Consider the following 144,179-nt stretch of genomic DNA (forward strand, 5'->3'; position numbering starts at 1 on the left):
CTTCACGGCCCGCCCGGCAATCAGTGTGCTGCGGCGGGGCAGCGCACTGATTGGCCGGGCGGAACGTGTCGGGAGCCGCTGAAGCAAGCAGGAGCCGGGATCAGGTAATGTATATCCTGCCCCGCCCCCCTGCAGCCCCGATCGCCCCCAGCCCCCGGCCACACGATCGCCCCCAGCCCCGCAGCCCCCGGCCGCACGATCGCCCCCAGCCCCATGATCGCCCCCGAATCGTGCGGTCGGGGGCTGCAGGCGATCGTGCGGCCGGGGGCTGCGGGGCGATCGTGCGGCCGGGGGCTGCGGGGGCGATCGTGCGGCCGGGGGCTGCGGGGCGATCGTGCGGCCGGGGGCTGCGGGGCTGGGGGCGATCGTGCGGCCGGGGGCTGCGAGGCTGGGGGCGATCGTGCGGCGGGGGCTGCGAGGCTGGGGGCGATCGTGCGGCCGGGGGCTGCGGGGCTGGGGGCGATCGTGCGGCCGTGGGCGATCGGGGCTGCAGGGGGGCGGGCAGGATATACATTACCTGATCCCAGCTCCTGCTTGCTTTCAGTGGTGAAATTGAAAAAAAAAAAACGCATTTCTTTTATTTGGGGAAATGTGTTTTTACGCCATTCGCCCTGGGGTAAAAACTGACTTGTTATGCATATTCCTCAAGTCGTTACGATTAAAATGATATATAACATGTATAACTTATATTGTATCTGATGGCCTGTAAAAAAATTCAAACCATTGTTAACAAATATACGTTCCTTAAAATCGCTCCATTCCCATGCTTATAACGCTTTTATCCTTTGGTCTATGGGGCTGTGTGAGGTGTCATTTTTTGCGCCATGATGTTTACTTTCTATCGATACCTTGATTGCACATATATGACTTTTTGATCGCTTTTTATTAAATTTTTTCTGGATTTGATGCAACCAAAAATGCGCAATTTTGCACTTTGGGATTTTTTTTGCGCTGACGCCGTTTACCAAGCGAGATCAGTAATGTGATTAATTAATAGTTCGGGCGATTACGCACGCGGCGATAGCAAACATGTTTATTTATTTACTTTATTTATAACCTGGGAAAAGGGGGGTGGATTCTGACTTTTATTAGGGGAGGGGGCTTTTTTACTTATAACAATACTTTTTTTTTTTACTTTTACACTTATACTAGAAGTCTCCCAGGGGGACTTCTAGTATAAGTGCACTGATCTCTCATAGAGATCTCTGCAGCATAGATATGCCGCAGAGATCCATGAGATAGGCACTCGTTTACTTCCGGCTGCTGCAGCCGGAAGTAAACGAGTGCCGAACCGGGGATGGCGCCATCTTGGAGCGGTCCCAGGCCGGCTTCAGAAACGGAGATCGCTCCTCCAGGATAACGTCCCGGGGGAGCGATCTCCGCCACTAGACACCAGGGATAAGCTGCGTCCGGTAATCAGATGCAGCTGTCATGTTTGACAGCTGCATCTGATTACTGTATTAGCGGGCACGGCGATCGGACCATGCCCGCTAATACCGGCGGTCCCGGGCTACAAGCGGCACCCGGGGTCGCCGCGCAGCCCCGCTCTGAACGCCCGCACCCGAGCGAGGACGTACAGTTACGTCCTCGTGCGGGAAAGGGTTAAAGGACCTGTGCAATGTTCAGAATGGACAAAATGTTCCAGTGGCATTCCTAATGATGAGGAGGGTGGGGAGGAGGGACAGAGAGGTTGTGCAAAGTTAGGGCACAGATACTCCCTTTGGCACGGGCTTCAAGTTTAAAAGTATTTTTTTAGGACGATAACTGCATCATCTGCCGAACGGACCCCAGGACAGATCTTGGATTAAAAGCAGCTATCCGAAGGTACAAGCGGTTTGGGGGGGTCAGATTGTGGGTACAGAGTCGCTTTAAAGTGACTGTCCGATTTAAGGGGGAAAAAAAAAAACAGGTATGTCTAGTTCTAGTTCACACCTACAGGATCCGCAGCAGATTTGATGGTGCAGATTTGATGCGGTGTTCTGTTATTTAAATGAAATCTGCTGCGGATCTGCAGCAGAAAATACGCTGTGCATCCGGTAAGTGTGACGAGAGGGGAAAAAGTGGCCATGTTTTTGTAGCACTGGATAACCCCTTTAAAGTGGGTATTCAACAGACAAATTCTTCCCCTCAAAACAAGAGAGTTCTCCACTTGAGTGACACATAAGATCTCATACTATTATGGACACAGGACAGAATTATTATTTTCAGACAACCACAGTCCATGAGGTAAGTATTACACCACTTCAGTTTACAGACTGGTCCACAAAAAAAATACTTTTGAGAATGCTTATATCACTCACCTAACTTTGCACTCACTAACACCTTTTTTTTTTTTTTTTTCCTTTTTTTTCCCGCTTTTCCCAAACCATTGACCAGTCCTTCCATCAGCCCCTGGTGTTAGTGGTATCCATTGCCTGCTCCAGGAAGGAAGCCGTGGTGGAAGTTCTGATGGAAAGTTACCATAGGAAGTAATTATATACAGTAGTACCTGTCCATACATATCCAGTTACATTATTGAACCTTTTTCACACCAATCTGTCCTCCTATTGAGCACCCTCCAGAAAGGTGGTTCTGCAGATAGCTCCCTGACACACATTTTAATGTAAAATGTGTGATAGGTGACTGTCAACAGTCACACAGTGTTGTGTAGCAAGAGAAAGGAGGTGCCAGCCTTTCTGCCTCCACTCCAGTGATGGTACCGTCCATTTGACAAGAGTAAGTCCTTCCCGGTCATGTTTTTTTAAAACGTGCCTGGTTCCTTGTTTAGGGTAAAAAAGAGATTTTTATTCTGCAGCAGCCGAGTCAATGTGGCGTGGCCTAGAGTGTCTGTGCCCTAAGCCTGTCATAACTCTCCTCTCTTCCTTCCCTCCTAATCATTAGGAATGCCCCTTGGCAGGATTTCTCCTACTGATCACTTGCCTAAACAGTGCACATGTGACACTTTGGCTGACCGGCCTGTCAGCTCAGAGACCGATTTGAAGCTACAGCCGCGCTGCCGGGCAAGAGAAGACCAGGAGCATGGAGAGGTAACGTATAAGAGTTTAGGGCAAGGGCTGCACCGACATTGCTAACGATGTCCGTGCAGCCCTTGCTAAATGATCGAGACGTGTAACAGGCTCCGTAAACGAGTGCCAATCTAGCAGATTAGCGCTTGTTTACATTACTGATCAGGCCACCATTAGGGTCCATTTACACAGAAATATTATCCGACAGATTATCTGCCAAAGATTTGAAGCCAAAGCCAGGAATGGATTTGAAAAGAGGAGAAATCTCAGGCTTTTCTTTATGACCTAATCTCTGTTTATAGTCTGTTTCTGGCTTTGGCTTCAAAACTTTGGCAGATGATATGTCAGATAATCTTTCTATGTAAATGGACTCCTAGCCCATCTAATAGGACCCTTACCATAGATTTGACACATCCTGTAGAGATCACTTCTTGGCAGTCAATTTCTTAGCATCACAAGGAGGATTTACACTGAACCTGCCAACTGAATCTCAACAGGTCCCAGAGCATTCCCACAAGACTGTTGCATAGAAGTCAGGGGATCATCTCCAGACTACAGGTTCCTATAGTCCCTGGGGCTGTTGTAAAGGATATCTGTGAAGTCTGGCAAACAGGTTACAGAGATGAGTTTTAAATTTAGAGCCAGAATGGAAGTGCATCCCATCATAGCAATGTGGTAAGCAGTTTTCAGACCTTTTCTCCACATTCACCCTTTTATTGGCTAGTACCCACAACACTTTACTAGCAAACAGCAACGGTCTCAGAGGTCAGGTCACCATCACTTGAACATGTATGGGGTATCCTATTGAAGTATCATCAGATCTAAATTATTACCAACCAATAAATTTCATTAGCGAAAAAAGTACAGATTTTATGTTATGTACTGCAACACATTCAGAAAACCACCACATATCTGATAAAACAAAACTTGTGTATTTTTTTTTAAACTGCAGGAAAAAAAATTCAACTTTACCACAAAGACTTTAAATCGGATTTAAAAAAAAAGCTACATAACAGAAAAATAATTTTACATCTTTATACAGATACGGGAGGGATGAAAGGGGAGCATGAGCTCTCCATTCACCCCAGTATAAATGAAGGTAGGGAATTGTTTTTTTTCCATATACAATAACGTCTGTTTACAACCAAGCAATACAAAAGAACTTTATTGGAAAACTTCCAGAAAGGGTTAAATACATTTTTTTTTTATTATTTTTAACGAAATTCCTTCAGGTCACCTCTTGGGGTAGAAGAGGTACAAGTAGCAGAGAGTGGAAGTCTAAAAAAAAAAATAAAAATAAAAAAAAGTTCCATAAGCATATATTGTGCATCTTTATAGGACACTGGAAATTTGAACTGTAACTGAGTGAAAACCCCAGAATAAAAGAAATAAATGGCCAGAAAATGTAAAGGTTGTACAGTATCTGAGAAAAAAAAGCAGTAAAAGAAAACTAAATCAAAGACCCGAGAATCTGTGAACCGTATTGGTTGGCAAATGTGAAGTACTTGAGAGTAAGATGGTCACAGTACCAGCAACCTGTTGGAAAATAGCAGCAGTCTTAATGGGTCCATAGTGATCACGTGACATCTGCCACTGCAAGAAATACATTCTCCTGCAAAGAGATTTTCGAACCCATGGAAACCTACTTTCTTACATCTAAGCACAATAAGGATGGGGGGATAAAGACTATAAAAAACACTTTATGACTGTAAAAGAGTCAAGTGGCATGCTCTATAATGAAGTGTATATGACAAGATATTCTCAGTGTCCAGAAGACTGTTCTATTATTGATGGCTGGATTCTTGAAGTGAGTGGCGGTATGCTTGTCAGCTATAACATTTCATCTCTCCATGATGTGTCTGTATACCTGGGTTTACAGCTGGACAAAGTGCATCTTTGTAAAGAGATGCAACCCTTACAGGTGTTGTTATTCTCAGATATGAGAACACTACATTCCTGCAGTTACAGGTGTCCAGAATTCATGCCGTAACATAAAATAAACTGAAAGACAGGTTACTAAAGAGAGAAAGAACGGGCTTGTAGAGAAAACGAGTTGGGCTTGTAATGCTAAACCCACGGCATCCTGCCATGAGGGCACTAAACATTTAGTGGTTAAACAGATTTAAAATGCACATGTGAAACTTGTCCTCAATTTAAGATTAGTGTCTTATAAAAAAGAAACCCTTTTCCAGGTCTATATACATTATACACAGCCAGGTTGCATCTGTGGGAGTCCAGCATTACTGTTGTCACATAACTCATAACCAAGATCCACATTTTATACGTGAAATATTTAAGTAAAGGATAGGACCATTGTGGTAAGAAAAAGAAGCACTGCTTGGCTAACCAAAAAGACATACAAGGAGACAATGTGGCACTACTCTGGTGTTACTGGGAGCCTTAAACTTACCCACATTTTTGCCACTTGTTTTGCTCAAGCACTAAGCATAAATCTTGGTCTGCCAATCTCCAAAAAAAAAAAAAAGGGGGGGGGGGAATAAAAGCAGGTATTTTATCAGAAGAGACATGAGGAAATATCAAGATGGAAAACTCTAAGCCAACAGTCGCTCCCAGACAATGTGACAGGACACGGAACTGTACTTCTCTTACACAAATCGGTGTGGACATTTTAGAAGCAATGCCATCCCTTGGCTCCTGGATCACATGAAATTTGTGTGGTCACGGGTAGAATCCATAAACTGAACAGCCATGACTGATGGAGTGTAGCAACAAAAGACAAAACAAATTCATCATCTTTTAACTTCAAAATAACATTTAACCAGAAGTCTGTAGGCGTAGGATGCACGATCCTAACCCAGAATGTTTTGTTACATGAATGAGGTGTTCAATGTTGAGCACGGTATTTCCCCCACACATACTGTCCATAAAGAAATCCCATGTCTTCTCATGACCCAGTCCACTGGAGGATGCACTGAATAAATACAGTCCCATTTTGCAAAACCAGATCTCCCAAAGGCAGGAAGGGGAGGACCAAGCTTGTGGAGGGGTAAAGGATCGGGCCTGTGTGTCCTGGATCAGAATGATACCTCAGAAGCCCTTTACAGAAAACTCTGGCTGAAGAAACACCATTCAACTGATGCATTGACTCATTCCAGATGGGTCCTGTGATCCAGTCACATGACTTTATGTAGGCAGGGTCCTTGGATGCTGAATTTTCCTGTAAGGTAAAAAATATAGAAACATTTAGAAGAGGAAACAAAGAAAAAAGCAATCATGGGAACAATAGTCTAGAGATGCAAGTATAGAACAAGATGTGCTTTGGATTAAGAAAAGAGACCAATTTCACCTATTTTTTCCTCCACATCATCTTAATTTTACTTGACTACAAATAAACTATATTTAAATATAACTAAATATAAGTAACATGGGGACAGATTTTATTGGACAAAGGGGCTTTCTTCTGTACTCACAAGGCTGTCCCCCCACTAAAGGCACTATTATATGGGCAGATAATCTGTCCAAGCAGATATTGCTTGAAATAGCTCCAGCAACCAGCCGATGAACGAGCAAACACTCTTGACATGAATTATTTTTCAACATGGGTCCCGACTCCAAATGAACTCCATACACATTTAAATACAAAAATGTGTTAGGTCTCCACATCAAGAGCTGCATGGAGTAGCTGAAATCTTTTAGCTGCAATTCACGTTCTAAACTGCTGACATTGTTAGACACCTGGTATCTTTCATATATCCATCTGTGCTTCCAGAAAGTAGAAAAATGCTTCTACCCGTCTGTGCAAAGTGTCAAAGAAGCCCCTGAAGTGCAGCAAGCCATAAAACCTCCTCACTCCCCCCTCCCATACCCGAGCCTGCTTGGGATTCAGCTTCAAATTAAGCACCGAGAGGGTGGAGAGAGGAGGCATTCCAACTTATAGCTTTTTTAAGGAGCTTAGAAAAGCCTCTCCGACTCTTCTTACCTTATAATAAAAGCATTTTTCTACATCATGGAAGCACTGACTGATATATGAATGGTACCATGTGTCTCCTTGTCCTTACACCTATCTAACAGACTCAGCAGTTCGGAACATAAAGCCGACACATTCCCTTTAATTTGTCACAAGTGGCAAACAGGAATGGATAATGACAATTAGAGGACAATCACACATTTGATGCATTGACCGACAAACATGCAACAGAACGGACTTCAAAGTTCCCAGCATCTTCCTTCGTCATGATGTCAGGAGCGCCGAAATTTTTTAAATCTTCGCGATACTGTACCGACAATGTTTTGGAGCTCCAAGCATCATGCACAGAACGTGTGAATGCCCCCTAATATGTATCTAGCAACAAGCACAATTTCTTATGAAAAAGCAGTTTGTATGCAAACTTACCGGTTTCACCTCCTCGGGGGTGGGTACAGAGATGGGGCTGAGCCCTGCTGACTTGCTACAATAGCTGTAGAAGACAAACCTAAAAAAAAAAAAGTTTGTATTTCAATATCTTTTCCAGCTATGTAAATAAAAGCTTTAATTACAGTACTGCCAAAAAAATAAAAGCTCAAAAGGTTGAGACAATGTGAATCTAATTTTCCATTTACTATATATTATAAAATAATCCTTAATCGTGCAGTTTTCATTCTGACTACTAGGCTTAATAATAACCTGAGACAGCTGAGGCTGTACAGATCACTTTGATCACTTGCCGATTTTGTAAGTTTGCCCACTAACAGACTTATAAACAGTCTAGAATTTTAACAGTTATGTTACTTTTAACAGTGACAGACAGAATATGAAAAATAAAATCCAGAAAATTACATTGTATAATTTATATAAATTTGCAAAATGTAGAAAAAAATAAGTATTTGATCCCCTACCAACCATTAAGGGTTCTGGCTCCTACAGGTAAGTTAGATGGTCCTAAACAACTGCATTAAACTGCAATTCCTGGGTTAAAGACATTACATGGTCACGGAATAAAAGACTCCTGTCCACAGACTCAGTCAGTCAGACTGTAACCTCTATAATATGGGCAAGACAAAAGAGTTTTTAATGATGTCAAGGACACAATCAGGCCTGAGCAAGCTGGAAGCCATGTGATGCGCTCCATCCAATGAAAAAGCTGCTGGTGTGCATGTGCACCAGCTGCCTTTTCCTCTCCCATTCACTGTTGTGGAAAACAGCAAAGAGGAAGGAGACCAGGCCCGCCCCCTGCTGGGGCCAAACAGCTTATTAACACACAATACAAAGTTAGGGTGCGTGCACACTACGGAATTCCCGCGTATGACCCGCAGCGGATTCTGTCGCTCATACCCGCAGGCGGCGGCTCGCATCTCTGCCTGTGCCATGGGCACTATTCTATGCTCGGGTGAATTGACATGTCACTTCTTTCGGCGGAATCCGCCTGTGCATAGAGTAGTGGTTATGGCACGGGCGGAGATGTGCGCTGCCGCGTTGCACTACCCCTTTAAACCTACCCTTAATTATAAGGGATTAAATAATTATTTCTTTCACTGTACGTGTAAATTAACTTCAATGTACCGCATAAAAAATCCAATAACTTTAGTTTAGTAGCTCAAGTGAAAATGTCAATATTTAGTGCAACCATGGAAATAAAAGTTCTACACATGAAGTTGGGAAGCTTATAATCTCTCTCATCATAGGGAAAGAGAGGTCTTTGTATTCAACAAATTGATCTGAAAATGCAGAGTACATACCTGTGGTGTACGGCAAGGGATACTGGCCCGGCAGCAAAGAGTAACCAAGATGGTGATGGTGATGATGTGTGGACATTAAGCGCTGTGAAGGGGAAGTGCGTGGCCTTTCAGAATTCCTATCGCCTACTCCTCGGTCTGGTGCTCCCATACTACTACAGCCACCTGCTGCTCCTGCAGAGCTTCCCGGCACATTGCAGCCACCTCTCTCTCGCTCCTGTGGAGATTTGTCTGTGATCTGTACATAAAGGTAATATCACAGTCATGACATTTTAATGACAAGACTACACCAATCTCACCATAAACACTCTTAAAAGCATAACTCGAGCCATGAAGTGTAGGAAAAGCCATTTCAATAATACTAGAGATGAGCAGACCTGGAGCATGCGCGAGTTGATCCGAACCCGAACGTTCGGCATTTGATAAGTGGTGGCTGCTGAAGTTGGATAAAGCCCTAAGGTTATGTGGAAAACATGAATATAGTCATTGGCTGTATCCATGTTTTCCAGACAACCTTAGAGCTTTATCCAACTTCAGCAGCCCCAGCTAATCAAATGCAGAACGATCGGGTTCGGATGGACTTGAGCATGCTCCAGGTTCACTCATCTCTAAATAATACCATAAATGAAGGCAGTGTTTTCCTACAGGACTATGTAGTCTAGTGGACCAAGTGCTGGGAAGTCATTCTAGCCATTGGAGTTTCTCACAGTATGTCTTAAGTTACCCCAGCCAGACCCTGTCCATTCTGCTTCGATTGTGGTGCTGGCTGCTCCCAAGGTTGTATAAATAAGTGCATAACTAAGACGGGCAGCTTTCACATACTGTATAACAGTCAGTGGGCATGAACCATGCATAGCAAAAAGGTTGGATCTGAACTGCTGCAGACAATGTGTATATTCACATCATGAGTACTGAATCTTTTTTTTACAGCATAACTAAAAAGATAGCACTAATGCATTATTTTAATATTTTAACTGCTAATCTACTTAAAGGGGTTATCCAGCGCTACAAAAACATGGCTACTTTCTTCCAGAGACAGCACCACTCTTGTCTCCAGCTTGGGCGGAGTTTTGTAACTCCATTGAAGTAAATTTCAAACCACACCTGAATTGAAGACAAGCTGCAATACTGCACACAAACTGAGGACAAGAAAGGTACTCTTTATCTAACCGTAGCTTAACCTCAGTGAGCTAAATTGCAATACCAGACACAGCCCATGGACAAGAGTGATACAGTTTCTGAAAAAATCCTAGCAGACAACTTTAACAAAAGTCAGCACCTAGTCCTCCTACCCTGTTAAAAAGCATGCCCATAATGTCATCCCTGCTCAGCTGACTGAAAAACCACATGGCTGAATCCACAACGCTAAACATATTAACATGCAGGAGCGCATTGCCATTTTTCTTTGGACATCTAACAACTGATCCAAAACTTAAAAAGGACCTGTTAATAAATTCTAAAGTAAAAATGGTCAGACGTCAATTTTTTAGGTTCTTTCAACAGAATTTAGCAGATGGTTTTTGTACTGTACTTACTGTGGGAGACTTGCTCTTGTAATGGCTTGCATGTTGCTGTAATATGTCAAGGGCTTTAGACTCGGTGGTAGGCTTGCAGCTGACACTTGGACTGGCTCGTGACTTTTCAGACTCATCACTGCCAGCAACCTTGTTGCCATATGGGGAGAATGAATAACTTGAAGGGAGATAGGAACCTAGACAAAGAAATGAATGAACACATAGTTCAAGCCTTTATAGTAGTAAAATACAGCTGACTGCTTTTTCTTTTTGCACTACACTGCTAACCATAGGCGTTTACAACCAGGGCTGTGGAGTCGGAGTCGTGGAGTCGGAGCTTGTTTTGGCTGGAGTCGGAGCTGGAGTCGGAGTCGGAAAAAAATGTACTGACTCCGACACCAGCTTTAAAAAAAAATCTTTAAAAAATGTAGAATTGAATTTTGATATGAATTTTACAAGTTTTGCTCATGAATATATATTATGAGCAACATTCTAATAGATCACTGGCCCTATTACATAAGGGGGGTCATGGAAAAGTTGTCGGTCACTATTTGGCAGTTTGTTTCTGAGCCCATTGAGAGTCCATTGTGTGGGGGGAGATCTGTGCTGTTCTCTTCCTGGATGCTGGATGACTGTATATGAGCAGCAGTGTAATATGAAGATATCCTGTGTAATATAGAGGAGGAGGAGAAGACATTAGTATAGCAGTAACCTTTGTCCTCAGTGGTGTGTTTTCTCTCTGGGATAATATTGTGTGTTTTTCTTCAGTGTTCAATGGCTGCAGCTGTGTAAATAAGTGTGCGTGCTATGGCTGCAGTAGGCTGTGTGCTATGACTGCAGCAGGGTGTGTGTGTGTGCGCGCGCTATGGCTGCAGCAGGCTGTGTTCATGCGTGCTATGGCTGCAGCAAGCTCTGTGTGTTTGTGTGTGCACACTATGGCTGCAGCAGGCTGTGTGTATGTGTGCTATGGCCGCAGCAGGCTGTGTGTGTGTGTGTGCGCGCTATGGCTGCAGCAAGCTGTGTGTGTGTGTGCTATGGCTGCAGCAGGCTGTGTGTGGTGTGCGCTATGGCTGCAGCGAGCTGTGTGTATGCTATTGCTGCAGCAGGCTGTGTGTGTGTGTGTATGCTATGGCTGCAGCAGACTGTGTGTGTGTATGCTATGGCTGCAGCAGGCTGTGTGTGGTGTGCGCTATGGCTGCAGCAGGCTGTGTGTGTGTGTGTGTGTATGCTATGGCTGCAGCAGGCAGTGTGTGTGTGCGTGCTATTGCGTGCCCCCACAGTGACCTTCTATATCACTGTGTGACCTCTATATCACTATGTGTGACCCCCTGTATATCACTATGGCTGACCTCTATATCACCGGTATCTGTCATTGTTAGCAGTGTTTCTTTAAGTATGGTGAATATTTAGTTAGAAACATGGAAAATTGTCAGCAGGAAAAGACCACCTGCTCCATCTAGTCCAGTTCTGAGTTGTTCAGGACATGGAGGCTGGAGACTGGCTGCATCCACTGCACTCACAGGAGAAGCTGCTTTATATGTTTCGTTATTCCCTCAGAAATCATGTAGGACATTAGGGAGAAGCTGCTGAGCCAGTGTGATAAATAACTCCCCTGGTATATGACCGGCCATTTATGAAGGAGCAGGAGTCTGAGTCAGGAGTCGGTCCTGATAAAATTCAGGAGTCGGAGTTGGAGTCGGAGCTGCGGCTTACCGACTCCACAGCCCTGTTTACAACTTTTGCCTCCAATGTTCCCCTTTGCCATCCTTACCCCCAGAACTGAGGTCTTATCTTCACTTGGTAACCTTTATCTACTATTACAATAGATAACAGAAAAGCTTGCGAGTAGGGCCTTCTCCCCTATTGTTCATATTTCTGCACAGCTCCTAGTTTTTGCCTCTACTCCCCATTGATGTGTTGGACGAGCAGGAACTGTGCATTTTGTCAATCACTGAATGACATAGGACACCACTGCATCCAGTGAATGGCTGAGTGGCCGTTCCCACTGAGATTATGCATCAACAGGAACCAGGAGTAGTAGTGATTAGCAGAAACTGGAGATGACAGACTTGTGCTTCTGGATTAAATATTAACAGCAAAACTTTTGAAATACCTGGGTAATTCTGCATCATGACTGCTGGCATCCCACGGTAGCTTGGATGACTGGGGTCATACGCTTGGCTGTAGGTGTAACCATGCATATATGGGATATAGGACTGATGTTGTGTAAGTGGTGATGAAACCGGTACATGAGTACTAGTGCGAGGGTCCTTAGGTAGCCCACGGGGATCCTCAGTTTGTGGGGGTCCCTTAACGTCTACATTAATTGCCTCCTTGCTATCTTCCTTGGCAGAGGCTTCTTTGCTCCTGCTTCTCTCCTCCTTGACTTTCCGATCTCTTTCTTCTTTCCACCTTTCATCATCAGCTTTTAGTGCATCAGTGTACTTCGGATAAACGTAGGACCACATGCGTGACTCTGCTTCTTGTTGCTTTATAAGAATATTGTTAAAAAAAAAAAAAAAAAAAAAAAAGATTCTTGTGTTAAACAGTAGACAACCTAAGCCCCCCAAATAAGCTTTTTGGAGAATACATACAGTATTAATCTATGCCTTACAACTCATTCTGCCCAGAGCCTCCAGCCTACAGTGTAATCCAGTGCTGTATGGAATTTTACACAGAATTCAAATCAGAATTCAAATTAACGTGAACTTAAGCCCCAATTGCACGAGGTGATGAGAGGGAGCAATCAAGCGCCGACCTGTCAGGTCAGCGTTAACTTTCTCCTCGCCCCCCACTCACTGAGTGCGCTGTCGGGACAGGCTGGTAAGAGTGTGGGGTGTGTGGGTGTGTGTATGTGGGTGGGAGGATTGGGCGCGGTGGAGCTGCCTGGGTGATCGCTAGATTGTCCAGGCAGCCCTTAGAAGATAGCGGTGGTCTGCTGCTACTGCTTCTATTCCACAGAGGGACGGCAGCAGGAAACGCCCGATAATCGTTTCATGTAATATGGCCTCCAAAGAAATATGTATGGTCCTAACCTGTGTCCAAAAACATGTATTTTTCTCACTGAAAACTCCATCATGTGTACAGGGCCATAGCGTTGGCTCATTAGCGACAATGGACTAGCTGTGATGATTTAAATTTTGACATGTGTATTTTTTTTTTACACCAAGCTTAATAAAGTAGACCTTACAAGCATGCATATAATCAACACCATAAATCAAGACATTTCAATCTTTTTCTCTTCAGGCTCACTAGCTAATCCACAGTTACACCAGGGCCTCACCACTGAAAATTATGTAACATCAAGCAAATATCACTGTACAGCACACATAATATGACCAATCATCACCAAACAGGCGTAGAGGGGTATTTTGCGCTGCATTGTGATGTTTGGTGCTGTTGAGGATGTTTATTGTTTGGTATTATGCTAACATGTAAGATTTCATCATACTTGACAGAACTAAAAAAAAAATTAAAAAAAAATCTGCTATTGTTTCATCAAAGTGACAGACACCATGCTCAATTATAAGTGCACCAGGAACTGGGGGCATCAGCTGTATGACAAATCCGGTAGGGCACTCCGGTAGGGCACAGTGTGGTTTAGAGGAGTGCTTCTCAAACTGTGAGGTAGGCCTCAGCAGTAAGGTGCTCCCAGTTGCTGGTGAGGGAGATTTCACAGAAGTAATTATAATCTGCACAGTCCTTTCCCAGACAGCAACAATCTCTGGTTTAGGGTGCGTTCACACCTACAGGATCTGCAGCAGATTTAAATCTGCAACTTCAAATCTGCTGCAGATCCTGTACGTGTGAACGCACCCTTAAGGAACATTGATTCATTCATTTTGTGCTTATATTAATGTTATATAGAGTTTAGGAGACAAATATAGGGTAGACTGAGCAATAGTTTTTATCACCACAGATGGTGAGGCTCAGGAATCCTTTTGGCCTGTCTGGTGAGGCCCCAGTGCAAAGTTTAAGAAGAGATGGTTTAGAGCATGGGTCTCCAAACTGCGGCCCTCCAGCTGTCGCTAAACTACATTTCCCATCATGCCTGAACAGCCAAATCCAAAGTTTTAGCTGTCCAGGCATGATGGGAGTTGTAGTTTCGCAACAGCTGGAGGGCCGCAGAGACCCATGGTTTAGAGTATGAAGAGAACACAAGCGTGAACATAGTCTACAGTGCAACATCTGTATTCCAGTAACAATAGAAGTACACAATACCCAGCTGCCTCTCTATCACTCATACGTCCACCAACAGAGTTGGACTGTGCCTGTGTGACCACCTTCACTGTGCAAACAGGGGGCATATAGTACTTATATGAATGTGTGAGGCCCTGCCTATTGAGCTGAAGGCACCGCTGGATATATGTAAATGAATGCATTTAGATCACACCTTTGTTGGCTGTGTCTGCCCCTTGAATAATCAGCCATGAGCATTCTGCATACAATACAGTGGGTTGTAGCAGTTCTAGGACCCATTGCTCCGCCTCTCTAACACCCTTCACAGCCCAAATAAGTTTTTTTAGAAAAAATAAAAAACAGACCAGGCAACAAAGGTATGTCCTAAATAATTAAAGGGGTTGTCCAGCGAAAAAATGTTTTCTTTCAAATCAGCTGGTATCAGAAAGTTAAATAGATTTGTAATTTACTTCTATTTAAAAATCTCAAGTCTTCCCATACTTATAAGCTACTATATATCCTGCAGGAAGTGTTGTTTGTTTACATTCAGAAACAGTGCTCTCTACTGACATCTCTGGCGGAGTCAGGAACTGTCCTGAGCAGGAGAGGTTTTCTATGGGGACTTGCTGCTGCGCTGGACAGTTCCTGACTCCGCCAGAGATGTCAGTAGAGAGCACTGTTTCTGAATGTAAACAAACAACACTTCCTGCAGGATATATAGTAGCTTATAAGTATGGAAAGACTTGAGATTTTTAAATAGAAGTAAATTACAAATCTATTTAACTTTCTGAAACTTTCTGAATCTAAATTTTGTTGACAAAAAAAATTCTGGGATTGCTTTAATTGAAACTGACAGCAGTGATATGCATATATCTGTGCTGCCAGCCAAACTTAAAAAACAAACAAACATGGCTGTTTCCTTCCAGTAACAGTGACTCTCCTGTCCTCTGTTTGGGTGTGGTTTTTGCAGCTCAATTCCACTGAGTTGAAAGGAGCTGAATTGTAATATGCATACAACCTGAGGACAGGGGTGGTGTTGTTTTTGCAAGGAAGTGGCTGTGCTTTTTCTAATCCTGGATAACCCCTTTAAGTTCCAACATCTTGAAAGCTCATTAAAATTACATTTGAATGAGAAATACATTTATTAGTTCTTACCTGTCGGTACCACAATACAGGATCAAGTCCAGCTTGCCTATTGCACTCTCCTACTGGTTTAGAAGGCTCTCCACTTTCTTTTCCTGTATGACTACTTCCTTCTGATACTTTTGCTTTTAAACCCTCTGCTTGCTGTACTGGGATCTTTGAGTCCTCTGGTTTGGGAATTATCACAGACTTACTTGAGTCTGGCCCAGAAATCAGTTCCTTAGGTTTGCTAGGACCTGACTTTCCCAGGTCGGTTAGACTTGGTGCCTTTGTGAGTGTTGGAGGTACTGAAGACTTGTGCTTCCATTCTTCTTTAAGAGTAGCCTCTCTATCCCTCATGGCCATCTCTGCCTTCTTTTCAATGCTGCGCTGCTGCTGCTGTTGTTGCTGCTGCTGCTGCTGCTGTTGTTCCAGGTTTTGTCTTTGTTTCTGGTGCTCCTCATATTGTTGCCTATATGTTGGGTTAGTGCTTAGCAGATGAGCATGATACCCTTGGTCACTATAGCCGTATGGAGGCACATAGGCATACTGATTGTAATAGAGAGACTGCATGTACATATTCGGACGCTGTTGAATAACTGAGGGCTGCTGGCTAGTGCTGCTAAGCTCCGGCTTTTTATCTTCAGGTGGCTCAACCTTCATTTTAACTTCTGTTACTTCGAGATCTTCTTCCTTCTTCACTTTTAGTGGCTGACTTTCTGGTGTAGTCTGACCAGTGGGATTCATGGCACCTGGACTGGAATGTGCATAGTTGGGAGAATAATAAGTTTCAAAGGTCTGATAGTATGGAGACTCTTTGCTTTGAGGTTGTGGCGGGAAAAGGGACTTTTTGGCACTTTCCTTTACCATTTGCTCTGGATCCTTGGCCTTTGTGCCTTCCAATTTACCTTCTCCATCTTCTCCTGCATCTGAAATGTCAGAGTAAGCTGGGCTGTTTGTTTTAGCTGAGGTTCCCTCGGCCCCATTTTGCGTCACAACATGTAAGGGTGTCATGGGCTGACCAGGACTGGGATTTTCCATTCGGTTTGAACTGCCACTACCACTTGCTCCTCCTCCTATAGAAGGGCTTGGTGCATTATCTGTGAAGCTATAGATTTTGTCAGCTTCTGCCTTTATGCTGGCCAGCCTACTCTGATGGGCATCAGAGCCATTAATAAGTCCATCTCCTTTGCTTGCAGAATCACCAACTGCTTCCCCATAGGGACTTTTCCCATCTTCTGGACGTCCCACTTTCATAGAGGTTCCGGGACTTTCATCCTCTCTTTGTTCTTTCTTCTTTTTATCCTTTTTCTTTTTATCCCTAGATGGAGTTAGGGCTGGATTAATACTAGAAGGCTCTCCCATTACTGTTGGTTTGGGCTGGATAGGTTTAAGCTGTGGGCTGGTGGGCATGGCTTGGACTACTGTGGTGGTAAGACCTGTGGAAGAACCTGGACTCCCAGCAGTGAAGGTTGTAGTTTGAATGGTGTACATTTGCTGAGGTACTATTGCAGGTGCAATAGGTCGAGCAGACTTCACGCTTTTAGATGAAGCCAACTTGTCAGGCTTACTGCTCCCATTGCCTTTTTTGGCAGCATCCTTTTCAGTCAATCGTTTTTCCTGTGACTCAAAGCCATCATTGCTTGTGTCATCTGCTGCCATGGGACCATCATCTGATCCATCATTAGAAAGTGCTCCAGGGTCTGTATCTCCTTCGGTACCAATTTTTTTCTTGCATACAACCTTACCTCCAAATTTTGAAGTGAGTGTAGGACTGTGTGGTTCTGTCAAGCGAGCTTTGGGGGTTGCAGATCGGGCTGGGGAAAGAGAACCCTTTTGAGTTGGAAAGGTACCATTACAACTAACCATGTCCAGATGAAGCTGTGGCTCCTCACCACATTCACTATCCCCGTCTGCCTCTGGTTTACTGTCATCATCTGTATGTGCATGAGCCTGATGGTATTTCAGGCCATTAATGTGCTTGTATTTCTTGTTGCAGTTAGGGTGAGGGCAGTCTATTAAAATGGGGGAGGAACAATTACGGTCCAAAGCAGCTGGTTCCACCTTAATAGTGCTTAATGGCACTGTTAAAGGTAAAGAGACAGACACAGGGGCAGATGAGGATCCCATTGAGTTTGTGCGAGCACGCTTACTCCCCTTAGAGTCTTCAGAGCTAGAAGTTAGTTCCATGTCAGAAGGGGGCTTGCTTTTGCGCTTGCTGGCAGAAGATGGGCTAGCTTTTATATCTTCTGCTGGATTGCAGGGGGGTGGACGATGTTCACTAGAATTCTGGCTTCCACGTCTTCCTTTATTGTTGGCGCCAGCTCGCGTCTTGCTGCTACTGCTGCTACTACTGCTTGCACCTTTACTCTCAGGGGCTGGTGTACCTTCTGCAACAGGAGCATTACTACTTGGCCGCATACGTTTACCCCTCCCCCGTCCGTTCCGCATCTCCAAGTCACTTGTGGGAGAGTCGCAGAATCTGGAGGGGAAGGGGAAAAATTTAAATGTTGAGTATTTCTATTTAAAACATGACATACAAATAAAAAACAAAAATATAAACAAGCTGTTTGGGTGATAAATTCAATTAAGGGAAAGCTACTAAAACGGACACAGTTGCTATATAAAAAAACAGCATAGTTTTAGGGAAACAGACCCTCTTCTCACATCTCAAAAAATCTCTTAATAAAAAAGACAAAAGACAAGGTTCTAAGGGATAGAAACTCACCTAGGTGGTGCCCAATCGTGTCGTGTACAATCTAAAAGGGTGCCTACATAGGTCTTGTTTCTCCAAGTCACATTTACAACCAACATGCCTGTGAAAAAAGTAAATGTCATAATAAAATATAGGTAAAACATAATTCATAGGCATCACAAACTTTTTGTAATGTTTAAGTGTCAGACCCCACCAAACATCTGAACTCCCAGGCTGAATGTGGTCTCCATCCAGTTGTGAGATATGAGCTCAATAGACTTATATGGAGTCTGTCTCCTGCAGCTGAATGGAGATTGCAGCAAGCCAGACTCCTTGTAAAGAGCGGCGGGAGTCTATGGCTGGGTTCACACAATGTTTTTGCTAAAAACAGATTGAAAAACAGATGAATTTGTGTGCACCAGTTTTGAAAACGCATCCTTTTTATTTACCATACACAAAATGGGATCAACCACGTTTTTATTTGGGTAAAAAAAACTGACGTGTTTTGATTCTTTTTTTAATAATGGAAGTCAACAGAAAAACAAATCATAACAGATGCACACAAATGAATCCGTTTTTCCATCCATCTTTTGCAAAAACGTATGAAAAAAAAAGGGGTTGCAAAAAAGTAGTGTGAACCCGGCCTCAACAACCAAATCCTAACCTATCAACACTTTTGGTGTGATATATATATATATATATATATATATATATATATATATATATATATAAAACCTATTTTTTTTTTTTTTCAGTATACATATTCAGTATACATATTCACTATACACAGTATACAAGGAAACAGCACTTTCAGAGAACAGTAATAGCCAATTCTGTTGCATTTTAGCAGTCATAAAACATGTTCTACACAGTGAAGATAGAAGGATGGTTCTTTTGGTAAATATGAGAATTGGGAACTCTAAATGTAATTACCAGAGAATTTAAACAAAAGAAATAAATCTCTGATGAGACACTAGGGGGATATTTACTAACAAATCTAAAAACACGATTTTGTAAAGGATGTTTTGGCATAATTTCCAATCTAATGTGTTAAGTCAAATTTATGTAAATTGTCTAATAGCATAGTAAATGTGTCTTAAAAATAATGGTCTTTTAATTAGTCTAATAAATTCACCTGTTTTGGAGCAGACGTAGCGATGCGCCAATATATGCGACTTAATAAAAAATTTAGCTAAAAAAATTCTGGCGCACTTTCGATCTAATTAACAACAAAAAAATCTAATTCAAAAAGTCGCAACTAATTTGGATAATCTTGTCTAAAAAAGCTTCATAAATTCATATTAGATTTATTTTGAGAGCAAACTAGATATATTAGACTAAAAACAGGTGCAATTAGTTTGATAAATGTCCCCCATGGACTCAAATCTACTTGGTTCTAGGTAATAAAAATCACAGCCGCAACTGAAACTGAAACTGCTTACTCTAACACGTCTACACACCTACAGCTTTTCATAGCTTCCATTCATAAAGCAGATGGCAGCCCAGCTGCACACAGTGACTATAAGCAGAGTAAGCAGGTATGAATGACTCTTTTTTTTTAACCAGTCAGTGGTACAATCTCTCAGACAGCATGGCACTGTTGCAAACCCCGAGGATTCCTGTACTACATTAGATCAGAAGCCCACTAGCGGCAATAGATGTGCTCCCTGTTGCACTGAACATCTGTTAACATAAAGAACTGCTGAAACCCAGGTACATTTATTGGGCATTAGAACGTGATGCAAATTCTATATATATGATAGAAACACACATTAAAGAGACTGTGCTAACACAGAATTAGGAGCACAATAAACTTGCTCCATGTAAAAAAAACAGACTGGATTCTATATATGTATAGAGAATGCCTGACTACTGTGTTATTTACCACATTACTGTCACTGACATTATTTGGTAATTTGTTACATTTAGAGAGGATACCGACCAAGGACTGCCTGAAAAGCATGGATAGCTGTATCCATGTTTTCCAGGTGGTATGCTCCCTCTCTGCACGGAGCTGGCATCCTGAGGGAGATGAGCGCAGATCAGTTTCACATAAAGCAAAACAAATTTAATTTGCTCATTTCTAGTTACATTCACTTAAAAAAAAAAAAAAAAAGTTTGACACATCACAAGTTTGGTCCTTCAGGGCCTGGGTGTTCAGACCCTCACAATCACTAAATATAGCTGGAGAAGCGCAGGACTATGCACTTCAATCCCCAGCTCACTGCTCTAACAGCAGATTTGCTCCACATTTTCTACTATATCTAATGAGCAATGGGGCTCTGAACACCCAGCTCCTAAATCATGAAAACGTTTCACACCTGTATGACATATCAAAAGTCATGTAAAGTGACTAAAATGCTTCAAAGAGGACCTGACCCCTTTTCTGATGGGTTTTAGTAGATTTTTGTATGCTCTATTAATTCTGTAACACATTTTCTTATAGCTTTGTGTTGTTTCATCCCTCTGTTATTTTTACTAGAAATGTATGACTCAATATCCAATTGGGTGTTTGATTAGCGGTGGCTGCTGAAGTTGGATAAAGCCCTAAGGTTATGTGGAAATCATGGATATAGTCATTGGCTGTATCCATGTTTTCCAGACAACCTTAGAGCTTTATCCAACTTCAGCAGCCACCACTTATCAAATGCCGAGCGATCGGGTTCAGATGGACTCGAGCATGCTCGCAGTTTGCTCATCTCTAGGTGTTACCTGTTGGGGCATGTCCCTGACCTGTCTGACATTATCCAATCAAAGCAAACATTGCAGTGTAGGGTCACACCCAAACTGGCAACACCCAGTTGACTATTTGGTTATGTATTGTTATTTAACGGGAAAACAGAAATATTTACTAAAATATACAGGTCAGAAGAGGTCACTATATGAAACTGCAATTTTAAGATCAACACTAGCAATGAATGGAAACATTCTTAACCCCTTAACGACATCAGGCGTAAACTTAAGCCCTCGCGCCCTGGTACTTGGCGCATCAGGGCGTAAATTTACGCCCGATGTTTCCCCGATCGCTGCGTGTTCGCACACAGCAATCGGGGAAGATGGCCTGCTATAAATCATAGCAGGCCATCTTAGCTTCACGGCACAGGGGGTGGTTAACACCCCCCGTGCTTACGTTCGCCGCTATAGGCTGATCAATTCAGATCAGCCAATAGCGGCGATCGGAACCTTTCCGGGTCATCGGTGACCCGATGACCCGGAAAAAAATGGCGGTCGGTGCTGTCCGAGGACGGCACCGACCGCCATTACTGTAAAAAGTAATGGTGGTCACCGTGCCACCGGCCCGATCGCCGTGAACGGCTGTCCGGTACCAGCCGGCCGTTCACGGCGATCGGGCCGGTGGCACGGCGATCAGAGTCCCACAAAATAGTAAATACCTGCCCTGGACCCCTCAGCTAGGTAGCCGAGGGGTCCAGAGCAGGTATTTGTACATTACTCACCTGTCCCGGGCTCCTGATCGGCGTCTTCCGGGTTCGCGGCGTCCTCGTGTTCGTTCGGGTCTTCGGCTTCCTCCGTGACGTCACGTTCGGCTTCTCTCGGCTATTTTCGGCTCCAGCGTCGGCTTTTTCCGTATTTTGCGCTCTGCTGCCCTGTAGCTGCTGATAAGTGTATTACACATATCAGCCGCTACAGGGATGTTCAGAATGTAGAAAAAGTTTTTAGTTTTTTTTTTCAAATTTTTTTTTGCCTATTTTCCGCACCCTATCGCCGCTGAGTGTTGATCAGCATCGCACGAAAGTGCGATGCTAATCAGCAACTCCTCCTTTTTGGCGTAGGGTGTTTTTTTTCTATATTCTACTGCCACGGTGTGCTTACAAGTGCCGCACATAAGTGCGGCATTTATCAGCAACGCCTTTGTTGGCGTAGGTTTTTTTTTTATACTTACTGTAAAAAAAACACGTAAAAAACAGTACATTACACCACACTACATTGAATAAAGTTTGACACTACACCACTACATACCCCATATACCAATCCCCGTATAAAGATGGCCCCCAGGGTGTTTCGGTGTCAGAGGGATATGTTATTATTGCCTCCGACACCGAAACAGCCAGTGAGGATGAATGGGGGGGATCCTTCTTTCCTCCATTCATCCTCATCATCCAGTGACGTGTCTGGGGGTAGCGTAGCGTAAGCTGCCCCCCAGACACGTATTTTCCGCCAGTACCGTCCCAATAAGAGATGACAGTATGGTGTGAAATTCTACAAACTGTGTGAGCGTACCTCAGGGTACACTTACAGATTCAGGGTACGTGCACACTGCGGAATGGCAAAGGATGACTCTTCGTGCATTCCGCAGCTGGCACCCACCGGCGGACTGATGCGGGCGCATGTCCCTACCCGTGTCATAGACTCCATTCTATGCACGGGCGGAATCCGTCGTCCATCCAAAGAATGAATACGTTGGACAAAGAGCGGAATCCGCCCGTGCATAGAATGGAGTCTATGACACGAGTGGAGACGTGCGCCTGCATCACTCCGCCGGTGGGTGCCAGCTGTGGAATGCACGAAGTGTTATCTGTCGCGATTCCGCAGTGTGCACGTACCCTTAGAGTGTATGTAGAAAGGGACACCCGAATGCAGCCCCCAGATGCCCCCTCCCCCCCCCCCCCAATCCTCAGAACAAGTGGGAAGATCGTCCGGGAACTGATCTTCCCACTGCTGGATAAAGGTTACCACCTGTACGGGGATAACTTTTATACCAGCACCCCCTCTTCCGGTCCCTCGCTGCCCGAGCTACTGTAGCTTGCGGCACGATCCGAACATATCAGAAGCAGTAACAGAGCCCTAATATTTAGCAGCCATGGAGCGGACCCAGCGCTTCTGGATGTGAGGGACCCCGTATCGCACCAGGACAACATTTTCCAGGTGACGTCCCCCACACTGGAGAACGGGAGACCCCAGAAGAAGTGCAGAGTGTAGGGTAACAGGGGGATCAGGAAGGACACCATTTTCCAGTGTGACACCTGTCCTGATCCCCCCGGCCTCTGCATACTGGATCGCTCCAAGGCGTACCACACGTCATCGGAGTTCTACATTATCTAAATTCTGTCCCTTATTCCTATTTCAGGGGTCACGTTGATCCAGGGATTATTCTGATTGCCATTATGGAGTTGGGAAGGAATTTTTCCCCTGTGATGAGGCTACTGTCGTCTGCCTCACGAGGGTTTTTTGCCTTCCTCTGGATCAACACAGGTTGAATTTGATGGACACCTGTCATTTTCAACCTTATAAACTAATAATTGGCCTAATACCCCCAAATAAATTAAAATTGTCCCTTTTCCCCAGCTAAGTAGATATGGCTGCCATTCCCATTAGAGGATGCCATGATGCAATTACAAAGCCTCTGTGCGGCCAGGACAGTAGAAACCCCCCACAAGTGACCCCATTCTGGAAACTACACCCGATAAGGAATCTAACAAGGGGGGCAGTGGGGATATGGCCCCCTGGTGACGGCCACATTTGGGACGTGAAAATGAAAAAAATTGTATTTTTTATTTTCTCGGCACATGTTCTACGTAAGTGCCCGTCACCAGTGGGGTCCATATGCTCACTGCACCCCTTGTTAGATTCCTTATGGGGTGTAGTTTCCAGAATGGTGTCACTTGTCGGGGGTTTCTACTGTCCTGGCAGAACAGGAGCTTTGTAATTGCGACATGGCCTCCATCCTCCATTCCAGCCTCTAAATGGCGCTCTGTCCCTTTGGTGACTTGCCCTGTGCCCATATGGCACATTATGCCCACATGTGGGGTATTTTCGTACTCAGGGGAAACTACCCTACACGTTTTGTGTTCATTTTCTTTTTTAACCCCTTGTGGAAATGGAAAAAAATCAAGGCTAGACCAACATTTAGTGTAATTTTCGTAAAATTTTTACTCTAAATCATTAATCTTGTCATGATTTTTTCATTTTCACAAGGGGTTAAAAGATAAAAAAAAAACATTTAATGTGTAGAGCAATTTCCCCTGAGTACGGAAATACCCCACATGTGTACATAAAGCACCATTCGGGTGCAGGGTAAGCCTCCGAAGGGACGGAGTGCCATTTGGTTTTTGAAGGCTGGATTTGGATGGAATGGATTTCGAGGGGCCATGTTGCATTCAAAAGGCCCCTGTGTTGCCAAGACAGTTGAAACCCCCCACAAGTGACCCCATTATGGAAACTGCACCCCTCAAGGAATGTAACAAGGGGTGTAGTGAGCATATGGACCCCACTGGTGACGGGCACAAATGTGGAACAATGTGGCGTGAAAATGAAATATTACATTTTTTACACTATAATGTTGGTTTAGCCTTGAATTTATCATTTTCACAAGGGGTTAAAAGAGGAAAAAAAAACAAAATGTGTAGAGCAATTTCCCCTGAGTCCGTAAATACCTGAGCCTCCGAAGGGAAGGAGCGCCATTTGGATTTTGGAGGTTGGATTTGGCTAGAATCGATGATGAACGCCATGTCGCATTTACAGAGCCCTCGTGCTGCCAAAACACTGGAAACCCCCCACAAGTGACCCCATTCTGGAAACTGCACCCCTCAGGGAATCTAACAAGGGGTGCAGTGAGGATATGGACCCCTTGATGACGGGCACATTTGTGCCATGAAAGTGAAAAAATGAAATTTTTCCCTTTCACGTCACATTGTTCCACATTTGTGCCCGTCACCAGTGTGGTCCATATGCTCACTGAACCCCTTGTTAGATTCCTTGAGGGGTGTAGTTTCCAGAATGGGGTCACTTGTGGGGGGTTTCCAGTGTCTTGGCAGCACGAGGGCTCTGTAAATACGACATGGCCCTTGAAATCCTTTTCAGTGAAATTCAGCTTCCAAAAGCCAATTGGCGCTCCTTCCCTTTGGAGGCTCGTCCTGCGCCCCCTTGGCACTTTATCGCCACATGTGGGGTATTTCCGTACTCGGGAGAAACTGCGCTACACATTTTGTGTCTTTTTTTGCCTCTTATCCCTTTAAGAAAATGAAAAATTGAAGGCTAGAACAAAGTTTTAGTGTAAAAAAAAAATTTTTCTTTTTTCACGCCATATTGTTCGGAAAATCTGTGAAGCACCTGTGGGGTCCAGATGCTCACCGCACCCCTTGTTACATTCCTTGAGGGGTGTAGTTTTCTAAATGGTGTCCCTTTAGGGGTGTTTTTTAGGTTTTGGCACCCCAGAGCCTCTGCCAACCTGAAGTGGTACAGTCAAAAATGACCAAATATAACGGAGGCGTTGAAATTCACTAGGCGCTCCTTTATATCTGAGGCTTGTGGTTGCGTCAAATAGCTCAATAGGGTCACATATGGGGTATTTCTATAAACTGCAGAAACAGGACAATAATTATTGGGGTGCATTTCTCTGGTAATAGGTTTAGAATTATGAAAAATATTGGATTACAATAAAATCTCTGCACAGAAAATTAAAATTTTCAAATTCCTTACACACTTAGCTTTTATTTCTGTGACTCCCCTAAAGGGTTAAAACACTTTCTGGATATGCTTTTGCAGAGTTTGGGGGGTGCAGTTTCTGAAATGGGGTGCTTTGTGGGGCTTTCTAACATACAGGCCCCTCAAATACACTTTAAACCTGAACAGGTCCCTAAAAATATCTGATTTTGAAATTTTACAGAAAATTTGGAAATTTGCTGCTAATGTTTTAAGCTTCCTATCGTCTAAAAAAAATGAAAGATCGTTTAATAAATGCCGCCAACATAAAGTAGACATGTTGCTAATGCTATTTAATATCTAATTTATGTGGTATAACCACTTTCTGTATACGCAAAAAAGTTTCAAAGTTGGAAAAATGCATTTTTTTACATTATTTGGGTTTTTTTTCATAAAGATTCGTTATGAGTATCGACTCCAATTTACCAGAAATGTAAAGTACAATATGTCACGAGAAAACAATCTCAGAATCAGCCGGATAGGTAAAAGCATCCCGAAGTTATTAATGAATAAAGTGACACTGGTCATATTCATAAAATTTGTCTCTGTCATTAAAGGGGTTATCCGGCGAAAAAAATTATTCACAGAATAACACACATTACAAAGTTATACAACTTTGTAATGTATGTTATGTCTGTGAATGGCCCCCTTCCCCGTGTACCACCACCCCCACCCGTGTACCCGGAAGTGTGGTGCGCTATACATTACCTGTCACGTGCCGACCACGGTCTCCGATCCTCAGCAGTGACGTCTTCTTCGGGAGGCCAGCGGATCTTCCCGAGTGCTGGCCGCCCTCTGCAGCGTCATCCGAAGCTCAGCCGCGATTGGCTGAGCATAACTGTGCTCAGCCAATCGCGGCTGAGCAGCTGATGACGTGGCCGCGTCATCAGCCGCTCAGCCGCGATTGGCTGAGCACAGTTATGCTCAGCCAATCGCGGCTGAGCTTCGGATGACGCTGCAGAGGGCGGCCAGCACTCGGGAAGATCCGCCGGACTCACGAAGAAGACGTCACTGCTGACGATCGGAGACCGTGGACGACACGACATGCGGTGAGTATAATGCACCACACTTCCGGGTCTAGCGTGGGTGGGGGGAAACACGGGGAAGGGGGCCATTCACAGACATAACATACATTACAAAGTTATACAACTTTGTAATGTGTGTTATTCTGTGAATAATTTTTTATCGCCGGACAACCCCTTTAAGGCCATTTCAGGCTCTGTCCTTATCTCTTTCATGTACAATATTTTCCCCTATAGGCAATCAATACTGGAGTAATATGGGATGCATTTGACCACTAGATATAGTGTTGCCCAAAGAAAGCTACTAACACAGTTTGGCCAAAAAATTATAAAAAGCAAAGAACCTGTGTGAACAGCACATCTTCACATGGTTTATAAAACAGATTGCAAACATTTTATTTCGGCAGACATTTTCAAAGGAGTGATAGAAGAGGTAAAGGGCCTATTACACGGGTCGTTAAGAGGAGCAAACGAGCGCTCTCATCGCTCGTTTGCTCCTCGTTGCCCACTCGCTGCCGCCGCTATTCAATGCGGCTGCAGCGAGCGGGTGAGTGCGGGAGGGGCGGCGGTGAGGATGCCCGGGTGATCGCTGATCGTCCAGGCAGCCCATAGGATATAGCGGCGACTGCTGCCGATGCTCCTATTCAACGGACCGCCGGCAGCAGATCGCTGCTATATCAGTCGCTTGTTTTTCAACATGTTGAAAAACAAGCAACGGCAACGATCAGCCGACATGAACGATGTCGGCTGATCGTTGCACTCTATTCCACGGGACGATTATCGTCCGTAGCGGCCAATATCGCCCGAATACGGCCGATAATCGTTCTGTGGAATAGGGCCTTAAGTGTGCCACTTCTACACTAAAAGGCTGTGGAGACGAGACATGACAAGTTCAGAGGACAGAGAGCATAAAAGCATCAGAGGAATTCAATCTATAGACATTAGCAAGTGATATTACTGTATGTATACGATTTGCAGACCATTTTCTCAGATCAGAAAACCTCTTTGAAATGAACTTGCTATGTTGTTCTTGTAGAAGGTAGAATAGTCCAGTGAAGACACTGTTTTCAATGGTTGCAGTGTTATGCACTTTCAATGTAAGCCAGATGGAGTCCACATTTTAGTCAATACATAGAAAATAGATTTAGCTTACCATCCTCTGTCTCCTGCCACACAATGCCTTCCAAATTAACACTGGTACCCGGTTCACAAGGTCCGAGACATTCAGGCTCAGTAGCGAGAGCCACATCACTGGTGTTGACACCCACAGATCTCGTTCGCACCATGATCTGCTCACAGGGAGATGATATGTCATTGTTGACCATAGGGACGAGCAGATGCAAAGGTAGTCCAGAAGATGTACAGACTGCAGATTCCATCTAAGGTGAAAGGTTAGAAAAACAATGTCAGTTCTACAGCAGGGTTACAACTCACAGCAGAAGTCGGTCTTCTCAATACTCATACCTACCCTGATAAAACACTGACAATGAAGGTGTCACTATTGTATTTAGGCTCAGGGAAGAAACAGAGTGCTGCACATCACACCTATGGCTGATACTAGTGCCGCTTGGCTAAATAAAAAACACATCAGAATTTTGTGTATGAATTGATCAAGCCATACTGCCCCATGTACCTCGTGCCGGTATCTGATACACATGGGTCCCTACACTAAGTCCACACCGTGCCAGTCAGTGGCCACCAACCCCGCAGGCGTGCACAGCCAGGGAACGGGGGCCATGGGACGGCCCTGCGACCCCCATGCCACAGGACCAGACCCAAAAACACCACACCAGAACCCGGCCAGCACCGCCGGCGGAGAAGGTCGCCCCCAAGCAGCACAAGTCTGGATAAGGTATTGCACTCACCATAGCTGCAGCAAACAGAATGGGAAAAAAACAGGAGGGATTAAAACCATGTGCACTCAGGTGTCTCCTGCTAATTGCGGTCATGTGGGTCTCACCAGGAGGAGTGCAATACACGGAGAAAAGAGAGAAACAAAATGTGGCTCAGGGAAGAAACAGAGTGCTGCACATCACATGACACCTGAGTGCACATGGTTTTAATCCCTCCTGTTTTTTCCCATTCTGTTTGCTGCAGCTATGGTGAGCGCAATACCTTATCCAGACTTGTGCTGCTTGGGGGCGACCTTCTCCGCCGGCGGTGCTGGCCGGGTTCTGGTGTGGTGTTTTTTGGGTCTGGTCCTGTGGCATGGGGGTCGCAGGGCCGTCCCATGGCCCCCGTTCCCTGGCTGTGCACGCCTGCGGGGTTGGTGGCCACTGACTGGCACGGTGTGGACTTAGTGTAGGGACCCATGTGTATCAGATACCGGCACGAGGTACATGGGGCAGTATGGCTTGATCAATTCATACACAAAATTCTGATGTGTTTTTTATTTAGCCAAGCGGCACTAGTATCAGCCATAGGTGTGAGGTGCAGCACTCTGTTTCTTCCCTGAACCGACTATAGTATTTAGGTACATCTTCAGGTTAGCTACAGTAGGTGTCTTAGATGCATATCTTACATTTAGCTATGGTGACTGCAACAGTCAAAAAGACGACTCCTGGTGCAACAATATTCTGTCTATTGGATTGTGTCATTACTAGGTATATGGCATGGAAAAACAAGGAAATAAGTGAAGACTGGCCAGCCTACAGGACCCATTTTATTCCAAAATATTTTCCAAACTGCCCTGTGACAAGGCCAGAACCGCTTTAGGCTGTGCTCGCACATTTGCAGTTTTGTAGCATTCCTCCAATTCTAGCCTAATTATTATACAGAATCTCCAATTTTGTGTTCTTTGACTTTTGTGGTCTTTGCCACGTGATCAGCATTACCAGGCTTTATCACATTTGATTTGTCATAAACAATCTGATTAAGCCTGGTAATGATAATCACATGGCAAAGAAAGTCAATTAACACAAAACCGGAGAGCCTATATTATTAGGCTCAAATTATCCAAACAAAGAAATCTGTAAGTGTGTCAACACAGCCTCATGGGGTACAGGCCTATTCACAAATATGGCACATCCTTGACTTTCCATGTGCCAAAATCCACGCCTACCACCAGCTGTAGTACTTTTCCACTTTCAATTAGACCAATTTTCAGGTGATTATAGTAATATTAAATGTCACAATGTTTGCATAAGTTCCGTTAAAAAAAAAAAAAAAAAAAAAAAAAAAAAAATCTGCACACTAGAAAAGTGGTATACATGACACAATAATTTACCCCAACATTCCTTGAAGCTTTCCATAGCTCAGACGTTCTCAAAAATATTTTTTTTTGCCTTTTATAGCTGTAATTTTTGTAATCACAGCAAAAATTAGGGTATGTAGGGTTTTCACAAAGTTAAAAACATACACTTTGCAATATGTGACAGAAATTCCAAGTGTAGCCTTGAATTTTTGACATGGGTAACAAACTAACCGCTTATTTCCTAGATAGTATGCTTGGAATGTGACGTGTTGGTAATTCCAATGTATTGAAAAACGTTCTTTTTTTTAAATACTCAATATCAGTTTGATACCTTTTTAAAGTTTAAAAAAAAATGCTCAAAAATACAAATATGATGTCCCCCGCCCCGGCCTGCGGCTATGATGCTGGGAATTGTTATGCACAAGGGGGTATATGCTGGGAGTTGTGTTGGAAGGTTGCTGCTGTAGAACTGCAACTCCCAGCACACCTCATTGTGCACTACAACTCCCAGCATACCTTCTCTTTTGCACTACAACTCCCAGCATACCTCCTTGTGCACTACAACTCCCAGCATACCTCCTTGTGCACTACAACTCCCAGCATACCTCCTTGTGCACTACAACTCCCAGCATACCTCATTGTGCACTACAACTCCCAGCATACCTCATTGTGCACTACAACTCCCAGCATACCTCCTTGTGCACTACAACTCCCAGCATACCTCCTTGTGCACTACAACTCCCAGCATACCTCCTTGTGCACTACAACTCCCAGCATACCTCCTTGTGCACTACAACTCCCTGTACAAGGAGGTATGCTAGGAGTTGCAGCGCAAAAGAAGGTATGTTGGGAGTTATTGTATTGGGAGGCTACTGTGGCAGACCTGCAACTCCCAGCATAACTCCTTGTGCACAAGGTGGTATGCTGGGAGTTGTAGTGCATGAGAAGGTATGCTGGGAGTTGTTGTTATATCGGAAGGCTGCTGCTGCACATCTGCAACTGGACTAGTGGGGCTTCAAGTGACTACCCAGTAAATAATAACACTTTGCCTGTATGTCAGGAAAGTTAATAGTGTGATCTTGCTATTAAAAACCACACGTGCCCTAGACCTAAAGTGCCTAGACACACTAATGTATTTATGTTGGTTGAACCCACTAATTTCAGCTGAATCTGTGTAAGTGGGGCTCCTGACACCCCCGTCAGATTATGTCAGTGGAGAGAAGGACTGTGCTAGATGAACTGCAATTGCCTAATCCTTCTCAGGGAGATAAGTCATGCTAGCTCATTAGCCTCTCTATGTGGCCAAGGCAAGTGTTCATGTATATGTTGCGGTCAGGACAGACACCTGTCAGCTGAATGATTGACAGCTATCTCATGTACGGATGAATATGGATAACTTGGCCTCTGGACAGCACAAGACAAAGGCAATATGGTACCCTAATTTGGTGCCCAATGGGGCTTGTTTGGCTCAATGTCTATGCAGCTACCACCTGGGGAGGCAATACTTCTTAGGGTTAATAACCTACCATTTACAGAAACCAATGTTTCCAATGATGTAGAAGTTGTAGAAAAACAAAATCTTAAAACACTTCTGTATGAAACTGAAGGCATATTGCAGTACGGTAAAACATGTAAAGAGGAAGTCCCGTGAACACTAAAATCGGCAGGCAGGGGTGGGGGTGGGTGAGAAAAGTCAACTGATCCCTTTGCCACATATGGCTTTCTTCAAATCAGCCACCCGGACAATCTAAAGGCCCTATTACATGGGCCGATCTGGAAGAGCAAGTGAGCTATTAAACGTGCCGACAATGGGTGGGTAAGAGCAGGGGGTTTGGGGGGCACGGGAGGGGATCCTCGGACAATCTAAAGCGAATAGGAGCCCGTAGAAGATAGCGGCGGTCTTCTGCCGCTGCTCCAATAATATGGAGCAACGGCCAGCAGACCATTGCTATCGTTGTCGTTTTTTCCAACATCTTGAAAAATAAGGCTCATCATTGCCTTTTAACACTAGGTATTACACCAAGAGATTATTGTCTGTAAGTAAGCGAGCGATGACCTGATAGGGCTGTATTATGGTGCGTTTACACAGACAGATTTATCTGACAGATCTTTGAAGCCAAAACCAGGAACAGACTATTAACAGGGACCAGGTCATAAAGGAAAGACTGGGATCTATCCTCTATTCAAATCTATTCCTGGCTTTGGCTTCCAAAATCTGTCAGATAAATCTTTCTGTGTAAACGCACCCTTACACGGCCTGATATTGAGGAGATTGCAAACGCTGACCTAAGACAATAGGGATACTGCCTTTGGCTATGTTCACACACAGAATTTTTACTTAGTATTTTGAGTATTCTGCAGCCAAAACCAGGAGTGGATTGAAAACACAAAGGCTATGGGGGAGATTTATTAAAGGGTGTAAAATTTAGACTGGTGCAAACTGCCCACAGCAACCAATTACAGCTCCTCTTTCCTTTCAGCACTGCCTAAAGCTGAGCTGTAATTGGTTGCTGTGGGTAGTTTGCACCAGTCTAAATTTTACACCCTTTGATAAATCCCCCCCTATGTTCGCACAATGTTGAAATTTAGATAACGGATGCCATTTAATGGCAAATAATTGCTGTTATTTTAAAACAACGTCTGTTGTATTGACATATCGCCTGTTATTTGTTATTAAATGGCATCCATCATCTAAATTTCAACAGTGTGCGAACATAGCCTTTCTGTGTTTTCAATCCACTCCTGGTTTTGGCTGCAGAACACTGAGCAAAAATACTGTGTGTGACCATAGCCATAGGCTGTTTTACCAGACTCCTTATGGCTGCATAGGTTCGTTCACCTCTGGTATACAGAAAAACTAGGAGGACTGAAATATGGATGTGGACACATATGCTGCTGTCTAAATAAAATAATTTCAATCTGGCATTAAATATTAGGACAGATTTAACAAGTAGCAAAGAAAAGATTTTCAATAAGACCAGATAACTTCCTGCTAGGTGGTTTACAGCTTAGCCAGGAAGACAAGCCAAAGCACTATGCACTAGTATGTATCCTCTACTCTTTGCATTAGTGACTGGGGACAAGGGTTCTGACATTAGTTTCCGGCAGTACTGCAGCTCATTCTGAATGCTTCCCCTAGGTTTTCACATGGCCACGGGGGTGCAGCCACCTGACAGGCATAATGATACAGCGGTTGAGCTTCAGCTGGGAAGCACAGCACTCACCTCAGTAACAGCTCTTAAGCCTGGATGTGTCTTTTGATAGATTTGCTGTGAACGCTTATTCTCATGTGAATGTCAAGTGGCATACACTTGATGTGGATTCAGCTACTCTGCAGCTGTGCCTGCCCTGTGGCTGGGAAGAGGTTAATCTGATTTAGTGCATGTCAGTAGTCTCAAGCAGCAAGGCGTTTAATGAACCAAGAGAGGTGGTAATGGAGGTGGCGGTGAGGAAGAGTGAATGGTAGGAGGTGGGAGTGTGAAGGAGACAACGGTGCTACAATTAGAATGTCTTTTAGAATCAGGATCTCTAGGGCAGAGAAAAATTCGCTTGGAGGGGCTGAACACCACACCCCCAAAATTATTTACATGCATGCACGCTATCTGCATACAAATGCACAAACAGAATGACATTTAGAAAGAAATTTGCATAGTAACACGTGCACAAGAGAGGCAGCTTCAGACGCGCATACAGACATGTACTCACCTGACAAGTCCCCCTTCCTCCACACAATCCCCCACTAATCATTATCACACCCCAGTACTACCAACCTCACACAGAAAGAAGCTGGAGCTCTCAGGCACAAGGACACGACACAGAGATCTCCGCCAACTCTTTATTTTACCATTACCTGAAGGTTGGGAGGAGACGCTGTGTGCCTAGAGACTGGGAGAGTGGCTAGTGGCCCCTTATCAACACCTACAATTAGAGAGGGCTCAGGAGCAACACTACTGAGGGCGAGGAACGAGATTCTCCTGAGAGGGAAACAAAGGAGGAAGGAGACCGAGTGCCGGAGTGAAGCAGGAAAAAAAACAAAGTGAAATTGCTCTTGTTGATGCTCACAACCAAGAACAAAACCTTCTGCAGACAATGCACTTGACTTGTACCATTGTCATCAGCATGGCAACCATTTGCCGGCTGTCATGTTAGGAATTAGCAAATGGGCCTTGAAAGGCTCAATCATTCCTCATAGGAATGCAGCATTTATGTTCCTTACACCTGAACATCCAACAATGTGGAAATGCATTTACTATATGAAAACTAGCTGTTTTATATATACTAGTCATAGAATGGATGCCTGGCAATTTGGGTATTTTATTACTGACACTCTTAGCGGTTAGTCCAAGGGGTTATTCAAGTGGATGGGACAATGCTGCAGTACCATACACCGCCTCTACTAATAGTACAATGACACAAACACAAATGAGGCTGCGGCACACTGCCAATGCAATGGCTGACTGGTGGGGGTCTGACTCCTGACATCACTATTAACCTAATATTATAGGCCTATTGTGAAAACAGGCCATCCACTTCACACAACAGTTTTTTAATGCACTTTTAAAAGCCTTTCCCTTGATTCTAGATGTTACCTTTAAGTACATAGTAAATTATGAAACACAGTACAGTATATGCTCTAGGTGTGGCACTTTATCAGGCACTACTCCATACACTTTGTTATATGGAGAGAAAAAAAGGGGGGGGGGGGCAGCATAACAAAACACTCACCCCAACCTCTCAATAAAACTCTGTAGGTAAAGGTGTCCCTGACATTATATATATATATTAAAATATATATATGTATATACACACACCTCCAACCTGCTGCCTTACTGTCTGCACTAGGTACCCGCACATGCTGAGTACCTGCACTCCAGTTGGCATAGCAGCGTACACTTACACCGGCCCAGCACTGGGTCACTGACTTGCACAGAGGTGCACACCGGTAAATACTTATATAAAAGCTGGTTCAGCAGGTTTTCTAACGGTAGCAACAAGGTAAATAAACACTGTGCATACCTGTGGGACTTGCACTATAGTCACCATACTCTGGGGAGTACTGGTGGGATATACAACAAGAGGGGCAGGAGTCACACACACAGGGGTGGGGGCAGGCACCTATAAGAAGTTGGAAAAAATAGCCCATGGATATGTCTTTTACTGTTTATAATTACAGGAATAGATGTTCCTTGTGCAGTTTATTTTTTAACTTTGTGGATGTTACTACAAATGTGTTATATATACAGTATCTTCTCAATAGTGCAAATGACTAAGATTATTGTCCTACCAATACAATGAACATGTGGGGAAGCCCCCCATTACTTTTTGCCCCCTGGAAATCAGCAGGGCTGACAACAGTTGATTCCCCTCCTTCCTAGGGAAGTGACCCTACAAGTCTGGCTGATCGGAGTGCCCATGTTGATAGGCTATTGGGAGATGTAGGTGTAGGAGGACAGCGTGTGCTGCTGCTTTGGTGAATCCATTACCTATGTGCAGATGCGTTCTTGGGGTATCTCTTCAAGAATACAAGGACCATATGGCTGTCAGTGATGAAATGTGTGGCCACTTCAGCAGTTCATGAAGGGTTTCAGCAACCGGGTATGAAGCTACCATTTGCCCTTGCGGTGCCTCAGTATACTTCATCACCTGTCTCACAGCGACTAGCCCTCTGCCCTATTCTATGCGTGCGATAAACACGTCCGTTCCTCACCAGATGTGCTCGGGGCTCTGGCACAATCAGCCCTGCCTAGCCAGTTGAAAGCTGTATTCCATCAAAGTAGAGAGGGTGGGGAGGGGGGGACAATAGTCATGTGACTAGAGTGGGAAAAGCTTTATCTAAAGTGACCAGTCATTTCATCAACCTTTTCATGGAAAAAAAATATTTTTTAAAAATAAACACTTACGGATTCCTGACTCTTTCATGCCAAGGATTCTTGGGTTTCTTACTGATCTATGAATACTGAGCCCCAGCAATGACAAGCTGTATTCACCACTGCACCCAGTTATAGGCTGCCATAAGAGTTGTCAGATGACAATTACCATACTAGCACCAAGATCTACACAATTTAATGTGGAACTGTCTTGCAGATTTCCCTGTGGATTAGCCTGAAGTCAGTGGGTTCAGCCAACTGTAGGCTAGGTGTCCAAGTACCTTTAGCATCAGTGTGTATCAGGGTCGGAGTAACTTTACCATAGGCCCCGGGCTGTTCACCAAGCCTGGCCCCCTCAACCCGCTGTAACTATGGCAGCACTAGCGTGGTGTTCATAGTACAGGATAGATAATGTCATAATGCCCTGAATTGTGCCAAATTGCAGGGAAAAAAAGCTGTGATTTTTCGCAAATCATGGCAAAACTGTAGCAGGACACATAACACCACTAAAAGTATAAGTCTTTTTGGGTGGCCATGGGCCGCCAGGAGCTCAGGGCCCCGGGCTACCGCCCGAAACGGACCTATTATAATCCGCTACTGGTGTGTATTGAGAAGGGAACATTAGACAGGGTTTGCATGCATAAAATCATCAGCATATTACAGTACAAGCGATATGAATAAGATATGAACAAATCACTTTCACACAGCATGGAATCCACATGGAAACTGACCGGTTGTGTAGGTTTACCACCTGCAGCATGTCAAAATCTGCATAAATAACAGTAATTAAAAAAAAAAAAAAAAAATTTGTAGAATGGATGCACAGCTAAATTTCTACTGCAAAATGTATTTGGTGCAGATTAGCACTGGTGCATTTATAAGACAAAGCTAAACAGCTGTGCAAATTGCAAGCAATCTTTTCTGCATTAAAGTACTGTATTTTCCTGCGTATAAGACTACTTTTTCACCCTGGAAAATCTTCTCAAAAGTCAGGGGTCGTCTTATACGCCGGGGATCATCTTATAGGACAGGTGCTAAAAAACTTCGGACTGGAGAATCTGCGGTTGCCGCATACAGTGGGGGGAGCTCAAGAACGGCCGTATCCTAGCTGTATGCAGCGACTGTATGAAGGGTAAAGCGAGCTGCAGGTGTCCAGGGTATAGAAAAAAAAAAAAAAAAAAGAGATGCAGTAAAACGGTGCTGTGTCCAGAAATACAAACTTCTTTAACCCATCTGACCCGCCCTTGTATCATACTGGTATTACTGTACCACCATCTCTGCCTCTCAGATCTTGCTGCTGTCTGATATTTTTTATTAATTTTTATTTGCTGTGCGTTGAAAGAGGGTCAGTCTTGTACGGAGAGTATATGCCGAACTCTATATTTTAACTTAGAAAGTTGGGAGTCATCTTATATGCCGGAAATTACGGTACTCTTTGTAAATGGGCCAATAATCATCGTCACTGCTGACAATCGGCCTATGTATAAAAGACCAGCAGTCAACTGATGAATTTCTCAGGTACAACCTTACTTTCAGGTATAAATTCTGGATACTGAAGCCTAAGGTGTATGGATGAACTTATCTAGTCTGCCAGCATGAAGACCTAAACCTTTAATGACCCTACAAACTGCTGCAGTACAGTAGTAGCAATGCAGCATTATATATGTGCACTGTAACTGCAGCAAAATAATGCATGGCAGAAAAAATAATAATAATAATTTTACATACTTATATACTCCAAGCATAAAAAGTACATTACATCTTTAAAACCATGTACAAAAAAAAAAAGGTTTGGAGAAACAGGCAGTCATTTCAGAGAGGCTGGTGCCCATTGAGGGCTTTATTTAGCTAAATCGGCAGTGTGATTTTCTGAAGTGGCTTTTCCACTCCTTGCATCTCTGTTCATGCTTAAAGCGTCTCATTGGTCTCTGAATGGGTTAGCAGACGTTCTGCCAGCACAGGGCTCGCCCAGCCAACAATAATAAATTGACAGATTAAAAAAGCATTAGGGCTGCATTCCAGGGAGGATCAGCTCAGAACCTGGATGTGCTCCTGCCGCCAAGTGCAAGGCCAAAGGACGCCTGCATGTAATGGTGTGTTTACACAGACAGATTTATCTGACAGATTATTGAAGCCAAAGCCAGGAACAGACTATAAGCAGAGAACAGGTCATAAAAGACTGAGATTTCTCCTCTTCTGAAATCCATTCCTGGCTGTGATTCAATTATCTGTCAGATAAATCTCTCTGTGTGAAGGCGCCCTTAGGCATCATCTATGACCACAAACTGCTCAAGTGCCCCACAACATGCACAGGAAACAAAGTGAAAGATCAGTGGCATTTCTAGTCAAAAGAAATACAAATTTACAGTGTAATGCTCCCATACAACAAGCATGTTACTGAAGAGTGTGTCCTTTTAGCTTACACTTGACACATTTATGTACCAATACAATTGTTTTTCAAGGTGCTAAATAATGCTGTCTGCTAGGCGTAGGAAAGAAAAAACCTGACACAATGCATGCCAAAAAATGGTTTTGGACATACACAAAATAGGTGATAAATGAAACCAATGATAAAAACTGGAAGTATAAATTAAGGTTTTCTGCAGGAAAAGAAGCCAAAACAATAGAGTGAATGATACCTTATGAACAGGTTTAGAATTCTGTGCCAAATAAAGGGACGTTCCAAAGAGAATATTTTTTTCCTATGCAGTTGCTGTTCCAGTGATTCCTACATCAAGCCTGCTGCTTCCACTGATGTGTTGACCCTGTAGGAAGTGCCTACTCAGCCAAAGCAGTGACCAGTCTAGGCCAGTGACTGGCTAGGCAGGTATATCCTGCAGAAATGAAATGGAGGGCAACGGGGACCAGGAACTGTTGGAATGACAGCCAAGTATCTTCCCTTTATTTATGTTTAAAGCACTCTATTAGGCTGGGTTCACACTACGTTTTTGAAATCATTTTTTTCATCCGATTTTTGCAAAAAAAACGGATGAAAAAAAAACCAAAAAAAACATGCATTTGTGTGCATCCGTTTTGATCCTTTTTTTCCATTGACTTCCATTATAAAAATTTTTTTTTTTTTTTAAAAAGCATCAAAACGGATCCTTTTTTTAACGTACACAAAAACATAGCTGACTTTAAAAAAAGGACCCGTTTTGATCCATTTTATTTACAATGGAAGTCAATTGAAAAAAGGATCAAAACGGATGCACACAAATGCATCAGTTTTTTCTGTTTTTCATCCATTTTTTGCAAAAAAATGGATGAAAAAAAAAAAACCGGATTGCAAAGACAAACATAGTGTAAACAAAAATGTAAAAAAAATATATATATTCTATAACACAGCATACCAGACTGGTCACATCTGCAGTTTCTCTGTTTATACGCTAAACGCCATAAGAACACAGTATGGTATAAGTTCCCATTCTCCCCCTAGTGGAGGCTGCAGGCATGTTAACTTTTTAAAGGGATATTTCATATACTGTAGAAGGGCTGGACGATATCAGTTTTTTTCTTTTTTTTTACTGATAAGACAGATACTAAAAGTTATTCTTATAATGTAATATGTTTCTATTTTCTGACTGTAATTAAAAAAAAAATTGTACTTTGTTATGGGGGCAGCCATCTTGTCTGAGTTATTTTTAGAAAGGGAGGTTTTGCCATGATCTGCTAAGTTTTAGGGCCACTGTGGGCTGTTTTCTATTCACCCATGTTTTTTTTACTCCCTGGTTTGGATTGTTTGAGCAAGGGAACTGCTAAACTACATAGACCAGCATTCTCTGTGTGTCGGAGCCCCGCCCCCCGCTGCTTTGTAATTCCTCCCACATTTTCCTCCCCCAAGTGAACACTAGCCAATCTGAAGTAAAAACCAAAAAACACCACCCAGCCATCATTTCCCCATATGATTTCTCACCGTATCCCCAGATAACATGAGAGAACATGAGAGAGGCAGCCAGCACAGGCAGTCAGCTGTTCTACATTGCTGGATGGGGGACATGATAGGGGGAGTAGTGGTCGCTGTTCTCTCCTTCCATAGAGCACAGATGGCCCAATTTCTTCTCCCCAGAACACTGCACTGCTATTAGGCAACAGGGTCAATTTCTGTGATTCTATTGGCTCTGATGGACCATGTGATGAAGGTCCTGAAGAGCACTGTCAATAGCTAAAAAGGAACATGTGACACTGAGTATAACAACCAATAAGAATTCAGACGCCCAGATATTGAAACTAGACCTGAGGAAGGGGACCAATTAGAAAAGACTCTCTCACTGCCAAGACCATCCAGTGCCATAACATGTACTGTGATGTATTGGCACAAAATGGAGGACAGTAACATGTATTGTGACAACAAAAATAGAAATTTTTAAAACTACAGAACTTCCTGTGCAGCTGGAGAGGTGGTCGAAATCAGGGAAAATGACCAGACCAGAACTAGAAGCCCATGGGTGGTATGTATAACTTTGGGAAAGGAACAAAAAAGGAGAAAAAAAGTTTTAAACTTGACAACCCCTTTAATGGCATTCAGGGACATGCTTAACAGCGATCTTCATGGACATAGACGACCATAGTCTGTGCCCTTGAGAGGAGTGTGAAACATTGCTAAGCGTACTCTGCTATTGTCTTGCATTGATGCACTCTATCTACTGGTGTCACCTTGTTAATGTAATGCTGTACAGATCACTTTACAGCAGCCTCCTCTTATCACCACAGACACAACAGCAAGTCTCAGCTTAGTTTTAGCCCCAGTGATAAGAATGAAAATTCCAAGATTTAGAATTTTATAACATAGAGAGAAAAATGGAAAAAATTTCAATAAAAAATATTTAAACAATAAGTCATGGAGAGAAATTCCCTTTAAGGAAGGGTTCACATATAGCAGATATGCAGCGAAATCTGCTGCGATTACTAGCTATGTCAGTTTGAATAGGTTTACTTACCCGCAGCAGAATTTTCATCCCGCTGCGAGTATACAAACGCCGCCCCCCTAAAACCCGCAGTGGCCCAGTGAATACTTAAGGCCCCATTCACACGTCCGTGTCAGTTTTTACTGTCAGGAAATCCTGATCAGGAGGCCTTAAATGTCATCAGGAATGTATCAGGATTTCCTGACAGTAATCCGTTTTACCTTCAGGAAACCATCAGGAAAAACCTTCAGGATTTCCTCATGAGAAGAAAAATAGGACATGTATTTCTGCAAACTGGATGGTCACAGCTTGCAGAATTACAACTCCCATCATGCTTGGCTGACAGGTCATGATGGAAGTTGTACTTCTGCAGTCTGTGGTCACCCAGGTTGCAGTACATGATGGGAGTTGTACTTCTGCAACCTGGATGGCCATCCAGGTTGCAGAAGTACAACTCCCATCATGACCTGTCAGCAAGGCATGGTGGGAGTTGTACTTCTGCAACCTGGATGGCCACAGGCTGCAGAAGTACAACTCCCATCATGACCTGTCAGCAAGGCATGGTGGGAGTTGTACTTCTGCAACCTGGATGGCCACAGGCTGCAGAACTACAACTCCCATCATGGCCTGTCAGCAAGGCATGGTGGGAGTTGTACTTCTGCAACCTGGATGGCCACAGGCTGCAGAACTACAACTCCCATCATGGCCTGTCAGCAAGGCATGGTGGGAGTTGTACTTCTGCAACCTGGATGGCCACAGGCTGCAGAGGTACAACTCCCATCATGGCCTGGTGGGAGTTGTACTTCTGCAACCTGGATGACCACAGGCTGCAGAACTCCCATCATGGCCTGTCAGCAGGCGGGGGTGCCGCGAGTGGCCGCCGGGGGTACCTGCAGACAAGGATGCGGACGAAGAGGCAGCAGGAGGCCGGGGCAGAGACGGAAGGTGAGTGGAACTCCGGACGCTTTCCTGATGTGCATCAGGAAAGTGTCCGGGGCCCGGGCGCTCCCATAGACTCCTATGGGGGCGTCCGGGCTGGATTTCCGGACGAAAATAGGACCGGTTCTAAAAAATGCGGTCCTATTTTCCGGAACGGACACCCTTTCGGAAAATTCCGGAAGGGTGTCCATGTCCAATGAAAGTCTATGCGTCCGGATTTCCTGATAGGAAATCCGGGTGGTTTTTCCGGACGTGTGAAGGGGGCCTTACTGGTATGCAGTCCGGCTTGCTTCTGTGGAGAAGGAGGCCGGAGCGCAGACCAGTAAAGTAATTACTGGGCTAAGGTGGGTTAAGGGGGGCAGTGTTTTATTTTTCAGATGCACAAAATATCACTCTCGATACCCCAAAGATTTGCATTCTGGGAGGGTTAGATACAAATAGGCCACCCTGCACCAACAGTTGTTGGACCTTGTTGAGATTCAGTGATCAGAAAAATATTGTATCCTTATCAAAGTAACTGGCACCAAGCTAAGAATAAGCAAACAGCAATGAACAATAGCTTGTCTTTGCATGCACCTGGCTCTGAAGAAGCATCTACATAAGACTTGGGTGTACAGAAAGATAATACGGAGAGAACACAATGACACTATTGCTCAGGGAAATGCTGACTTTACTATTCAGTGTCTCTTACTATAATCCAAGACACGGACCAGATCACTGGATTGCAGTACACATAACAGTACAATTCCTGCGCTGGTTCCTTGAGTTCTGTAGGACCTGCTCTTTTATGATTTACCGGCCCAGGGGCGGTTTTTGGGTCGGCATGCGCTGCCTGCTTCTTCCTCCGGGCAGTGAGGAGACCTCCTTACCCTTTTTCTGTTCTGCCCTTGCTTACTATAGCTTCCTCTCCACCCCTTATTTTCTTCTTTTCTCTCTATTCTTTTTCTCATATAACTTGTGTGGGCAACCTTATAGGTTAACTGGATACAATGTTAATGTGCTGGTAGTTGTTAGGCAACAGATGCCTTAGAGTTTGTATTATTGTCATTGTGTCATATCCCCGCTTGCACGCGGAGGCCAGCTCTGCAGCTTACTCATACTTGCATAACTGTATTGTTTTCTACAGTCTGTTTCTTTGAAAACGTTCAATTAAAAACCAGATTACACTTAACACAGTACAGTTTATAAGACATGGCGTACGGCAAGCTCAGCGCCTGTATAGTAAAAGGTAGAGACATAACTGTCGCTGCCTGGTCACCTCCATAGCACACTGCCTACACATTGTATCTATGACATCCGGTAAAACGGGAAGAGACCAGTAGATGCTTAGAACTACGGCTCCATGTTCCGCAGCAGCTTGGCTCCATTTTGCTGACAGTCTTGTCCATGGAGAGAAGAGTCTGCTATAGAGGAGACCAACACAGTGAGAGCAGCTGACCAGCGCCAGAACATAGACGTGTGTCTATACATCTGAATGCATGCAATAGATACAGAGCCAGTTTCTGGACCTCCACATAACAGGGAAAACAAATAACATAACTGTGGGGGTCTTTATGGTCACATGAAATAAAAAAAATTGAAGTCTCACATCCTTATAATAAATAATAAAAACTACAGATTACCACACAAAATTCAGGCTCTTACATAGTTCCATAGACAAAATAAAAATGATAAGGATCAGGATATGAGGATTGAATTTTTTTATCTTAAGTAATTTCTTACTTATCATATTCTTTCACATTGTGAAAAGGAATAAGGAATATTTCAGACTAGAAATCTAGAAGAAATATCTTTCAGGAGCAGAAAATAGTTAAATTACGGTAAAGCTAGGGTCACACTGTTTTCCTATGCGTTTCACTGTTTCTGTACATTTAATTTTAATGTTTTCGTGTAAAAATATATAATTTTTTAAAATAATGTAAGTCAATAGAAATGGAATCTGCAGTAAAGCATTCAAAAATCATTTACAGCAAGTGAAGGCAGATATATACACTACTGCCTGCTGCTCTGGGGTCTGTGGTTAGACCCTTAGTAATGTAACAGAAGAAGGGCATATGTTTTACTACATTGGTGAAAAAGTACATTACTACAGCATGGCAAAAATGCTGCATGCAGATGACTACAGCATCTGACCTATATGTAAAGCCAGAGCGGAGGGAGAGGTGTATGAGCTGGATGCACTACAAAGATGGGGGGAGATTAATCATATACAATCCACATTGCATCTGGTCTGCAGAAAACAGATTATGGATTTTTTCCCCCAAAAGGAGATGAAAGGAGAAATCTATTTCGCAATTACTATTGATCTGCAAGATATATAAGATTTGTGGAGAAGTAATGTTCTAATATTACAAACAGTGTAGAACCAAAAGGTCTGAGCGCACAGAAGGGCTAGGCGATTAATCGAGCAAAAAAAACTTAACTAAATATGGCTCTGGTTACCCCCTCCCCTTGTGTCTTACCCAGCCTATGCATCCACCTTCCCTGGTTTCCTATTGTATATATGTATGTGTGTGCTGCTACTGTGTGATATGTTGTAGGTGTGATGTGTAGTGAGCGCTGCTACATAATATATTTTATGTATGTGTGATGTGTATTGTGTGTTGCAGCTGTGAGATATATAGTGTGTGTATGTGTGATGTGTATTGTGTGTGTTGCAGCTGTGAGATATATAGTGTGTGTATGTGTGATGTGTATTGTGTGTTTCTGCTGCGTGATATATACAGTGTGTATGTGTGATGTGTATTGTGTGTGTTGCAGCTGTGAGATATACAGTGTGTATGTGTGATGTGTATTGTGTGTGCTGCTGCGAGATATATAGTGTATGTGTGTTGTGTATTGTGTGTGCTGCGGTGTGATATATAGTGTGTGGGGTTTTACTTTTAAATGCTGTAGCATTTAAGAGAAAAATCTAATTGGAGCCGTGGCATCAGGGAAGTGTCTGGGGGGCCGTCCCCTAGCATCTCCCCATTGGTGTACGAATATGTAATACAGCAAGGAAAATGACAAGGACAGAAAAGGAGGATCTTAGTGCCCCCACCACCATATGAAGCTAAATGCTACATTGTGTTTTTTGATCCCATACAAAATCCAACACAGAGAAGCCATGTGACCCTGCTTATGTCTATAACCTGATATATGTGCTATATATAGCAGATCATACATGTTTTACCTGTAGGTCTCTGGAGTCATGCACATGCAGTAACATCTGTTTGGAATCCCATGCGACTGACAAAGCTTCTAAAGTAGCTTCATCCGGTTTTCTTATATTGTTACCACCTTAATTCCCTGGCACACCTCCACCGTTCTGCCTACATGATACCTGTGGTTAAACAAACCTTCGCCTTCAGTATGTGCTCCCTTATGTAGAGAAGGTATTCATCTACATACCTACGTGACACCAGCGTTATCAGTGTCCACAACTGTTTGAGCCTAGAACATTATTCCCCATCTTTATAAAGTAACAAGGGGTATTCCAGTGGGAAAAAAGCATGAAGTACAGGAAAAAGGCAACTAAGGCAAAAAAAAATCAATTTGTAAATTACTTTTATTTAAAAATCTTAAGACTTCCAGTAGTCTCAATTCTTACTAGCTGCTGTATGCCCTGCAGGAAGTGGAGTATTCTCCAGAGCAGCAGCAAATCCCATAGAAAACCTGTATTGCTCCGGACAGTTCCTGTCATGGACAGAGGTGGCAGCAGAGAGCAATGTGTCAGACTGGAGAGAATACACCACTTCCTGCCCTGCAAATCCATCAGCAGAATACAGGACGCCATTTACTGATTCTTAAGTCCACCAAACAGGTGTGCATACATATCAGACATACAGCAGACAGTATCAAAAATACATGGCATGGTTCATGTCAAGGTTCTCCCCTGAGGCTTCCCAGAATAGGGCCATACATTGATAAAATAGTGCAAAGGATTATTCGAGCTTCCTCTGAAACATACATATACCTATTGCAGAAATTTACCAGATGGAAAGAAAATCCAAGCAATTTTTAAATTGGATATCTATCTAGTGACAGAAGTAATAGAGAAAATAACTGTACACACCCTTCAGCCATATTAGCTGGAATCCATTCTAGCCAGTTCCTATCTTTGGTGGACGGTCAATCTTACAACAATTTTTCATCACATATCCGCAACTAATAAAGGAACGTTTCATATACAGGGAAATGGCAAGATGACAGTAGCAGGCCGCCATCTTTCTTCCCAGGTAGTGAGGTAGACTACACTTTTCTGTCCCGCAAACAGGACATATGATAATAAAAACACTGATATTGTTAGAATTGTTTTTACTGTAAGATGTGTGTATTTCCTCAATGACTAAAAAAGCCAGCAAAACCCAGTGTGACTCAGGCCTGTGCCAAGCATTAGCTAGTATACAAATCTAAATACATTAAAATGTGGCAAGAATGAGGGGGAAGACACAAAAACCACAACCACCATACAGGCTGCAGAGCAGCTGCCGCTACTCCCTGGACACGGCCCCTGAGGGAGCATACTGTCTCACACTTTTATCAGTCCGACTATGTGACCGGGGCTGACATCTGGCTGTGGCTGCCAACTCCTATCTGTCCATCTTTCTAGCATCTGTGTCGCCCCCCAGCTCTCCCAGTAATCCTTATAAAGTGTCAAAAATATCAGCAATTTCTTTATGTATTCCCTGAAATGTAAAAAAAAATCAGGCATTACCAAGTTATGGTGCGTTTACACAGACAGATTTATCTGACAGATTTTTGAAGCCAAAGCCAGGAATGGATTTGAAAAGAGGATAGATCCCAGTCTTTCCTTTATGACCTGATCTCTGTTAATAGTTTGTTCCTGGCTTTGGCTTCAAAGATCGGTCAGATAAATCTCTCTGTGTAAATGCACCATTAGAAGCCAATTGAGCGAGTTAGTATAAAAATGATAGGTTTCCTTATGACTTATTTAAAACTGGATGTTGGGAATTCCAAACAACTGTTGTGGCCCAAGAAAAGTCTTGCGAGCCAGCAATGGCAGGTCCAGAATTAGATCAGTGATAGACCAGGTAGGGTTAGGAAAAGATGCAAGGAGGTACGGGACTGCTGAGAGCTTTGTGGGCAATAATAAAGAGTAGAGATGAGCCAACCTGGAACAGGCTCGGATTATTCTGAATATTCTGCATTTGTTTACTATACAACTAAGTTTTGCATAAAAACGTGTCACCTTTTCACAAGATACTCTGCCATCTTCTGCAGCCCTGTAGAGTTTGAATGGAGCGGCAGTGCACATATGCACCCATGGCACCATTCAAATGTGGGGATGTGGGCCATCAGTTCTTGTGATGGCAAGGGGTCTCAGTGGTCTGACAATAACCCCCTATGCTATGGATAGCTACAGCAGGACTGGATAAATCCCAACCACCAGATAGCTAATGCACATCTAACTGGGTGGCATGGTATTAGGGGTCTCAGTGGTCTGACAATAACCCCCTATTCTATGGCTAGCTACAGCAGGACTGGATAAATCCCAACCACCAGATAGCTAATGCACATCAAACTGGGTGGCATGGTATTAGGGGTCCCAGTGGTCTGACAATAACCACCTATCCTATGGCTAGCTACAGCAGGGCTGGATAAATCCCAACCACCAGATAGCTAATGCACATCAAACTGGGTGGCATGGTATTAGGGGTCCCAGTGGTCTGACAATAACCACCTATCCTATGGCTAGCTACAGCAGGGCTGGATAAATCCCAACCACCAGATAGCTAATGCACATCAAACTGGGTGGCATGGTATGAGGGGTCCCAGTGGTCTGACAATAACCACCTATCCTATGGCTAGCTACAGCATGGCTGGATAAATCCTAACCACCAGATAGCTAATGCACATCAAGCTGGGTGGCATGGTATTAGGGGTCCCAGTGGTCTGACAATAACCACCTATCCTATGGCTAGCTACAGCAGGACTGGATAAATCCCAACCACCAGATAGCTAATGCACATCAAACTGGGTGGCATGGTATGAGGGGTCCCAGTGGTCTGACAATAACCACCTATCCTATGGCTAGCTACAGCATGGCTGGATAAATCCCAACCACCAGATAGCTAATGCACATCAAGCTGGGTGGCATGGACTGAGGCAAGACAAATGACTGCTTGCTATTCACATTCTGGAAGAGCTCTATAAGGCCAGGATCCCATGGATGACCACATGGAAACCTAAAGCACAGAACAGGTCAGATAATGCCATACATGGAAATGGCAAATCAGTGGAGTTAACACAGTTGAATTCTCCTATCCTTTGTTTCCCTTGAACATTAGAGACACAGGCAAATCGGACAGACATGTAAGCTTAGCCAAATGTTAATGTTTATACGGCAGTCGGGGAACACTAGCACTGTGTGAACACGTATTTGGCTGACAGAGATCAGTATATCGCCAGCTTTACAGTCTACTATTAATAGGGCCTGTAGGACATCACCTTAAAGGGAACCTGCCACTGCCAGATATATGATAGCCTTAGTGAGGGGAGCATAAACTATTGACACACACACATTGGTTTGAATAAATTAAAAAAAAAAAAAAAAAAAAAAAAAAAAAAAGAAAAAAAGTGTGCAACGTTTAGACGTTCCACAAATGCGCTACACTTGGTACAGGTTATCTGGTGCATTTTTCAGACTTTCTTTAGTTTTAAACTACAGCATCCTTACAGGGGATGAGCAACAGATTAGATGGAACTAACCTGCTTATAGATTCTAATAGGGCAGGCAAAGGAAACAGGGGTTTGGTACACTGGGAAAGATCATGTAGCATTAGTGCACTGATCTACTCACCAGCTCCTGGACCACCCCCAATGCACCAAAGCATCTCATTTACATATTAAGAAAACATAAAATGTATCATTAATGATGCAGGGAATCTTCTAAATATGTATGGTCAAACTCACTAACACTTACCCAATATAAGATCTGTCTAACCTGCTGCTAGATCCTATTTAATACAGGTTTGTTACAGGTGCTGTGGAAACATAATCTGTGGATCCCACCTCTATGGATGTGTATTGCAAGATGGAGACATGGGGGGAGATTTATCAAACATGGTGTAAAGTGAAACTGGCTCAGTTACCCCTAGTAACCAATCAGATTCCACTTTAGATTCTTCACAGACTCTTTGGAAAAAGAAGGGTGGAATCTGATTGGTTGCTAATTTCACTTTACACCATGTTTGATAAATTTTCCTCTTGGTCTTTGAAACATCTGCTCAGAGTAAAGATCTTTCATCATCAGACAAGTGCAACTTTACTTTTTCCAACTTTTTGCAGAAATCAATAGTACAGGTGATTTTAAGAAACTTTGTAATTGGGTTTATTAGCCCAAAAATGAATTTTTATCATGAAAAAGCAGTTTAAAGCTCTCCCCCCTTTCTTCATTGTTCTCTATGGAGAGGGAAGAGGGGAGATGAGGCACCAAAACAGGACAACAAAGAATTAATTTACAGCTACATCACCGGGCTATCTCCTCTGAGGTCAGCACTGACCTCTGAAGGGGAGCTTTCAGCGGCTCCCTGTGGTTAATCCTTCGTTCTCTGCTCTCTGCTGCAGTGTTATCCCCCTCCTCCCCCCTCCCCTCTCTATAGAACAGAAGGGATCCGACTGATGCAGTGAGGAGAAGATGGATGATTCTGAGCAGTGGAAGACAGAAAGGAGGGGGGGGGGGGACTTGGGGAAAGTCTTTAATCCAGATATTGGCATATTTGCCTAATAAACCTAATTACAAAGTTTCTTAAAATCGCCTGGACTATTGATTTCTGCAAAAAAAATTTTTTAACGATAGTGACTCTAAGTCTTCTCCCTTACCCTACCTTCTACAATACAGTATTATGCATATCTGTGGAAAAACAAATCTGTCGGCCACACAAACCTTCATCGCTACATCTTTACCTCAACATAAACACTCCAGGAAGCCCTCCTCACACCGACCAATGAACATTGTTTTCTTTTTATGGTTTCTGAAGTAAATTAAGGACACCATCATTTATAGTGGTGATTATTCAGTAAAGGTACATCATTGATATCAGCATCACTATCTGTACATGTTGGTCTTCGTGACATTTAGATGGTCACTGCTTTTTAGCACATGGAATCCCAAGAGAACAACAATGCCAGAAGGAAAACAATAGCACCCAACTGGGCGACTGGTTATGTCTACCCAGTCCTGATCAGGGGTAACGGGGGGTTAGAGCTCCTGCATGGGTATATATGTTACCTGCTTACCATAACATCTCTGCTAACAAACGGCAATGGTGAAATACTAAATCCTGACAGTAAAGATGGGAGGGAATAAAGGTTAGTAAGCCCCCAGGTAAATGATCTCACAAACACATCCCCCTCGACTGCTCGAAAAGCAAGTCTAATATAGGTCACACTAGGGATGAAAGAAATGACTCTGAATTTCTAATTTTATCACTGCTACTAGCCATGGTGATCAACCACAGGCAAAAAAGATGAGATCAAAAGTGGAAAACATATAAAGCCTGCATTACAAGCAGTGAAACTCCTCAATATACAGTAATATGCATGTAAATACCCATACATCCTCTTATAATCTACATCAATATAATTAACTGCATTTGAAAAGGAGTACAGAAAACCCCTTGTATTGCACAGTACTTTGTTGCAGGACTTGGATGTAGAATCTACATAGAAAATCTGCAACACGGGCCGAGCAGGGCCCGATCAACTATGTAAACGAGCGGCGATCTGCTAGATCGCCGCTCGTTTACTGGGCCTATTCCACGGCCCCATGATCGTTGAGCGAGGGCTGCAGGGACATCATTACAGATGCCCTTGCAGCATACATTACCTGTCAGGTCTTCTCCTCCGCTCTGTCTTCCTCCCCGGGTCCGGCGCGCTCTAGCTTCAGAATGGCCTGTCAGCTGACGGAGCACTTAGCCAATCACAGGCCGGGACCGCCGTGGCCTGTGATTGGCTGAGTGGCCTGTCAGCTGACAGGCCATTCTGAAGCTAGAGCGCGCGGGACCCGGGGAGGAAGACAGAGCGGAGGAGAAGCCCTGCAGGTAATGTATGCTGCTTCTCAAATCGTGCGTCGCCCTAAATGAATGATCAGCCGATGACATGATCATCGGCTGATCGTTCTCTCTATTCCACTGAGCGATAATCGGCCGAATCGGCCGATTATCGTTCCTGTGGAATAGGGCCCTAAGTCACCTCTAACATGGCCTAATACACAATATGAGACGTGTTAGAGGTAACATACACGTCCACAGAAACAAGTCTGTGCACGGACAGTGTCCTGCAGCTGTTTCAGTACAGTAGCGTGAACTTTCAAACAATATCAGAACTCCCAACATCATAAGTAATCTAAGGTTCAGTCCACAGGACACCGTCCGTGCACAGTAGTCCGTCTGGTAATGGACACAAGACGGATTACATACAGAAAATGAAATCCAAAGCAAATCCACAGGAAACTCTGTGCAGATTTTACCTCCTCCATTAATTTAAATGGTGAAAATCGCACAAGATAAATTAACATGCTGCAGATGTTAAAACCCGTTTTACAGGTCAACTTCAGTAAAGAAAATTTCCAATCAGTAACTGAGAATTTAGAAATTGTGTCTACGTTGTAAGTAATCTATCACAGATTTCCCATGCCAATTTCCATGTGGAAAATCAGTGTGCATTTACCATTAACCTAAATCCTCATAGATAATAGAAAAGACTACAATGTAATGATAGCACCCAAATAGATCTAAAGTATATAAATGCATCTAGGACCATAACTTGACTAACAATGCACGTAACTTATTCTCGGCTGCAGACACTAGTGATATTTCTGCAAAAACCAAGACTCCTTCACAATGATCCCTATACAGGCTATATACAATGGTATTAAAAGTACAAATGAACACTAGAAGGAATCAAATAAAACATGTATATTTTTCTGATTTTAATATTGGCAGAATATGTTCGCATAATTAATAAAAAGAAATGTCTGCAGGTACCACCACTGATCAGCTCATTGAACAGGCCACAGTAGCAGAATATAAATAGAAACCATGTAGTGTAAACCAACTTATCCTGTAAATGGCTATAAACCTGCACATGGCAAGCAGGGTGACCATCTTTAGTTGAAATTTGAACACAGTTTACGCAACATGTTTTCATATATAATGGAACTATTACACACTCACCATTTCAGCCTTGACCTTCTTCAGTCCTCGATTATCCAGCTCAGGGTCCTCATTTTCCGTTTTTATAACATTCAGCGCATTTCCACTGTCCGTTGCAATTCCCCCACCCATCTGTTCCACTGCAGTTCCGATAGTGTCCTGAACAGAGTTTCCGCGACCCCCAACTCCAGGGGGCGGCTGTAGAACTCCAATGGGTTCTTTGTCCCCGCTTGCACCAGGTACCTCACTCTTGTCCTTTTTGGCCTTTCCGCTTTCTTTTTTAGAACTAGATGAGCTGCGGGCTGCTTTACCAGATTTCTCTCCTCCCTTGGAAGGAGTTGCTGCGGAAGAGGGAACTCCTGAGTTACCCCCATTATCTGAAGAACGTCCTGACACTTCCTTTTTACTTGCTTCTCCAGTTGGGAAAAGTCCAGAGGAGGTCTGGCTACTCCTACCTCCATCTTTGCTACTTTTGCTCCTCTTAGATTTAGATTTTGACTCTTTACTTTGACCACTAGGTACAGGTGTCACAAACTTAATGTTATCAGGCAGAGTAGCCACTGCATTAGGGGCTGGCAGGCCCACCTCTTTAGATCCTGACATCTCAAGCTTCTGCTGGTCCTTCTCTAGATCCGCATCCAAGTCAATGATCAGATTGCCCACTCCGATATCCCATTCATCACCACTGTCATAGGTCTCCACAGGATTTGTGTCCAGACCTTTCCCTCCTGGTGCGCCACTGCTCAAGGACATCTTAAGTATGCACACCCTCCTGAGGCCTTAGGTTTTTTCCAGGTCGGGATGGCTTGCCAGCCTCTCTCCTCTCCAGCCTGGAATCGGTGCGCTTCAACCAATTTCAGGGACAGATCAAAAACAGGAGTCTGAGGTTACTGAACTACACTCGATCTTTGAAGAGAAGGCATTGTAACTGCAAACCAAAAACAAGGAGTGTCACTAAAAGTCATTTACACTATGCAGAAAATAGATTTATACACGCAGAAAATAGCAGACAAAGTCTTTATATTTATAGTAAAATACTGAAGTATGTGCACAGAAGAATACCTGTAAAAATACACAAGCACATGAGCTAATGTAATTCTACATACAAAATAAACTGTTGACTTGTGGGGGCCGGGGGTAGTTTTCTCTTTTGCTAAAGGGTTATTATATTATAAGGTGAAGGCACATGCTATCACATTATAATGATTAGAGGCATGACCTCTGGGCCCCATTAGTATCAAGTATTAAGAGAAGGCTGCACTGCTAGTTTAGTGCTGAGTTCCCCTTACTGTTTTATCCGGTAGTGGGGGGCTGCAGTCAACCACTGGGCAGGGTATTCCACTGCTTTTCCATTCAAGTAAATAGGGTGGTGTGCAATTACCTGCACCACTAGGCAGTGAGGTAGCACCACTGTGCAGGCAATAAAACACAGAGCTACGTTCCAAGGATTGGCTGGGATCCCAGAAGTTGGACTCCATGATCATTTACTAGGTGTACATATTGTGGTCACATGCACAGGTGTTAAAACGCGATTGGGAATACATCCCCATCTGTTGGTCACAAACTGAATTACAACAGCTTCCATACTGAGACTCATTTGAACTTTCATACAGAATATTTTGCCTTCCCTAGACTATTTAGTGTGTTTACTACTAGTGAGTATACCAGAAGAGCTTTGACCATCAAAAAAAAAAAAAAAAATTGTAATCCAAACAATTACACCTATGGACCATCAAAAGCATCAGGCTAGGGTTATATGGCCACTTTAGGTGCAACGTGTTATTTTTGTGTTGTGCAACTAATGTTAGTGAATGGCATCGGATTGTGACAGAGACAAAAAAAAAATGTATCCCTATAGATTATCTAGTCACAGATCGCATGTCATTTTTGCAGCTATAGACCTAAATGCAAGTCAGTTGTCAAATCTCTAATGTAGTAAAGTTGTAGTAAAGTTGCACACAAGCCGCACAAAATATTTTGGCCACACAACTTGGATTAGACTAATGCTGCGTTTACACAGACAGATTTATCTGACAGATCTTTGAAGCCAAAACCAGGAACAGACTATAAACAGAGAACAGGTCATATAGGAAAGACTGGGATCTATCCTCTTTTCAAATTCATTCCTGGCTTTGGCTTCCAAAATCTGTCAGATAAATCTTTCTGTGTAAACGCACTCTTATGGTGCGTTTACACTAGGAAAGACTAAGATTCCCTGTCTTTTTAAGTCCATTTCTGACTTTAGCTTCCAAAATTGGTCAGATAAATCTGCCTGTGTAAACGCACCATAAGGGTCCATTTACACAGAAAGATTATCTGACAGATTATCTGCCAAAAATGTTAAGCCAAAGCCAGGAATTAATTTGAAAAGAGGAAAAATCTCAGGCTTTCCTTTAAGACCTGATCTCTGTTTATAGTCTGTTTCTGGCTTTGGCTTTAAATCTTTGGCAGATAATCTGTCAGATAATCTTTCTGTGTAAATGGACCCTTACTGTCGCCATGTAGCCCCAAGGCTTAGCTGTAGTAAAATCACAGACAATTATCCAGATCGAACAAGATATGTGATTGTTTTTCAGCTAAAAACAGAAACACCAAGGCTGCTCTAGCTTCATCCAAGGTACTTTTCAGTAAATGTAAGATAAACCAAAGCTTCTATACAAGATTAGTGCACTAACAGTGACTTAAAGGGGTTTTCTAGGCAAAACATACAGATCAGTGTGGGGGTCCAGGTGTACACTGCCAAGCAGTTGACTCCATTTACTGTGTAGCAGTGGCGACCTGTAACTGTAGTAAGCAGGTCCGACCACTACACAGTAAATGCAGACAACTGCTACCGGCCTTGTTCACCGGGTGTCAGCACCCCACCGATCATTGAGTGATCAACAGTATAAGGATTTTCATTCCGCTGCGAGAATGTAGCCACGGCCTACTTAACCCATCAGCTGCCAGGGTAATACATTACCTGCTCATATTCCGGCCTGCTTTTCCAGGTCCCTGACATCCCACAGAGCCAATCAGTGCGCTGTCCCATCACTGCCACTGATTGGCTGAGCAGGACGTAGGTAAGCCAGGAGCCGAAGAATCAGACGGGAGCGTGGGCAGGTAACGTATTAGCCCAGTAGCTGATGGGTTAAGTGGGCAGGCCAGGTAAGTACACAGTATCACAGCGGATATCACTGCAGAACTCACAGCGTAAAATCCACTGCAATATTGTACATGTGAAGGCACCCTAAATGGCATGAGTGTGTGTGCTGCTGGCGATAACGTAAGTAGGGGGCCACCAAACCCAGCAATTATTCATGTATCCCTGTTGCACAATTACCAAGCCGTGTAAGGTTGTGTGTTCATAAAAGTGTAAAAGGCTCAAGAGATGAGTGTTGATCTGCAAACTTACGCTCATACTGGGCATGGGCCCGCCATCTTAAGGGACTCGTATTTTATGACTTATATAGTACATAGCTGCAACACATAGGAAAATCAGACAGTGGGTAGTTTCCATTAACCCAAGACAAATTTGCATGTGATGGAGCAGGATCTGACGTGTACCATATGGACTACATTGTTAAAATACACTGTGAAAATCTGCAACCTTTCCAAAAGAGAATTAACATGCTTAAGATTCCACAATCTGCGGCATGCTCTGACCTTCATGCTAAACTTATATGGTACACATTGATTAGGTTTAAAAACTACATCCGTGCAGGCACACAGCTCTTTACAAGACACAGACCTAATACCTATATATAGTAAGGGTGTGGTGAAAACTTGTCATTAATTTCCATTTGGCCACCTTTAGGGCTGTATTAGATGGCCTGACACTAGCTGCATATAGCGCCAATCGGCCAAAGACTTCTATTAGACAGCTCGACAATCTAAGACCAAGGGTGCAGGAACATCGCTAGTGATATTCATGTAGCCCTTTCCTTTAATCAGCCATCGACTACACATCTCCTAATACACAGAGAGATGTGTGGCAGACAGATTATTTTTAAACATATTGAAGAAGCACGATCAGCCGATGAGTATGTGTCTGCTTGCTCATCCATTGATTGCTGGCTCTATCACACGGAGAGATATCTACCTGATCTGGCAAATAATCTCTTAATATTAATCTCTTAAAGGTGCGTTTACACGTAACGATCATCGTGCAAATTTGCGCGATAACAATCGAATTCAAACGATAATCAACATGTTCTCAAATCGTCGTTCACAAAAAACTCGCAGATTGTTCTGTGTAAACAGTCGATCGCCGATTTAACCAATGTGTGAGATAGGCTTAAGCGACCGCAAAACGATTTTCTGTACGATATAATGTACAGTCTAAACGCTGATCGTTATGGAAAAAAAATCGTTACTTTGACATAGTTTATCGTACGATCGAGCCAATTATCGTTTCGTGTAAACGCACCTTTACACTTTAAGGCTGGGTTCACACTACGTATATTTCAGGCAGTATTTGGTCCTCAAGTCAGGTCCTCATAGCAACCAAAACCAGGAGTGGATTGAAAACACAGAAAGGCTATGATCACACAATGTTGAAATTGAGTGGATGGCCGCCATATAACAGTAAATAACGGCCATTATTTCAATATAACAGCCGTTGTTTTAAAATAACAGCAAATATTTGCCATTAAATGGCGGCCATCCACTCAATTACAACATTATGTGAACAGAGCCTTTCTGTGTTTTCAATCCACTCCTGGTTTTGGTTGCTATACAGCCTCACAAATACAGCCTCAAATATACATAGTGTGAACCCAGCCAAATAGTGTCTTTACACCTGGAATAATGTAGCTAGCTCTAGGCCCTATTCCACCAACAGATCTGATTATCTGCCAAAGATTTGAAGCCAAACCCAGGAGTGGATTTGAAAAGAGGAGAAATCCAGTCTTTCCTTTATGACCTGTTCTCTTATATTCTGTTCCTGAGTTTGGGTACTATTACACCAACAGATCTGACGAAAGATTATCTGCCAAAGATTTGAAGCCAAATCCAGGAACAGACTATAAACAGACAACAGGTCATAAAGGAAAGACTGGATTTCTCCTCTTTTCAAATCCACTCCTGGGTTTGGCTTCAAATCTTTGGCAGATAATCTGTCGTCAGATCTGTTGGTGGAATAGGGCCTTAAAAGGCTGCATTCCCATGTTCTGTAATTTATGGACACCTATGGACCGGCATCTATGTATTATTATGGTGCCGGGAGTTCTTAACCTACTCAAATCTTTCTGCTACTGTGCTGTGCGGTTGTGTCAGTACAGTAGCAGGAAGTTTTGAACAGGTTCCACAGCAATTTATGGGACGTTGAAATGCAGCCTCTTCAATAACGTATCTGATCCTACATCCTGTTGGATACCCTAGTTCGGATAACTAATCAGGATGTAACTTCCCTGGCTACTAAACCATAAACATCAAAAAAAGATCCTTTTTTTTTTTAATAAATCGCACAGACGATTTACAGAGATTTATGGCCGATACAGAAAGTTTTACCGGCCACATAAAAAATCTAATCATCTGACGGGTGGGCGTTTGCTCTCCAGTCAGCTGATCACTGGACTGTTTACCGATTATCGGTTGAATAATGTTCCTATGAACACTCACAGGGTATTATCAGCCGGGGTAAAAGAAATCTGCTATCAGCATCTAACATTTTAGATGGTTTTCTATTTTTATTTATGGATATACTCATTGGCAGACAACTAAACAAGGTCACACCTTCCGGTATATGCTTACAGTAATGTACCTATCACTTAGCTTTGACATAAGTGACCTTTGGTGCCGAAAGAGCTCAGCGGTAACAGGAAATAAAATAGGAAATAGGCGACACTACATTACAAGTACTGGAAAGACCAGGCTGACACCAAGGACCCTGCGCAGACTAAGCCCGGCATGTTGGATTCCAGTGGGTATTGTGCAGCATTCCTCTATGGACACATCTACAAACACCTTTGGGGCAAAGTGGTACATGAAGTGATTACTGAAAGTCATGCCACCCAAGAAGTCTTCAGTGTCAGGATTCCTTGTTAGTACTAAAATTAACCTACACAATGTCAGAAAAAAAAAAGCCTAAAGCAACTCATGTGAGTTCATATCCTTGTGCAAAAGTAGTTGTACAAAGGCTGCAAAACTCACCAACATAAAAGGGGCAAAGGAACCTACACAATGTTTCCACTGCTCACAACTAAAAAAAATGTAGTACAGAAATGAACATGGTGACGCTGTGTGGTAAAGGAGGACGCACCAGAAAATCCTGGCCTCTTACCTAACATAATACAGGACAACAAAATGAAACATGTTTAACCAGTTTCTTTACTTAAAAGATGGTACCGTGGTGGCACCAGCATTTAAGAGGTTAATCCTGGAGCCCTTCAGCTCTTCATGCCAGATGGTGACTTGCTTATGAAAGACTGAATCTTTGACCTGGTGGCCTGGATCATACTTCCGGAAGGGTGATGAAGGGGTCACGCCAATGAAAAGACTAGGCAGACGGGGGTTAGCCCTACTTGGGCAAATGTGTAGGCTTTATACAGGACAAGCAGAGAAATAATTATGTCAGCTCAGGAAGAACCATCCTGTGTCTGCAGTAACACACAATCCTATATCAAGCATAAAGGTGACATGGACGCCTAACACTAGCCTGACAGACACTCTGTTAACACATACATGATCATACACACGCCGTGTTTTATAGCTATTATTGTGACGTTCAGGAAAGTTATTTGCACACTAGCTTAGTTACATGGATTTGCCTAGGAACATGGGATTTCTGTCCACGCTGCTGGTTATGAATCAATAAAAACCACAGGACTATAGCAACAACCTGTGTGATGTTTGGAGAGGGGATTTTTATTATCACTTACATATATTGGGATTGTTAAAATGGGCCAGATATGGACAAAGTGTGCCCTTTTAGTGTGCTTGGCAGCTAAGCACCAGCCAATGTGCACACATATTCTATGTATACCATTAAAGTCAATGCCAGAGTAATGTATATGAAGGGTAATATATGCTAAAAATACCACTGGATGAGCAATTTGTAGAAGTGTGCATATTATAGTAGTGCTGTGCAAGAAAAATAAGCCCACTGTGGTACCCACTGTTCACAATAGGCAAAACTGGAGTCCTCTAGTAGTGAGGGTTGGGCTGGGTGGAGGGCTCAGTTTAGAACACGCATTTAAAATTTGCAGCCCTCCTCCTGATCGTTTTCGGCTTTCAGACTACCTCTGGCAGCCACAAGCAGGTTAGAGGGGGGCCTCATTCCCAGAAGATGCCCAAGGGAATGCCCCTTAAGGTTGTTGAAGACAAATGATTATTTTAAGGCCACAGTAAAAGCCTGCAGCTGCCATGCGTTGATCACTGCAGTTGGCACCTAGAGTTTTCAGCCATTCTGGCACTGGCTTATCCAAATGAGAACAAAGGGGTTGGGCAGTGAAAATCCATTACATCGACAACCATCTCAACCACCATTTTGCCAGTAGAGAGTCTTGAGGTCCCCATAAACCTTATACAACGGCACCAGGTTCAGATGTCTTTAATATAAATAGTGTATGGTGGCCTCCCAACAGATGATGTCAGGGGAGAGAAGAATGGAGCATGTAATGATGCGTTTACACAGAGAGATCTGATAGAATTTAAGCCAAAGCCAGGAATGTATTTTAAAAAAAGGAGAAATCTCAGTGTTTCCTTTATGACCTGTTCTCTGTTTATAGTCTGTTCCTGGCTTTGGCTTCAAAAATCTGTCAGATTTGCCATCCTGTCCATGAAAATAAACACTCGGCTGGGCCAAACAATTATTGCATGTGCATGATTGTGTTTAGGAAACAAAAAAAAGAAAAACTTACCAGATGACTGACTGAGGTGTTTTCTAATGAAGGTTTATGATATACTTCAATGGTAAAGGGTATTCTGCAGATTATTTTTTATGTGCAACTAAGCTCAGGCTGCTGAAAAACAGAACAGAAACCTATACTTGCCTTGATCACTCACCTGCCACTGCTGTGGTCACAGTGTAGGTCCCTGCTGATCTACACACTTCCTGGACTCAGTATCGGCTCAAGGACCTGCTAAGGATCTGCTCGCACAACCAGTGGCTGAGGGGGGACACCACTGCAGCCAGGGATTGGTATAGCAGGTCCTTGTGCCAATGGCAAAACAAGAAAGCACTGTGCAGCAGGAACTGAAACTGCAACAATGGAGAAGGTAAGCAGGGCTGTGGAGTCAGAAAAAAAAAAAGCACCGACTCCAGTGTGGGGGGAGATCTGTGCTGTTCTCTTCCTGGATGCCTGTATATGAGCAGCAGTGTAATATGAAGATATTCTGTGTAATATAGAGAAGGAGGAGAAGACATAAGTGGTGCAGCAGTAACCTCTGTCCTCAGTGTGGTGTTTGCGCTCTGAAGAGAAGATTGTGCGTTTATCTTCAGTGTACTACGGCTGCAGCAGGCTGCGTGTTTGCGTGTGTGTGCACGCGTGTGCGCTATGGCAGCAGCAGGCTGTGTGGGTATAAGGGCATGCGCTATGGCTGTATTAGGCTGTGTGTGTGTTTGTGTAAGAGAGAGCACAAAAGAGGTAAAAATTAGGGGGGTATTAGGGGTATTGAAATATCCAGTAGGGACAGGGGGTGGTGGGATCATTATAAACAAGTCCTATTTGCCAGCTCCCATGCCCTCGCAGTCCCCCGCCAGGCTCCTGATCCTGTGATTTCATGGCCACACTCAAAAATGCCCACTCAGCCAATCAGTGAGCGAGATGGGGCACAGTTGTAGTCACTGGTAGCATTAGTAACAGGAAAGGGAAAAGAACATGGATTATATTACCAGCTGTTAGTCTAGCATGTAAATAGATGTTAACCCCACTCCCCATTAAAGAACATATTTCTTTACCTGCCATTTCAGCAAGGCATGTGTTGGAAGTGGACAATCCTTTAAGGCCCTTTTACACCAAAGATGTCTGACAGATTTTTTCAGCCAAAGCCAGGATTGGATTTGAAAAGAGGAGAAATCTCAGTCTTATCTTTACAATCTGTTCTCTGTTTATAGTCCGTTCCTGACTTTGCATGAAAAAATCTGTTAAATAATCTGTCAGACATCTTTTGGTGTAATAGGGCCCTTAGAGTGCATGTTGAGCAGTAAGCTAGTAGCGTAACCTTCACATATAAACATTGGAGCCCTGACAACACACAGGCCTGCATGAAATCCCCACATACAGGAAACACTACGCATTACAAGGCAGGCATTAGCTAATGCATCAAGCATTTACCCGTACAGCCTGCACCAACCCATACGTAATATGTACACGCTGGATGGAGAGAGTACTATATGCAGCACAATGTTAGTTTTATCTATAGATGCTGAAGGCTGGGTCAACAGTGGGCACAATGCAAACACTAGCCTCAGAACAAAAGACTTCTCTATCCCCATCTCGCCAGGCCTGGTGCACACAAAGAAGCCTGGCATGTCTCGGAGCAGACTGCACTTCCCTCATGTCCTTGAATCACCCACTTCCAGCCCATAAAACACTGGTACAGAAATATAGCATGGAGCGTGCTGACAAATACACACACAGAGGGCTGGGTAGTGAAGCAGAGCCGAGGGAGCGATGAGGGGGGAGGTGTGTGATGGAGGATGAGGTAGAAGGAAAAAAGGGAGAGGATCATGAATGGAAGAAAGGAAAAACACCGAATAGGGAGACACGAAGAAAGGAAACAAGCCAAGGAGGGAAGCAGTGTGGAGTGAGGGGGCTGGGGCAGCTGCAGCCTCTTTGATAGCACTATTATTGTAGTAACTCAATCTACTACTGCAGATGCTTAGGATGAAAGAGAGGAGAGCCGAGACAATCGGGAGTGGGGGATGGAAGGAGGGGGGGCGGCGATTCCCACGTTTAATCCCTGGGATAGTGAGGGATGGCTTCAGAGTTTACAGGTTATGCGTCCTTTCTACAGCACAGAGATTACTAGCACAGGCCTGACTGTAAAGGAAATGAGTCACGGCAAACCAAAACTTTCATTTCTATGTTTACCAACAAATACATCATTATAAATCCCAATACCACAGGCCGGGCAAGATCCCTCCACCTACACATTCCCCTCTGTGGGCGGTATGGGTGCCAGCACTAAAGACATTGAATATCACTAGGCTACAAACATACATCTATACAAGCCTACATGGGGCACACGCTACATAATAAACACACAAGGGGCAACAATAACATCATTATAAATCCCAATACCACAGGCCGGGCAAGATCCCTCCACCTACACATTCCCCTCTGTGGGCGGTATGGGTGCCAGCACTAAAGACATTGAATATCACTAGGCTACAAACATCTATACAAGCCTACATGGGGCACACGCTACATCATAAACACACAAGGGGCAACAATAAGATCATTATAAATCCTAATACCACAGGCCGGGCAAGATCCCTCCACCTACACATTCCCTTCTGTGGGTGGTATGGGTGCCAGCACTAAAGACATTGAACATCACTAGGCTACAAACATACATCTATACAAGCCTACATGGGGCACACGCTACATCATAAACTCACAAGGGGCAACAATAACATCAGTAACATAAGCACTATTTATAGAAAAATAAGATATACAGTTCACGTCATTTCGGTGCACTGCAGATTACACAGACTACAGATTTTTTTTTTTTATATAAACTCCACCCCAGTGCTTTTGGCACATGGTGTAGTATACAACCAGCAAAATACAATGTAGCTCTGGGACCTTAACTATTAAAATTTTACAGCCATTTCACTACAAGTAGCGATGACCATATTGCTTTGTTAGCTCGGCAATCTGCTCATCAGCCTGCTGCCTATGAAGTCCATGCCGCTCCTCCGGGTGCCTGGAAAAGCTGGATCCAGTCCTGGGAAACTTGGAGAAGTGTCCCAGGACTAGATCCAGCCTTTCCAGGCACCCGGAACAGAGCAGCATAGACTTTATAGACAACCGTCTGATAAGCAGATTGCCGAGCTAACAAAGTGATTTGCTTTGTTTATACTGTAAATTCGCTCATCTCTAACTACAAGTATACAGAACTAGCGTAGAAATTATTTGCTTTACTTTAAAAAAAAAAAAAAAAAAACAACAGCTAAATAGAATACACTGTAGAGACAATGATTTTTACATGTCTGCATCCTAGGTTTTTCCTGGCTCTCAAAAGAATGAAACATGCCAAAAAAGTACTTCAATAAAAAGCCATAAAAATCTCTGAAAAAAAAAAACAAGAAACTGCAGTACACCTGACAAAGGAGCACAATAATGATGATCTTCACTACTAGGGGGGCTAGACAGACAGAGAGAGCTAAAGTTATGGTCATTCATAAATTTCCTTGACCCAAACAATACAGAGCGGTCAGGAATAACCGCTGCAATTACATATAACATAAGGCACATAAGACTGCAGCACAGAAAGGGCAAAGAACTATAGTGCGGCCTTATTGTACTGTAGGAAACACTCCTTTCGTTTACACAATCACAAGAGGCCTCACAGATTATTCAAACCAGAAGCAGTCACAAGGCAGGAGAAAGGTCACGTCTGTCTGCCTAGCACAGTATAAACAGCCTGACACACTGCAGAGGAGGAGGAGGAGGCCTCTAACAGCAATAATACTAGCACTCAGGGTAATACTGTGCACATCTATCCCATGTACAGACACCAGCACAACAAGGGCAAATACACTCACTCTGTATAGACAAGCAGTCCACTGATCACTATGGACACTGCTCGGCCATGATGTAACAGCCAATACACTATAAAGGTAGCCTTGGTGATCAGATAACTGCATTGAACATTGAGGACTGTTCACACTGATCATATTGTTACATACAATAGCCTGGTCAGGACCACTACTAAGGGACCCTAACAATGCTGGATAACAGGCCTTAGCTATGGCTCTCTAGCCCCTGCCCATTCTCTGTTGTATGTGTACGACCACAATGGCCACCACCAGGGCAGCACACTGTGATGGTAAGGCCTGTAACAAGTCATACATGGGGTGCCATTATATAAGGGGGCGCCCCTGATGCACATCATACAGATAACTTCCATAGGCTCTGTATACAGTAAGGACAGGGTGCCTGGCTGATGCCTATGGTGGCACTACATGTGGGTGCCCCATGCCCACAGATACATGTAGGCACACTCATCACTACCATCCCCCAGTGTGTTGTCAGCCTCACATACAGGACTATGGGCACCCCCAGGCAGTGGCCACAACACAGCCCCATAGTGCACCACCAGCAGCTCTGTGCTGTAAAGTTCAATCAGTGCAGCTGCCCATATCCTGCCAGGGATTACACGGACACATCCTAGGAGCCAGTGCACACAATGCGGCTAATAGTAAGGGCGGCCCGGCGGCAAAACAACAAGAGCGCGCGCGCCCGGACATCAGGCGCTGAGGACACGGCCCCGGGCTCCCGGATCACCCCAGAGATCGCACTCACCCCCGCTCCGGCCTCAAGTGTCCTCCATCTTGTCCTATCCCGCACACTTCCCTGGGGAACGGGTCATACGGGGCCCAGGCTCCCCCCCATCCCTTGTCCCTCCCCCCGCACCGTATCCGTGCAGCCTCTACTCCAGCTCCAGGCTTCACCGTCCACACAGGCCGCAATCAGATTCGGACCGAGAGGAGGACTGCGCTTCCGGCGCGGCCGGAGACACGCCCACTGATCCGACCGGGCTCCCCGCCCCTTCCCGCGATACATCAGCAGCCCCGCCCAGGGGAGGGCGCCCAAGCGTGACGTCACCTCAGAGATGTCAGCGCGCGGCAGTAGTCTCTGTTCTTAGCCGCTGGTGGAGCGCGAGGAGCTGATGCCTGTACTGCTGGCTGCAGGTAGCGGCCCGTTACCGCAGTATCCGCCCTGTGCGGCGTAGGGAGAGCTGATAGGAGCAGCGGTCACTCATAGGAACAGTCATTGGGATGTGCTCCGCGCTGTGCCATCTAGAACACCATGTCCTTATGGGAGCAGGACAGCCGCTTATCCTTACCATGCGTGTGCTGGGAGGTGGAGAAAGGGTCAGCTGTAATTCATGTTCCACACTGCAGCTAGATAGATATTAGGGCAAGGAGACACATGGTACCTTTTATATGTGCATCTGTGCTTCCAGAACATAGAGGAAAGCTTTTATCTGCTACAAGGAGTCCCAGGCTCTTCCAGGCACCTGAATAGCTGCAATGTCTCTCCCTTGATTGACACCTTGGAGCCTCCAGCAATCATTGGCTGATTGCCGGACCTATTACACAGGGCAATATTGGCCTGTTTAGCTGATACTTGCCCCCTTACAAGAAGAGCAATCTCTGAGAACAACTGCTGTGAAGCATAAGATTTCCCCTTCGGCAGGCATGTCTAGCTGGCCATAGCATCCCTGGGAAGAGATGTGGAGTCCAGGAGTGACCAAGAACACATGAAAAGCCACCTTTCCAGAGGAGTGGACGCTGGCATAATGCAAAAGCGGGCACAACTTCATATTAACTGGCGCAACTTGTATAGTGCTACACTGTGGTATCTGGCGCTGTGGAGAGTTATTAGTGTGGCACTGTGGAGAGATATTTGGCACTACTGGAAAAATAGTTTGTGCCACACTGTGGTAGTGGTTTGGCACTGCTGCTGGGGAGGTATTATTTAGGATGTCATTATTTGGTGAAGCCATTACAATATGGCGCTGAACTTCTAAACATGTAGAGCTGTTAACATTCCTTAAGGGTGCCTTCACACCTAGCGGATCTCACTTCTGCGGATTCGCAGCGAGATCAGCTGCGGATCCAGTATCAAATAACCCCTATGATAGCACATACTCGCAGCGGGCTCCGGTCAGCTGAGTGGGACCGGCGCCGGGAGCCTCACTGCAGCCGCGCTGCCGAGCAGGTAATGTATGCTCTCGGCGGCTGCAGGATGCGGCCAGGGATGGGGGATGCGCCGGGGATGGGCTGATGCGACGGCGGGGCTGCAGACAGTGGGGGTTAAAGCACATATTCACAGTGGGATGTCAATCCTGCTGCGAGTATGTGCTATCATAGGGGTGAATGGTACCGGATCCGCAGCGGTTCTCGCTACAAATCCGCAGAAGTGAGACCCGCTGCGGATCCAGTAGGTGTGAAGGCACCCTAAAGCTTATGTAAGTCACCACTAGTGCTATGCAAGTAACTCTTTTCGGACCTCAGCCAATAAAGTACTGACATGAGCCTTAGTAGAAAAGCACGCCCCCTAGAATATATACACTACCTGCCATCTTTAAATAAAGGAAATCCACTATGACCATTAGTGTGTCAGTGTGGTTCTTCTGTGCACAAGATAATACTTTTAACTCGTAATTTGGAACAGGTGGTCAATATAACAGCGGTCTTGAATGTGCATTCATTTCAGTATGATGATCTAGCAGATCGGCGCTCGTTTACATAGTTGATCGGGCCCTTCTTGGCCCATGGAATAGGACCCTTAGGGTCCATTTACACAGAGATTATCTGCTAAAGATTTGAAGCCAAAGCCAGAAACAGACTATAAACAGGGATCAGGTCATAAAGGAAAGCCTGAGATTTCTCCTCTTTTCAAATCCATTCCTGCCTTTGGCTTCAAATCTTTGGCAGATAATCTTTCTGTGTAAATGGAGCTAAGGGGTAGTGATTTCTAAAAAGCCGAAAAATGAGTCACCAGTGTAACCAGGCGGTAGAGAAAGCAAATTGTTTGCTGAGCTGTATAGCGGGAGGTATAACCTGTAGGAAGAGAGAGATTGTTATCCTGCTGTATAGAGCTCTAGTGAGACCACATCTGGAATACTGTGTCCAGTTCTGGAGACCTCACCTACAGAAAGATACTGATAAAAATGAGTCCAGGTTGCAGGCTGGTGCATATACTTACCTATGATGATTGGTGTCCCACGGAGAAGCTTTGTTGTGGTTCTATGGCGCCACTCAGATTCCACTGGCGGTGACGTCAAAGCTCTTCTGACCCCTCTTCTTTCTACAGGTCGGAAGTCAGGGTCTGCAAATGCATTTCTATGAGAGCAATCTCGTATAGGTGCATTGAAGACCATGATCGGCACCACATCACACATTGTGACAGCACCGTCCATTCCTCATACCAACAATCTGTATATCTTCAAATCTGCTAGTTTGGTGCACTGGTGGTGGGCTCAGTGCCCCCAGTGCACTGATATCTCCCCCTGTCTTTGACGTGCTGTCTTAAGAATTAAGTCTGTCCCCAGATGGACGCATCATCAAGGGGAGAAAATATTGGTGTTTTGGGGGTGCTGGGATTATCTCCGGTGCACCAAACTAGCACATTTACAGATATGCAAACCGGGGGATCAGGGCAGCAATATAAGGAACAGAAGGCACCGTTACAATGTGTGTAACACCGTCAATTAGGTTCTATGGAAAACTTTATCAATTCAGTCTAGTGGTACATTCACTTTAAAGTGAATGAAGCTGGATTGTAATACTACACAGAACTTGGGGACGGGTTGTTGATGGTTTTTGCAAGAAAGAAGCTGTTATTTTTTTAATCCAAGATAACCCCTTTAAGAAAACTAAAGCTCATTGGCATTGTTACAAGAGTGGGAGCTCCGTGTTAACTACAACCTCAGAGGCATGGCTGACAGCTGTCCTGACCCTAGTAGCACTGGTGTTACATTTCTTATGAGCATGGTACAGACAAAACAGAGAAGCTGAAGGCTCATGCCGATAGAAAATGAGACAACGGTAACAATGTTGGACACAGTATGCAAACTGCATGTCCAGAAAAACAAGTAGCTGACGTAGCCAGAAACATGTGCTATACTGAGCTGCAATTCTGCTTAACCTCTTAATGACCAGGCCTTTTCTTAGGCCTTAAGCAAATCTGTCCCAGCAAGTAGCCGCCCCCAAACCGTCGGTACCACGTTGTAGAGATCCTCACACACTATCCAGTTCAGGAGTCTGCCTTTCTCCCAGTGCCGGTAACTACCTTTATTGCTGCGGTGGAGCAGGGAGTCAAACTGACATGGCCTAGCGCATCTGTGCCCTAGGCCTAGAGCCATGGCACTGGGAGAAAGGCCGACCCTTGAAACAGACGTGTCGTGAGGATCTCTTCCACAGCAGTACCAGCAGTTTGGGGGCGGCTATTTCCTCTCTCTCTATATTTATATAAATATCTATATACTAAAAATGAATGTCTGTCTTTCCATCTGTCCTTTAAAGACTTCCAAACGGCTGAACCATTTGACCCCAGATTTGGCACGCAGATAGGGTAGGTTCACACTAAGGAATCCATGCGGGTAGGTTCCTGCAGATTCCAACACTCGTACCCGTTCACAGCGGCGCGCCTATCCACCGATACCATAGACACCATTCTATGGCCGGGCCAATTCCGCCGAAAGAACTGAGATGTCTCTTCTTTCGGTGGACAGCGGAATCGGTCTGGCCATAGAATGGTGTCTATAGAGCCGGCGGATATGCATGCCACAGTGAACGGGAACGAGCCACGGAATCACCCGGAACTTAACCGTCCGGATTCCGTAGTGTCCGCAAGTGTTTTGCTTGCGGTCACAAGAGTCCAGCTATAAGAAGGGGGGCAAAATGGGGCAGTTATTGCCCCATTTCACGTCTGCATTAAAGGGGTCATCCAGCGCTACAAAAACATGGCCACTATTCCCCCTACTGTTGTCTCCAGTTCTGGTGCGGTTTGCAATTAAGCTCCATTTACTTCAATGGAACAGAGTTTCATAACCCCACCCAAACTGGAGACCACAGTAGGGGGAAAGTGGCCATGTTTTTGTAGCGCTGGATAACCCCTTTAATGCAGATGTTAAATGGTGGGCGAAGGTCTTGGCCCACAGGATTAATCAGTTACTACTAGAGATGAGCGAACCTCGAGCATGCTCGAGTCCATCCGAACCCGATTGTTCAGCATTTGATAAGCGGTGGCTGCTGAAGTTGGATGAAGCTCTAAGGTTGTCTGGAAAACATGGATATAGTCATTGGCTGTATCCATGTTTTCCACATAGCCTTAGGGCTATAACTTAAGCAGCCACCGCTAATCAAATGCCGATCGCTCGGGTTTGGATGGACTCGAGCATGCTCGAGGTTTGCTCATCTCTAGTTACTGCCTATCCTGATAGAGCCTGAACAAGTCGGTTTTGTCCCAGGCCAGGAAGGTAAGCACAATACAGCTAGAGTGATCAATGCCATCTCCTACGCTAGAGCTCACAACAAGTCACAAGTCCTTCTCTGATGCTGAGAAGGCTTTTGACAGAGTGAATTGGGCGTTCATGGCAGCGGTCCTCGCCAAATTTAACTTCCCTCCCTCCTTTTTTCTCAGCTATTTTCTCCCTCTACTCTTCCCCACATGCCCGGCTCAGAGTCAATGGTAAACTCTCCCCTACTTTTCACACTAGCAATGGCACCTGCCAGGGCTGCCCACTATCCCCTTCCCTTTTTGTTTTAACATTAGAAGCCTTAATACAGAAAATAAGACAAAATTGGTAATTTTGAGCATAGAACAGCAGCCTTCGCTGATAATTTGTTATTATTTATCATGAACCCTGACAGATCTATGCACAAAATTGTTGAGATATTTACCCTGTTTGGAACAGTCTCGGATTTCAAAATTAATTTTAGCAAGTTTGGGGCTATGAATATATCCGCCTATAATACAGTAATAAATAGACTAAAAGCTGCTTTTCCTTTCTTTTGGACTACCACCTCCCTGAAATATCTGGGCACCAATATTACACCAGACCCAACCAAACTATTTACCGGTAACTATACCCCCCTACTCAACAAAACTTAACTCACGCTTGCAAAACTTGCCCTACCATTGTCCTGGATGGGCCGTAAAAATTATATTAAAACCAATATCCTACCCCAATTCTTCTACCTCTTCCAGACCCTTCCCATACCTGTCCCAGTTTCCTTTTTTAAAGCAGCCCAACGTATATTCTCCATCTTTGTGTGGGCTAAGAAAGCTCCTAGGCTGGCTCATCGTCATTTAATCATCAAACGCGGAGCAGGAGGCTTCGGCCTGCCTTATCTGCACAATTATTATAAGGCCACGGTACTGAGTAGATGGTGCCACTTAGTGACAACATGTAAGCTCACATCCCCTCCATGGGCACAAATGGAACTTTCCTTATTGACAACATCACAACTCATATGCCTATGGAAACATAATGTGCCTCCATTGCGCCTGCTGACACAATACCCAATACTCCATGCAACCTTGAAAGTTGCTCAAGCAATATTAAAGGTTGCCATTGGCCCTGATGCCGGCATATACCCTGAATAAACCGATTGCCGCCCCCTGTTATGGTCACACTTCCAGGACACCTGCATACAGCAGCTGGCCCCTGATCAGCTTAGAGACCTGAATTCCATGTTCTTGGCTATGGACGACACCCCCAAAACTGGTAGCTTCGCTTTGGCGGATCTCTCAGCCCTGGAATGGCGGTTTGCAAATACCTACTTACCTATTAGAACCCCACGCTGGCTGAACAAACTAATAGCACTTGACCCCTTACCGAAAAAACTCCTCTCGAGAATCTATGACGCCCTGCTGGAGCCCTCACCCGCCTACAAGCCAGCATATATACTGGGTTGGGAAAGGGAACTATCTCTCTCCTTTGCCCCACATGATTTGGCGACTCTTGCAGCACATTCCCACATGTTCTCTTGCTGTGTTAAAGTGCAAGAGAGCTTGTATAAACTGTATACCCGATGGTATAAAACACCTTCCTTCTTGTTTAAGGCCAGTCTTACTGACTCTGACCTTTGCTGGCGTTGTAGGAGGGATGCGGGCACCAACAGGAACATCTGGTGGGAATGCCCCCTCATTAAGGACTTTTGGGATGAGGTACAAACAACAATCTCTACAGTGTTAGGTCAAAATGTGCAGTTAACCCCCCAACTGATACTACTCTGGCTACCTTCCGCCACCTTCTGCCCTAAACGGTACAATCTACCCACCCAATTACTAACTGCCGCTAAAATGCTAATCCCCCTGAACTGGCAATCACAGGAAGCCCCACTAATCTCTGAGTGGATAGCCAAGTGTGACCATCTTGCTAGACTAGAGGAACTGCTGAGTTGGGAAAGGGGCACACATGAGGCATACCTAAAACTCTGGCATCCTTGGCTCCACTACAGGAAGCTGATCTAAACGATACATGCACCTTACCCCGATGATTTATTGACTCTGACTAAGCTCCACGCCGCTACCTGGAACACTCTACTCCCCGGCCTATACACATGGTGTACACAAATGGACATGGACAACCCACCGCAGCTTACCACTAGATACGGAACTTTCTGGGAACTCATTTGGACACTATTGGTCTTCAAATTGTTTAATTTTCTTTAATTTTCTTTGGTTATGACATTACTCCTCCCCCTCGCCGCCCCCCCCCCCCGCCTGCTTCCAGCACTCCTCCCCCTCCCCTCCCACCTTCCCTATGGGCGAGCCTTGCTGAAACAATACAAGACACACCTGTCAAGCTCCTTACCCCTCCCATCCCGCACCCTGGTTCCCCGTCCTTCCTATTACCCAACCCTCCCCCCCCCTTCCTATATACCCAGTATCCATGGGTTCACTTACTCCTTTGCTATAGGTGCTGAATAAGTGACAGCTAGCCACACTATGTGCACCACCATGCTCTTTATTGCATGTCCCTATGTAATACCTCTCTGTATGCGTATATGTTATGCCTTTGTATACCGTGGATACTGTAAAAACTTAATAAACTGATTTGAAAAAAATAAATAAATAAGAAGGGGTAGAGGGGGGCCATCTATAAGGGGAGGATAGGGGGGCCATCTATAAGAGGGAGAGAGAGGGGCCATCTATAAGGGAGGGGGAAGAGGGGGCCATCTATAAGGGAGGGGGAAGAGGGGGGCCATCTATAAGGGAGGGGGGAGAGGGGGGCCATCTATAAGCAGTAGCGGTCTTTGGCACCAAGCACCCCAAGCAATCGCCTGGGGCCCCCAACATCCAGGGGGGCCCCACGCCCCGCTCTTCTCTTGTGCTCAAGACCGCTAGACAGGGCCGCTGCCCCACTCGCTGCTGTGATCTGAACTGTAACTATGAGCACTTGTAATGAGCGCTCACAATTACATGCAGCAGCAGCACTGACAGGGCGGGAGCCATTGGCTCCCTTCCTGTCAGTCACTCTTGTGGCTGCAGGAAGTGTTTTCCCTGCGGTCACAAGTGGCCGCTCTGTCCTTTTGGTGTCGGTGCTCTAGTGACATCACTGGAGCATCGGCCTCTTGTAGATAGAATTGAGGCTTGTCTGTACTGCAAGGAGCATGGCACAGATTTTTTCCATGGCATATTCACCTGCTCACATGTGGCAACATTCTGGCGGAACATCATCTTTCTTCACATTTAAAACTCCACTTAAACATACCAGCAGATGCTCACCTGATCGATTACACATCCTGCCAGATGAAGTACAAATCACATATTTCTCTCTTCGCCCTATGACGGCACCCCTGGAGAGGTCCACCTCCTACTCCCATAGGACAGGAAACAGGATACAGAAAATCCCTGGATCATATAAAGAAGTAAACTCCCCTCCTCTCGTCAGTTTCTGTTTCCTGTCCCCATGGGAGCAGGAGCTGGAAGGGCTTCTTCCCCTTCCCTTCCCTGGATGAAGAAGGTGACTGGGGGTTACCGGATAACAACTTACCGGCTTCCCGGCGGCGTCAGGCTCCGAATGGGGAGCAGCCTCCAAGTCTGGCTTCCTCTCCCGACACCTCCAGAAGATGGGTCCCTGGAGCTCCCCTGGCCCTCCTCGGCGTGGTCCGATGCTCCAGTCCGCAGCGCTGCGTTCGGGTGCCCTGCGGCATGGGTGCTGGATGGTGCCGGAGAGGGGGTTGCTCTGCTGGGCGTGTTCGGCAACTTCCAGGGCCTGCGGCCTGCTCAGGTGGAGCGCCGGGAGGGTGACGTCGTTTCAGCGTGGGGCGGAGCCAGACGGTCACGTGGACTTTCGGCGCCAGATTCAAAAGGGTGCCGAGAAGGACGCCAGGTGAGTGCTCAGTATCTGGGTACTCTAGCAGTATCTTTTCTTAGTGTTGCTGCCTGGCGTTTTTCTACTGCTTCTGAACAGCGGCTGCAGAGATTTTCTACACCTCCAGGACCTCTGTGTGATCACTATGGAGGCTGAAAGCGCTGAACTATCAGAGTCTACTCTATCTATGACTCAAGCCCCAGTGGTATGGAGTGGGTAAGAGGGGATTTTCCCCAACAAAATTTTCTTTCTTTTATGTCTAATAGATCGCCCATGTTTTCTCATTTTAGGAGGGTTCTACTAAAAAGAGTCATGCTAAGAGCAGAGATTGCCCCGTTTGTAGGAAAAGATTGAGTAGTTCTTACAATAAAGTGCTTTGCGGTAGCTGTATGAATAGAGTCCTTGAGGAGCAGGGACCCTCGTTTATGCGTAACATGAAAAACATGATAAAGAAGGAAATTAGGGTAGGTAGCCTTTTTTCCTTCCCCCCCCCCCCCCCCCCCCACAAAAAAAAGAAAAGGAACTCCTTTTGTACGTTTATTCTAACTCTGTTTTCAGGCCTCCATGCCCTCTCAAGCTCCAGCCACTACCACAGCTCCTCCTCCAGAACTTGCACCGGCACCTGCCTCACAGTCACCTTTGGCTGCCCCGGTAATCCCCCCTATTATTGAGGTGGAGGAGTCTGTTCACAGTCAGCCTCCATCTTCCTTAGGGGACGATGAGGTCCTATCGCTGGATATAGACGAACCAGAAGCAGGCCCATCTAATGTAGAAGGTCTGGAGGAAGAAGTGGCTACACCATCACCTTCTGCTGACTATATAGAATCATTGATCAGAGCAGTAAGGGAGACTATGGGCATAGAAGAGGTTCCTGAAGCCAATACCATACAGGACCGTGTGTTTGGAGAACTCGCGCCTAAGAAACGCCTGGTTTTTCCTATTCATCAGAATATTAAGGCCTTGATTAAACACGAACACGGATAGAAATTTTTTTCTTCCGGCTGCTGTGTGTGTTTTTTCTGTTCCTAGGTGAAAAATTATAGGCGTAAACTGGTATATATGACTAAAATACCTATTTTTCTTTATTTTACAGTTTAAGGCTGGGTTCACACTATGTATATTTCAGGCTGTATTTGGTCCTCATGTCAGGTCCTCATAGCTACCAAAACCAGGAGTGGATTGAAAACCCAGAAAGGATTTGTTCACACAATGTTGAAATTGAGTGGATGGCCGCCATATAACAGTAAATAACGTCCATTATTTCAATATAACAGCCGTTGTTTTAAAATAACAGCAAATATTTGCCATTAAATGGCGGCCATCCACTCAATTACAACATTATGTGAACATAGCCTTTCTGTGTTTTCAATCCACTCCTGGTTTTGGTTGCTATACAGCCTCAAATATACGTAGTGTGAACCCAGCCTAAAAGGAAGTACCCCTTTGACCATGAGGAATCAAACTCCTGGGGCTTTGCTCCCAAGATAGATCCTCCAGTAGCCAAGATTACTAAACTTAATGCGCTAATGCGCCCTTTGAGGACTGTGCCACTCTTAAAGACCCTATGGACAAACGTGCAGAGATTTACTTAAAGAAAGACTGGGAAGCGTCCACGGCCATGTTTAAGCCCCTAGTGGCCGCAACTTCAGTCTCTAGATCATTAGGGGTATGAATGTCTGAATTTAAGGATATGATTAGCAAAGGGACACCCGCTGAGGAGCTCCTCAAACCCTTTGAGACCCTAGAAAATGCTGTCTCATTTATATCTGATGCTTCAGCGGATGCTCTTAAACTCTCCGCTCGTTCAGCGAGACTTTCTAACTCTGCCCGCAGGTCCATGTGGCTTAAAGAATGGAAAGGGGACGTCACCTCAAAATCTAAATTATGCGGAGTCCCTTGTGAAGGCAACCTGCTTTTCGGTCCAGCCTTAGATAATATTCTTGAGAAGGCTTCGGACAGGAAAAAGGGGTTCCCTCTGATCCCGCAGCAATCTAGCCGTCCTTTTAGGGGAAAAGGTAGGAACACACAGAGAGCCTCTAACACTAATTCTAATTCTAATACAAATAGAAAGGAATGGAGGCCCACCAAAAAGTCCAAGGGGTTCCTCTTTAAGGGTTCAGACAATACCAAACAACCTGCACAATGACGCCAGGTCCCCGTGGGAGGTTGTCTTTCTCAATTTTGGTCACAGTGGTGTGGTATTTCCAATAGTTCTTTTGTATTGGATACAATAAAACACGGTTTGAAGATTTCTTTTGTGTCCTCCCCAGGGGAAAGATTTGTTATTACGGACTTATCGTCCGAACCTGTGAAGCATGCAGCGCTTTCTACGGAAGTGCAGTCTTTACTTATGAGGAAGGTTTTGGTTCCCGTTCCGGAAGCGGAGTGCGGTAAGGGTTTTTACTCCATTCTGTTTTTGGTGAGGAAACCCAATGGTTCTTTCAGAACCATTATCAATCTTAAACCTCTTAACAGGGTTTTGTCTTATGAAAGGTTCAAGGTGGAATCAGTTTCTTCAGCCATTTTGAATCTTTCACAGGATTGTTTTATGGCCACCTTAGATTTAAGGGATGCATACTATCATGTCCCCATCCACCCAGACCATCAGAGATTCCTGAGGGTGGCAGTCAGACTTAATGGTTCAGTTTGTCATTTCCAATACCAGGCCTTACCTTTTGGCATTTCACAGGCACCTAGAGTTTTTACTAAGGTGATGTCAGAGGTTATGGCACATATTAGAGAAAAGGATATAATTATCGTTCCTTATCTGGATGATTTTTTACTGGTCGGTGACTCAGTAATCTCACTTCAGAACCAGATCAAAATAGTAGAAGACATCCTGTCTAAATTAGGTTGGGAAATTAACGATGAAAAATCCAATAAGATCCCCTCTCAATGTTGTCAGTTCCTGGGAATATGTCTGGATTCGAGAGCTAAGAAATCCTTTTTTCCAGCTAACAAGATTTCCAATATTCTTTCCAGAACACAGGAGCTTTTAGAGAATCCCATTACTACAATTAGGAAGGCCATGTCGGTGTTGGGTCTATTTACTTCCTGCATTCCAGCAGTTCCCTGGGCACAGTACCACTCTAGGGTGTTACAATCACAGATTCTTGGGGAATGTGACGGTGCCTCTGAGTCTCTTGATTCTCTTTTCACTCTATCTCCCCAGACACTCAGATCTCTCTCTTGGTGGAAGGAAAGGGAGCATCTATCCAAGGGACTACCTTGGAATCTGGACAACGTTCTGACCATCACCACGGATGTCAGTCCCAGGGGGTGGGGAGCCCATTCAGACACTCACGTATTCCTGGGCCTGTGGACCCCAGAAGAAGCCAGAGACCCACAAAACGTGAGAGAGCTGAGAGCAATATTCTTCTCCTTGTCCCAGGTTCTTCCGTTAAAGGGGTTGTCCGGCGCTAAAAAATTATTCACAGAATAACACACATTACAAAGTTATACAACTTTGTAATGTATGTTATGTCTGTGAATGGCCCCCTTCCCCGTGTCCCACCACCCCCACCCGTGTACCCGGAAGTGTGGTGCGCTATACTCACCTGTCACGTGCCGACCACGGTCTCCGATCCTCAGCAGTGACGTATTCTTCGGGCGGCCGGCGGATCTTCCCGAGTGCCGGCCGCCCTCTGCAGCATCATCCGAAGCTCACCCGCGATTGGCTGAGCATAACTGTGCTCAGCCAATCGCAGCTGAGCGGCTGACGACGCGGCCACGTCATCAGCTGCGATTGGCTGAGCACAGTTATGCTCAGCCAATTGCGGGTGAGCTTCGGATGACGCTGCAGAGGGCGGCCGGCACTCGGGAAGATCCGCCGGCCGCCCGAAGAAGACGTCACTGCTGAGGATCGGAGACCGTGGTCGGCATGTGACATGTGAGTATAGTGCACCACACTTCCGGGTACACGGGTGGGGGTGGTGGGACACGGGGAAGGGGGCCATTCACAGACATAACATACATTACAAAGTTGTATAACTTTGTAATGTGTGTTATTCTGTGAATAATTTTTTAGCGCCGGACAACCCCTTTAATAAAAGACAGAAATGTAAGAATATTAACAGACAACAGATCGGCAGTGGCGTATATCAACCACCAGGGAGGCACAAGATCAATACAACTTATGAGAGTAGCCCACTTCCTGTTCAGACTAGTTCAGTCACATTGTCTGTCCCTCTCGGCACTTCACCTAAAGGGGGTGGACAATGTGAAGGCAGATTTCCTCAGCAGACACTCTCTAAACCAGGGAGAGTGGGAGCTTTGCCAGGAGGTGTTTCTACAAATATGCAGACTGTGGGGATCACCTGAGATAGACCTCTTCGCATCTCGGGCAAACAGGAAGACCCAAAATTTCTTTTCTCTATGTCCTGCAGACAAGCCCAGGGCTCTGGATGCACTAGCCCAGCCTTGGGACAGAGGCCTGCTGTATGCATTCCCACCCATCAGGCTAATACCGAGAGTGGTCAGGAAGATCAGGCAGGAGGGGGCCCACGTAATTCTAATAGCGCCCTTTTGGCCAAGAAGGGTGTGATTTACTTGGCTCAGGAAGATGTCTCTGACAGACCCATGGATTCTTCCGGACAGGGCAGATCTCCTCACCCAGGGCCCAGTATTACAACCGCAAGTTCAAAATCTTCACCTGACTGCATGGCTTTTGAAAGGCAATTGTTGATAGACAGAGGCCTTTCATCCGAAGTGATCACCACATTGCTGGCCAGTAGGAAGAGAGTTACCTCTGCTATATACCTACGTACATGGATAGCATTTTGTAAATTTGTAAATAAACCTGTTAATGTCCTAGCTCCTCCTGACATTCCTTTGATCTTGCAATTCCTACAAGAAGGTCTGAACAAGCACCTCAGGCCTAGCACCATCAAGGTGCAGATCTCCGCCCTCAGTGCACTCTACGACTATAAACTGGCTGAACATCAATGGATTAAAAGATTTGTAAAGGCAACCTCCAGATTGTGTCCCACGATCAGGTCTAAGGTTCCGCCTTGGGATCTTATTTTGGTCTTGAACGGCCTCACCACTAGCCCTTTTGAACCTTTAGCAGACTGCAATATTAAATTCCTGTCTTACAAAATAGCCTTCCTCTTGGCAATAATGTCAGCCCGTAGAGTCAGTGAGATTAGAGCCTTCTCTATACAAGCCCCTTACATGACCATTAGAGAGGACAGAGTGGTATTATCTCCCGACCCAGCTTTCCTTCCAAAAGTGGTTACGGACTTCCACAGGTCTCAGGAGGTGATACTACCATCATTTTGCAACACACCAGCTAATGAGCGAGAATTAAGTTTCCATAGTCTGGATGTTAGAAGAGTTATTCTGCATTATTTAAAGGTCACAGAAAATTGGCATTTATGTAACAACTTGCTAATATCCTTTCAGGGAAAGACCAAGGGAAAGTCAGCTTCCACACAGACGATAGCCAGATGGGTTAAACAGGCAACTGGAGAATGCTATAAAGCTAAAGACATGATAGCGCCAGTTGGGTTCGGGGCTCATTCAACTAGAGCAGTAGCAACTTCTTGGGCAGAGAGGGCATTGATCAGATCTGCAGAGCTGCTACATGGAGCACTCCACATGCATTTTTTAAACACTACAGGTTACAACTATCTTCCACGGAAGACTTAACATTTGGACATAGGGTATTGCAGGCAGTGGTCCCTTCCTAGGCGGTTATATTCCTATTCTACTCTCCAGGGGTGCCGTCATAGGGCGAAGAGAGAAAACTCAAAATTACTAACCTAGTAATTTCCTTTCTTTGAGCCCATGACGGCACCCCGCCTAAATCCTGCCCATATATATAATTTAAAAAATAAATTTTTTTTTGTGTACATAGATATAGAATATTTATAGAAGTAAACTTTTTAACACAAAAAAAAAAAAGTTTGCTGTATATATGTATTTGTTTTTTTGTGTGTGTCTTGTGAGCTTCGCTCCTAGGTCCTTGGTAAATACTGACGAGAGGAGGGGAGTTTACTTCTTTATATGATCCAGGGATTTCCTGTATCCTGTTTCCTGTCCTATGGGAGTAGGAGGTGGACCTCTCCAGGGGTGCCGTCATGGGCTCAAAGAAAAGAAATTACCAGGTTAGTCATTTTGAATTTTCGTGCACATCTTTGTATTGGTAGCTATGCGCTGTCTACTGGCCGGTGGTTGGTTCCAGAAATGCCCACAATGGAACAAGTGATACAGCAGGTAAAACGCTATCTTACTATGGGCCAACTAGAGGCAGAACCTGTCAGGGAAAAGAGGGCAAAAAGATGTATATTTATTTTTAAATAGAAGAGATTCCTCATCTCCTTTTTGGAACACTCTGAAATACAAGAGGTTGTACGTCCCTTTAAAAACACAGCCTAGTAACAGAGAGAAGATGTTGCTGGAAACTTAGGGGCCCTATGCGTGCCGGATTGATATCGTAGAGCAAGTGAGCACATTGTCTAATTGATTTAGCTGAGGGTTGGTTTTTATGTTTAGTACATTGCTACTGTTACCGTGCTGTGCTGAGAACTTGTTTAGGGTGCGTTAACACGTACAGGATCTTCTGCAGATCCGCAGATTTGATGGCCCAGATTTGATTTGCTTTGAATCTGCAACTTTAAATCTGCGCCATCAAATCTGCTGCAGATCCTGTATGTGTGAACGCACCCTTACACAGCAATGACGGGGGTGGGGGGGGGGGGTGGCTATCTGCTGAAGAGACGCATATCACCGGAGCTCCCATCACAGCGCCGTTTTGTAAGCTTCTTGCGTACTCCCAGCCGACAATCCCTTGCCCCAGAAGCCTGTACAGACTGCCGAACTACCCCGGACATAAGGACAACTTCAAAGAGGGCATCGGCTGCTGCCCGGCGGCGGAAGGTGACGGCTCTCCCTCACTTATGGGTCTACAATGTATGGATGCCGGTGCGGTGTGTCAGGCCCTCCCCCCCCCCCCCCGCCCCTGGGATCAGGAGATAAGCAAGGGGGTCGGAACTGTCCTCGGAAGAGTCCTACTGCACACCCAGCAGGTTTGATCATCAATCAGAGGGGCACGTCACAGAGAGCTCGAAGACCTGAACATGTTGTGCAGCAGGAAACTGTTCATGCTTACTGTGAACAGCTATGTCCCTCACACACTTCCAAGCTCGCCAAACACCTCCTCCTCTTCCTACTTGCCATCAGAAACACAATACTGAGCTGCAGCAGCATTATACACAGACATCATCTACTCCTGTCTCCTGAATGCATCTTTGAAAACATACCTGCCTCTGATGCTCCACTTACAGTTTCATCTCTTAAAGACCTTCTTAGGGCCCTATTCCACCAAACGATTATTGTTTGCATATCATTAACGATTAACGATCTCAAACGACCACTATTGCGAAAGACCTGAAAACGTTCACTCATTTCCATTGAACGATAATCGTTACTTATGATCGTAATTGCGATCGTTTTTTCTTCGCTATTTATTCGCTATTGCATTCGTATCTATTGCGAACGACCGAACGATGTCTTATTCAACGCGAACGATTTGCGAACGAGCAACGATAAAAATAGGTCCAGGTCTTTTAAAGCGATCAACGATTTCTCGTTCGGTCGTTAATCGTTAACTGCATTTCAACCGAATGATTATCGTTTAGATTCGAACGATTTAACGATAATCTGAACGATAATCGTCCAGTGGAATAGGGCCCTTACTCTGATTTTGGTACTTAGAATGACTGACGTCTGGCTCCGTGGACATTTTATTACGCAATTGCGATCTCGTACTTCCGTCTTACTCCGAACTCTGTGCCCTACCCCATTGTTCCCTACCTGCGGGTCAGCTATCTAGTTGAGCTGACCTCTGCAGTCTTAGCGACTTGTTCGATACTAGGTCGCTCGATTATCTGTGCCTCTTTTTATATTATAACTGCTTTGTTGCTCATTTGCCCTCTAGTTTTTAGCAATTTTACTTTTTTTGTTATTACAAACTTATATCCTTATTGTATAACATTAGACACAGCTTGGCTAACCTAGGGTATATTGTAAATGCTACTTAGACGTACCTTGCATGTGATATATATTGTTTATTATGCCTATCTCGTTTATTGATCTTTCTACCAGCTATAGCGGTTGCTTAAAGATCTTCTTTGTTGCCTTGTGTAAAAATTTTTTTTGAAAAATCTTGTTAATAAAAACCTATTGAAACGTTACACAGCAATGGCAATATAATGTTCTTAAACCTTGGAATAGACAAATTCTGCTGTATTGTTATCTGCTAAACAACAACAAATAAAAAGCCTAATGCACATTTGTGTTTTTGAGTTTACTGTTGTCTACATTTGTAATTGTTTTTCCTGCACACAGCTCATAAAGGGGTTGTTCACAAAAAAAAAAAAAAAAAAATCTTTCAGATCAACTGGTGCCAGAGATTTGTAATTTACTTATATTAAAAAAAATCTAAAGTCTTTCAGTACTAATCAGCTGCTTTATGTCCTGCAGGAAGTGGTGTATTTTCTCCAGTTTAAAAGTGCCTCTCTGCTGCCACCTCTGTCAGTGTCAGGAACTGTCCAGAGCAGTAGCAAATCCCCATAGAAAACCTTTACTGCTCCCCAGACTGGAATGAATACACCACTTACTGAAGGACATACAGCAGCTGACAAGTACTGGAATACTTAAGATTTTCTAATAGACGTAGATTACAAAACTCTGGTACCTGTTGATCTGAAAGAAAAAATATTCTCAACAAAATCTGCCCCAAACTGTGTAGATTGTAGTAGTGATTAGGCAAAGATATATATATCTTAATCAAAGAAAGGCTTCAGTGGTTAGGTAGGGATATGAATATTGTCACATTGTATTATACAAATAGATGTACAGACCCGGCAAAGCAGACAAGTTACTGCTGGCGATTACCATACCGAGCATTGACACGTGCTCCTCTAAACATGTTAACATGTTTTCACGGGCAAGTCACTCTTAAGAGGTTTAGTTGTGTCTGCGTCTGTGAGCAGATGTCGCTGACATATGGTGTTATAGATTGCCAAGAAGTGAAGGCCGCTCTCAGATAGTCTGCTAGCAACGGTTATTTGTTTCTCCACTCTATAAAATCTGCCTCTATTGTACTAGTACATTAACATGCTCTGCCTTGTGCTGCTAGTAATAGTGGCTGCCTTGTTCATGGCTCTGTAAGTGAGTGACTGCTGATTGGTTGTAATCTCAAATTTACATTCTTATTTAATAAGATTTCAGTAGAAATACATTAATAATGTAAATGATTACAGCAATGCCATTACCATACATTAATGAATACAGCAAAAAGTATTGGGCCAGGGTCATATAATGTAGTGTACAGAGCTCCAGATTTATTTGTAAGGCAGGACGAGGTTCTAACTTTTAACTGGATTTAAATTAGAAATATGTAACTGTACATGTAAGTTATTCTTTTGTTTATTATTTTTATTTATTAAAATATCAAATTATAGAATTTTAATATTATATTAAATTATAATTCAATATCAATTATTAAACAAGGCATAAAATATACAGCGTACACATTACTTGTAGATATTCCTTAAGTTTGTATTTACATTCGTTATTTTAGTTTTTTTTTTTTTACTTAAACAGACAAAACTGTGTAGTAACATAGCCTCATGCAAAAATTAAATACAAATCCACACCCAAAAAAACAATGACACAGAGCCCAACATTCAAAGCCCATTTAGGATGTGCTTACACAGTCATGTTTTTAATTGCAAATACTGTAGCCAGGACATATTGGAAAGGTATGCATGCACAGATCCATACTTTTTCTGTATGGGGAACGCGCGTGCTTACTTTTGGCTGCTTACCCTGCCCTCCTTCCCTGTGCTTGGTGATATTTGATGTGCTGGTTACATTACTTTGTCTTGTTACCTAGGATTTGTTTTGCGGATTTTAATACAAAATGTTTATGTGTTCTTTGTTTAAAATGGCTATGTCTGTTTATTATATGAGATGTTTTGATTTATCACATGACAATCAATCAGATTATGTGACCCAAGTCAATATGGACAATTATTCAGTATGTTTTTTACCTATTCTTCGGGCATCAGAATTCAAATATGTATATATGGTTTTCTTTTTATAATTCCATTCCTGGCTTTGTTTTCATTACCCTGTTTCCCTGAAAATGAGACCTAGTAGAGGTTGTGCTGAATTGCTAAATATAAGGCCTCCCCTGAAAATAAGACCTAACAAAGTTTTTGTTTAGAAACATGCCCGCCGAACAGAAGATCATGAAATGCAGCTGTGATTCTTTTTAGCCCGCTGCCACTGTCCTCTACCTTCACCGTCTGTTGCAGAGCAGCTGCATGCAGGAAACGAAAACCATCACCTGCCTCTAGCCCCGATGTTCCCTTACACAGCCTTTACTTGTAAATCTGCAGGCAAGGCATCAAGAAGCCAGTCACCTTCTGCCATCCCCATTGTCCTCTACCACCAGATGTAGAACTGCACACTGTCTGCCGTTATCCCATCACCTGCAGCCATACCATAAGCTGTCCCTGCTGTGCTGTACGAGTGTACTATGTTGAGCTCCCCCTGGTGACCGCAATACCATGCACTTTGTCTCTGCTGTGCATGTGACACATGGATTCTTCCTCATGGAAGGATAAGGCATCCCCTAAAAATAAGGCTTAGTGCATCTCTGGGAGCAAAATTTAAAGGGAACCAATCACGTTAAAAATGGTTATTAAGCTAGGGAAATGTGCTGATAATTACTCAGCACACTTCCTATACATGTCCCTATATTCTCTGTCCCTACAAAGGAAAACTTACGGGCTTCTTGATGACAATGGGGATTGAATTCTGCTCAAACTCCTTAAGAGCTGAATAGGTGAGAAATTTCAAACAGAAAACTTTTCCCTTCAATTCCTTGCATATTCTCTGTGTGCACATACCCCAAGTTGTATGGAATATGCATGGAGACTTCAAGCAGATTTTGCCATGCGGTCTCTGCTTAAAGTTCCGCCCATCTCATAGACTCAATGATATTCGTCAGTAAATTCCACTGTCTGCCCAAAGAAATGACGTGTGGAACTTTAAGCAGAGGCCGGGCGGCAGAATCCGCTTGAAGTCTCTGTGCGTATTCAGTAGTGTGAACATACCCTATAGGGGTATTCTGGTTAGAAAAAAAAAAAATTAAAGATTAAAAAAAAAAAAAACTGCAAAAGCACTGAAAATTGCCTTACTTCCCGCCAAAAAAACACCATAGCAAAAAATGTCAAGTGGGTATTGCATTTCTTATATACCCATTGACACTTAGATAACATCTGGCCACAATGGGTTTCATCCCCATGGAGCCATTGGAAAGTGCAGTCCTCAGCTCTCTCTGGCGTCTCCACAGAGAATGAAGGGTATGGAAAATGACAGGGGATATGGAGGTTAGACTCCCGTGACCCCTTACTTGTCCCCTATTCTGTGGCAATATCTTGGAATACCACTTTATTGTACCTTCAAGCTACAACTGGGAATGAGATAATTTGATTAACAGCTAAACACTGAATGCGGCTAAACACATTTTTTTTTTATTTTTTTTTTACCACTTTTGCTGCTCCACAGGGTGAATTTGGCCTTACAAAACTTTTTTTTTTTTTACTGCTTGCCACAATCCTGTGGAGATCATACACATAATTCAGGCAATATTTATGTATGTCTATTTAAAGCAAATGTACCATCAGGTACATCACCTTAAGTTTCTTTACATGAATAGACAAGTGCGAGGATGCAGATACTGCAGTCCTTATTTTAAACCGAGACCTGAGCACGGTGCCTATTCCCATGCACAGTGCCTGAAGCACTGGAGTTGAGCCTACCCGCCCCCAGTGTGATGTTCTGCCCTCCCCTCTGTGACGTGTCTCCATTGATTCTAATGGAGCCACTTCACATAGGGGAGGGGGTTTCGTCAAACTGGGGGCGGGCAGGCCCTTTACGCAACATTAATTGCAAAGCACAGATAGCCCTTTACTTCCTAAAATAATTCATGCTCTATTAGGCTGGGTTCACACACAGTATATTTCAGGCAGTATTTGGTCCTAATGTCAGGTCCTCATAGCAACCAAAACCAGGAGTGGATTGAAAACACAGAAAGGCTCTGTTCACACAATGTTGTAATTGAGTGGATGGCCGTCATTTAATGGCAAATATTTGCTGTTATTTTAAAACAACGGCTGTTATATTGAAATAATGGCAGTTATTTACTGTTATATGGCGGCCATCCACTCAATTTCACCATTGTGTGAACAGATCCTTTCTGTGTTTTAAATCCACTCCTGGTTTTGGTTGCTATGAGGACCAAATACTGCCTGAAATATACTGTGTGTGAACCCAGCCTAATAAAGTAAACTCAACAATAGTGAAAAACATTCCGCCTCCTGTGCCTGTTTAGGATACAGCAAACTCCATGGACTTCTCTTTGCCTAGTTTATCAATGAAACAAACTAAAAAATAAATAGCTCTTTATTATATTTTTGGAATGTGCTTACAAATCCAAAATCAAAGATCAGAGCAAACAATATTTAGAAATTATATTCTGGTAAGGTATATTATAGTGAGGCCTATCAGCAGAATCTTGTGCCACCTTCTACAACTTGTCTTCTTTACTCCTTTCTGAACATTAATCCTTTCTTGGCACCCTGGTGGATTTTAGAATCAAGTCTCCCTGGGAACAATATAAAAATAATGTTATCCAAAACAATATATGCCAAAAACATTGTTTAATTACAAAATAAAACGTATGGGGGTTTAAATGTCAGAAATGTGAAAATTACCTACAAAGATAATGGGAAGATTAAAAAAAAAAAAAAACAACCATAAACATAACATAGTGTCAGTTTTGCTCTATGCATTCATGTATAACACTACAAATATCAGGGCCTATACATTTTAACACTTACAGATCTTGTGTTGTCCTTTCATAGGGAATTTTATAAGCAGCTCTTGAGGGGTTTCACAAATAAAAACAAAGGGAGAAGCAGATTCCTGGCTGAGAGATGGATACTGTTAAAATATAGGGGGAAAAAAATAGTTAAAGGACTTGTTCTTTTGCAGAACCAAATGGCATTCCTATTTTTTTTTTACTTTATTTTGTAAACTGTTTAAATTCAATAACAATTTAACACAAAGCAGTAAAATTTATCATACCAGACAGGTATTGTAAATGGTTAACAAAGAAGCACCCGATTAGAGTGGCTAACAAATACAATCCAGACAGGGGGGGATATAAGGTACTCTTGAAAAATCATCAAGCAACGTGGGGGGGGGGGGGGGGGGGGGTTGGTTTGGGGCTGGGCATTACTATTACAGCAAAACCCAATATGGGATATGGTCTGTATTTTTAATTAGTATGATATTGAGGTAAATGGAACTTTGTAATTTTTTATAATATTTATTTCTAGGACACAAAACAATACACTTAAAGGGAACCTGTCACCCCCCGTACCGGGGTGACAGGCTCCCGACCCCCCGTTAGAGACCCCTATACTTACCTCATCCCGCCGGGTCCCGCTTCTGGATTCGGTCGGGTCCCGGAGATCTCAGCCGCTGCAGCCCGGCGCGCGCGCTCAGAGATGAGTCCAACACCCATAGAGAATGACAGGAGAGTCCAGCGCTCCGTCATTCTCTATGAGCGTTGGACTCATCTGTCAGCGCGCGCGCCGGGCTGCAGCGGCTGAGATCTCCGGGACCCGACCGAATCCAGAAGCGGGACCCGGCGGGATGAGGTAAGTATAGGGGTCTCTAACGGGGGTCGGGAGCCTGTCACCCCGGCACGGGGGGTGACAGGTTCCCTTTAATGCATTTATTTTCCATTTACAGTGTTAGGCCCCTGTCACACATCCGCTTACTTTGTCCACATTTTCAGACCCAATCATTTCCATGAACCCATTCACACATATTTACGTGTTACAGATCTGTGTTGGGGCCATGACCCATGCCGAAAAAAACTGGGCAAGCAATTATGCGGCTTGTAGTTGAGGTACAAAAAAAAACAAAAACGAAAAAAAAAAATAAAAACACTATCTTGAATAAAGGAATTCAATAAAAATGCTGACAGGTTGCAGATGCACATCTTCGGCTACAAGTAGGAGGATAAATATGTGAATTGGACCTTAACCATGTGAGATAGGCAAGTTTACATTTAAATAGTTCAGATATTTCCACACATAGCAATAGACACAATTTAAACTTGGAGATTAGATTTTTAAAATAATTGAATTAAGGAATAATAATAATAATAATAATAATAATAATAATAATAATAATAATAATATTTATTGCAGCCTTTAAAAGGGGTATTCCCAACATGATAAGTCATCCCATATCCATAACACTCAGGGTAAGAAGTTGACAATGCAAAGTGGAGCATAGTCATTGCTCCTTTCAGTCTCTGTGGGGTTACCAAAGATTGCTGAGCTCAGCAATAACACCCTATTGTATATCTCTTCCAGTGACATCATTCCTGCACTACTACAAAACACCAGTCACTACTTCCAAAACCGTATTACCTACGTCACCAGCAAATTATGTCTCCAGAATTTACTATTTATCAGTTGTGGAAGTGGCCTAAAAACTCGTATAGCCTACACTCATTCTTGTCTTGTCAGGATGCAAAGTGTAAATCTTTTCATTACGTTTCTACGAAATGCAAAATACTGATTAAATCTGCAGTATGTGAAAAGGATGTCTTTTTTAAAAGGGAGACAAATCTTACCTGCCGATAGCTCCCTATTGCACATCTCTTATCTTTACCCTTGGCGCCGTTCCTGTGCAGTTTCAATGTAGTCCTCTGTACAGTAAGGCCGTGTGGAGCACTGCCCTGCCCCCAGTGCCGATCCACCCTGGCCGGCCTGCTCCTCTAACAATTATGATCATTGCTCTGGAGGTGCGGCAATGTTCCAAACTGGAAAGAGGACTACATTAAAACTGCCATTTTGCCCAACCCAGTTGATGGACTGGCCGCTCAGCCAATTAGAGCGGCATCTCGTCCCAGTCACTGACTGGCTAAATGGGCTGTCAATCAGCCGGATTGGGGGGGGGGCCCCCAAGGCCAGTCAGATGGCGGATCACCGACACAGGGAGAAAAAAAGTTAGTGCTGTTTGTTGTTTCTCTATATGAAATGTGTACTCAATGATGTAGATCTGATACTAAGATTTTAGGCTCCAAAGACTACAACAATAATTAAATATTAATACTTGCTGCAGATTTTCTTGCATGAAATCTGAAGGGTATACACAATGTGTGAACCTTAAAATAAAGATTTCTGGTGATATGTGCAAGTAGGCTTATGTGCAAGTAGGTATACATAAGTATGAACTATGTACATCTTACACGTTTATCTCAAGGAGATAAGGAGATTCTGGAAAGGAATCTAAATATTCTGCTTAGGGGTTTAATCACACACAAACATCAACTTTTGTTGAAGTTTTTACAACAGACACCTGTGTGTATAGAGTGCAGTGTGTTTAAATGTTCTAGATGTCTACTTTCAGAAACTAAATGGGTATTAAAGGTTATTGTTTGGCTTTATTTTATAATTCAGGTTGACATTTGTACATGTCAAATGTGTAAACTGTCCTAGGTAACAAAAGAGCAAAATGTTCAAAACCCCTAAAAACTAAAAGGGTTAAACCATTTACTTAATTGTGATTGTGAAAATTTGGTACATATGATACAATATAATTTGTATTACACTCAACTAAAAGCAACACTGCTTTTTTTGGTGTAATAAAACAACATTATTTTGCATAGCATAAGAGATAAAGCACCTCACCTGTTCCTTAAACTGATCCTGTGGCAGGCAGTCCACTACATCCACACAGCCTAGCAGACAGCCGGTTGGGTAATCCTTAGGAAATTTAATGTCTACAAAAGGTAGAACACATGATTTTACAATTATACTAAAAACAAAAGCTTTTTAAATGTAAAAAAAAAAAAGTCAGTCAGTATTTTAATTTCACTCATTAAAAGGCAAATTTGTGAGGATCCTGATAAGGCCACTGCTCATTTATATATGAGAAGAAAAAAAAACATTGGGAAAGTGTAAAGCTAAACAAAACAAAAAAAACTTTTGATCAGTCGGTGTCTAGGTGTTTGGGCTGCCACTTATTGTTAGATAGAGATGGGAGGAGCGTGTGGCTGAGCACAATCTCTAGGTATAATAAGTACACCAATGTATATTGCATTGGCAGTGGAATATCCACCAGAGTACTGTGAACATCAGAGACACATTATCCAGACCTCCTGTCATCTGTGGCCTCTCCTGACATGCTCATTTAAGTAAATACTTATATTCTCCAAGAAATAGCAGAAATAATTCAGAAAATAATTTTAATTATAGCTCCATACTGTGCCATTCTTCTATTTTCCTACCAAATAAGTATGACTAAATAGCCAACTGGGTAATGTGTGTATCCCTACAGTATACAATGCTGACAGTGCCAATCAATGTGAGACCCCCCCCCCCAATAGCAACACCTAGATGGCAATTTAGCCATCCATTTTCAGGAGAAATAACACAGGATGTTTTTCCAAAAAATAAGACAGGGTCTTATATTCAGACTGTGCCCCTACACTGTAGCCTTCGTCTATAGGTAGATGGTAGTTATCCTCCAAACTGTATATCCCACTGTACTGTAGGCGCCCGTAGAAAATAAAACTAGGTCTTATTTTCAGGGAAAACACGTTTCTGAAGAACTTACTATAACTAGTATAATAGGTCAGGAGAAGTCAGCAGTCCTCTTTAAAGTGTCACTGTCACCTGCGGGGGTGGTGGTCACTGACCAGCACAGTGTGGACTTAGAGTAGGGACCCATGTGTATCAGATACCTGCACGCGGTACATGGGGCAGTGTGGCTTGATCAATTCATACACAAAATTCTGATGTTTTTTATGCAGCCGAGAGGCACTAATGTCAGCCATAGGTGTGAGGTGCAGAGCTCTTTTTCCTCCCTGAACCATTTTTTTTAGTTATCATGGAAAACACAGCACTTCCTGTTTTCTGACTTTTTTGCCCAAAAAACAGGAAGTTCTGTGTATCTCAGGTCATCAGAGCGCTCACTGAGAGAAGGCAGTCATGTGACTGATGGACACATTGAGCCGTCACTCTCTGTACTGACTGGATTTCCAGATGATGGCAGATGATGCTGGAAGAAACAATTAGGGCCCTATTACATGGAACAATAAACTGCCAAATCAGGCCGATTTGGCAGATTATGGCTCTGTGTAATAAAAGCAACGATCAGCCATTGCCAGCGTTCATCGTCTAATCGTGTCTTTAGGTCTTGATATAAAATCATCAGTCGCTGGGTGCAATTTGCTACATGTAATAGCTATTATGCGGGCTACGACTGATGAATCTGTAAATACAATATTAAAGTTCATACATTGACTGTCCACGCTCCCCAGTGTTCTCTTCGCTTTTTGCTCACTACAGCTGCCGATGCAACTTGAGAGCAGGTCTCTAAAGGGACAGGCTGCTCGGCCAATCACTAGCCAGGACTACCATGGCCATTGATTGGCTGAGCGGCCTGTCATTTAAGAGACTGACTTTGAAGTAGTACTGGCGGCTGCAGGGAGAAGTGAAGAGAACAATGGGGAGCATGGACAGGTTACCTATGAAGTTTATTATTGTACACTTTTAAAAGCACAATATTCAAGACGGCTATAGTGATCGGGCTGTGTAATACAGCCCTCAGGCAGATTGGATTTCAATTTTCTGATCCTTTTGGTCTTATAGAGATAAGCCACTGTCTGAGGAGTCTGATAACTCCCTCCCTCCATTAAAACAGATGCAAGCCAAGTCATGTGTGTATGGAGCAAATGGATAAAACTAATGGCCAGCCAGCAGCTATCTATCATGTATGAGCAGCTTGATAAAGAAGTGGTAATGGGTAATTTCATAATCCAATAGGAAGTCCTGACAGAACAAAGGAACATAACTCCATCACAGTTATAGTTATGATTTCACTAATGTCACAGTTGCTTTTGTTTCCATTTTTAGAAGGTTTGCTGCCTAACCTTTATGAAGAAGCACTCGGTATGATGCCTCTAGTTCTGAGATCTCCTGTGGGGAAGGCCTTTTAGCTGCAGCTGCTATCCATAGACGACCTCTGTGAGCACTGTACCATGATCTGCCCTCCACCCTGAAAAAGACAGTAGTGAGAAGCATAATGATCAGATCAAGCAAATATGGAACGGCAGTCAAATATCAAGATCAGGTAGCTGGAGTCCTGCTGAGACACAATGACACTGTTACACTTCTTGTCAGCAGGGGAATTTGTAGAAACAGTGCATCTCCAACCAAAGCTAATGCTCAATCATGCTGACAAATGTGTTATCAGCACAATGCTCAGTATGAAGGAACACTACAATGCTTTATATTCAGGTAAGCTGGGAGGAAAGTGCTACGTGTTAAAGCAGGATTAATATTCTGGGTTGTAAGGTGGAAAGTAGAAATAATAAAACATGTAAAATATAATACAGTGTTCCCTTAACTTAACAATTCCTCTCAGGTTACAATATTTTTTAGCATGAAATCTTACTTTCTGGACCATTGTAACTTGAGACCAGACTCAACATACAATGCTACAGACAGCCAGGATCTGTGGCACATGTAAATAACCAGATGATGGACCAATAAGTAACCAATAACTACTAAGTGTCCATTTTGCTGGTCAAACCCCAGAATTAGGGCCGTGTTACATGGGACGATTATCATTCAAAAAATTGTTACACTGTTCAGATTTAAACGATAATCGTTCCGTGTAATAGCAGACAATGAATAAATGACCAACAAGAAATCGTTGATCTTTTGATAGAATCTGGACCTATTCTCACTGTTGATCGTTCACAAATCTATCGAACATCTTTCGGTGTAAACACGTGGTTCGGCCGTTCCCTGGTCTATCAGTCAGGAAAGGACGAGCGCAAGAATGACCGTAAGTAATGATCATTATCCTGTGTAATAGGGTGAACGATTTAAGATAGTTTGCCATAGCGATTGTTTGAGAGCTTTGATTGTTAATCGCCGAAAAATCGCCCCATGTAGTACCATCCTTACTGATGTGCATGCAGTGATTGGCTGTCTAGTATCTAATCTCTACACTACAGTGCGATACTACATGTCCTGTACTGCTCTTTACCCGTGCCAGGATTAGCTGCTACTTTGGGCACCAGGTGAGGGCGGCTTCATTTGACAGGACTCTAAACATGCTACAATCCTTTACACAGAAAGCAATGTAAAGTCTCCAGTAGCTCTTTCTGTCTGTTGTATGTAAGGACTCGCTTTATCCATATTTGTTATCTGCTCTGTACCAACAATCTGACCCCCCCAAAACCACTTGTACCTTCAGATAGCCGCTTTTAATCCAAGATCTGCCCTGGGGTCCGTTCGGCAGGTGATGCAGTTATTGTCCTAAAAAACAACTTTTAAACTCGCAGCCCCGTGCCCTACGGCTGGGGCTTAGAGTATCTGTGCTCTAACTTTGCACCACCCCTCCGTCCCTCCTCCCCACCCTCTTCATCATTAGGAATGCCACTGGAACATTTTCTCCTGTCTGAACATTGCACAGGTGCCTTAACGATCTAGCGCATGTTCAGTATTCACACAGCTGATGAATAGGAGATAATCTGCCTTGAGCATTCCTAATGATGAGGAGGGCGGGGAGGAGGAAAAATATCTTGGCAATCTGACACTAGTAAGTAGTATTGCTATTGTGCAAGAGAAATGACAACCTGTTTTGCACAAAACAAGAACAATGTGTATGTAAGCCTCTACAATGGCCTGGATTGGTTAATTGTGAGCTCAGGGGGAGGGAGGGGGGGGGGGAGGGTTTACTAGTGAAAAGCCAGGAAAATTTCCCTTTTAATGGAAGGCCCAGCAGACACTTTGCATTTCATTAGCATATGACATAATGGAATAAATATTCTCTGTTATACTAACAGTATGATCAGCAACACAAATATAGTTAAACTTGCTTCATGTTGAATATATGGGGATGGTAGCAATTGAGTGGGGTGCAAATAGCTGACAGGTTCCCTTTTTGTTGAAACACAGTTTTAAAGAATTCAAACACCTTTGTTACCTTTTAATGCCAGAAACAAGAAGTGAAGCCCATGGCTGATGCATGCTCAGACACATGCCCTGATCACTGATCTCCTGCAGTTCTCTGTCCTGTATTCGGAGTCTGCTACGTTCATCTGTATCTTCGACACCAGTCCTCTTCCTATTTGTTGTCGAATTCACCTGATCAACCCACTGTGAAAGTAAGAAAATAAAACTTGAAAGTGTCACCGTCGTTTTTTTTGGGGGTTTTTTTGCAGAAATCAATAGTACAGGCGATTTTAAGAAACTTTGTAATAGGGTTTATTAGGCAAATATCCCATTATCTGCACTCAAAAAGCCTTTCCCCAGCCCCCCCCCTCTCATATTCACTGCTCATTATCAGGAAATCTTGACTCTTCTACATCATTCGAGCCCTGTGTAACCTATGGAGAGGGGAGGAGGGAGATTAGTCGCGAGCAGAGAACAAAGGATTACACAGTGGGAGCTGTGTGAAAGCCGTATTCAGGTCAGTGCTGACATCAGAGGAGATAACCAGGTGATGTAGCTGTAAATCAACTCTGTTGTCCTGTTTTGGTGCCTCATCTCCCTCCACCCCTCCCTTCTCCATAGAAAACCATGAAGACAGGGGGGAGAGCTTCAAACTGCTTTTTCGTGATAAAAATTCTTTTTTCAGCTTAAAATTGCCTGTACTAAAAAATTTAAACAGCAACAGTTTAAATCTAAATATAATAAGTGAAATTTTTACAACTCTGAAAGTGATAAGCAGACAGCTCTGTACAGCCACTACACAGTGAACAAAGCTGTCTGATTTTATCTCTTTTTACAGTGTATGTAAAAAATTGCTGATCAGCAGGGTTGTCAGCTGTGGGACACCACCAATCAGATATTGAGGATAGGTCAGCGATCATAAAGTCTTGGAAAACCACTTTGAACAGCTTTTCAAGCTATGGCTTTTTCTAGGTTCCTCACATTTCTTCTATGCAGAACTCTAAAGAATTGGTTCATTCTTTTCCACTGGCAACTAGCATGAGACATCCCTTACCTGGTCTTTTTGAAAATGCTTTAAGTATGTATGTATGTATGTATATATAGATGGATAATGGCTTTTTTACCACTTTCAGAATATACTAATGCAAAACATAGAAAAGAAAGGGGAGCATCTAAGACAAAGGACAGGCATGCAGGCTTATGTATGTCAATACAGCATTTAACCCTAATGTGTATAAAAGAGTGAAAGGACAATGGGGATCAAACAGCAGAAGTGGGGGGGGGGGGTCTTGAGGGAACAGCCGAGAGGAATTCATATACGGAGGGACCAACCAAGGTTCCACACCCACTTGAGTTTCTTGGCACCTCAGCGGGACACATAAAATAAGCCATTCATTCACTGGCCTAGATAAGCTATACACTGCAAGTCTTCCACTATTTAGAGGAACCATTTCATAAAAGCGGAAATCAGGTAACCCATACAGAGCAAAAATGCAAGCTGCAATTACATGATGTATCTGGATACACAAGAGGATTTCAAGGTGATGACACAATTAGACAAGAGGTAGTAGGCAGGGGAAAAAGGTAAAGAAAAGTCTGTGAAGGTGAAGCCATGTACTTCTCTTCTGAAAGGGGTCAGAGACAGACATTGCCACATAGAGCCTTCTGTGTTTTGAGAGTGTCAGCCTTATTAAGAGGAATAAGGACCTCAGGCATGAAATCCAGAAGGGAGTTAGAGCTATGGGACATAAAAACTACAACTTTGGGACAGGAAGATAAGTTAAAGTGTCACTGTCATTATGTTATATAAAACAAGTTTACAATTCACAGTCATTATTAGTTTTTATGCTGTGCGGGCTGTGGCTGCTGGAGAGGATGATGGCAGAGGGATGCTCAGTGTCCCTCCAGTGCCCTGTGTCCCTCAGTGTCCCTCTGCCATCATCCTCTCCAGCAGCCACAGCCCGCACAGCTCTGGGAGTCGGGTCGTGACATCACCATTTTATCCAGGAAGTGAAGCCTCATGCAGTAGTAAGTGCAGGGAAAAAAGCACTTTATGTGCCTTTCCTGTAATAATTGTATATTGGTGATTTGTATAACTTTTTGGGGCAATACAATAATAAACATTTTCGCCAGACTTCTCCTTTAAGTCCCAGCCAGTACAGAGTATCATGGCTCAAATTGTCTGTCAATCATATGACTGCCTTCTCTGTAATTGCCTATGAGTTGTTTCTTCGTCTCCTTGCATTTAGACATTTTTCACCCAGCATAAAACTGAAAAGCTGCCTTTAGGAGACTGGACCTGGATACAAGCAAGTATAGCTTTGTTTTAAAGTATGGTTACCCAAAAAATATATATATATTATTGTAAATTGCTTCATTTCACATCCCATGTTGATTTTGTCTTTGAAAGTTATAAATTTAGTGCCCATTTATAGTTCCTTCCCCATTTTTCAGAGAAGGAAATGATCCTAGCGAGGGCCCCAGCATTACATATATAAAAGGAATGGGCAAGACACATAGTACAATTTTTCAGGGCAGTCTTAGTGCATGGGAAGGATACAGGTAGAGAGAAAAGACATTGTATTGCTGATTAGCTCTCTAAAACCCCCAAGTAAAGGGATGCGTAAAAGGCAGTGAAGGTGAGAGCAGCTGGAATGATACCAACTCTAATAGACAGAACTGTTGGGAATTGCCCTCAGGTTTCTCAAAACTTGAAACAAAGGTGAGAAATGAGACCATTGGATTGAGTAGGATGAGAGACCTTTACTAGAGGGGTTAAGAAAAAGATGAATTTCTAATTTAAAAGGGGTACTTCGGGCTGGGAAACATTTTTTAACTATGGCTGGGGAGGGAGTGGATACAAACAATGTTGTCCACGCACCTCCCCGGCTCCAGCGCTGAGGCCGACATCCAGCTGCTCTGATCCCCAGTCCCCATATCGCTTCCTGGTCTTAGAGTCCTACTAGACAGCCTGATCATAAACTGTAAATGAGCGATGAACTGCCAGATCGGCGCTCGCTTGTTTACTGAGCTATTACACAGGCCAAATATCAGGCAGCAAAGGCTGCACGTACATTGTTAGTAATGTCCGTGCAGCCCTTGCCTTTTGTGTAAAATAATAACAATATAACTTATCTTAATAATATAACGTTCCTTGGTGTCCTCTGAGGCCTTTCTTGGTGTCTGCAGCTCTACCTTCTGTTCCAGTCTTTGCAGTGACAGGCCGCAGCCGCTCAGCCAATCAAGGTGGCCTGTCTCGGACAGTGATTGGCAGAGCGGCCATGACCTGTCATTGCAAAGACCGGAACAGAAGGCAGAGCTGCAGACAGCAGGAAAGGCCTCCGAGGACACCAGGGAACATGGTAAAGTAATATTTAATTAATTTATAATATAATCATCAGTTGTCTGCCACGCATCGCTATTACATATAGCGATGCGAGCCCGTCAATTTTAGGTCTGGACCTAAAGAAACGATCAGCCGATCATTTTGGTTGATCGCTCTTTCTATTACATGGAGCAACAATTGGCCGAATCAGCCTGAATAGGGCCCTAAGATTGGACTTGAGACGTGATGTTTCAGGCCCATTTAGCCAGTCAGCAGCTGTCCAGGGGTCCCACCTTCCCTGCCGACTGGCTGAGCAGACTTAAAAAGTTACGCCTCAACCCTAGCCTTCACACGTATTCACACGTCCGCAAATTTTGTGGACCTAAAGGTGGTGAATGGCTGTCCTGGATGGTTTCCCCGCATGATAAATCAATATAATACTGGCAGTGTGGAAACGGTTTGAATCTCCGTGAGACTGTAATGACAGAGCCGCAGCGGCTGTGTTGCTACTGTACCATGGAGATTTAAACATTTTTTCACCCACTGCCGGCATGATGTTTCATATGGTATGTCTGCCTTCCCTGGTCGCTATGTAACATATGATCAAGCTGAGGTGAAAAGAAGAGAATTTTGCTATTAAATTGATGTCTAGTGACTGTTCCTTGCCTTTAGATATAACCAGTATATGGCCCTAAATGTGTCTACAGGGAAAAGCTCAAAGAGAAATTTTTTAAAAAAAATAAAAGGATACTATAAAGCTTTATAGTAGAGCAATATGGCATACAGCTATTTCTGGCCAAACCAGTTAATAAAATCATAACCTGCTTGCCAAATCAAGGAGAAGCAGTGCCCCCGTCTTGTCACATTCTTACCATTATTTCCTTAACTTCCCAATGCCAAAGTTTAATGTGTAGATGTGTGAGTGGAGAAGACAGCAAGTTTGTCCTCCTCATAGCACTGCAGTATCACCGTCGGTATAACTTTCTAAAATCAACAGTAGATGTGATATCAAGCAGGGTTGCAATTTACATCAATTATTATTATTTTTTTTGTTACCATGCTTTAAAACAAAGTTATACTTACTTGTATCCAGGTCCAGTATCCTGAAGGCAGCTTTTTAGTCTTGAGCTGATTGAAAAAGAAAAAATAGACTTAAAGGGGTAGTGCGGTGCTCGACATTTATTCACTAAATAACACACATTACAAAGTTATACAACTTTGTAATGTTTGTTATTTAAGTGAATGGCCCCCTTCCCCGTGTTCTCCCCTCCCCTGCAAGTGTGGTGTATTATATTTACCGCATTACTGTCGACCCCGGCCGCCATCTTAGGACAATGAGCTGAGCATAGTTATTGGCTGAGCACAGAAATAGTTAATACACATTACAAAGTTGTATAACTTTGTAATGTGTGTTATTAAGTGAATAAAGGTCGAACACCGCACTACCCTTTTAACACAGGAAGTCCCGCTCACAGAGAAGGCAGCGATTGAGGGACGCATTGAGCAGCTGCACTCTGTACTGGCCAGGAATTCCTGCATTAAATCTTTTTCTTTTTTTTTTTTCCAACCAGCACAAGACAAAAAAGCTGCCTTCAGGAGACTAGACCTGGATACAAGTAAGCATAGCTGTGTTTTAAAACATGATAAAAAAAGTAAATTGTAAACTTGCTTTATATCACATTCCATGTCGTTTTAGATTTAGAAGGTTATAACGCTGACACTTTATGGACGCATCATTCCCAAACTATTAGTTAAATGCTAATGGATTTTCATGAAGGAATTCTGGAAAAGGTATTTCACTTTTTTCAGAAGACTGCACAATTCTATTTGAGGGAATCAGTTTGATGATTTCAGGCCCTTTCATTTTTTATATGGATTCATCTACTCTGTCTTACCAAACAAGGACACAATACTGTCAAATAATAGAAGACAAAGCTTTCTAACCAATTAGGTTGATAAAATGATATGCAAGTAAAGTACTGCACAAACTAGCTGATCGACTAATAGGATATGACTTTACAATCCTAAATAAGAGACTGACACATATTTGACACTGCTTTCATCTACATCTGTGGGTGTCTGTGTGCCCAGACTCAGCCATCTGCCTGGAACAGATGCACTCTCCGCCTCGGCACGAGCTTCAACATGTCTGATAGATCCAGGATATTATTCTGCTGTTCACTTTAGGTATCAGGTCTACAAGAGAAAATGGTGCTAAAACATGAAATGCCATAATAAGCTGTACCAAGAAGGTGGAGGTGTATCTGAACAGCTGTTTGTTCCACTTTTGTTTCTAGTATACTGAAGCAGCTTACCACTGGAGGGGAAACCATCAAGGTTGGATTCAAAAGAAAGGAATCTCGTGTATTCTCTCCCGAAGTTTTCACTGGTTTTGCTATTGTGCCAGAGTTGACTGCATGTACAGCCTCATCAAACCTGTCACGACAAAGAAATATTCTAAACCCAACAAATACATTTATATTTGATACGTTGCAAATCACATATGAACAACTTCATGAATAGGCATGAACAGTGCTACAATGCAGTTATGCCTGGATCACATTGAAAGGCAAATGAGCTTGGTATGACTTATAGTATCTGTGATATAGCCATTGCTGAAAGGGATAGGTCACGTTTCCTTACCTCTTGTGATACTCATCCAGGTCACCGCCTTCATCTAGAACTTTGCGTCCTGCAAAATCTATAGTCACCTTGCGAGAAAGCCGAGAAGCATGTCGCAGCTCTAGCAGTTCCTGTTCCTTCTTGCGGAGAGCCTCACGTTCTGCCTGGGACAGCCACTGGTTGGAGTCAGTGGAGAAGTAATCGGATTCATCATCAATCACATGGGTGCGTCGCACACTAAATTGTACATTTTGCAGAAAAGAAAAAAAAAAAAAAGAACAAACAAATATAAATCAAAAAGATGGATGGTACTCATAACACAATAACTCTTAATAAAACTGATACGTATGATAGAGGTGAAAAACTACATATTTATCTCCCTGATCAGACATAACAAACTGCCTAATATTGTTTAGGTATATTATGCCACCACAGCAGCCCAGAACCCTTCAAGGCATCAAATCCACAAGACCTTTAAAGGAGCCCTAAAGTATTTGGCATCAAGACATTAGCAGCAGATCCTTTAATGGAAGCATGCCACACTGAATGTGCAGTCCAGTTTGCAGGAAAGGATTTAGTATAACTTGTCAATTATGGATCTAGGGGAATTCATCAAGGCTTGCTATTTTTTTGGCATAAAAAGTCACAAATTATTGCACAAAAGGTTTGTGGAAAAATTTGAGATGGTACTGAAGCCTTTCCAACTAACCAATATAGCAATCTTCTCAGCTACAACATGCAGCTGGAAAATCAAACAGCACATGACAGGTTAGCTTTAAGTCTTTTACGTTGTAAAGTGGGGCCTCCATGCTTTACAAGCATATCCCACAAACATTCCATTGGATTGCGATCTGGGGAATTTGGAGGCCCTCTGTTATGTTTCTCTAATTAATCCTGAGCCATTTTTACAGTATGGAATGGGGGCATTATCCTGTTAAAAACTAAGTAAGGTTTTCCAGCAGAACATTGGCCCAGATTTACTAAAACGTGCAAACTTAAACTTGACAATCTTTAAACAAATGTGCTCCAGAATAATTAATGTGGCGCAGGCTGTTTGGTAAATCTCTTGCAATCAAAGACTGTCTACTTGTAGTTTACACCAGCTATTACTTTGCTTGAAGTCTGTCAGAATTTTCAGTGCATTTTTGGTGCAATGTGTGCCCCTTATTTGCATATACCACTCCACTTTTGTGCCATATGACAAATATCTAAAATGCATAATAAATGTAGAGAAATGTCCAATTCAACACCTTTTTAGCCAAAATTCTGGTGGAGACACCTTAGTAAATCTTAGTAAATTCTTCCTACAGTTTATTCTTGTGTCATTTCCTGCCATTTATCAAACCAGGCCACATTTTTACTTTGCTCCAAAAAAAATGTGCTATTATATTGATGTATTAATTCTGATATTAATGTGTCTGTGCTTTCAGAAATACCGGGGGCATCATGGTCACCTTGATCAGCCAACAGCTACATTGCAGCATACACGGCACAATGTGATGCACTGTCTGTTCTGATATCTTTCTAATAATCAACCCTTTCAGCATATTGTGGTATAGTATCTCTTCTGTGAGATCAGACCAGATTGACTTACTTCTACTTCCCTCACTAATCAATGAGCCCTGGGTTTCCATGATCTGACCCAGTCACCTAGCCATCACAATTTGGCAAAAATGCACTGATCCGTATGCTTGTGTCTTTTTCTAGTTTCCAACACATCAACGTCAAAAACAGACTACGTTTGCTGTCTATGTCCTATGGCTGCCTATGGCCTGGAACCAATGTGCCTTTACTGTGCTCCAGTAGTTTCCTTGTACTCCCTAACACTGCTACATTGGTATTTTCTGTATTATAGTTTCAGAGATGTCTTACTATTGGTCGGCCACAAGATGCTGCCACTGAGTATTACCTTGTTCTTTTCCAGCACATTGAAAGCTAACTGGGGTTAATGCATTGTTGATGTTATGGGATGTTTTACATGCACAAGAGTGTGAATGCATGACAGCTCCCATTCCCTTCCCTATGAAATATTAATTCTAGAAAGTTCCCACCAATGGGGTGTCGAGTCACCTTTCAGTTCCTCTACCAATGGGGGATTAGCTCAGTTGTAACTCTATATATAGAAAGATTGGTCAAGTTTAGTCAGTGTGATGTAGTGTATCCCGATAATGTTCCTGAATAGACTGCACAAGAGAGTGTTTACCTCCTCGGGGAATCTTGAGGGATTAGTTACGCCCGGTTGTTGAAGCCCGAAGCCCATGTTCCTGGATCTGGCACTCAATGATGCCTTATGGCATGAGGCGGTATTCTCTAAACTGTGAGTATGGGATTCTTCTATCAAGTCTCCAGTATTAAAGGGGTATCCCCCCCAAGAGCTAAAAAAATAAAATGCTCCCAAACCTACCTAGTCTTACTCACCAAGTCCCCCTGAGAATTTTGAGCCATTTCCCGTCTTTCTAGCTGCTTCCGTTCCATAGTTACAAGTTTTTTAAAAAGCCAAACTATATCCAACATGGCGCTGGCCTAAAAACTACATCTCCCATCATGCAATGCTGATGTCAGACTGGTACATGATGTAGCAGAGCTGATATGCCCACCATCCGGTCAGATGCCACCAGGTGAGGGAGGACGGGTGCAAGCTGGCAAACAGTTGAGCTGGGGGGGGCTGGTTTTAGAGAGGGAGTCAGTGATCAGCAGCAGCCGTGTCAGTGTCCTCCCTCTCTTCAGTGGACTGGATTAGAAGCACTAACCCGGCCCATTGAAGAGACTGAGGACACGTGATGCAGACTCCGAGGCCGGGGACCAAGAGCAGGGAGCGTGTCGGGTTGGACTGAGAGTTGATGATTCTATGCAATTGGTGGGGGTGGGGGCACCTAGATAACAGCAAAACTGTGCAGAATCCATAATAACCTTATATTGGAAAGATGGAAAGCTACGGGTGGGCAATGTATTAATGCAAAAATAATTTTTTTGGGGGGGAATACTCCTTGAGGTCACCCTAACAGAGTTCTGCACCGCCTAAACAGGTCCCCCTGCTAGCACCCTATCTAATCTACAAAGTCTTTTACCTAAAGCATACTACAGAGACTGTCCTTATTTAAGTCTAAACTATTCAAAGCTATCACCCAAGTGTTTTAAAGGGAATTGGATATCACACTCATGAGCAGTTCCCAGATTTCAAACTTGTGCAGAGTATTAAGCTGTGCTGTCACTTTGAGAAACGTTTTCAGTAAAGCACTTAAGTGGTAAAGTTCATCCTGGACTCCTGCAACATACACTAGAGGGACTACACCAACAAACTTTTAACAGGCAAGTGTTTGGGACCAAGGGAGGGCTTATACCACTCAGGCCCCGTGAGGCAGTGGTACAGCACCACCCAGGGGCGTAGCTAATGTCTCCTGGTCCTCCCCCCCCCCGGCTTTTACGACCGAATGATGCTATTGGTATACGTATATATAATATATATAGATATATATACATAAACACACACAAATATTGTTACTGACCAAATCCTGTATACTAAGACCAATAAAACACAGTACCGGATAACAAGTAACAAATAACACCGCCACATATTGACTAACACCGCCACATACTGACTAACACCACCACATACTGACTAACACCACCACTGCTACTGAATAATCCCCTCTTATAGATGGCCCCCCTCCCTTATAGATTGCCCCCTCCCTTATAGATGCCCCCCCTCTCCCCCCTTCTTATAGATGGCCCCCTGTCCCCCCCCTCCCTTATCGATGGCCCACTGCCCCCCCCTCCCTTATCGATGGCCCCCTCTCTTATAGATGGCCCCCCTCTCCCCCCTCTTATAGATTACCCCCCTCTTCCCCCCTCCTTATAGATGGCCCCCCTCTTCTCCACTCCCTTATAGATGGCCCCCCTCTTCTCCGCTCCCTTATAGATGGCCCCCCTCTTCCCCCTCCCTTATAAATGGCCCCCCTCTCAAAAAAAAAACAAAAAAAACAAAACAGAACTCACCTGCAATCCGTTCCCCCGTCGAGCCTCTCGCCTCCTGGTCTGTCCCCGTCTGATGCGCGGCTGCTGGAGTTGTCCCGTCCTATCCCCAGCAGCGCGTGCATCAGAGACCTAACGGGGGGGGGGGGGGAGCTCTCTGATGCGCGCGATGCCGGGGATAGGACGGGACACCCCCGGCAGCTGCGCATCAGACGGGGAAAAGAGCTGGACTCGTGACCGCAAGCAAAACAATGCTTGCGGTCACAAGAGAGAGTGCAGTGGCGAGGGGGGCCTCGCGACCCTGGTAGCTACGCCACTGGCACCACCTCTTTACAGGGGCAATTTTTATGAGATATTCAATGTTATTTACTTGATTACTGTATACTATTTACTTGATTTCTGTATACTATTGGATGATTGGTGTGTACTACTAACATATTCTGCAGCACTGTACAGGGACCATACCCATTTACATAAGTCCTTCTCCCCATAAAAGCTAGATTACCTATCTCCCTAACTTTTCTGTTTGTTCTAAAGACAAAACCATAATATCTGGGAAATTCCCCAATATACATGACACTCACATACAAACTCCAAGCAGATGTTTTCCTCAGTCAGATTAAAGGCCAGTATTCCAACCCTGGACAGCAACAGTCAAAAACCACATCAAGGGTGTGTTCACGCGTACAGCATCCGCAGCAGATTTAAAATTGCAGATTTGCTTTGAATCTAATCTGGGCCATCAAATCTGCTGCGGATCCTGTACGTGTGAACGCGCCTTTAAACTATATTCTCTCAAGAACTAATCATGCTGGACATTTCCTGAAGGTATATTATGTATATTATAGTAGTTTAACAAAAAGTAATACCTTGTCTTATCATAGTCCAGGAGCTTATCGCGATGCTGCATGGCCTTTTCTAGACCTTCTTTAAGTCGCAGTTCTTGATGCGGCAGCAGATCAGTTTTTACACTTGTTTCAGCACCTGTAATGAAATATGTTCATCAATTAAAAAAAAAAAAATATCCCTTAGGGGTTGAAGGGGTAATAACGGCAATGCAACACAGTTGCAAAAGACTTCCGTTGTTCCCTAAAGGCAAAAAGATGCATGCAACAGGACCTTCTGCAATATTTATCATGCCTCTCTAGGTGTGATTTACAGCCCTGTATCCTTCTTGTGTCACACAGAGGCTGGCATGGGTGGATACTGGGCTGTGAGCCACACCCTGAGACACATGATTACAGCCCTAGGGCTGTGACTACTTTGGCCCCAGCAATCGGATGCCTAGTTAAACCGAATTTGCATACAGCCTGGGAGGTAATCAAAGTACTTTTGTGGGGCTTTGCAGGAAGGGACTCAGGCATGTAGATGTATGATTGGCAAAAGTGCTAGGAGCTGCATTAGCATGGTTTATTAGGTTTATAGTGAGTTTTATGCTGATTAATTCCCTTTAAGAGCAGCCACTGAAAATTATTATTAAATACCTAACAATTGTCCATATTAATCAGTCCTAGACAAAAACAGTCTGGTCTGGTCTGCCCACAGTTCATTTAGGTATAAAAGCAGAGTTGTAGTAAATCATAAGAGGAGACTTTTGGGGCTGTATGCTGTCAGGATCTGTGACATTGAAGTGAAGCATTTTGTCATATTAGCACAGATCTAGCTTACCGCCCAATAGTTTCTTTCGTAACTTCTGACTTTTGTTGGAGTCTCTTAGTAAAATATCCTGTTCTTCTTTTGTACACACCTAAGAGGAATCAGTAAGAGAACAATTACATCAAGTGGTAGCCTTATGTGCCAATGTGCTTTAGCTATTAAAATAATGACAAACTATAATTTTGTAGGACACCCCCTTCCCAAAAAACTTACTTCACTAAAATGTATACATTATGTTGTCTAACAGAATAATTGTATTCTAGAATTCATACCTTTGTAGCATTATTTATCTGTTTTCTTACTTTAAAACATGGAAATGCAATGTAGAATAAAAGTATACCAACCAAAATAATATGTTAAAGTGTCCCCATCACCATAAAAAATGTCATAGAGAAGTCAAAAGTTTTGATTGGTCCGGGTCTGAGTGTCATAGAGACATGTCAAAGTTTTTGATTGGTCCGGGTCTGAGTGTCATAGAGACATGTCAAAGTTTTTGATGATGACAGTGACACTTTTGACTGGTTTTGGTTGCAAAATACTGACCAAAGTACTGAGCAAAAATACTGTGTTTGAACATAGCCTTAAAAATTATATAATAATGAGAAAATAAAATAAAAAAAAGTAAAAAACTGAAGACCTATATTTTATTTCGATCAGGGGATTTGAACCAAAGGATGAACTACTAATAGGTCTTTAGACAGATGAGTTACCCTAGACCACAGCTCCAACACATTTGGACTCAAAAGGGGGAGATTTATCAAAGGGTGTAAAATTTAGACTGGTGCAAACTGTCCACAGCAGCCAATCACTGCTCAGCTTTCAGCTCAGTGAAGGAGGCGGGATCTTCACTGAGTGGCTGAGCGGACCTGAGACGTCACGTCTCGGGCCCGCGTCAGACACCCGGAAGCGGCCGGGAACCGGGCACCGGAGTGCCGCGATGCGGGAGCCGCCGCCGGAACCGGGGAGGTGAGTGGACGTCTTTTCTTTCAGCCACCCCCTCCATGCCAGATCTAAAAATAGCCCCCACGCTGGATAACCTCTTAAAGGCCATACTGCAGTGCTCTACATGACCACTATTTTAAAATGACTGTATACCCACAATCTGACACCCCCCCCCCCCCCCAAACCACTTGTACCTTCGGATAGCTGCTTTTAAACCATGACCTGTCCTGGGGTCCGTTCGGCAGGGGATGCAGTTATTGTCCTAAAAACAACTTTTAATCCGGCAGCGCTGTGTCTAACGGCTGGGGCTTACATTTGTATATGCATTAGGCTGGCACACCCTCTCTGTCCTTCCTCCCTACCCTCCTATCATTAGGAATGCTCCAGGTAGATTGCTTCCTATTCCCCACCTGTGTGCATAATGAACATGGGCTGGATCGTTAAGACACCTGTGCAAAGCTCAAACAGCAGTAAATGTTCCTGGATCATTCCTAATGCTGAGGAGGGTGGGGAGGAAGGACAGAGAGGTGGTGCCAGCCTAATGCATATACAAATGTAAGCCCCGGCCGTTAGACACAGCGTTGCAGGATTAAAAGTTGTTTTTAGGACAATAACTGCATCCCCTATCGAACGGACCGCAGGACAGATTTTGGATTAAAAGCAGCTATCCAAAGGTACAAGTAATTTGGGGGGGACAGAGTTGCTTTAAAGAGGCATAGTACTGAAAATACAGAGGAGCCTCATCTTCTTTTTATGCATGATGTAGGAGTCCCAGTACTTCCACAATCACCCAGTGAAAAAATACAAACTTCTTCTAATGTTATGAAATAAAGTCAGACATTAAGAGAATATTAAAAATACCTTCACACGTACCGAATTTGCAGCGGATCTCACGCTGTGAGTTTCCAGCATATAGCAGCTGTTTGCTGCCGCCGCTCCTATTCCGCAGGGCGACGGCAGCAGATCATTGCTGTATGAGTCGTTTGTCTTCAAACATGTTGAAAAACAAACGACTGCAACGATCAGCCAACATCGTTCATGTCGGCTAATCGTTGCCTTCTACTAAACGGAACGATTATTGGCCGAATTGGCTGAATACGACCAATAATCGTTCCATGTATTAGAGCCTTTAGACAGCAGCTGTAAACATGACAGACAGCTTAGAGTGCCTAGCAGTGAGACTTGAGTTAAAATGGTAAATAGAACCAATTGCAACGTTTCATAAGTTTTAATGACCTAGTTGTTGTGATGTTTGTTAGGCAAAGTTTATGCATAGTTCTTTAGCACACATTTTAATGCATCACTATCCAACAAAAATACGTACAAAAAAAGCCCGCTGTTTGCAATGGCATCACGTGACACAGTATACATTTGAATTGTAGCACACATTTTTCAAGTACACCAGAAAAAAAAATTACAAGTCACTTACTTTGACGGTAAACCTCATTAATCCATACTAAAGATACAAAATGGCAAATGACCCCATAGAAATATTTTGTCATTTAAAAAATAAACCCTTACATGTTTCGTTAATGAGCCTTACCAAGTTGCCGCAAAACAAACATGGTCCTGATCCCTCTTGTTCACACACAATGCGTCCACAATTTATGCAGTTATTAATAAGCTTATGCTTCTGGGCCAGACATTCACAGGGATGACGGCCCGGGATCAGTACAGTTAAGCGATCCTGTCCTTCTTTGGTGTACAGGTTAACAAACTTCTGCTTTTTCTTTGAGGATGATAAGGCAGCCATTTCCTGAGCCTGAGCGTGCTGGTGGGAAATAGGACACATTAGCATAGGAAGAATTTAACTAAATTGACCACAGAACACCTTGCAGATCGGTTCCACTAAAGTGAATGGAGACAAGTTTGAACACAATCTGACAGATGTTGCACTGTTTCTAGACAAAAAAAACTATGTTTTTCTAACCCTACATATGCCCTTAAAATATATGGTTATGTCAACTTAGCTGACTATATGTAGCAAATATAAGTGGGCAATAAGTAAAAAAATAAATAAATAAAATACACCAATGAATCTGAACTGCTTAGGACTGCGTGACTATTGTATTGTAGTATACTGTATGTAGAAAGCAAGCTTGGAAATCTTGTATCTTCTTTTACCCTCTCCAGTCTGGTAGTAGATCTGTGACCTATCCAGACATTGCCTGTTTTAGTAAATACTTTCATTACCCACGGATGAATAAATTGGCAACTGTTACCAGTCAGAGGTGTGTCTTTTAGACACATACACATGAATGCTTGGCCAAGAAAAAAGGAACTGAGTAGTTGAAATGGAACATGCCTGATCTATCTCCCTTCCAGGAGGCCTCCATATACATGGAAAAGTTACAATACTTTATAGGGGCAGTGCCCACACATAATGTAAGCATTGTTCGCTACAAGATGATACGTGAGATGTTCAATGCTCTATTCTGGTGCATTTAATGGTCATTCACCAAAAATGACTCTTCAGGCTGGGTTCACATTTCTATTACTCCTTCGCCTGTTTTCCACTAACTCGCTATTGTTTTACATGGTAATTTATTTGCATCAGTTTGCATTTGTTTACGTCCATTCATTTTTTTAATGGAGAAAAAAAAAGGTGGATTGCACAAATTTTATTTCTGTCCAAAAAACAGACATCAAACAGAAAAAAAACTGTCATTTTTTCTATTGAAGTCTATGGTGAGGGATGTGAACTGATCAATGTTCCATTTACATGGTTTGAAATCATTTTTTCAGACCCCACAAACAACCCGAGGATCTGTAAAAAAAAAAAAAATGGATTATGTAAAAACAGGCATAAATGGATGTGTAAATGAAAGCAAACATATGGAAAAGGTCTGTTTTTAGGAATTAATATAAATGGATCCTGCAAAAAAAAAAAAAAGCTTGCATCCATTTTAATTGATCCATTCATGTACATTAGCTGACTGGATAAAACTGATGATACAATGGAAATGTGAACCAAGCCTAACAACAGGAAAACAAGTCCAAAGTCTTGACCATTGACCACTAGGTGTCTTACTTATCTGAAATCTGCTATCTGCTGCTAGGCTCAGTCTATCTATAGTAAAAAGACAATGAGAGGTAACACGGGAAGTGGGAAGCAGGGCTTAACTGTGTACTGTGTGCAGGAAATAGGGAAACAGGCCTGGGTTGTGTATCTGCAATTTGTGAGCTGGTCTCTGTCTTGCAGAGAATTAAAGGGGTACTCCAGCGAAACAGCTTTTTCCCAGTAATTGTAACACATTACAAAGTTATATAACTTTGTAATATGCTTCAATCACCTATCTGCCCCCTTCCCTATCTTTTTCCTCCTCAACCGCCCACCAGGAAGTTAAGTAAACTCATTCTGACCCCAGGCTGCTCTGTGGCAGCCATTTGTGACAATGACATCATCAAGAGGGAGGCAGGTCTAAGCCCTGTTAGGCCAGCCTCTCTTTGTCAGATGACTCAGGTTACTCAGCTCTGATTGGCTGAACAAGCTGTAAGCCATCTAACAGTTCTACAGAGTCAGTTAGACATCACAGGAGACTAGGTGCATCATGGGAAAGCCCAAACCAGGAAGTAAAGAAAAAAATGGAGCCACCAACGGAGACAGACTCCGGAGGAATGGTAAATGTAAAAACTATGTTTAAGATTGATTATTTTTTTTATAATCAGCACAGGAGTACCCCTTTAACACTGTCCCTAAAGGGAAACTCAAGGCTTTACTCTCAGCAGAATGCTTAGTGTTACCCTTTATTTGCTGTGCTGTTGTTTCTTTCATTCCTTAATACTGCCTTGAAAAGCCAAGCTCTGGAGAATGGAGAGAATAAGAAATAGCTTTGCACCATGGTGGGGCCTCTTAAGGGCTCGATTACATGAGTAAGAGTACTAAAGTCACCTTGTCAAGACTCTAAAGAATTAATTTAACAAAATCAGCCAGGATTAAAAAAATAAATAAATAAATAAATAAATAAATAAATATATCACAAGTACACTTTAAAGCCATCCGGAAGGGAAATGTTAAGAGGCATAATGCAGAAAAGTATTGACAACGCTTACCTGAATGTAATTTTTTTTTTACATTTTGTGACACAACGATAAAGTGAGGGTAGTGTTTTAGTGTTTTTATCCATGATTATCATATACTATACTTATTGTTTCAGGTAGAAAATCTTATATAATGAATGATGTCTGCACTTACCTTAGCCAAGTCCATTGGAGTCTTTACCTCTTCAGAAGGTGTAGCAGTCACAGCAGATGTTGGAAGAGGATCCAGCTTATTTCTTCCTTTACGTCTGCCTTTTCTCGTCTGGTCTGTAAAGGATAACCCCTGCATGCCTGGCATATCTGACATATGAACATTTTGGTTTTAATATTGAGAATCACATTCATTTATGTTACCATATTTTTAACAGTAGGAATGTATATATACGTTCCTGACTAAGGGGCTTACTGATGTGTGTGGGACCGCTGCAGTGAGAGTGGTCCTGCAAACATCAGTGTGTCCAGGGCCGGAGGTAATGAGAGGCAGCAGCGATCCTGCAGCTGTGTCTCATTAATAACTTCTGTCACTGAGTGATCGGGACCTGTACCGATGGGCAGGGGTAAGCTCCTTACCTCCGTCCTGTCGGTTCGTCGATCTGTGCATAGAGTCTGCTGTCAGGCAGGCTCTATGCATAGATCGCCGATAACACTGATCTATGCTATGGAATCCCGCCTACCTCAGTGTGCCATAGCCTGTCTATGAGACGGCTCACACGCCTTCGCTCTAGACGCTCTCCACGCAAAGAATTGACATGTCCTCCCATAGAGAAGCAGTGTGACAATGAGGCAGGCGGGAATTCCGCTTCATTTACTCAGTGTGAGCATACCCTTACAGTGCAGTCTGTTGATAATAATAACACAGATTTAGGGTGCAATGCAGTGTACACATGAAAAAGTTACATTTCTGATGCAGTCACTCACCATCTTTCCTACTGATCGGTGCTGAGGAAGAACTGTGAGGATTTCTTATTCTCTGCCAGCGTATCTTCAAATCATTGATAAAGTCTTGTTTTTGGCCATCAGAGCCCTGGATGAGGTCATGTATGTACTCTTCAATTTCTTCCTCTGTATCGATGGAGAGGATGTACCTGTAAGCAACAGTGATATCTAATGTTTTCACAAGTAAAGTACAAGTTCTTTATCGCTTAGAAATCAGAGAGAATTAAAACCAATCACTTACTTTGCATTGAAGAAAAACTGTATTTTATGCAAACAAGTCTTAACTGTTTGCAGGACTGACATAGAGGCCCAGATTTATCAATCTGCCTGAAACCAACACTGCCCCAGCTCATTAAAGGGAATCTGTCAGCTGCAATTCAAGTTTCAAACTGCTGACACTGTAAGGTCAAGGAGACACATAGTGCCTTTCATTTATCTGTCTATGCTTCCCAAACATAACAAATCGCTTTTACTCCCAGATGCTAAGTGTCAAGTTGTCTTTTCAAATCCCCTAAAGTGCTGCAGGCTGGAATGCCTCCTCACTCCCCGTCCCATCCCTTACCCTGCTTCACTGACAGTCAGCTGGAGTCCCAAGCAGAAATGGAAGAGGGGCGTGGAGGCATACCAGCTTGCTGCACATCAGTGGCTTAAGGCCCTATTCCACCAACAGATCTGAAGATTTGAAGCCAAATCTTTGGCAGATAATCTGTCGTCAGATCTGTTGGTGGAATAGGGCCTTTAGCAAGGACTCTTTCACACTTTGCATCAGAGAGTAAAAGCATTCTCCTAAGTTAGGAAAGCAGACAGCATGCCCTAACAGCCTCTGTCTCCCTAACCTGTAACTCTTTAGTTGTTGCATAACTACAACTCCCAGCATACTATGACAACCTGTATCTGTGAAGGCACGCTTGTAGTTTTGCAATAGACAGACAGCCGCAGGTTGGAGGCCTGTTCTATACACACAGGTCACTCCTGAGAGTTGATTTACCCTTTTACACAGGCCACTTATCGGCCAGGAACATTGCTAGAAATGCTCCTGCGGCAGATAGTCGGCTCGTGTAAAAGTGACACCAATTAGCCGAGGATGGGGAAAAAGTCTGATCCTCAGGTGGTCAGGTCTTTAAAGGAGGCTTTCAAATTCATCATCTTCCTCTGTAAATAGAAAATGTGAGCCCGATAACGATGAAAGAAAACTGACAGCACAGATATGTGTACATCAGTATAAAGATCACAAGCAGCAGTCTATACTTACATCCGTGCTGCTTGTGATCTGGCACATCTCCTCCAGTCTGGCTGCCGGCTGTACTGTCAAGCCTCACCTCCTCCAGAATGATTTACAACTAGAAGAGGCAGGGTCAGAAGATACAGTCGGTGGCTGGACTGGAGGAGACATGCTGGATCACAAGCAGCATGGATGTAAGGGTCCTTCTGGAAAGAGACTTCTCAGCAGTGGGAGCTACAAAGAGATACAATCCATGAGATTGGCGGCTCATTTGCAGTGCCTATATCCTTGTATTGCTCATGCAGCCCTGGAAAAAGACAGCTGTGCTGTCAGTTTCCAGATCACAAGCAGCAGTCTATACACACCAGCCACACTGCTTGTGATCTGGTATCTGGCTCTCCAGGCCACGCCCCAGCTGTATCTTCAGAATGATTAACAGCCGGAGGAGGAGGCGGGGCCTGAAGTTACAGCAGCGGCCGGAGGACTGGAGAGCCAGATGCTGGATCACATGCAGCGTGGCTGGTAAGTAAAGACTGCTGCTTGTGATCTGGAAACTGACAGCACCGATATGTATATATGGAGTTCTAGGATATGTATATATCTGTGCTGTCCGTTTCCCTTTATCTTTCTTGGCCGCAAAAAACCCTCATTACACAGAGAAATGTGCGGCCAATAAAGATAGGTATCAAAGCAGGTCCCAAACAGATGATCATGGTCACTTTTTACCGTGGTTAAAGGGGAACTCCAGGTAGAGGTTAAAAAAAATGAAACTTCTGCAGAAGCATATAGCATTACTTACCTGTCTACCTCAGTTTTGAAAGTACCAAAAATCCATTTGTTTGGGGGGGTTGTTCCATATTGTGTTTCTGTCCTTTCTGGTTTCCCAGTATGCAATGCTTTCCCTCAGCTGATCATCACAGTCCCCCACCCATCACAATCAGTAAATTTAGTTATGCACCAGCTTCTGGCCAGTAAGAGATGGTGAATCACTAGGGGGATTGGGGGATCCAACCAAGTCTCCTGTGACATCACACCCTGCCCCCTGTCTGTATCATCAGCCTGATCTCAGCAAACACACACAATGTGAGACAGAGGCATGGAAGATTTGTCTCCTAAGGGGGGATAGCAGGAGCAGGAGACAATGTGACTTGGCACAGAGGCCATTTTTTTCACTTCCTAAATTTCTACCAGTGTGGCAGAACCGCACAGATACGGTAATACATTGTATAGACACATCTATATAACTTTTAATGTGCTTTTATTAGTTTTTCTTATCCGGAGTTCCCCTTTAATGATCTTTAAACTGACAGCACAGGTATATACATTTCATAGACCCCAATATATACATATCTGGGCTGCATTCACACTACGTATATTTCAGTCAGTATATGTATATTTCAGTCAGTATTGCAACCAAAACCAGGAGTGGATTAAAAAAAACAGAACGAATCTGTTCACACAATGTTGAAATTGAGTGGATGGCCGACATTTAATGGCAAATATTTGCTGTTATTTTAGAACAAAGGCTGTTATATTGAAATAATGGCCGTTATTTACTGTTATATGGCGGCCATCCACTCAATTTCAACATTGTGTGAACAGATCCTTTCTGTGTTTTTAATCCACTCCTGGTTTTGGTTGCAATACTGACTGAAATATACGTAGTGTGAACGCAGCCCCCAGCTGTCAGTTTTCTAGGCCACACTAATGATATCAGAATTCTTCCTGCAACACGGCCTCGCGATTTGTTGCGCTGCGTCAGGGTATGTCCACGCTACGGAATCCTGGCGGATCACCAGCGGTGGATTCCACAGCTTGCAGCCGCGTGCATCGCCGCTGGTCCCATAGGCTTCATTCTATGGTTTGAATGTTTCTGCCATCCACCTGAAGAATGAACCTGCTTATTCTTTGGGCGGATAATGGAATCTGCCAACCCAGAGAAGCCTATGGGACCAGCGGAGGTGCGCGCAGCCACAATCTGTGGAATCCATGGAGGGTGATCGGCCGGGATTCCGAAGACATACCGACATACCCTAAAAGCACTTTAAGTCTGGCTGATTGGGGCTCATTGGCCGGTGGCCTGTCTGTCCACAGATCCCTGAACTCCTGGAGTTGGGAGAAGCCCCCAGAGATCCATACATTCAGAGAAGCCTTGTCCATATGGAGGAGGACAGAGACTCCTCTCTGCAGTCACTCCTCCTGATCAGTAGTTCCATCCGGCCCCTCTGCTGATCTCTTACTATTGGACCCCTGTAACTTTCTACACTACCCTGCCAGGTGACGTGACAGTACAGCCCCCTCCTAGTGCCGGGGGAAACCATTCCCGGTGCACTCACTGTACGATGTCCTCGCTGACACTCAGGCCGAAGCGGCGCTCCAGTTCTCCCACACACCAGCCCAGCAGATCCGCGGACATTGTGCCTCCCTGCGCGCACAGCCCGAGCCTCACTGACTGTCACCGGTAGCTGGCTGCGGGACGCGTCACATGACAGGAAGCGTCTGTCAGTAGCTCCGCCCACGTGTTCTCTGCTGGCAGTGCAGGCATGGAGGTGATATATGTATCTCTCCGTGCTGGGCTCGGTTTCCATCTATATCCATTCATACCTAATAAACTATACCTCACTGATGTGATACAGCTCTGTATATAATCTATTATACAGGTGGAGGTCCAAGGCTAGTGATGGAGTCCCTACTAGGGTCCAGGACTGTCCACAACACTGCAGATATGGCCAGTGTCCTCTTACTAGTATCCAGGACTGTCCACAACACTGCAGATATGGCTAGTGTCCTCCTACTAGTATCCAGGACTGTCCACAACACTGCAGATATGGCCAGTGTCCTCCTACTAGTATCCAGGACTGTCCACAACACTGCAGATATGGCCAGTGTCCTCCTACTATAATCCAGGACTGTCCACAACACTGCAGATATGGCCAGTGTCCTCCTACTAGTATCCAGGACTGTCCACAACACTGCAGGTATGGCCAGTGTACTCCTACTAGTATCCAGGACTGTCCACAACACTGCAGATATGGCCAGTGTCCTCTTACTAGTATCCAGGACTGTCCACAACACTGCAGATATGGCCAGTGTCCTACTAGTATCCAGGACTGTCCACAACACTGCAGATATGGCCAGTGTCCTCCTACTAGTATCCAGGACTGTCCACAACACTGCAGATATGGCCAGTGTCCTCCTACTAGTATCCAGGACTGTCCACAACACTGCAGGTATGGCCAGTGTACCCCTACTAGTATCCAGGACTGTCCACAACACTGCAGATATGGCCAGTGTCCTCCTACTAGTATCCAAGACTGTCCACAACACTGCAGATATGGCCAGTGTCCTCCTACTAGTATCCAGGACTGTTCACAACACTGCAGATATGGCCAGTGTCCTCCTACTATAATCCAGGACTGTCCACAACACTGCAGATATGGCCAGTGTCCTCCTACTAGTATCCAGGACTGTCCACAACACTGCAGATATGGCCAGTGTCCTCCTACTATAATCCAGGACTGTTCACAACACTGCAGATATGGCCAGTGTCCTCCTACTAGTATCCAGGACTGTCCACAACACTACAGATATGGCTAGTGTCCTACTAGTATCCAGGACTGTCCACAACACTGCAGATATGGCCAGTGTCCTCCTACTAGTATCCAGGACTGTCCACAACACTGCAGGTATGGCCAGTGTACCCCTACTAGTATCCAGGACTGTCCACAACACTGCAGATATGGCCAGTGTCCTCCTACTAGTATCCAGGACTGTCCACAACACTGCAGATATGGCCAGTGTCCTCCTACTAGTATCCAGGACTGTCCACAACACTGCAGATATGGCCAGTGTCCTCCTACTAGTATCCAGGACTGTCCACAACACTGCAGATATGGCCAGTGTACTCCTACTAGTATCCAGGACTGTCCACAACACTGCAGATATGGCCAGTGTCCTCCTACTAGTATCCAGGACTGTCCACAACACTGCAGATATGGCCAGTGTCCTCCTACTAGTATCCAGGACTGTTCACAACACTGCAGATATGGCCAGTGTCCTCCTACTATAATCCAGGACTGTCCACAACACTGCAGATATGGCCAGTGTCCTCCTACTAGTATCCAGGACTGTCCACAACACTGCAGATATGGCCAGTGTCCTCCTACTATAATCCAGGACTGTTCACAACACTGCAGATATGGCCAGTGTCCTCCTACTAGTATCCAGGACTGTCCACAACACTGCAGATATGGCCAGTGTCCTCCTACTAGTATCCAGGACTGTTCACAACACTGCAGATATGGCCAGTGTCCTCCTACTATAATCCAGGACTGTCCACAACACTGCAGATATGGCCAATGTACTCCTACTAGTATCCAGGACTGTCCACAACACTGCAGATATGGCCAGTGTCCTACTAGTATCCAGGACTGTCCACAACACTGCAGATATGGCCAGTGTCCTCCTACTAGTATCCAGGACTGTCCACAACACTGCAGATATGGCCAGTGTCCTACTAATATCCAGGACTGTCCACAACACTGCAGATATGGCCAGTGTCCTTCTACTAGTATCCAGGACTGTCCACAATACTGCAGATATGGCCAGTGTCCTACTAGTATCCAGGACTGTCCACAACACTGCAGATATGGCCAGTGTCATCCTACTAGTATCCAGGACTGTCCACAACACTGCAGATATGGCCAGTGTCCTCCTACTAGTATCCAGGACTGTCCACAACACTGCAGATATGGCCAGTGTCCTCTTACTAGTATCCAGGACTGTCCACAACACTGCAGGTATGGCCAGTGTACTCCTACTAGTATCCAGGACTGTCCACAACACTGCAGATATGGCCAGTGTCCTCTTACTAGTATCTAGGACTGTCCACAACACTGCAGATATGGCCAGTGTCCTACTAGTATCCAGGACTGTCCACAACACTGCAGATATGGCCAGTGTCCTCCTACTACTATCCAGGACTGTCCACAACACTGCAGATATGGCCAGTGTCCTCCTACTAGTATCCAGGACTGTCCACAACACTGCAGGTATGGCCAGTGTACCCCTGCTAGTATCCAGGACTGTCCACAACACTGCAGATATGGCCAGTGTCCTCCTACTAGTATCCAAGACTGTCCACAACACTGCAGATATGGCCAGTGTCCTCCTACTAGTATCCAGGACTGTTCACAACACTGCAGATATGGCCAGTGTCCTCCTACTATAATCCAGGACTGTCCACAACACTGCAGATATGGCCAGTGTCCTCCTACTAGTATCCAGGACTGTCCACAACACTGCAGATATGGCCAGTGTCCTCCTACTATAATCCAGGACTGTTCACAACACTGCAGATATGGCCAGTGTCCTCCTACTAGTATCCAGGACTGTCCACAACACTACAGATATGGCTAGTGTCCTACTAGTATCCAGGACTGTCCACAACACTGCAGATATGGCCAGTGTCCTCCTACTAGTATCCAGGACTGTCCACAACACTGCAGGTATGGCCAGTGTACCCCTACTAGTATCCAGGACTGTCCACAACACTGCAGATATGGCCAGTGTCCTCCTACTAGTATCCAGGACTGTTCACAACACTGCAGATATGGCCAGTGTCCTCCTACTAGTATCCAGGACTGTCCACAACACTGCAGATATGGCCAGTGTCCTCCTACTAGTATCCAGGACTGTCCACAACACTGCAGATATGGCCAGTGTACTCCTACTAGTATCCAGGACTGTCCACAACACTGCAGATATGGCCAGTGTCCTCCTACTAGTATCCAGGACTGTCCACAACACTGCAGATATGGCCAGTGTCCTCCTACTAGTATCCAGGACTGTACACAACACTGCAGATATGGCCAGTGTCCTCCTACTATAATCCAGGACTGTCCACAACACTGCAGATATGGCCAGTGTCCTCCTACTAGTATCCAGGACTGTCCACAACACTGCAGATATGGCCAGTGTCCTCCTACTATAATCCAGGACTGTTCACAACACTGCAGATATGGCCAGTGTCCTCCTACTAGTATCCAGGACTGTCCACAACACTGCAGATATGGCCAGTGTCCTCCTACTAGTATCCAGGACTGTTCACAACACTGCAGATATGGCCAGTGTCCTCCTACTATAATCCAGGACTGTCCACAACACTGCAGATATGGCCAATGTACTCCTACTAGTATCCAGGACTGTCCACAACACTGCAGATATGGCCAGTGTCCTACTAGTATCCAGGACTGTCCACAACACTGCAGATATGGCCAGTGTCCTCCTACTAGTATCCAGGACTGTCCACAACACTGCAGATATGGCCAGTGTCCTACTAATATCCAGGACTGTCCACAACACTGCAGATATGGCCAGTGTCCTTCTACTAGTATCCAGGACTGTCCACAACACTGCAGATATGGCCAGTGTCCTACTAGTATCCAGGACTGTCCACAACACTGCAGATATGGCCAGTGTCCTCCTACTAGTATCCAGGACTGTCCACAACACTGCAGATATGGCCAGTGTCCTCTTACTAGTATCCAGGACTGTCCACAACACTGCAGATATGGCCAGTGTACTCCTACTAGTATCCACGACTGTCCACAACACTGCAGATATGGCCAGTGTACTCCTACTAGTATCCAGGACTGTCCACAACACTGCAGATATGGCCAGTGTCCTTCTACTAGTATCCAGGACTGTCCACAACACTGCAGATATGGCCAGTGTCCTCCTACTAGTATCCAGGACTGTCCACAACACTGCAGATATGGCCAGTGTCCTTCTACTAGTATCCAGGACTGTCCACAACACTGCAGATATGGCCAGTGTCCTCCTACTAGTATCCAGGACTGTCCACAACACTGCAGGTATGGCCAGTGTACCCCTACTAGTATCCAGGACTGTCCACAACACTGCAGATATGGCCAGTGTCCTCCTACTAGTATCCAGGACTGTTCACAACACTGCAGATATGGCCAGTGTCCTCCTACTAGTATCCAGGACTGTCCACAACACTGCAGATATGGCCAGTGTCCTCCTACTAGTATCCAGGACTGTCCACAACACTGCAGATATGGCCAGTGTACTCCTACTAGTATCCAGGACTGTCCACAACACTGCAGATATGGCCAGTGTCCTCCTACTAGTATCCAGGACTGTCCACAACACTGCAGATATGGCCAGTGTCCTCCTACTAGTATCCAGGACTGTTCACAACACTGCAGATATGGCCAGTGTCCTCCTACTATAATCCAGGACTGTCCACAACACTGCAGATATGGCCAGTGTCCTCCTACTAGTATCCAGGACTGTCCACAACACTGCAGATATGGCCAGTGTCCTCCTACTATAATCCAGGACTGTTCACAACACTGCAGATATGGCCAGTGTCCTCCTACTAGTATCCAGGACTGTCCACAACACTGCAGATATGGCCAGTGTCCTCCTACTAGTATCCAGGACTGTTCACAACACTGCAGATATGGCCAGTGTCCTCCTACTATAATCCAGGACTGTCCACAACACTGCAGATATGGCCAATGTACTCCTACTAGTATCCAGGACTGTCCACAACACTGCAGATATGGCCAGTGTCCTACTAGTATCCAGGACTGTCCACAACACTGCAGATATGGCCAGTGTCCTCCTACTAGTATCCAGGACTGTCCACAACACTGCAGATATGGCCAGTGTCCTACTAATATCCAGGACTGTCCACAACACTGCAGATATGGCCAGTGTCCTTCTACTAGTATCCAGGACTGTCCACAACACTGCAGATATGGCCAGTGTCCTACTAGTATCCAGGACTGTCCACAACACTGCAGATATGGCCAGTGTCCTCCTACTAGTATCCAGGACTGTCCACAACACTGCAGATATGGCCAGTGTCCTACTAATATCCAGGACTGTCCACAACACTGCAGATATGGCCAGTGTCCTTCTACTAGTATCCAGGACTGTCCACAACACTGCAGATATGGCCAGTGTCCTGCTAGTATCCAGGACTGTCCACAACACTGCAGATATGGCCAGTGTCCTCCTACTAGTATCCAGGACTGTCCACAACACTGCAGATATGGCCAGTGTCCTCCTACTAGTATCCAGGACTGTCCACAACACTGCAGATATGGCCAGTGTCCTCTTACTAGTATCCAGGACTGTCCACAACACTGCAGGTATGGCCAGTGTACTCCTACTAGTATCCAGGACTGTCCACAACACTGCAGATATGGCCAGTGTCCTCTACTAGTATCCAGGACTGTCCACAACACTGCAGATATGGCCAGTGTCCTCTACTAGTATCCAGGACTGTCCACAACACTGCAGATATGGCCAGTGTCCTCCTACTAGTATCCAGGACTGTCCACAACACTGCAGATATGGCCAGTGTCCTCCTACTAGTATCCAGGACTGTCCACAACACTGCAGATATGGCCAGTGTCCTACTAGTATCCAGGACTGTCCACAACACTGCAGATATGGCCAGTGTCCTCCTACTAGTATCCAGGACAGTCCACAACACAGCAGATATGGCAGTGTCCTCCTACTAGTATCCAGGACTGTTCACAACACTGCAGATATGGCCAGTGTCCTCCTACTATAATCCAGGACTGTCCACAACACTGCAGATATGGCCAGTGTCCTCCTACTAGTATCCAGGACTGTCCACAACACTGCAGATATGGCCAGTGTCCTCCTACTAGTATCCAGGACTGTCCACAACACTGCAGATATGGCCAGTGTCCTCCTACTAGTATCCAGGACTGTCCACAACACTACAGATATGGCCTAGTGTCCTACTAGTATCCAGGACTGTCCACAACACTGCAGATATGGCCAGTGTCCTCCTACTAGTATCCAGGACTGTCCACAACACTGCAGGTATGGCCAGTGTACCCCTACTAGTATCCAGGACTGTCCACAACACTGCAGATATGGCCAGTGTCCTCCTACTAGTATCCAGGACTGTTCACAACACTGCAGATATGGCCAGTGTCCTCCTACTAGTATCCAGGACTGTCCACAACACTGCAGATATGGCCAGTGTCCTCCTACTAGTATCCAGGACTGTCCACAACACTGCAGATATGGCCAGTGTACTCCTACTAGTATCCAGGACTGTCCACAACACTGCAGATATGGCCAGTGTCCTCCTACTAGTATCCAGGACTGTCCACAACACTGCAGATATGGCCAGTGTCCTCCTACTAGTATCCAGGACTGTTCACAACACTGCAGATATGGCCAGTGTCCTCCTACTATAATCCAGGACTGTCCACAACACTGCAGATATGGCCAGTGTCCTCCTACTAGTATCCAGGACTGTCCACAACACTGCAGATATGGCCAGTGTCCTACTACTATATCCAGGACTGTTCCACAACACTGCAGATATGGCCAGTGTCCTCCTACTAGTATCCAGGACTGTCCACAACACTGCAGATATGGCCAGTGTCCTCCTACTAGTATCCAGGACTGTCCACAACACTGCAGATATGGCCAGTGTCCTCCTACTATAATCCAGGACTGTCCACAACACTGCAGATATGGCCAATGTACTCCTACTAGTATCCAGGACTGTCCACAACACTGCAGATATGGCCAGTGTCCTACTAGTATCCAGGACTGTCCACAACACTGCAGATATGGCCAGTGTCCTCCTACTAGTATCCAGGACTGTCCACAACACTGCAGATATGGCCAGTGTCCTCTACTAGTATCCAGGACTGTCCACAACACTGCAGATATGGCCAGTGTCCTCTACTAGTATCCAGGACTGTCCACAACACTGCAGATATGGCCAGTGTCCTACTAGTATCCAGGACTGTCCACCACACTGCAGATATGGCCAGTGTCCTACTACTAGTATCCAGGACTGTCCACAACACTGCAGATATGGCCAGTGTCCTCCTACTAGTATCCAGGACTGTCCACAACACTGCAGATATGGCCAGTGTACCTCCTACTAGTATCCACGACTGTCCACAACACTGCAGATATGGCCAGTGTACTCCTACTAGTATCCAGGACTGTCCACAACACTGCAGATATGGCCAGTGTCCTCCTACTAGTATCCAGGACTGTCCACAACACTGCAGATATGGCCAGTGTCCTTCTACTAGTATCCAGGACTGTCCACAACACTGCAGATATGGCCAGTGTCCTCCTACTAGTATCCAGGACTGTCCACAACACTGCAGATATGGCCAGTGTACTTCCTACTAGTATCCAGGACTGTCCACAACACTGCAGATATGGCCAGTGTCCTACTAGTATCCAGGACTGTCCACAACACTGCAGATATGGCCAGTGTCCTCCTACTAGTATCCAGGACTGTCCACAACACTGCAGATATGGCCAGTGTCCTACTAATATCCAGGACTGTCCACAACACTGCAGATATGGCCAGTGTCCTTCTACTAGTATCCAGGACTGTCCACAACACTGCAGATATGGCCAGTGTCCTACTAGTATCCAGGACTGTCCACAACACTGCAGATATGGCCAGTGTCCTCCTACTAGTATCCAGGACTGTCCACAACACTGCAGATATGGCCAGTGTCCTCTTACTAGTATCCAGGACTGTCCACAACACTGCAGATATGGCCAGTGTACTCCTACTAGTATCCACGACTGTCCACAACACTGCAGATATGGCCAGTGTCCTCCTACTAGTATCCAGGACTGTCCACAACACTGCAGATATGGCCAGTGTCCTCCTACTAGTATCCAGGACTGTCCACAACACTGCAGATATGGCCAGTGTCCTTCTACTAGTATCCAGGACTGTCCACAACACTGCAGATATGGCCAGTGTCCTCCTACTAGTATCCAGGACTGTCCACAACACTGCAGATATGGCCAGTGTCCTTCTACTAGTATCCAGGACTGTCCACAACACTGCAGATATGGCCAGTGTCCTACTAGTATCCAGGACTGTCCACAACACTGCAGATATGGCCAGTGTCCTCCTACTAGTATCCAGGACTGTCCACAACACTGCAGATATGGCCAGTGTCCTACTAATATCCAGGACTGTCCACAACACTGCAGATATGGCCAGTGTCCTTCTACTAGTATCCAGGACTGTCCACAACACTGCAGATATGGCCAGTGTCCTACTAGTATCCAGGACTGTCCACAACACTGCAGATATGGCCAGTGTCCTCCTACTAGTATCCAGGACTGTCCACAACACTGCAGATATGGCCAGTGTCCTCTTACTAGTATCCAGGACTGTCCACAACACTGCAGATATGGCCAGTGTACTCCTACTAGTATCCACGACTGTCCACAACACTGCAGATATGGCCAGTGTACTCCTACTAGTATCCAGGACTGTCCACAACACTGCAGATATGGCCAGTGTCCTCCTACTAGTATCCAGGACTGTCCACAACACTGCAGATATGGCCAGTGTCCTTCTACTAGTATCCAGGACTGTCCACAACACTGCAGATATGGCCAGTGTCCTCCTACTAGTATCCAGGACTGTCCACAACACTGCAGATATGGCCAGTGTCCTTCTACTAGTATCCAGGACTGTCCACAACACTGCAGATATGGCCAGTGTCCTTCTACTAGTATCCAGGACTGTCCACAACACTGCAGATATGGCCAGTGTCCTCTTACTAGTATCCAGGACTGTCCACAACACTGCAGATATGGCCAGTGTCCTCCTACTAGTATCCAGGACTGTCCACAACACTGCAGATATGGCCAGTGTCCTCCTACTAGTATCCAGGACTGTCCACAACACTGCAGATATGGCCAGTGTACTCCTACTAGTATCCAGGACTGTCCACAACACTGCAGATATGGCCAGTGTCCTCCTACTAGTATCCAGGACTGTCCACAACACTGCAGATACGGCCAGTGTCCTCCTACTAGTATCCAGGACTGTCCACAACACTGCAGATACGGCCAGTGTCCTCCTACTAGTATCCAGGACTGTCCACAACACTGCAGATATGGCCAGTGTACTCCTACTAGTATCCAGGACTGTCCACAACACTGCAGATATGGCCAGTGTCCTCCTACTAGTATCCAGGACTGTCCACAACACTGCAGATATGGCCAGTGTCCTCCTACTAGTATCCAGGACTGTCCACAACACTGCAGATATGGCCAGTGTCCTCTTACTAGTATCCAGGACTGTCCACAACACTGCAGATATGGCCAGTGTCCTCCTACTAGTATCCAGGACTTTTACTTTTACTTTATCCCACGTTTATTTGCTGAACATTGGCTGGTGTCTCAGATGTTCACCTGGCCGATACTGCAGTATCGGCCGGATGATCATCACTTGATTTTATTGGAATGCAGGCACATTCGGGTGTGACCGCACTCCAATGTGCCATAGCCCACAATGTAAAGTACAGTTAGGAGCTGTACTTTACACTGTGAGCACAGGCTATCCTGTATGGCCGCTATTCAATGAATAACGGCCGCACAAAATAGACCTTTAAATTATTTTGTGCAGCTGCAGAGAACACCGGCCGTAGTGTATACATAGGCTGCAATGTAATCCGCTGTTGTTTATTGCAAAAATACTTAGTGTAAACGTGGCCTAAATATTAACACACATTTAGGCCATGTTCCCACACAGTATTTTTGCTTAGTAATTTGCAACCAAAACCAGGAGTGGATTGAAAACACTGAAAGGCTATATCATACCCTGTTGAAATTAACTGGATGGCCGTCATTTAATGACAAATAATCAACGTTATTCTAAAACAACAGCTGTTATTTGCCATTCTTTTTTTTTTTTTTTGCAAAATTGGGGGGTCAGTTCGTAGAGGTTTCACTGTATCTGCAAGTTTGGTACCGAAAATAAAAAAAAAAAAAAAAAAAAAGCTCATGGTGCACAAAAATAACACCTCAAATAACCTCATAGATGAAAAAGCATTATAAGGATGGTAATAGAGCAATTTTAAACACATTTAATTTTTTAAAAGCAGTAAAATGAAATAAAAGCTATATAAATTGCCTATCATTGTTATTGTACTACTTGGGAAACATAGATAACATGGCAGTTTTACCACATAGCGAAAAGCGTAAACACGAAACCCACCTGAATTTAAAAATAACAGCAATTATTTGCCATTTAATGGCGGCCACCCACTCAGTTTCAACAATGTGAGAACATAGCCTGTGCTTTTAGTCCACTCCTGGTTTTGGTTGCAAAATACTGTGTGGGAACATAACCCTAAAGGGGTTATCCAGCGCTACAAAAACATGGCCACTTTCTTCCACAGACTGACCCACTCTTGTCTCCAGCTTGGGCGGGGTTGACAAGAGTTTTGTTGTCTCTGAAAGAAAGTGCCCATGTTTTTGCAGTACTGGATAACCCCTTTAATCTGAATATAACAATTTATAGAGAATGTACCACTAGGTACATTGCTTTCTGTTTTCTTTTTATATGAACAGACCAGTGCCGTGGTCCTTTCTCTGACCCGCCCGATTTAAGCGCACGGCTATTGGTCTATTACCGAGCACTGGCCAGGCATGAAGCACTGGAGGCGGGCCCACTGGCTCCCAAAGTGACAACCCCCTCCCCTCTGTGACACGTTTTTGTTGATTCTAATGGAGCTGCATCACAGAGCCGAGTTAATGTAAAACGCCACCAATCGATGTACCTAGTGGAACATTCGCTTTGAAGTGTCATGATGTCTGCTTCCAGATCAGCAAGAAGTTCCTCTTTGGTACAAACACACACAGCATATACGCAGCAGATCTGCAGCAGATTTGATGCTGTGTTCAGTTATTTAGATCTAATCTGCTGTGTATCTGCTGCGTATCGCAGCAGAAAATACGCTGCGAACCGGTGTGTATAACAGTGTCACAGAGGTGTGTCTGTGATACTGTCTGCACTGCCCTCCCATCCCACCACCCGCCACTGTACCTTTAGGCCGCTGCCCCGCCTCCGTCAGCATGATTGATGGTTGGGGCCCGTCTGACCATACAGTGGTGGCCGAAGAGCTGAGTGGGCGCTCCCAGTGTCACAGACACACCTCTGTGACACTGTTAGTCCAGGACACCGGATCCCAGAGCAGCACAGTGGGTAGGTATGCACTGCTCGTGAGATCGGCTAGGGGAAACTGGCAACATGGATTTATGTATTTTTAATTTTAATTAAAAAATTTTTTGCCACAGATGTGTCTTACATGCAAGTTTCTGCAATAAAGGAAACCTGTCACGCGGTGTGCTGGGGCAGAGCCCGCCCAACACCCTGTGGAGCCCTGTCCCGGGAGGGAGATATCACCGTTGGACGCTGAGCCGCGCTGTATGCTATTTACCAGAGATGAGTTCGATGTCCATAGAAAATGACTGGAGAGCGCACACAGCTTCCGACGGCGATATCTCAATCCTGGGACCGGGTCTTTCAGGAAAGAGTAAGTAGCCAGGGCTCAACGGGGGTGTCGGGCAGGCTCTCCATTATATCGTCAGGTGGATTCCGCCGTCCTCTGAAAGAAGTGACATGTCAATTCTTTCAGCGGACAGCGTAATTTGTCCAACCATAGAATGGAGTCTATGGCACGGGTGATATGAACGTTATTCGTGCTGGATTATCTGCCCCTATTCCGTAGTGTGAGCGCATCCTGGGCCCCTCCATTTGTCACGCTGTGTAAAAGCACTGCACACAAACGCCAATTTCGCTGATCGGTGCTCATTTATAGCCCCCGCATCCGACAAATCGTTATGTGTAAAAGGACACTTAAACTAGGCTATAACCTACAATACCTCTGCAGAACACTACTTACCTAGCTGTCCCCTCATCCTGTACATTATAATCCCTCACCCACAGGCTCCTCTCTCCCAATGTAGCTGTGTGTTATTTACATTACTCATGTACTTATTCCTTGATTTTATGTTCTGTTCTGCATGGTAACCCTACTATTCATACAGAGCTCTGGAGTCAGGGGTACCGTGCTTTAAACATAACTAATAATAAAAATAAACAATGAGTTGAGGTCTAATATACATTTATGGACATGGTTTCTGAAGAACTGTGGAAGGTGTATATATATATATATATATATATATATATATATATATATATATAATATTTCCAAGTGTAATGTGATAATCTAGCTTTATTGACTGTTCAGGGAAATGAGCTATGGCTCTGGTCCCCTGGACCACCGTACACTGTTCTTTGTCGGTTTCGCATGCACTGGGAGCAGTAAGAACAGCCCCGCAGTCAGCCATCCATCTGAGCGGGAAATCGCGCTTAGCAGAGACCACTCCTCACTGCCTCCGGTCTACACTGGGGACTTCGGGCGGGAAGAAAGCGGAACAGAATGATTGACAACATCTTCTCCGCTTTCATTGGCCGATAAGCGATAAGTGGGCGGTGCATAAAGAAACCTGTGCAATAGGAAGGTAGAGGGCGGGGCGGAATTTCGAGCGCCAACGCAGGAGCTTTAAATTGCGGCATAGACTAGTACGGTGGTAGTGTGGTGATCTTCTGAGTGACGGCGGTATCATGGTGCGCACCAAGGCGGATAGTGCAGGCTCATCCACCGGCAGCTACAGGAAAGGTGAGAAGTCTACGCTGAGAGCCGCCATGTTCTGTGTAGTCATCCTCTTGCTGGGTGGTCAAGTCTTCTCTTCCCCGTAATATTACTGGGGCTAGCTCTATTTTAGCGCGTGATAAAGTATACTTATTCCTTGGTCATGTGGTATTATGGGCCGGGTACGTTGACTCGCCGAGGAACGGGGTGGAAGGGGTTATATTTTTAGGCGTTTTGGCGCCAATGGGAGGAGCGCGCCAAAATAGCTGTCAGTCCCCCATCTGTGTGGTGGCCGTGTTCTCCTCACTGCTGCTTCCCCACACGATGGCTCAGGCTGTAGCCTGGTAACAGTTGGCGGGACACCAGGGACACTCCCTATGCAGGTAGGTATTATGGTGAGGAGCAGAGATCTATACAGCTCGGCTACGTGGTGCAATAGATTCACCTACAAACCATGGAAGTCAGTGGGAGAGCTGCAGTGTGTTGGCTACTTATACTCTTCTGTTTATATTCTTGTTGTTTTGCTTTTTAGCTGTTGCTGCCAGAGCACCAAGGAAGTCATTTGGTGCAAGTCCTGGTCCCTCGAATCATGTCACCTCCCCCTCTGGGAAAAAATGTAAGTTATTAAGGTAACAGGTGGTGGTTGAGAGAGAGATATACATGGTTGATGGCTTTTTGTTTATGTTAACCCCTTAAAGACTGAGCCTGAAGTGGCTTTAAGGTCTGAGGCAAACTTTATGAATATGAAAATAACGTGAAAATTGCATTTTTCCAACTTTGAAACTTTTTCTGCTCATACAGAAAATGGTTATGCCGCATAAATTATATATTAGCATTAGCAACATGTCTACTTTATGTTGGCAGCATTTATTAAACTATCTTTCAAATTTTTTTTTATTTTTCTTTTAGGGTACAAACCCACACACCGTATACGCAGCAAATATGCTGTGTATACGGTGTGTGGGTTTATACCCTAAGACAATAGAAATCTTGAAGGGAACCAATCACTTAACTGCCTAACGCTATGGGAATGTGCTGTAGCAGCACCGAGCACACTTCCCAAACATGCTACTACACCCCCTGTCCCTGGAATGTACAGGCCGAAAACTTACTTTACAAACTTGGCGACCTGTATGCAAACTGATCCCAAGTAGTCATGGTGGGCGTTGAGCTGCAGCAAGTAGTCACTGTCCCCTGGGTGTTCCCCATCTTCCCCGATCGCTCTGTGTGTACACACAGCAATTAGGGAAATGTCGGGCGTAAATGTATGCCCGTTTGCGTTAAGGCACAGGCTTCTGGGGTGTGCATTTGTGCCCGCAGTCGTCAAGGGGTTAAAAATATAGACGAGCAAACTGCTTTGTTTGGTTATTTCTCTCATCAAGCTGCCAGTCTTTCAATGCTTCTACACTCTGGGTGACTGGGGAAAGTTGGGTCTAATTCTGGGAGAGCTTTCTGGGATTGCATCCAGCTTTTTCCTGGTACCCAGGGTGGAGAGGCTGGGAGTGGAGCAGTACTGAAAGGCCGGTGCTTTGTTTGAGCAGCGCTCTGCTCATCAAGCCAACTTGCATCGTTTAGTTGAGGGACTTGCTCATCTCTAGTTAACCTTAAGTGTACTAAGGTATAAACAGTGAGAGGGATAAGTAAATGCAGTGGACCTAGCCTAATGGGGCCTTCACACTTATGCTTGGACAGTAATCATAGACTGTGTCAGTTTAACCTGTTACTAGCTTCATGTTGGGCCTAAGAGCAGCATGAAATGGTAACAGGCTCGCTCCATTGGGAATCTCGGCTTCAACTCGCTTTCTAAGCTGCTGAGACTGTTGGCTGTTAGGTCAGGGAACACAGGGTATACTTCTCATATGCTTGTGTTTGCCAAAAGGTTAAAAAGACTTTACTATATAAAGTGTCAGAGGCTTTGCCAAACTCCTGAATGACTACAAACTTTAAGGGTATGTTTACACTGAGTAAAATAGGTGGAATTCCACCTGCCTCAATGTGTTATAGCATCTATGGGAGAGTGCAAGCTCCACTGCTGCCGCCACTTAGCTCAAAGTGACATGAACGGAGAGCCGCGGTAGGGGGCGCTCTGCCATAAACGGGCTATGGCACACTGAGGCAGGTGGAATTCCACCTATTTTACTTGGTGTTAACATACCCTTAGTTTGTAGTCATTCAGGAGTTTGGCAAAGCCTCTGACTCTCTAAACTCCTGAATGACTACAAACTCTAAGGGTATGTCAACACTAAGTAAAATAGGTGGAATTCCACCTGCCTCAGTGTGCCATAGCCCGTTTATGGCAGAGCGCCCGCTACCGTGGCTCTCCCTTCATGTCACTACTTTGAGCTGATTGGCGGCAGCAGTGGAGCTTGCACTCTCCCATAGATGCTATAACACTGAGGCAGGTGGAATTCCACCTATTGTACTCAGTGTTAACATACCCTAACAACTCCTGACCCTGCTTAGGTGTCATACAAGCAGGCAGGGGGAGAGAGTCATCCCAGACTGCAGGTATTCAGGGGCCTGGAAAAGCCTGTAACTCATTGTGCAAGAGAATAAAAGCATTTTGGAGATCTGGCATTTCGAGCACAGCTGGATATATTCAAGGTACAATGTGTTCCCTGATCCTAACTATATAATAGTGTCAGCAGTTTGTAATGTGAGTTACAGTTGGCAAGAACTTGCTCTGGAACACTTAAAACAAAAAAAACCTAGGCTAAGAATGGTGGAGGGGGATAGGCTTGGTTATGTTGCCCTATTAAATGGGGAAGGACCTGTCAATCATCTAGCATGGAATAAGTGGAAACCTATCCTTGTTTTAAGTGATCTGTTTGGTTATTCTGGGTGAGTGACTTAACATGGCTCATCAGGGTTTTTTTTTTCAATTTTTCTCTTTTGCCAATGTTCCAAATTGATATGCATTGGTCCCACACCCCCAAAATTATTTTTTCCCTTCTCGCCCTGCATAACATATTCTTTCTAGTCTGACCCATTGCAATCTGCTGTGGTTCCTGTCAGGCTGTAACTATAACACAATTTCTGTTCTTTTTATCCAAAAGGAGTCTACTAATGTAGCATATTAATCTTCAATGTGTTTTTTTTTTTTTTTTTCTAACCCTTTTAAAGCTGAAAGCAAATATGCAGGTGGCAATCCTGTATGTGTGAGACCTACTCCTAAATGGCAGAAGGGGATTGGAGACTTCTTTGGCTCTCCATCCACAAGCCATCCTGAAAAAGAAAACCGTGTGCCATCTGATGATGAAGAGGAAGCTGGTGGCAGTGGAGTTGGAAAAGCCCAGAGGAAGTAAGTTGCTAATGGCAATGCCTTTTTATTTAAGCAAGCATTGTACTCTTGTGGACTTTTACAGTAGAGGATTCTTTGTGCTGAAGGGGGTAATTTCCTGATAGGATATTTTGCTAGTACAATTTTTTTTTTTTTAAATATCCATGTTCTATGTAGTAGGTTTGCATGTGGAATGTCTGCAGCATGTTTTGCTACCAGTGTGAAATGAGGTCTTTAAGAAATATTTCACTTTACAACAGCTATACTATCCAGTCTCCTGAAGGCAGCTTTCTGGTCTTGTGCTGGTTGAAAAAAGCCCAAATGCACGAAGTTCCAGCCATTGTCTCGCTCAGAGAAGGCAGTAATAGAGATGAGCGAACCGGGTTCGAGTCCATCCGAACCCAACCGTTCGACATTTGATAAGCGGTGGCTGCTGAACTTGGGTAAAGCTCTAAGATTGTCTGGAAAACATGGATACAGCCAATGACTATATCCATGTTTTCCACATAGCCTTAGGGCTTTATCCAACTTCATCAGCCACCGCTAATCAAATGGCGAACTTTCGGGTTCAGATGGACTCCAGCATGCTTGAGGTTCGCTCATCTCTAGGCAGTAATTTAATGTACACATTGAGCCGTGTAATTCTGTTATGGCTGGGAAGCTCAGAACTGGGGGAAGGAGGTTAAATGGACAATAAACATGGAATCTATTTAGTCTCACCATGGGCAGCAACATATTAATTTAGTTCCAGTGGAATACTGCCTTAAATGGTCACTGTAGACTTAAATTTTTAGGCGATTGTAAGAAACTTTGTAGCTGGGTTTATTACAAAAAAATGCCTTTTTATCATGAAAAAGCAGTTTGAAGCTGTACCCTGCTGTCTTCATCGTGGTCTATGGGGATGGGTGGAGGGAGATGAGGCACCAAAACAGGACAACAAAGAGTTAATTTACAGCTACATCACGGCTATCTCCTGACAGTCAGCACTGACCTCTGAATACCGGCTTTCACACAGCTCCCACTGTGAAGTCCTTTGTTCTCTGCTGCCGACTATCTCCCCCCTCCCTTCATAGAACAGACGGGGGCCCGACTGATGTTAGATTCGATTTCCTGATAATTAGCAGTGGATGAGAGAGGAGGGAAGGGGAGGGGTCTTTTTGAATGCAGATAATAGCATATTTGCCTAATAAACCCAATAACAAAGTTTCTTAATCACCTGGACTATTGATTTGTGCAAAAAAAAGCGTCCATTGGTATGGGCTGACCTTTAGGCTGGCCTGTTCCAATAACCGTTGAGGGGGCGTGTCTGTCACAGGGGCAGAGCCTACTATTGTGGGTGGGGCTAAATGGGGCTTCAGCCATGAAGCCCCATCCTGATGGCGGAATCCCCCGCTCCTCCGACGCAGCTCGATTGATTCTAACAGAGCCGTGTCAAAACATACTGACAATTGGAGAATGCTACGCAATATAAATGTTTATGACCATTAGGCTAGGAATAACTGAATGTTTTGGGAAAGTGTTAAGTGCAAAAGTCAAATATCCCAAGGTATGACTTATGGCACTGAGCAGTTGTACAATAAAGTGGACCATCATCTTTAATGTTAACTGAAGTTTGCAGAGCTTCTAATCTAACTAGGCTGTTGGATACACAAATATGCTTAACTGCTCATAGCAACTCCTTGTGTTTTCAATTTTTTTTTTTTTTTTTTACAGATCTCGCCCTTTGCCTGTTGATGAATCGGATGAAGACTGAAACTTGATATAACTTTAAATGTAAATTTGTAAATAAATCTACCTTTTTTGTACAGACACTCTGCTCTTGTGTAAAACTTCTATATGTTGCTTCTAGTGAAGCGTTATGAGACGAGCATCAGTTTTAGTGAATGGCTAACCTTCAGCTGGTTTTTAAAGACCTTTAGTGTACATGTCACTATGAATCAACAGCCGATCAGCGAGCAGTGGCCTCTGCCACCGGATAATCGTGTAGCTTTGGATACAAGAATGTCTGGGCCAGTTCTGCGCATAAACCCCAATTTTGACTCTGTAGAGCTCGTTCATAGAACTGACCCAGTGTGGATGTGTACATAGCTACTTGATATTCTGGTATCAGGAGGAACTGAACGCTAAGCAGGTGTAGACTGATAATGGACTTGTATGCTTTGAGTTTACATGTCTTATTTAAACTTGCTTGTCTTACGTTTTGTGGATGCTGTATGTATTACCTAGCCATGGTGTATTTTATAGATCTAGTCTAGTCTAATAAAATTATAAAATGTTTACGTTTTCCTCTAACCTATTGTTACCTTTTGTTCTATGCCAGGCACACAAGCTTCCCATACAGAATCTGATTAAGAGAAGCCTATGGTGTGGTGATGCAACCAATGTTTCTGTAGTAAGGAACTGTGAAGCACCTATTATGTAGTATTAGTCTTTAAAACCTTGTGGAGAGTTTTCACCTGTGAAAACTTAAAGCGCAACTATAAAATATTTTTACAATTTAGTTTTAGTTAGTTTAGGTCATTATAAGAATTTTTGCATTTAGATTAATTACCTAAATGGAACTTTTTTTTTTTTTTTTTTAAATATATGAAGCAGAATATCCCCTTACTGTGTGTTTGTCTCTCTGCTACTTGTGCAAAACTGTCCAGTCCTGCTGAAAATCCGTACATTGCCTCAGCATCAGTTAGGTACAGGCTGTCAGCAAGTTACATGACAGGCAGTGAGGAGGGGCACGCTCTGCCTGCTATGTGCTCTGGGGATGATTCAGACACCGGGGCACATAGCAAGAAGTCATTCAGTGATAAATGCCGGACAGGATCTTATTGGACTGGACCGAACTGAACCCCTCCCCCCTCCAACCCCCAGTGGCATGATCCCTCTCCTGTGTGTCTGCTGATCATGCTGCTGTCCTTGCTGGAGCTGGGTGATTGTTAACAGGCTGTGTGGTAAGCAGCAGACCCCAGCTCTCCTTCCTGACATGTGCTCCGGTGTCTGGTGACAGGTCAAACACTGAGCAAACAGAAGTAGGAGAGCTCCAGTCTCCTCCACAGCTCAGGCTCCTCTCCGGTATCTGTGATTGTTAAGAGGAGCTCTCTGGTCCCCTCCCTCCTCCTCCTGGTCGGTCTGACACCCTTTCAGTGCTGGTGCTCTTGTGCTATGTGCTCCTGTCAGGCATCAGAGCACATAGAGGGAAGAGTGCTGTGCTCCCCCAGCCCCCACTCCCCTGCATAGTGTCCCACACCTTACTGTAATGCAGCCCTGTATCTAATCCCACTGTGTGGGATACCACCTACAGGGGTGCTGTATCTAATCCCACTGTCCAGTGTGTGCGATACCGTCTGCTATAGCGCTTCTCAGCAGCCAGTGGATGTAGATACCCAGCAACATGAGAGAGATAGGTAGCCCATGCCCACTATCTCTCAGCCAGGAGAAAAATTAATTTATTATTCTGAGCCAAACAACTGGGGATATCTCAGCAACTGCACAAGATAGGAACGTTTAGGGCTCTTTTTAAAGGGTAACACGTGGGCTTTTTATTTGCGAAATTTCATTTTTTGGCTACTGAAATTATAGTTACGCTTTAAGCCCTACAAAATTACCAGTAGGCTGTGAATAAGTGATGTGTCAAACTGGTTTTATGGACAATGAACACGAAAAGTAAATGGCAGATTTTTCTACAGTACAGTATATTTAAAGAGGACAGCCATGTAAATCTCAGTTAGAATAGTCCTTTTACCTGGGGTGGTTAAGGCTTACATGGCTGCCTTTTTTCAGAAATCTTGACTTACTGTAGCAGTCTTTGGCTGTCTTAGCAGTTGTACTGACCGGCAGCATAAAGTAGATGCGTCTACTGTTAATGGCAGAAAGTGTCAAAATTGTAGATCTGAAGATTATAAAAGGAGAAAAAAAAAGTGGCTTCACCTGGCATTCCCGTTGGCACATAAGAAGCTGTATTCAGATGTAATGGATAGGGTTTTTTTGTTCAGGTCCATAATGTTTTGAAGATTATGATTGTCTTGATCAAATCTAAACTGTAACAAAGCTGATTTGTCATTGCAACCTGGTCCCTGTACTAGAACAAGAGCAATTGCAGTGACTGACATATTTCTACAGCCTGCAGCTATAGTGGGCTAATGTGATGGATGAGTGTAGTATTGCATCATCCCTTTGAGGGAGCCAGCAGATGGTCCTATAGGGGCTAAAGTATAAATAAAATAGAGCTTATGGGGGAGATTTATCAAAACATGGTGTAAAGTGAAACTGGCTCAGTTGCCCCTAGCAATCAGATTCCACCTTTCATTCCTCAAACTCTTTGGAAAATGAAAGGTGGAATTTGGTTGCTAGTGGCAACTGAGCCAGTTTCACTTTACACTGTTTGGTAAATTTCTCCCTATATCCATAAATGTGTAGGTAGGAAGTGGAGAAAAAGAATGCAATATAACATTATTAGATGACTGGCATGACTTGGGGACCCCAGTGCATGATGTGGCCAGTAGGTACAACATGTATGTGAAGAGATCAGTGCTGTGGAAAGGTTAAAGGCAAAGAAAAGGTGAGACTAGATATTCCCAGTGAAGCATACATCGAAAGGAACTGGCTTGACTCTCAAAACAAGTAGAAGCAAAATAAATTACGCCAGAAGGTTCAGTGCACACTGTAAAGACCCCTCCTGTCCTCAATCTAAAGAAAATTAAGCCTAGACTCATCCATTGTTCATAAAGCGAGTATAAACTAAATTACAAATGGTGAGGGCTGCCATATACCACACTATTCATTATTTTACCTCACTGCCAAATGTCTTGTGGCAGCTTGTATTAATATTGGAATCTGGTAAGCCAAGTGGCATGATACAAACTGTTTTTGCCATGCCTACATCAGTACATGGCATCCTCTACAATAATTGTACGATATAAAATGTGTGCTATTGAAAACAATATTGTAATTATCCTTTGTATATTTGTACAGTATTTAGATACAGAAACCTATTACTGTAAATACAGCAACAAAGCAAATTGCACTGTCTGCTTATCAGCTGGCTGCCTTTTTTTACTCTGTTCTGCTCCTACCTGGCTGCCTGGAAAAACTGGATTAATTCCCGGGAAACTTCTCCCTTTACAGAGAGACCTGATTTCTACTTGTGAAGTTAGAAATAAGGATGTGATTTAATAGGATTGGAGTGCTGCAAACTCTTTGCATTTGGGCTTGTTCCTCTTCACCCATCCAGCTCCTGGGTGTTATCTGCACCTTCCCTAATCTGGGACCAAACTAGGACAGGTATCAACACCTAACTATTTTAAGCAGTGTCAGCAGGCAAGAATCTGAGGGGTTGTGGAAACTTTTTTTTTAATCTGTTATACTGAGTTCCCCTTTTAAGCTTGCAGCTATTCAGTACTTTTAAAAGCTTCTTTGACTCCTTGCACCAGAGATTAAAAGTGTTTCTCTACACAGTTGGATATATGAAAGGTACCATGTGTCTCCTTGTCTTAACAGCTATGTAACAGTGTCTGCGGTTTGGAATGTGGATTGTGGCTGACAGATTGCCTTTAACAAACCTTGCAGCGTCAGACTGTTTTACCTGTTGCTAAGGGCTTGTTCACACTGAACAAAACGAGCGGAACTTGCGTTGCGGACTTTGCTCGGGGTCTCACTGTCTCAATGTGATGTCTCACTTTCCGCTCAAAGAACTGACATGCCACTTCTTTGAGTGGAGAGCGAGACATCACATTGAGACAGTAAAGCATGCGGGATCCTGAACAAAGAATTGGTATGCCAGCTTTTTACGCGGAGAGCAGAGGCGCGCTAGACATCATGTTACAGTGTGGCAGGAAGGATTCTGAGCGGAGTCTGTGGTGTAAGTTCCATTTAGCGCTTCCGTCTGTTTTGCCCAGTGTGAATGGGCCCTTAGAGCAGAAATGGATTTGTTAACCCTTCTCCTGATATTGGACTGCTAATGGGGGGGGGGGGGATAAGAAGCTGACATTTTGCTGGAAGATCATTGGAAGAAATTAGCCAAATTTATCTGCACCACAAGGAAACCCAATATAAGTTGTTTGTTTTTAAGTGGCACTATCAGCAGGTTCTTTCCAGAAAACCTGCTGATATGCCGCAAAAGCCGTTTACATTAGCAAAAGATGTCCATTAGTTACGCTTCTCTGCTCCCCAGCAATGTTTATAAAACCACTAAATGATCTTATGCAAATTATTAGCATAGGAGCATTTAGGGCATTGCTGTGCCCTGGTGTCCTGCCACCTATGCATATTCATAACTGCATAGTGGGCTTTATACAGGATGCCTGTGCAGGGAGGTAGGCCCGTTGGCGATTTCCCCAGGTGATGATCCTCCCGGTGGTCATTTAAGACGTGAGTATATACTTACGTTTTGAAGAACCTTTGGGAGGATCGGCAGCGGCCTGGGGGAATTGCCGACGGGCCTGCCTCCCTGCACAGCCATCCTGTATAGAGCCCACTATGCAGTTGTGAATATGCATTGTGGGCTGGGCGTACCACGGCGATGCTCTTCAGCCATGAGCAATGCTCTTATGCTAGTCATTTGCATAAGAGCATTTAGTGTTTTTATAAACAATGCTGGGAGGAGAGAAGTGTAACTAATGGACATCTTCTACTAATGTAAACGGCTACTGCGGCATATCAGCAGGTTCTCAGGGGAAGAACCTGCTGATAGTGCTGCTTTAAGGTACCGTACTCCTGAACTACTGAATAGGCTGAATGCTTCAGTTTCACCCTTGTGCTAGAGATGTTTTGGGGCTGTTGACACAAGAAAGTTGATGAATTTTTAGGAAGGGCTGTACTGTGTGTATGTGTGTATTATGCACTGTCCCATAATATGTTTTGTATATGACATTTGATCTGCACATTTTTGCTCTGTAGTTAATCTCTTTTTTTTTTAAGTTTTCCAGAACTGGAGGCATTGTGTTTTCAGATACTTTCCCATCTCCACCTTCCATATACTTTACTTCTTATCTGATCTGCTAAAAGTCCATAACCAGTAAATAAAGTCATTCTAATCTGAGTTTTCAGGGTAGATGACCGTTTAGAGAGAAGCTTCATAATAGGGAAAAGTATGCATTTTTTTGTCTGATAAGATATGCTACAGGGGTTTCTTATGTTCATTTGTACAGTTGCTCAGTTCAAAGTCTGATGCAAAGACATTGCAGATTTAAAAGCTGTGTGCGAGTCCATTATAAACACTGAAGATAACAGTGAACCCGACTCTTCAGGACTCTCGTGATTCAGTCAACCTCTAATTTTGCAGATGGAACAGATTCCACTCTCCTGGGGTGACTTTCTAACATTCTATAGGTAATCTGAGAATTTTTGCCTGGTCTAGAACAGCATTTGTGAGATCACTCATTAATGTTGGACAGGAAGTCCCGTGAGGCAGTCCTCGTTCTAGTTAACCCAAAAGGTGTTCAATTGGTTTGAAGTCAGGGCTCTGCAGGCCAGTAAATTATTGCATACCAAACCATGCCTTTATTATGAGCTTGCTTTCTACATTTTGGCACAATCTTGCCGAAACTAAGGGCCCTAGTTTAACCTCTGAGAAGCAACCCCATAGCATTGCCTCCAACCCCCCCCCCCCCCCAGCAAACTTTACAGTTGGTGGAATATAATTTATCCGTTATCATCCTGAAAGACTGCCAGATAGAGAAATGTGATTTGTATGTGCACAGAATGGCAAGAAGAAACCAAATGTTTTCATTAGAAACAAAATCTTACAGAATGGCTGTTAACTTTCACCATATAATTGAAATGTTTTCTTGACAAACCCGACTTCTTCACAAAAAGGGGCTGTTCACACTGAGCAAATTCAGCGGCAGAGTTCTGTGCTGCAGAATTCCAGATGCCTCAATGACAGTGTCACAGACAGACATGTTAATTCTTTAAGCGGAGAGTGGAGGCGTGTGAATCCTCCCATAGACACACTGTTTGTCACTGAGGCAGGTGCGATTCGGCGGCACAGAATGTGCTCAGTGTGAACAGCATGGCTGTGTGCATGAAAACTTTTCCTGGTCATAATCAAACAGAATTCACATTTTTGGGCACACAAATTCACCAAATCCAACATCATGAAAACCTTGCAAAAATAGGTAGGTAAAAATGGCGCCACATGTGCTATGCTTTGTGCCGAGATGCAGAGAAGTGAAAACTGTCCAGGAGTGCAGAGATTCCTCTTTTTTAAACAATTTTAAATAATTTTCACAAAATGGATAAGAATCAACAATAGGACATTATAACAAGCGAGAGTGCATGGACATCCTAGAACATATACGCACATCTCTGATTGGAATAAATTAGATATCTTTATTGAAACCTACCCAAAGCATTAAAAGACAAAGAGGGGAGAAACCCTGACATGTAAGGGTATGTGCACTCTGAGGATAACACTGAGGACTTGCCGCGGATTCCGCCATTCGTCCCCATGCACCGTTTCACTCTCTTCCTGTGCCATAGACTCCATTCTATGGTCAGGCAGATTCTGCCCTCCGCCCAAAGAATCAGGACCGTGGTCCCTCTTGTAACCCCCTCACTATAGATAAATACAGCAGTAATCAAAAGCATTTGCTAAAAAGCACATTGGTCTGAAAAGCATGAAAAAAAAAAAAACGATTCGAGAACAATGTCCCAACAACAATAGACAAAAATATTTGCAACATGTCCATATTAATTACCATACAGGAAGGCAATAATGATGCAAGTAGTCCTAACAGCTAACCCTACTCCATGCGTTCTGTCAGGGAAAGGCTATATTCACACAGTGGTTTTTCAGCTCTCATTAAAATTTTGGCCATCATTTTGAGTCTAAAATAACAGACATTATTTAGCTGTCTGGCCTCCCCTTAGTGCAGTGACTGGTGTTTGTACATTATTCTAGTTTAGGGTCCATTTACACAGAAAGATTATCTGCCAAAGATTTGAAGCCAAAGCCAGAAACAGCCTATAAACAGAGATCAGGTCATAAAGGAAAGCTGAGATTATTTCTCTTTTCAAATCCATTCCTGGCTTTGGCTTCAAATGTTTATCAGATAATCTGTCAGATAATCTTTCTATGTAAATGGACCATTAGGATTACTAATTGGCCTTTGGATGCGGCTTAATTGAAAAGTCCATTGATTTTCATAGTAAAAGCGGTGACAAAAGAAAAACTGAGCTACTAATAAAAAAACTTTCACTGTTTGCAAAAGACGTACGAAAATAATGATCATGTTCATTATTTTGACGTCTGCTGTAAAAACATCCGTTATTCAAACTGTGTGCATTGGACGCCCGTCTTTCCATTGATTTCAATGCATTGCCATTGCAGTCAGTTAAATGGACGTTTTTTTAAATATCAAAACTTCTTCAGGAGTGCAAGCCCATGCCATGAAGATCCTGCTGACTTTTGGTGCCAAATGGGCACGGTGACAGGTAAGCTTTATGTGCTGGGCCCAATATATTTGCACTACGTATACAGCAAGGACTGCTGGATAATATACTTCAGATGTCAGGGTAGGAAAACCTCCAACAAGTCCTCAACAGGGCTACCATAAATCTAACATCCCCCAACAGTATGCTAAAATTATTATGTTAATTTGTTTTCCCTGAGACCCATTGGCATCACAACATATGGGGTAAATTCGCCCCTGGGACGAAGGAATATTTAATGAAAAAATAAATTTTAATCCCCTCCTCCATGAGGTATAAATAGGCTCCACCTCCCCCTAGACCTCAGTCTAATTATAAAGAAACATAAAACACAGGGAGGGAGTCTTGTGATGCCAATGGGTCTCAGGGAAAACAAATTAACATAATAATTTTAGCTTCCCTTATGTCCCATTGGCATCACAACATATGGGGAATTAGCAAGCATTATCCCCAATGGGTGGGTTATTTATTACGTCCGCATTAACAACAGATCTTGCAAAGGTTGTTCTTGACAAGAAAGAAGTATCCAGCCTGAAATATCTCACAAAGGTAGGCAAAGACGACCAGGTAGCTGCCTGGCATATGTCCCCAAGTGGAGGCCACAGCTCTAGTAGAGTGAGCCCTGGTAAATTCTGGTGGAGTCACAATGGAGTCACAGATCCATCTGGATATTGAAGGTTTTGAAGCCTTTCTCCCCTTGTTCTTTCCTGCGAAAGGGATAAAGAAATTCTCGTCTTTACGAAAATCACCTACTCTATGTAGATAGATTTTGATAGCTCTGGATACGTCCAATAAAGAAAGATCCAAGTCTTCTTTAGATGATCCAGTAGGAGAAAATACAGGCAATACTATAGGCTGGTTGATGTTGGCAAATGAAGCCACCATATGCAGGAATCCTGGAAGGAACCTAAGGATAACCTTGTCTTGGAAAAAATCACGTATGGAGGTGCGGAGCCAAGGGCTTGAAGTTCTCCAACTCTCTTAGCAGAGGTAATGGCTAGTGTAACCGGATGGGTTTATTTCAGATAGTTAAAGTGTCTTATTCATGTGATAGGAAGGAATGTAGTGTTTTCATGTCTTATTTGTATCTATCTATCTATCTATCTATCTATCTTAGCTGGCTGTGTAAGTGGGATTGGTTTGTATTTAGCTATGTGCATGGGAATAGGTAGATGTATTGTTATGTCAACTGTTCGGCCATAAACCTCCCCAGTAGTGTCAACATTGGAGGACACAGTTGTTGTTATTGTCCAAATGCATGTAGCTGTAATTGAACAACCACATTTTGCTTGATAAACATGTACAAAGCCTGGGAAACTTCCATTCATGGTCATCAGTGGTCTACATAGACATTTCTGGAAGCACATCACCCCCCACCCAAACTTACTATAAAGATCGGGGGTATGTAGCTTCTAGTCAGCCTCAGCTGGGACCATGGATGGAAGGTGCCCAGCACCCTGTCATCGGGCAAAATGGGTGTATATTAGTCCATAATATACAATGGGGCTCCCCATTTCAATGTGGAAGGAACATCTATGCATCTGTACCATCTGTAACTGCAGCTAAGTATTGTTTTCTGTAATAAATCTCTTATTTTTCTATAATTCTGTGTGGTTATGGCCTTCTCAGACTATTATCAAAAGCAACCGGTTACATAATGGTGTCAGAAGTGGGATAATAGTCCAGGAATTGCTATAACTGTATAATAGAAATATAATGTATGTGTTAGCTGAGATATGTAGTTGTGGGGTAGATGACAAAGCGAGTCCAGTCCCCTGGTGGGTGTATAGTTCGCGACCCTGTGCACCCAGCACTCGAGATGGTGACACCATTTCAGCTGACAGACCCCAGTCGGCTGGTGGTGCCTTGTTATGTCTCTTGAATGGCGGAAGACCGCAGCAGATGTGGGATGGATCTGTCTGCTGGCGCGAATTGAGAGAGACATACAAGAAAAAGAAGTGAAGCAAGTGGGCTTCATGGATGTGGAGATTGTAGGGTGGGAGCAGCTCCTCACCAGGTTTTGGCTAATGAGCGGTCGCAGTGTGTTGGTTTATAGGTTTGAAGTAACTCATGGTAAGAGTTTGAGGGATGTGAAACCTGTAGTAATGTGTTTGCTAAGAGGATGAGTAGAAGTTGTGTGTTATTGGCAGGTAAGAATGGGTGTTATTGTATTACCGGTATTGGAACGACGAATGTGTAGAAGGTAACAGTGTGATAGTGAAAAGTGTAACTTCCAGCCAAATGAAGGCTTGTATATGTGTGTTGTTATGGTCCGTATATGACGTTGCATGTGTATTTGCACTGCAGAAAAGTTTTCTCTCTCTGTATTTAGGAGAGCAGAGTGAGCAGCAGCTTGTCAGGTAACAGTCTGTGTTCAGCCCCTGAAGCTGATGTATGGCTTATATTATTAGCATGGAGTTGGTGGAGTTTTAAGTGTAAATATTACTAGATATTCACATTTGAAACAAATGAAGATCATGAATATATTAGCTAGAAAGATATCAAGGTGGTTTGTATGTGATTGTATTATAAATCCTTAGAATATCTGACTTTGTGTTTTGAACAGTATGCCATTCTGGAGAGCAGGATGCAGACAGATACCCCTGCTTAGTAATATCTATACTTGTAGAGTCTAGATTTAGAATGGTTTGTGGGAGTAATGAAGTTCTGTGACCACCCTGAGTGTTACAATTAAGTTTTGGACTGTATAGGAAGTTTTTGCAATTCTAGAGTTAACTTATATTGACATCTTTTTAGTTGGCCCTATTTTGTGTTTGAGAGCTATAGACTTAAACTCTGTGCAAAGTGATGTACTCTGTCCATTGTTTTAGTGTTTGTATTTTCTGTATGTGGACCAGTCAGATAAAGGTTAGTCTGATGGAACATGATGACTTCATGGGATTATTTAATCTATGATATAACTAATATGTCTGTGTTTTATCTGCAGGTTCTTTGGAGTATTGCTATATATAGTATGTGTATAACCTGGGATGTAATGGATATCCTTTAACATTAATTTAAATCCACGTGGTAACAAATTGGCCAAATGTCAGTACTTTTGTATTGTGTACATGTTCTGTTTTCCTTATTGTTTTGTATTCTGCAGCTGTTGAGAGAACAGAAGTGAAGAGACACCCCCTGCTTATGTTTTTCTTCCCCCAATTACAACTAATGATTTGTTTGTTTGCAGGAGTAAGTGGCCATCCTAGCAGAGAAGCCATGTTTGGTATCACCTGTTGAGTCCTGGCCAGAGTAAAACTTAATGTTCTTTTTTGTAGTACTACCCACATGTGTTGTTTGGGTATACTGGGGATTGTAGTTCAGTGAGACACCAGACTGAATAAAAATGCGCATTTAGGTTTTTGGTTTTTGTTTGGAGCTCCAGTTAGAGTTGATAAGAACTCTTTTGTTTTTGTTTTTTTTTGGAAGTGACTTTTGCGCTTCCTGTGAGACTGTTGTGAATGGGCCCATGTATGTCTATTGTTTGTCTGTAGTGCCATATGTTATATGTTTCTAAACGTTTGCGCAGCGATTTTGAACTCAGCTGAAAGCAGTAGAGTGATCTATTTAGATCATTCTATGAGCTGCATGTATAGTTGTATTACCTGTATGTATGGATGGATGGTTAAAGACGAACACCCCACATGATTTAATGAAAATGTATATATGATATGATCTAAAATGTGATGTACTTAATTGAATCAAATTGGACAGATGGTAAAAGAAAGTTGACATGTTTTATACTCCCTCTTGCTATAACAGAAGTATATACTTTTATTGATATGGATGAGATACCTGAAATATGAGCCTTAGAGTATTTAGCGATAAGAGTAGAATGACTAGAGACATATAGGAGGACAATATGTGTTTATCTTGTTTGTTCTATAACAGAAATTCTCAGGTGCTGACTGGGCAATGTTACTAGAGGAAGGTGTTGGATTGACAAAATTAGAGTGTGACATTTGTTACTGTTGTTTCATTCATGTAATGAAGGGGTGGTGAAGAACAAACACTATAAAGAGATACAAGAGCCATCAAGGACGCTGCAAGTCATGATATTCTGCTCTTGTGAGACTGAGACTGAGTTGCTGAGCCCACCCCATACAGCTTGAATGTTTGTTATCTGCTATGGTCTGTCTCTAACTCCATCTTCAGAGGAGGAGCAGATGAGCCTGAAGAGGCGACAACCTGAGATGACTGTCTGCCGAGGTGCCAAGATGATGGAAAAAGATGGCCCTCACCAGGCACAGCACTGCCACAGAAAGGGGCTCTAGAGTCTGCACCTCCAGCCATATCTGCAACCCCCCTGACCTGAGAGAGAGGAGGGGGAAGGACTGAGACAGACCAATCAACTTGCAAAGACTGTAACAAAAAAGACTTTTAACAACTAAAGAGACATTTTTTCAATGCTATGACTGATAATCCAGCACACCAGTCTTTTCCAGTTTGGGTTTTTAGTTCAG

The 144,179-nt window shown here is 43.9% G+C and overlaps 3 protein-coding genes across 6 annotated transcripts; 1 reads left to right on the forward strand and 2 right to left on the reverse strand.

Moving 5' to 3' along the window:
* Window positions 1–3,849: 3,849 nt before the first annotated feature.
* ZNF609 (zinc finger protein 609) lies at window positions 3,850–64,389 on the reverse strand. 2 transcript variants are annotated; one of them, XM_069981552.1, is made up of 10 exons: window positions 64,166–64,389; window positions 51,732–52,638; window positions 27,804–28,029; window positions 18,222–18,309; window positions 15,527–17,975; window positions 12,306–12,681; window positions 10,214–10,389; window positions 8,682–8,916; window positions 7,360–7,438; window positions 3,850–6,183 (listed from the first exon to the last, which is right to left on the reverse strand). In XM_069981552.1, exons 2-9 carry the CDS (start codon window positions 52,461–52,463, stop codon window positions 7,365–7,367), a joined length of 4,356 nt encoding a protein of 1,451 aa, XP_069837653.1. In that variant the 5' UTR covers window positions 52,464–52,638; window positions 64,166–64,389; the 3' UTR covers window positions 3,850–6,183; window positions 7,360–7,364. The 2 variants fall into 2 exon arrangements, with proteins under 2 accessions (XP_069837653.1, XP_069837663.1); XM_069981562.1 differs by having other exon boundaries at window positions 64,277–64,386.
* A 20,771-nt stretch (window positions 64,390–85,160) lies between these two features.
* Window positions 85,161–113,958, reverse strand: TRIP4 (thyroid hormone receptor interactor 4). Of its 3 annotated transcripts, none has more exons than XM_069956443.1 (14): window positions 113,823–113,958; window positions 110,247–110,413; window positions 109,483–109,628; window positions 106,831–107,058; window positions 104,358–104,436; window positions 103,559–103,673; window positions 98,739–98,954; window positions 98,411–98,531; window positions 97,179–97,223; window positions 92,802–92,974; window positions 90,736–90,860; window positions 88,490–88,581; window positions 85,616–85,718; window positions 85,161–85,380 (listed from the first exon to the last, which is right to left on the reverse strand). In XM_069956443.1, exons 1-14 carry the CDS (start codon window positions 113,900–113,902, stop codon window positions 85,319–85,321), a joined length of 1,752 nt encoding a protein of 583 aa, XP_069812544.1. In that variant the 5' UTR covers window positions 113,903–113,958; the 3' UTR covers window positions 85,161–85,318. The 3 variants fall into 3 exon arrangements, with proteins under 3 accessions (XP_069812544.1, XP_069812546.1, XP_069812545.1); XM_069956445.1 differs by lacking the exon at window positions 113,823–113,958 and adding an exon at window positions 112,286–112,387; XM_069956444.1 differs by lacking the exon at window positions 97,179–97,223.
* A 12,937-nt stretch (window positions 113,959–126,895) lies between these two features.
* On the forward strand, window positions 126,896–132,104 carry PCLAF (PCNA clamp associated factor). The gene is made up of 4 exons (XM_069956447.1): window positions 126,896–127,040; window positions 127,546–127,629; window positions 130,137–130,314; window positions 132,007–132,104. Exons 1-4 carry the CDS (start codon window positions 126,986–126,988, stop codon window positions 132,044–132,046), a joined length of 357 nt encoding a protein of 118 aa, XP_069812548.1. The 5' UTR covers window positions 126,896–126,985; the 3' UTR covers window positions 132,047–132,104.
* The last annotated feature ends 12,075 nt before the right edge of the window (window positions 132,105–144,179 follow it).

This window comes from Dendropsophus ebraccatus, chromosome 1 (genome assembly GCF_027789765.1).
Source record: "Dendropsophus ebraccatus isolate aDenEbr1 chromosome 1, aDenEbr1.pat, whole genome shotgun sequence".
NCBI classification, from domain to species: Eukaryota; Metazoa; Chordata; class Amphibia; order Anura; family Hylidae; genus Dendropsophus; species Dendropsophus ebraccatus.

Bases quoted from the DNA above. Each gene is read 5' to 3' on its own strand.
- ZNF609 (XM_069981552.1), bottom strand. From the start codon at position 52,463: ATGTCCTTGAGCAGTGGCGCACCAGGAGGGAAAGGTCTGGACACAAAT. The intron at 12,682-15,526 runs GTAAGAACTAAT...ATTCTTATAAAG, and splicing joins CTGTATTGTGGTACCGACAG to CAACAAGAAGCAGAGTCACG. The intron at 7,439-8,681 runs GTATGTACTCTG...TTTTTTTTTTAG, and splicing joins TCCCTTGCCGTACACCACAG to GTTTGTCTTCTACAGCTATT.
- PCLAF (XM_069956447.1), top strand. From the start codon at position 126,986: ATGGTGCGCACCAAGGCGGATAGTGCAGGCTCATCCACCGGCAGCTAC. The intron at 127,041-127,545 runs GTGAGAAGTCTA...TTTGCTTTTTAG, and splicing joins CACCGGCAGCTACAGGAAAG to CTGTTGCTGCCAGAGCACCA. The intron at 127,630-130,136 runs GTAAGTTATTAA...ACCCTTTTAAAG, and splicing joins CTCCCCCTCTGGGAAAAAAT to CTGAAAGCAAATATGCAGGT.
- TRIP4 (XM_069956443.1), bottom strand. From the start codon at position 113,902: ATGTCCGCGGATCTGCTGGGCTGGTGTGTGGGAGAACTGGAGCGCCGC. The intron at 97,224-98,410 runs GTAAGCTGCTTC...TTTTTCAATCAG, and splicing joins TGATGGTTTCCCCTCCAGTG to CTCAAGACTAAAAAGCTGCC. The intron at 92,975-97,178 runs GTAAGTATAACT...TTACTTTCACAG, and splicing joins GATACTGGACCTGGATACAA to TGGGTTGATCAGGTGAATTC.